The sequence below is a fragment of the Zootoca vivipara genome, chromosome 6 (genome assembly GCF_965207765.1).
Source record: "Zootoca vivipara chromosome 6, rZooViv2.hap1.1, whole genome shotgun sequence".
Lineage (NCBI taxonomy): Eukaryota > Metazoa > Chordata > Lepidosauria > Squamata > Lacertidae > Zootoca > Zootoca vivipara.
In genome coordinates this window covers 70901854-71023749 of record NC_142589.1, presented here as the reverse complement: position 1 = coordinate 71023749, position 121896 = coordinate 70901854, and the positions used below count along the sequence as shown (strand labels likewise).

At 47.2% G+C, this 121896-nt stretch overlaps 6 protein-coding genes across 7 annotated transcripts; all 6 read right to left on the bottom strand.

Moving 5' to 3' along the window:
* Nucleotides 1-3298: 3298 nt before the first annotated feature.
* On the bottom strand, nucleotides 3299-38494 carry VSIG10L (V-set and immunoglobulin domain containing 10 like). 2 transcript variants are annotated; one of them, XM_035121052.3, is made up of 11 exons: nucleotides 38113-38494; nucleotides 26776-27105; nucleotides 22902-23165; nucleotides 20246-20533; nucleotides 17534-17791; nucleotides 15665-15940; nucleotides 13798-14085; nucleotides 10181-10303; nucleotides 8668-8729; nucleotides 7633-7764; nucleotides 3299-4912 (listed from the first exon to the last, which is right to left on the bottom strand). In XM_035121052.3, exons 1-11 carry the CDS (start codon nucleotides 38174-38176, stop codon nucleotides 4829-4831), a joined length of 2169 nt encoding a protein of 722 aa, XP_034976943.3. In that variant the 5' UTR covers nucleotides 38177-38494; the 3' UTR covers nucleotides 3299-4828. The 2 variants fall into 2 exon arrangements, with proteins under 2 accessions (XP_034976943.3, XP_088528704.1); XM_088672578.1 differs by lacking the exon at nucleotides 10181-10303 and having other exon boundaries at nucleotides 38113-38453.
* Nucleotides 38495-41489: 2995 nt separating this feature from the next.
* Nucleotides 41490-62018, bottom strand: ETFB (electron transfer flavoprotein subunit beta). Its single transcript, XM_035120256.3, has 7 exons — nucleotides 61942-62018; nucleotides 55056-55214; nucleotides 47687-47845; nucleotides 46112-46174; nucleotides 44228-44386; nucleotides 43727-43914; nucleotides 41490-41730 (listed from the first exon to the last, which is right to left on the bottom strand). Exons 1-6 carry the CDS (start codon nucleotides 62002-62004, stop codon nucleotides 43744-43746), a joined length of 774 nt encoding a protein of 257 aa, XP_034976147.3. The 5' UTR covers nucleotides 62005-62018; the 3' UTR covers nucleotides 41490-41730; nucleotides 43727-43743.
* A 13554-nt stretch (nucleotides 62019-75572) lies between these two features.
* Nucleotides 75573-84567, bottom strand: LOC118087192 (protein NKG7). The gene is made up of 5 exons (XM_035119612.3): nucleotides 83831-84567; nucleotides 79752-79982; nucleotides 78563-78709; nucleotides 76880-77014; nucleotides 75573-75983 (listed from the first exon to the last, which is right to left on the bottom strand). The coding sequence occupies exons 2-5, from the start codon at nucleotides 79924-79926 to the stop codon at nucleotides 75925-75927; spliced, it is 516 nt and encodes a 171-aa protein (XP_034975503.3). The 5' UTR covers nucleotides 79927-79982; nucleotides 83831-84567; the 3' UTR covers nucleotides 75573-75924.
* Nucleotides 84568-85690: 1123 nt separating this feature from the next.
* On the bottom strand, nucleotides 85691-93014 carry LOC148685422 (uncharacterized). Its single transcript, XM_088672571.1, has 4 exons — nucleotides 92798-93014; nucleotides 87741-87890; nucleotides 86784-86918; nucleotides 85691-85905 (listed from the first exon to the last, which is right to left on the bottom strand). Exons 1-4 carry the CDS (start codon nucleotides 93012-93014, stop codon nucleotides 85691-85693), a joined length of 717 nt encoding a protein of 238 aa, XP_088528697.1.
* Nucleotides 93015-94383: 1369 nt separating this feature from the next.
* LOC148685421 (uncharacterized) lies at nucleotides 94384-99244 on the bottom strand. Its single transcript, XM_088671296.1, has 4 exons — nucleotides 99070-99244; nucleotides 97973-98119; nucleotides 97163-97297; nucleotides 94384-94608 (listed from the first exon to the last, which is right to left on the bottom strand). The coding sequence occupies exons 1-4, from the start codon at nucleotides 99242-99244 to the stop codon at nucleotides 94436-94438; spliced, it is 630 nt and encodes a 209-aa protein (XP_088527422.1). The 3' UTR covers nucleotides 94384-94435.
* Nucleotides 99245-104564: 5320 nt separating this feature from the next.
* On the bottom strand, nucleotides 104565-113357 carry LOC118086255 (uncharacterized). Its single transcript, XM_088671332.1, has 5 exons — nucleotides 113280-113357; nucleotides 110651-110909; nucleotides 107914-108045; nucleotides 106400-106552; nucleotides 104565-104743 (listed from the first exon to the last, which is right to left on the bottom strand). Exons 1-5 carry the CDS (start codon nucleotides 113355-113357, stop codon nucleotides 104652-104654), a joined length of 714 nt encoding a protein of 237 aa, XP_088527458.1. The 3' UTR covers nucleotides 104565-104651.
* Between the last annotated feature and the right edge of the window lie 8539 nt (nucleotides 113358-121896).

Sequence of the window (121896 nt, the reverse complement as noted above, 5' to 3'; positions counted from 1 at the left end):
GCCAAAAGTCAAGGATGATGGGATCTGTAGTCCAGCAACACCTGGAGATCCACAGGGTTCATAGCCTGGTTGTAGACTGACCACCCTTGGAAGGTAAGAAGTTCTCCATCTGCACAGAATAGGGCACATGTAACCAGATCTCATCTTAGCAGAGAGTTTCTATTTTGTGTGTGCTGCAAGTACTGTAAATTACTGTGACTTGGCTGCGGTTGTGAAAACATCCTCCTTGCAGGTCCGTCCCCCCAGAAACACAAAGGTGCCTATCAGTCTCCTTGCAGCTCCTTCCTCAACTCATCGCCAAGCTGACTGATTTTCTCTCTTCTTCCTCTTCCTCTTCTTCTTCTTCTTCTTCTTCTTCTTCTTCTTCTTCTTCTTCTTCTTCTTCTTCTTCTTCTTCTTCTTCTTCTTCTTCTTCTTCTTCTTCCCCTCGCCGCCCTCCCTTGGGCAGCCTCCAATCAGAGCAATTGCCCATCACTGCGCTGCTATTCATTTAGCTTTCATCACGGCTCCCATTTAAAAGCAACAAAAATGATTGACGAGCCAGGAGGGAGTCAGCCATCAAGACAGATTAGCAGGGCTAAATACCAAAAGCTCATCCCTGGGAGGCTGAGGAGAGGCAAGGGAAGGAAGTCAAACTATATAGGTGAATATTGATGGGGGGCGCAAACCGGGGACGTATGGTGTTGCCCACAGCCATGTGCTATTATGCCGGTGGGTTCAACACACCCTCTGCTACCTGTCGCTGCCAAAGAAAGAGAATCCTTGCAAAAGAAAGCTAAGGAACAAAGGGGGCCCTGCAGACTGCGGGGCGGGGGTTCTTTTGGCAGGTGTCATTGATGCAACACAGGTGCAGCCACGGTTGATTTATACTGGACCACTAGGACATCATTTCACTTTATCAGTTGTTCTGTGATGCTTCTCCAAGTTATCACATTATTGCCATCTGGAGCAGCACCCTTGAGCTTTGTTACCTTGAGTAACAAAAGCGAGACCTCAGAAAACTAAATCCTGCAGCATTAGCTGTGATTCCTGAATTACTGGGGGGGGGGGTTGGACCAGATGATGCTTAGGGTTCCTTCCAGCCCTGCAACAGTATGATATGTGGGTCACATCAGTCCATGGTGAGATTTGCAGAGGTTGAGTTCCTCAAGCATCCTTACTTCTCGGGCCTGTTGGTTGGGGCCAGACTGGCTTCCCCGTTGCATCCTAAAAGGGATGGTGCCATGACATCCCCATGGGTGACTCCCCTTCAATTCTCATTGCCAGTTCTCACTGTGCAGAAGCAAACAATATCCAGTGGACCTGTTGCTGGATCTCTTGTTTCCTCCTTCCTCACCTGTAAACATGTTTCATGTGCTCTATTGCAGGCATAAAGCCAGCTGCACCAAGTTGCAAAACTTCACAACAAAAAAATAAAAATAAAAATAAAATGCCACCATCTGGCCTTCAGAGTACCATCCTCAAAAACAAACTTAATTAGCCCATAAGTGGAAATGCTATATCTGTCCCTTTAATACATGTTTGGGGGGCTGTCTCCTTTCCCTATCAAGATTGTGTCTCCGTCACCCCACCTTAGTAACCTTCTGTAGAGGAAAAACTCATTAAAATCACTCCATATTGCTGTTCAGAAACAAATAAGAACTCTCTCTAATGCCAGCACAAAGGGGGTTGCATTACTAAGAAAATTAAAACTGTGTTAATATATAACGCAGTTTTAATTTTCTTACTAATACAGCCCCCTTTGTTCTGGCCATAAGGGGAATACTTGCTTGTTTATGGAGAGCAACAATATGAAACCTCATCAGCAAGCTTATTTGATCTGCCACTTTGGTGTTACACAATGAGCTGGAGGGTTGTGGGTTTGTATTTTTATGTACTCTTACTGTGTCTGCAGTGTTGTTGTTGTTTTTTAACAATGCCAATTTTCTTCCTAAACAGAATAATTCATATGAATTATTCCGTTTAGGAAGAAATTAGCATTATTAACAATTGCAGGCCAGGAAGGGGGAGAACCTCCAAGCTCATTGTGAAAGCAAAATGAAAGTGAAGCATATTTTAAAAATCCCCCCACACCCTTCTCCTCTGCTAATAATAATAATAATAATAATAATAATAATAATAATAATAATAATAAGCCACCCATTTGACTGGGTTGCTCCAGACACTCTGGGTGGCTCCCAACAAAATATTAAAAACACAGTAAAACATCAACCGTTAAAAGCTTCCCCATACAGATGTCTTCTAAAAGTCAGATAGTTGCTTATTTCCTTGACATCTGATGGGAGGGTGTTCCACATGGCGGGTGCCACTACTGAGAAGGCCCTCTGCCTGGTTCCCTGTAACTTCGTTTCTCGCAGTGAGGGAACCGCCAAAAGGCCCTCAGAGCTGGACCTTAGTGTACTGGCTGAGCAATGGGGTGAAGACGCTCCTTCTCCCACCTTTAATGTTTATGCAACTTCCTGTGGTCACAGAGCATGCTCAGCCCCATTGAGTTGTGTCGGGTGCGCACCCCATTTCGGAGAGAGGGAGCCACTGCCAAGAAGGCCCTCTGCCTGCTTCACTTAACCTCGCAGTGAGGGAACTGCCAGAAGGGGCTCAGAGCCCAAACAGGGCTGCCTTCAGATGTCTTCTAAAGGTCAAATAGCTGAAATGCTCACACAGATATCAATGAGTGAGCATGCTGAGTTAGCATTGGCATAAATGGAACACAAAAGAATGGGAGAGGTCCATTGGACAGGATGGAGATGGGAACTAATAAAATGCCGCCCCCGCTTCCCGTTTCCATGCTGGGAGGACAGTACACTCGTAACACAACAGAGACCAGCACGGCCAGCATATCCCACCTTCAGATCATCAGAAAGGCCTTGCTGAATCAGGCCAAAGGCCCACCCAGCCCAGCACAATCATCTCACAGTGGCCAACCCAACACCTATGCAAAGTCCGCAAGCAGCACCTGAGTGCAAATGCAACTCTCCCCACTTGTGATTCCCAGCAGCTGGTTTTCAAAGGCATATCCTGCTTCCAACAGCGAAGAACGTCGCCACCGTCGCTAGCAGCTATTTAAGGAAGGCGTTTCAGACCATGTATAATTATTTCTTTAGGGAGATCCGTGTTTCTGGCCAACGTACTGATTCTGCATACAGAACGGTGATCGTTATAACCAATTAAATGTACTAAGAATGCATACAGAGAAATGCCAGTTCCTTCAGAAAAAAAGGAAGGAAGGAAGAGGGATAACCCGCTTATTTCTGTAGTTATTTATGGGATGCGGGGGGGAAACGAAACACACAACAGATGCTTCTTGGAAAATACTGTATTCTGTAAAGTAGGACAAAAGGCCCCACTAGGAAACCTGCTGGAATAAAGCATCATAAGAAGAGCCCTGCTGGATCAGGCCAAAGGCTCATCTAGTCTGGGATACTCTTCTTGAAGTGGCCAACCACAGGTGCCTTTTGGGAAGCCTGTAAGCAGGACCTGAGCACAGGAACAGTCTCCCCCCCCCCTCATGATGCCCAGAAACTGGGTTTCAAAGGCACATCATCCAACAGTGGAGGGAGAGCATAGCCATTGCTGCCAGTAGCTATTTTTATAGTTATTCGTTCAGGGACATCTACATTTCTGGCCAGCTTACTCATGCCACATACAGAATGGGGATAGTTATCATTCATCATTCTTTTAAAATCATCCAGGAGGTTGGTAGCCAGCTTGTGGGAGCAGGTTCCGAGGTTCACTTTTCCAAAATAGTTCAGCATCGGAAATCCCTCTCCATACCACCCCTAGAGAAGACCAGGGCATCCCATTATCTCCCACCAGTCAATATTGGGAAGCACTTCTTCCAGTTTCTCAGCAGTCCCATTCAAATCAGACAGCTGCACCTTCTTCCTAAGCTTAAAAGTATCACTTTTTTTCTTTTTTTTCAAATCTGGACTTCTAAACTCAAGTAGGAAACTCCACCGGTTTCGAATACGTTCAAAACAGAAGGTCCAGGGAAGATTCCGAAAATCAGTATCAGACGTGGCTCCAGTCATTTGATAACACAAAGAGGAATTTTGGCAAAGGCTACATTGCAGCGTAAAAAAGTATATGCACTGGTGTGGTTTTGTAAAAGGCACGTTTTTACTCTGCCAACGAAGAACTTTCCTCCCTCCTTCCAATTCACACTTCTTGTACAGCATCAGTGTTCCAGGAAGGGCTGTGGCTCAGTGGCAGAGCATCTTCTTTACATGCAGAAAGTCCCAAGTTCAATCTCCAGGTAGGGCTGGGAGAGAACCATGCCTGAAATCCTGGAGAGCTGCTGTCGGTCTGTGCAGAAAATACTAGACCAATGGTTTGACTCAATATAAGGCACTTTCCCATATTGCTTTCCTTCACACTATCCTCTGCTGCAAGGTTGAACTTAGAGCTCTTGGTAATGTATTATCCCTCCAGCACCTAACCCTCCGGATAGCCTTTTGATTCTTCCCAGCACCTCAAGGTGTTCTGTAACCAGCTCCATTGCAAGAGATCCCTTCTGTGGCCACAATGGAAGACTCAGAATCCTAGAAATATTTCATCAGAATTAATCTACACACAATGTATCCTTCTGGGTTCTGGGCTCCCCTTAACTGGGTTGGCTAAGTTGCTGCCTGAGACCCCTAGATCCCGCACAGCATGTTCACCTCTCGTCATTAAGCCAAGAAACCAAAGCTCCAATTCAAAAACATTGGATTCCATACACCCCACAGTCAAGCCCCACAAGACGACAGCATGGCTCCATTTTCGCTGGCCTGGGTCCCATACTGAAGACTGTGCTTGGTCTGAAGCTTCCTCTTCAGCCCAAGATGGACCTTCAGACTTGAGTAGCGCTGCGCACATTCTTGGTGCAAGGTTGTATAGGTTGGAAGGAGGAGCTGCTGTCCGTGGTGCTGATGGGCTAGAGAGAAATGTGAGAGAGAAGAGGTCAGAAAACTGGCCTAAAGCAGGCATGTCCAAAGTCCATTTCAGTGGCCTAATCCAGCCTGCCGGTCAATTTAATCTGGCCCCTGTGGCAGTATATGTCCTGGGGTGAAATCCTTTAAAAAGCTCAGCAACTTCAATCCTAAAATAAGCTCAACAAATTTGGTCAGCCCTCACGCAGGTTCACTTAATCAAATCTGGCCCTCTTTGAAAAAAGTTTGGGCACCCCTGGCCTAAAGCATTGTTCACATCAAATTTGGGTGGGGTGGGTCCACCTTCCTTCAGAGCCACTGGGCCATTTTGAAGGGAAGCTCAAATAGTTTTTTGCAAGGCTGGCAACATTTCTCGGGGAGCTTTGGAAAATCCATAGCCAGGGTGTTCCATGACTTGCAGGGTTGGAACTCTGCAATGCATTATATGTGGGACTGCCCTTGAAAATGGCTTGGAAACTAGCACAGAAACCAGCCACCACAATACCTGCTGTTTGACCGTGATGGAACCATGTTTATATCAGTTCTAAAGGAACGACACTGGATCTCTTTTTGCTACTGAGCCCAATTCAAAATGGCTTGGGGTGTGCATGTTTCCCATGCACCTGAAGGAATGCTTTCTCCCATACCAACATGCCTGTGCTCTGATACACTCTTGGAAGAAGGGCCATAGCTCAGTGGCAGAGCACCTGCTTTGTATGCAGAAGGACCTGAGATCAATCCCCAGCATCTCCAAGTAAGGCTAGAAAGTCCTCTGCCTCAATTCTGGAGAGCCACTGCCAGTCAATCTAGACCAGGCATCCCCAAACTTCGGCCCTCCAGATGTTTTGGCCTACAACTCCCATGATCCCTAGCTAGCAGGACCAGTGGTCGGGGAAGATGGAAATTGTAGTCCAAAACATCTGGAGGGCCGAAGTTTGTGGATGCCTGATCTAGACAGCACTGAGCTAGAGACATCATTGGTGTGATCCAGTACAAGCCAGCTTCCTGTGTTCCTATGACAAAGGGAGCTGGGAGTTCTTCCCTGGCTCAGATTTTTATGCAAGCCAGAGAATAATTGGGGGTGTAGGCTGAAAAGCGTCAGGATCCCCTGGAGTTATTTTCCAAGGCAGCTTCCCAAGCTCCTCTGCCAGTAGAGGTTCTTTTCCCATGAACCTTCTTAGACAAAGATGTATATTATGGATGCCTAAGAGAGGCCCTTCTCTGTGATGGCACCCTGCCTGTGGAATGCCTTGTTGGGGGAAGAACAGTGTGTCTGATACCAACCCTGTAATTCCAAGGGCTGCCAACCAGGTACATATGGCCCTACAGAGCCATTTATTGGCAGCTACATGGCCCCATCTCCCCTTTCTGAAATTAGGCTGGAGGAAAAAAAACCTTTAGCCATTATTCCAAGCCTAAGTGTGTTGCAGAGAGCAGGGAATTGGGGGCAGGTTATATCCTGGGAGGGAAGAGTTGTGGGGTACACATGATCCCCACAACAGTTTCCCCAATTTTCAAATGTCCCCATGGGCCCCAAAGGGTTGGTGGCACCCTGCTCTTTCTCCACCCCTCGCTGCTGTGGTCCTTTCAGTGTCACGTTAAAACCCTTTTTATTTCACCAAGCAATTTCAGATTTGTGGCATTTCCTAAAGCTGGTTGAATAGCTGTATAACTCTTAATTTTATTGCAGTGCTGGTTTTTCTTTTCATAATATGTTTTGTAATTTTAAATTTCTTCGCATGCGGTCCTGAAATCCATTTTGGGAGAAAGGGCAGCTTATAAACATTTTAATAAATGTATGAATAAATAAATAAATAAAGTTGGCAGGGAGAATAATCGATACAGTTTAGGACTCTTTCCCCCTTGCTGGTATCCTGATCCAGATCTGGATCCTCATTCCTGCAATTCCCACAAAGGGGGGGGGGGGACGACGACACTCCAATCAGAGTAAATGGGAACTTTCCCACACCTTTCAAATGGCAAGCATGAGCCCCCATGATGTGGTTTGGGACAGCAACACAGAACAAAAGGCTAACCCCTGGGACAGATCACAGCACACATGCACACATTTCTGGAAGAAGAACTGTGCTGGAGGGCAAAGACCACATGATTCACATCACATGTTGTCCGGCCTTATCATGCTTGCTAAAATGTTACTTTGCATCACCACCACACCTAGGCAAGTTGTCGCCCACACCCAGGTGAGCACAGCCACCCCTGCTGCGTATCAATCGTATGTCACTATTGCTTCCATAAACATCCTGTTTCTGCTCCCTGGCTGAGACTGCAAAGAACAGGCCACAATGCAATCTGTATTTGACCTGGAGTTTCACAATTTGTGACTCAGCCCAGCCTATGTGGAGTTTGCAAACAATGGTTCTTTGACCCTTTAAAGCTCCCCAGGAGCCCAGGCTGGGCTAAACATGTGCACTCAGCTTTTACCCTGAAGCAGTAGGACTTTGGGTAGCAGTTACTTGTGCCAGTCAATCAAAAATCCATGCCAGCAGAAGGACATGAGAGGGCATCTTTGTGCAGAGAATAGGTAATAAATAGGGGATGAGATTGGGAGGAGCTCTGTAGGGGAAAGCACTAGTTAATGGTTAATGCTGGTCTGATTCCCCAGTAGAACACCAGGTGGCTCTGCAGAAGCAGTAGAACAGGGATGGCCTTGTTATGGTTGGCCCCATCTGCCACAACTTAACAGTGTGTTTCCCACAGTACTTACCAAAGTGCCAGGGCCACCATATTTGCGTAGGTGTTCCTCATAGGTAATGGCATAGATGTCAGAGTCTCCTGATGACCAGCGAGGGTTCCCCCAAGAGGGGTCGTTCGACTCTCGCTTGTTGCCATTTGGGAACTGGAAAGATGGAGCGATATTGAATAGGGACACACATACAGAGAAAAATTGCCGATGATTTGTTTCAGTATTAGCCAACATGGTAACCTCTGGATGTTGCTGAACTATCATCCCTGACAACTGGCTATGCTAGCTGGGACTGGTGGGAGTTATAGCATGGCATTGTCTGGAGGGCATCAGGTTGGTTTATTTGTTTGTGGTTTTTATTAGTCACTTGCCTACCCAGGCACAGTGTGACACATGTAAATTGCCATAACATTAAAGACTCAAAAACACTAATAACAGACAAAAAACCCGGTAGCAATAATCATTTTAAACAGCACCGATCCACCACTCCAAAAATCCAGAGTGGGAACACAGTGTATCCATAAAACAGAAAATTACCAATCATTCGAAACCTGTGCTCAGACGATAAGTTTTAAGCTGTCACCTAAATGTCGTCGGATCTGTTTGGGGAGGCTGTTTCAAATAAGAGGTGCCACCACTAAGAAGGCCCTTTCTCTGCCTTGCCTCACCAAGTGCCTCCCCCTCCAAGAAGCTCCTCTCACCCAAGGTGAATCTCAAAAGTTGAGCAGCTACAAGTGAGAGGAAGTGGTCCTTTAGACAGTGTTGTCATCAAAACAGAACCTAAAAGCAGATGTTGGGGTCCCAGGCAGCAGAATGAACAAGAGAAAGGCTCCCCAACAGCAGCAGGGGTGCTTTATAACATTTTGAAGTAATACACATCAGCAGCTAAAAACAATTAATTGTTCTTAGCTACAAAACACCTGTGCACATTACTGATAACACCTGGTTAGAAGTGAGTTTTGCAACTGATCAACACAGCACACAATGGCCTCTCTCTCTCTCTCCCTCTCTCTCTCTCACACACCCCTATTATACTTGCATCTCATTTGATCTTACCTGACGTGACAGGTAGTGTTGTCTGTTCTCAGGTGGCATTGGGGGAACTTTCTTCTCATTTGCTGCAAGGAGTGAAAGAACGATGTCACTACAGCTTTGCACTGACGGTGAGATTGGCTGTCTCTCAGTTCCCAAAGAAATATCCCCTGGAATGCTGAACCAGAACTGAAACCTTCTGGCTAGTTGTGAGCACAGCCAACTCCTGATTGGCCTATCCTCTTTGACTGTGACCAGCTCAGCACAAGGGCTAGAGCAGGCATCTCCACACTTCGGCGCTCCAGATGTTTTGGACTACAATTCCCATCTTCCCCGACCACTGGTCCTGTTAGCTAGGGATCATGGGAGTTGTAGGCCAAAACATCTGGAGGGCCACAGTTTGGAGATGCCTGGGCTAGAGGATTGTTTTCCCCTCCTGGCTTATAAGTATCAGTACAAGTGGGATCTGCAACAAAATGTTGCAGCATGGAATCTTCCCGATTGCTGTTACAGGCAGACATGCTACCCCCTCCTCCAGGACAGTCCCATGCAAGGGTAGTTAATGTTGCACCCTCCAGATATTGCCAAACTATGACTCTCATAATTCTTGACCATTGGACATGCTAGCTGCAGCTGATGACAGCTGGAGTTCAGCAATATCTGGAGACACTACGTTGCTCCCCTATTCTGTTCCCTTTCTCACCCTCAAGAGATGTGTGGCATTCTGTGGCCACTGAACATGCTCAATCTTCCCACCACCGCCACCCAACAAAGATGTGTTGTTCTGCAAATCTCAGAGCTCCTCCAAATCTCCCTCTAGTGTGTGTAGGATGTTCTGCTTTAGCTGTGTGAGCAAAAAACATGCCTGAACATTGGAAATAGAGGGATTGGTGAGTTAGGTATCAGTTAGGTAGTATCAGATACTGCCCGCATTTGGTCAAAATAATGCCAAATATATATATGATGGGCAATATATCTCATGGGCAAAGTCAAATCCAGAAGCTGGCCCAGGGAACACAGACTTAAGAACCCCGAGAGTCTCCATTTCCATCCAAGTTTCTAGTCCTTAAGACTGCATCTGATTTCCAGATTTTTCAAATAGTTTTTTGGCAGGACTAGAGAAATGAAACTGGTGGGTGTCTATTTCTCTATCCTATATTTACACAATCAACTTAAAAGCAGCCGTTGTTGTTGTTTGAATTTATATACCTCCCTATACCTGGAGGTCTCAGGGCGGTTCACAGAATAAAATCCCATCTGACGTCCTCCAAACGTTCTGGATTTTGAGAACTCTAATCATCCCCAAGCCTATAAGAAATGCAGTTCACAACAGCAGGAGGGCACCGGGTTGGGCAACTGTGGTTTAAAACTAACATAGTTATTCTATTTCTTGAGCCTGACTTTCCATGCTTGTTGTTTAACTGGCTGAAGGGAGGTCAGCTGATCACACCCATATGCCATGTGATGCTTCCCGCCCAATCAGTAAAGATCAGCAATTCAGTTAGTTTGTGTTTCGCTCGCTCGTGGTTCAGCCCACCTTTCCGAAGGCAGATTGGCCAGATCAAGCAGATCAACAAGAACAGGAGAGCGAGGATCAGAAGTGCCCCAAAGATGGAGCCAATCACTATTCCAGCAATGGCGCCTGCACTCAGACCCGAATCTGTGACACAGAGGAAGGAGGGTAAATCAGGATTAGAAACACAGGGGTCCTCAGGTTTGTCCAAACACAGTCCACAGAGGAGCTCTTGAGCTTCACATATTTGTCTTGCAAGACTGAGGAATTTCCAAGGCTCAGAAATTTAGACCCTCGCTTCTTATTTTAGATCCTATCCATCAAGGATTCTAGAGCCAGAAAAGTTTTTTAAAGCCAGGAATCTGATCCTCATCAGATGGTTTCCTTGAAACTGTAAGCTCACGGTGAGAAACCTGAACTCCAGCACCCATCATCTGCAGTCAGCACGTACAATTGTCAGCGACGATGGGAGCTGGAGTTCAACAGCATCTGTATATTTGTGTGTCGTGTGCTTATTACATACATAAACACCACCTTTTCTCCCAAGGAGCTCAAGGCAATGTACAGTACATGGTTCTCTTCCTCCCCGTTTCATCCTCACTACAACCCTGTGAGGTAGGTTTGACTGAGAGGCGGTGACGTAGCCCAAGGTCACCCAGTGAGCTTCATGGCTGAGTGGGGATTCAAACCCTGGCCTCCCAGGTCCTAGTCCAACACTCCAACCATTACACCACTTGAGGGTTACAGGTTGCCCTTCCCTGTTGTGGACCATCAGAACACTCTGCAGGACCTTAAAGGGAGGATAGGCACATATTAAGTGGCATGAATAGGAAATGTTGCACAAAGAGCCACGAAGGCCACACGACCCAGGACATGTCCTGTTGTCCAAGGAGGCAAAACTCTTCTGTCAGAGGCAAAAGCATGGTGAGGCCGGTGGACCTGCAAAGGGCTCGCTGTGAAGGATCAGTGCATTCACATAACAAGTTTTTGTACTGCTACGCATGGAGTGGAATTTAACATTCAGGAAAGAGTAGCTTTCTTTTGAAAAGAAGAAACAAGTTTCTAGACCTCATGGCGTTTGCCCTGGCTTGTTAAACAATAAAACAACATCTAAACCATGTGAAATAACACAAAATGCACAGAACTTAAGAGATTTCTGCAATCATGCTTAACTCTGAACACAGAAATTGGGTTTTCTAGCACACAGGTAATGAGCTGGGCCCCACTGTTCAGTTTTAACAGCATCATAGATATATTGTTAAAAGTAGAGATCTGGGTTTGCAAAATGCATATTTGGACTAAAGAAGGGCCCCAGATCTGAAAAGGGTTAGGTTCTGAAAAGGACAAGGGGTAATGTAAATGTGATCTAGGTTTGACATTTTTCATGACACCTTTGCAACTTTTCAGAGTTTGCTGTGAAATAATTTGAAAGGATTTTTTTTTGGGGGGGTAATCATTGCCCTCACTTGGAACTGGCTTTTTTGACCTTAGTGACATTGCCACAGAGCCAGATCTGACTGGCTATGTTGTTATGATGCCATACCATTAATTATCACAAGTGCCTGGTTTTGTTCATACCACTGTTCTCAGGGAGCATCCACCTCCTTCTCAATTGACTTAATTTGCCCTCACTGACGTCAACAAATAATCAAATATATCCTATTCACTACAAAATCCCCAGCTGGCTGGGATCACCCATGTGACTATTCGCAGGAAGGAGACCAAGTATTACAGAAAAAGTCCAAAATCAGAAGCACATTGGGGAAACAATAATAGCAAACAGGATAGGGGGAAAGGTCAGTAGTGGCCATATAATTTAGGAGCATTGGGGGGGGGGATATGCCTGACTCTGAAAGCAGTGCTTTTATAACCCCATGATTAAAGCAGGAGAACATTTGGTGAACCTCTGCTTTATTTTACTTTTCGTTAAAGATTTTCATTTTTAACAATTATGGCAAAGCATTTTAAATGGCTGCAAAGTGCTTTTTAAAAAGCAGTAGGTGTGAACGCTTAGTACTGGCGCTAAACTATTTTAAGCCATTTAAAGCACTCTCGCCGCCTTTTGTGTCCATTCAGTCCCATAAAACACGACTCTTTTCCTTTCCCCCCTCAAACCTGCCTCATAATGGCCATTGGCCTGGTCGCCTGTGGTGAGTAAAGAATTGCCTTCAGGCAACCAAGCCAAGGAACCTGTGCAAATCAGAAGAGAATTTCCCACTCTTTCGGGTGATGATTAAAAAGTGCATTTACTTTAAACAGAGAATGAAAACGCTCAGAAAATGCATGTATGCATCAAAAAGCATGACTGTTAGGGCTGTGCAAGGCAACTCTGATTCTGCACCCCTGATCTGACCCACACCGATCTCAGTCCTGAGACAAAGTGGGAGCCTTGCACTGCCCCTAATTAAAAGCTCAGGTGTTAAATTGGACCTGAATTGGCTCAATTGGGTTCATGATCCGTGATTTCTCCAGACAAGATGCACAGCCCTAATGGATATCGTCAGTTAAGGTTCCTGCCTTCACTCCCCTACCATGTGAGCTACAGAAACGGTGCAGAGTCTGACATTTCATGCTTGCTTGCAATGTTGCCACCACGCAGCGACATTTTCCCTTGCCCTTTTAGCCCCAATTCTCTTCCTCCACAGGTTGGGGGCCACATGGGGGTTAGTGCTATACAAATGTTCCATGAAAATGTGGCCATTTGTTGAAATGAATGCCATGGAAGGCCCATTGGGAGGAATGGGCATCGTGCAGATTTGGAAATAAATCTTACTGTCACCCTCTTTAAGTCCCTGTGAAGGAATACAACCGAGCTGCATGTAAACATCAGCAGCCTGAGAAGTTTGACTAAACTTAGAGGCCCCGTCTGCGCAGTACATTTAAAGCAAGATTGTGCCACTTCAAACAGCCATGGCTTTCCCTGAAGAATCCTGGGAACTGTAGTTTGTTGAGGGTGCTGAGAATAGGAGACCCCTGTTCCCTTTACTATTCCCAGAGTGGTTTTAACAATCAATCCCTTTCCCCAGGGAACTCTGAGAATTGTAGCTCTGTGAAGGAAATAGAAATCTAGAAACTACACCCTTGACAGGCTACAGTTCCCAGGATTCCTTGGGAAACCATGTCTGTTTAAAGTATAGTCATACCTTGGTTTTCAAACAGTTTAGTTCCCGAACGCCACAAACCCGGAAGCGACTGTTCTCGTTTGCGAACTATTTTTGGAAGCCAAACGTCCGATGGGGCTTTTGCGGCTTCCGATTGGCTGCAGGAGCTACCTGCAGTGAATCAGAAGTCACGCTTTGGTTTCCAAACGTTTTGGAAGTCGAACGGACTTCCAGAACAGATTCCGTTCGACTTCCAAGGTACGACTGTAGTATAAAGCTGCTTTAGATGCATGCAAGTTCTTTTACTTCAGTATGAGCAGCTTATATTTTTGTGTGTGTGTGTGTGTGTGTGTGTGTGTGTGTGTGTGTGTGTGTGAGAGAGAGAGAGAGAGAGAGAGAGAGAGAGAGAGAGAGAGAGAGAATAATATAGGCTAGCAAATTTTGTTGTGGCCCAGTCATTTTTTCTAGACTTATCTGCAATGCTATCCCCATCCTCAAACCACCCTGTTCCATGTGTCTCCTAAAATCAGGAACACACACCTGGTTGAAGGATGTAAACAACAGAGGCATTCCCGGCTTGGGATCCCAAACGAGGCACAACCTGGAAGGAGTATGGAGATCGGGGCTCCAATCCTATAACAGTGGTGGATCGGTTGTTGGCTCCTAAGACTTGCACCGTCTTCCATTCCTCAGCAGAACGGTGCTGCTGAGGACCCTGCATCTGGATCCAGAAGCTAGTCACTGCAGATCCATTTGGAACGGTCCAGGCCAGGTAGGCAGAACCAGGATGAGGTCCGTGAGAGAGAGTCCAGTCCGCAATCGAAGGACCTGCCAAGAGAGGGTAACTCATTGAGGGCGCAGTCCAACAGGTACAATCCTGCTGCACAGGACCAAAACAGATGTGATGATGAAGAAGAAGAGTTTGGATTTGATATCCCACTTTATCACTACCCAAAGGAGTCTCAAAGCGGCTCACAATCTCCTTTCCCTTCCCCCCCCACAACAAACACTCTGTGAGGTGAGTGGGGCTGAGAGACCTCAAAGAAGTGTGACTAGCCCAAGGTCACCCAGCAGCTGCATGTAGAGGAGCGGAGACGCGAACCCGGTTCCCCAGATTACAAGTCTACCGCTTTTAACCACTACACCACACTGGCTCTCAATGCAGGCAGAAGGTCTCAGAGAGCTGGGAGAGGCCTCTGCCTGAAAACCTGGACGAGTGTTGACAATATTGAGCTAGAGGGGTCAACGGTCTGACTCAATGTAAGGCAGCTTCCTATGTTCTGAGGACATGGCCCTCCAGATGTTGTTGGACTCCAACTCTCATCAGGCAGCATCACCTACCCAGCATGACAAACATCTGAGGATGATGGGATCTGCAGCCCAGAAATATCTGGAGGGACAAAGGTTCTGCATCTTTGCTATAGTCTTATCAGTGAACAGATTTCCCAATTTTAAAATTTCATTTTAAAGTTTCTTAGGTGGCTAGGGTCTGATAATAACTGGAGAAGTAGTAATATGAATGCCCAACACATGCACACACAGAGAGATGTTCATTTTCTGGTCCAACAGTAAAGGTAAAGGTAAAGGGACCCCGACCATTAGGTCCAGACACGGACGACTCTGGGGTTGCGGCACTCATCTCACTTTACTGGCCGAGGCAGAGCTTCCGGGTCATGTGGCCAGCATGACAAAGCCACTTTGTGGCGAACGAGAAACGCTGTTTACCTTCCCGCCGGAGCGTTTCCTATTTATCTACTTGCGCTGACATGCTTTCAAACTGCTAGGTTGGCAGGAGTTGGGACCAAGCAACGGGAGCTCACCCCGTCGCAGGGATTCGAACCGCCGACCTTCTGATTGGCAAGCCCTAGGCTCAGTGGTTTAACCCACAGCGCCACCTGTGTCCCAGGTCCAACAGTACATCTCATCAAAATAAGTTCCACTGAGTTTAATGGCTCTTACTCCAGGAAACTAGGAAAATACATCACTCCCCTCTCCTCAAAGCTGCTATTGGATTTAAAAAATACGGCTATGGCTGGGTGGGGATTTGAACCCGTGTCTCTGAGATCCTAGTCCCACACTCTAACCACTACACCACACTGGCTCTACCCAAATCACTCCTCAAGCCAAGAACTGCCCTGCCACCCAATACAGCCCCTCCCTCAGGCTGGACGTGGGTGGGTTAAAAAGACATATTGCTTGTTTTCTCTCCCAAATCTTGCTTTGTCTTGAAAAGTGAGCATCCATGCCCCCATTCAAAATGGTGTCCCCATGCACACATTCCAGCTTCTCGCACTTCACTGCCAGGAACAGCAGAGAGCAAAAGGCTGGTGTTAGGAACCCATGAAAAGAAATAGATATAGAAAACAGGTCTTGTACGGACTTCAGGGGTGGTGGAAGGATCTCTCACCGAGGATGGTGAGGTTCGAATGTTGGGATCCCAGCGGATTGTAGCAGGTGGCACTGTAATCGCCCAGGTCATCTGGGGAAGTGAAGTTCCAGATGGTGAGCTGCGTTCGTCCGGGGCTCAGGTGGTAACGGCCTCCAACAGGAATGGGAGACCCCTTGTCCCGAAACCAGTCAATCTCCACAGGGTTGAAGGTGCCTTGGCAATGCAGTTCCATGGTAACGGACTCTTCGGTGCCGCTGTACATCCGGAATGAGAGAAAAACTCCTGAGGGAGCTTCTGTGGTGGAAGATTGGGGGGGGGGAGTCATCATCATCATCATCACCATCCTTTTTATTTGACCGTCAGTCAGAAAAAGATACATGTATCCATACAAAGTTAAAACATCTGAAAGGGTTTTTAAACACAGCCAGCACTTTAAAAAAGGGCTAAACAGATAGCCCCAAAGGGGAGGGAAGTCTGTTATGCTGGTAAACAAAACTTTCTGAAAATCAAAGACGAGGCAAAGCTCAGTGGCAGGGCATCTGCTCTGCATGCAGAAGAGCCCAGCTCCAATCCCTGGTATCTCCAGGCAGGGCTGGGAGATAATCCCTTTCTGAAGAGAGACCCCGTGGAGAGCTGCTACTAGTCAGCATAGACAACAGTCAGCTTGATGTGCCAGCATAATGCAGCTCCATACGTTAGTCACATCCTCATCGGACTGTGGTGTCTTCAGAGTATTCCCAGACTGCAATGTCTTTAGGATATCTAGCTTTATTTAAAACATTTTTTTTTTATTTTGCGTCAGACCAACACGGCTACCTACCTGTAACTAGCTTTATTTACACATATATGCAGCCTGAGTGTAGGATGGAGGTGCTCCAACAGATCTTGCTTCTCAACTGGGTTTCCTGGGAGAGCCCGAAGCCACCGTGTCTGAGGTTTTCGCATTAGCCAAAATCTCTCTCATGCCTTTGGCCTATTGTTCTACATCCTAGGGTGATGGGGCTCCAGCCCAATGAGGTGGGGAAAGGCTTATCCATTTGTCTCCATGGTAACAGGGCAACTTCTTTGGACATGTCGATGGAAGTACTTGACTGACTTAAGACTAATCTTACAAAGAAATTGGTCTGGCTGTTTCAGCAGCTTCATCTACTAGATTCTAAGCCACCTTCATGCAGAATCACGGGTCTGGAAGGAACCCTTGGATATCATCCAAACTGACCCCCCAAACCTATAACAAGTTGGATTCGTAATGTCCGTTTTGCCTAATACAAGGAGTTTGTTCTTTTCAGTTTCAGTGCCCCTTTTTAGTATTGTTCATAACATTTGTATCTTCTTCCTCCAAGGATTTGGAGACAACAAATATTGGGGTTACTCCATTTTATCCTCACAAAGGAAGGTTAGGATGAGAGACAGTGGCTGGGACAAAGATCAGCAACTGAGCATCTCTCTTTCTAACCAGCTGTAAAACTCTGCCCATTGCATCTCACTGGTTCTAACTAGCTAAGCTCTCTTAATGGGGACATACACCCCTAAACCACGCACCAAGCACCCCATCATTTGCTGGTAACAGCTCACTTATTAATTGTTAACATTTACAGCCCACCTTTCCCTCCAAGGAGCTCAAAGCAACATACATGATCCCTCCGTCCCCATTTTATCCTCACAGGTACCCTATGAGGTAGGTCATACTGAGAGACCACGATTGTCTCAAGGGCACCCTGTGTGCTCCATGGCCCAATAGAAATTTGAACCCTGGTCTGCCAGGTCCTAGTCCAACACCCTGACGGCTACACCACAATACTACACCAGAACCAGAACCCATATCCTGCCTTCCGGTTCCTCCTTGCGGAGGATTCTGGTAACCAGTTTAGCAGTTGCTAGTCTCACCTGGAATCAAGCTGCAGTTGCCCTGCTCAGTCATATGGCGTCCAAGACAGGTGACTTTGGTGCCACTGAGCTCAGCTGGGAAGGGAGAGACCAGCAATCGCTGCAAGTTGGAGGTGCTGACCTCCTCCTTGTGTCCTGGGAGCCCCCGGAAGGTCAGATGCGGGGTAGGGGAGCCACCAGGCCAGGAACAAATGAAAAGCAAAGCGGTACCATTGTCTGCTGAGGCCACAGAGCAACGGGGGGATCCAAAGGGCCGTTCTAAGAGGGGAGAAAGAAAGCAATAACTCAACCGTACACACAAATCAGATTGGCTGGATTCAGAGAGACAGAATATTTCATAACAAGGAAAAAAGATCTTCAAACAACATAGTTTCACGCATGCGGCTATCAGAACTAGCTCTTGCTAAGGGGGAGATAGGGCAAGGTGAGGGGAAAGAGGTGGCCTGGTTAGGTAATTTTAGCCAGGGCTTGCCAAGTTTGCTGCGCAAGTGGGCACATTTGGAATTTTGAGAAAGTGTGCCGGGCGCCAGTCACAAAATGGCTGCTATGGGGTATGTGGCATTTCATAAAATGGCTGCCAGGGGTTTCTAGGAGAGGCCAAGCCCCTAAATCAAGAAGCAGAAGAAACCTTCTCAAAGCAGAATGCGTAACAAAATCAACGTAACTTCATAATAATAATAATAAAATCTGAGATAAAACACATTAAAGGGAGGAGAAAACATCAAACTGGGTCACATAGCAGGGTACGCTTGTGTTAATAATAACTGAGGTTAAAACAAAAACAAAAACCTAAGCATGAAAGATGCCTGCCTAAAAGGCAAAGGCAGTGAATTTAGTTCAACAGAAGCTAGATCAAAAGCAAAGGAAGATTTCGTGCAGACGTAGAGCAAAGTATAAGCCCTCCAGATGTTTTAGACTTCATTTCCCATCAGCCCCAATATGGGCAATGGTCAGAGATGATGGAAGTTGTCACGGCAGCTACTTCTGCTGTAGAGGAAAATGCATCTCTCTACACCAGACTTCCACTGGTTTAATAGTCATTCTACTTCTGGTGAAATCTGGGCTCTTTAGTAAGGCTGGGGAACTCTACAATGGAAACCTAGCACCTCACCAAATTATAATTCCTAGGGTTCTTTGGGGAAGGCCTTGAGAGGGAAACTAGTCTCATTTACTCCTGATGGTGAAGCTCTGAGTAATGTTGCTTAGGTAGTGGCACCCACACACAAGAGCGAAGTATCAACAGGCTTGGGGGGAACCCAAGGTTTGCAGAACTACATTTAAAAAACAAATCCTAAATGAGGTGCGCACCCGACACAACGGGGCTGAGCATGCTCTGTGATCACAGAATGTTGAATAACCATTAAGGGTGGGGAAAGGATCGTCTTCATCCCACTGCTCAGCCAGGGCACTGAGGTCCAGCTTCGAGGGCCTTCTGGCGGTTCCTTCACTGCGAGAAGTGAAGTTACAGGGAACCGAGCAGAGGGCCCAGGGCCGTCTTAAGCATATCCGGCACTGTGGTGCAAAGATCCCTCCGGTGCCCTCTCCCTTTTCCAGAATTTAGAACTCGGGGCCCAACTCGTGGACCACCTCATAGCCCCGGGAGCTGCCACCCACAGAAGACGCCACCAATATGGTGGACATGGCACAGCTGACCAGGCCGCCGGAACCCCGCACTGACTTGCAAGGCACCTCCTCCTCCTCCACTGCCTGACAACGACAGCCCGCTGCTGGCACTCTCGCTGCTGCCCAGTGGCTCAAGGGCCCAAGGAGCAGGAGGCAGTTGTCATGCCACTGCCTGTGCCCTGGGGAGTGGTAGTGGGGGGGCGGGTACCGTTGATGTGGAAGAGGCCCCCGGGAGCCGCTTCTGCCACCGCCGCTCCTGCTGCTTCCTCAGACGACAATGACAGGGGCTCAGCGGGCGGCAGCTGAGGGAACTCCCATGGCCGAGGGAGAGGAGGAGGAGGAGGAGGCAGTGGTGGCCCGTCCTCAGCCACTGCCTCAGAGTCAAGGAGTGGCTCCTCGTCCGTCACCACCGCAGAGCGCTTGAGGGAGTAGCACAAGCAGCAGCAGCAGCGCTAATGTGCCCGCCCACAGAGGGGGGTGGGCCGAGGAGGGTAGGAAGGAAAGATGGTTGGCGGGGCACAGCTGGCAGCATGCAGGGAAAGGGGAGGCCACCAGCAAAGCCATGCAGATCCCCCACTTGCTGCGGTGCCCCTGAAAGGCCAGCACCCTGGCGCAACGAGCCACTAAGCCCTATGGGAAAGACGGCTCTGAGAGGGCCTTCTAGGTTGTGCCGCCTGCCCTGTGGAACGCCCTCCCATCAGATGTCAAGGAAATAAACAACTATCTGAATTTTAGAAGACATCTGAAGGCAGTACACATGATAAAATTGTAATGAGTATTATATTAAGAAGAGAAGAGTGGAGAAAGAGTCACACAGATATGAAAAGAATAGCGAGAATTGTCTGGATAGGTCATTTCTTGGTTTACAAGAGCAGAGCCACTATCCACCCCCCACCCCGCCTTGGAAAACTGGGGTTTGGAACTTGATGGGCTCCTGAAAAGGGGGGCCTTCTACACTGCAACATTTTGCTGCAGCTCCCCACTTGCAAACCATTCTGGTGCAGATATATGCTCCTGTGCCTGACTCCCTCCCTGCTGAGATTCACGCCTCTTAGTGCGACAGGAAGACGGACGTCGAATTCAACTCACGGGCAACAGTGAGATGGTGAGTGTTTCGAACCCGGTGCTGCGTGCGCTGGTTGATGGCCAAGCAGGAATATGAGCCGGCCTGATTCAGCTGCACCTTGGGGAGCTGCAGGACAGGCAAGGATGGCACATAGAGGTCCTGAGCGTCTGCCACATTCCAGTACATCTTGGCCGGGGGCTCGGACGGCGCCAGGCACGTTAGGTTCACAGTACTGTTCACCAGCACAAAACTCCCCGCTTCAGAGTCCCGCTCCGACGAGGAAACAGTAATCGTTGGGGTCTCTGGGCCATCTGAGAGGAATGAAAGCCACACAGCCATGTAATACGGTACCAATGAAATGTCTATTTCCTAGGTTGTTGTTGTTGTTTTAAAAAAAGACACAGCAGGCAATCTATCTGTCAGGCTTAACTGCAGGCGAACCTGCCTCCTCTCCCCAGCTTCGGTTATCCAGGTTGCAACCTCGCTGACGAATGTGGCCATTCAGATTGATGCAGTGGTCATTTAGCAGCCGAAAGGTGCATTACGGTCAGCTGTATTTGCCCAGCCACCTGGGTAAAATGCAGCACAGCCCTTCCGCTTGCGGCTGGGATGTTTGCCCTTTCTCCCCGAGAAGTGTGGCGAAAGGCTGGCTGAGGTCGCTGGCCGCAAGCACATGCAAGGGAGGGGTGAGGGAGAGGAAGTAAGTGTGTAGAATCAGTGCATGAACTCCCGTGAATGATTCAGACTACAGTACATAGTCTTCGCCAGCAGCCGGGAGGAGGAGGAGGAAGAAGAGGAGAGCAGCTGTTTGGGAGGAAGGTGGACGTGTGACTGGTCCTTAAGCAACATCTCCCTTTGAGCAGCTAATTGAACTCTGGTAAATCTTCCTTAAGAACACCTAGCCCAGCATCCTGTTGTCACAGGGCCAACCAAATGTTTGTGGTGAAGCCTACAAACAGGATCCAGGTTCAGTGGTAACTCCAGTTTTAGGCAGAATCCGTTATGGAGCTCCGGTCGGATCCCGAGGTTTTCACAACCAGAGGTGCCTGTTTTGTGCATGCGTGCAGCGCGGCAGAGCACTTCTGTGCATGTGGCAAAACCCAGAAAAAAACCTCTGGGTTTGCAGTGTGCGTATCCTGAAGGATATGTAACCAGAGGTGCTCGTAAGTAGAGGTACCACTCTAGAGGAACGATCTCCTCTCCAGTGGCTTCCAGCGGCTGGTGTTCAGAACCATTCCTGCCTCCAAATATATGATCATAGAATCATAGAATGATAGGGCTGGAAGGGGCCCCCAAGGACCACCTAGTCCAACTCTCTGCAATGCAGGAATCTTTTGCCCAATGTGGGGCTCAAACCCACGACCCTAATATCATACCCTCCAACCTTTCTCCAATGAAGATGGGGACGTCCCATTCCATCATGATCATTTTACTCTTTATGCCCCATCCATCAGACTGGTTTGCCCCAGCTGCTCTGGGCAGCTTCCAAAATCTATAAAAACATTAAACATTAAAAAACACTTTCCTATACAGGATTGCTTTCAGACGGCTCGGGGGTCGGATAACTCCATACCCTCCAACATTTCTCCAATGAAAATAGGGACGTCCGACCTAAAGAAAAGTGGGACATTCTGGGATCAAATGAGAAACCGGGACGACTTCTTTAAATCAGGGATATCCCTGAAGAAAAGGGACATTAGGGTCTGTAATAATAAGAGACTCATGCTCTACCGAATGAGCTATGCTTCGTTATTTCTTTAGTTATGATGACATCATCAATAATAAGTGACAGGCGAAAACATTCCTCTTCCCCCAGGCCATTGGCTAATTAAACAATGTAAGGCTTTTTAAACACTGTGTTTGAGGGTCATTGTTTTGTTTGCTATTGTGTTATGTATTTCTGTGTTTTTACACTTTAAATCACTCTATGATCCTTGGATGAAGGGCAGTACTGTATAGTGGTACCTTGGTTTACAACCATAATCCGTTCCAGAGGTCTGTTTGTAAACCAAAACAGGTTGTAACCCAAGGCACGCTTTCGCCAATGGGGCCTCCCCCAAAAATATTGTTTGTAATAATAAAAAAATGGGATGTGATCCAAAAAAGTTTGCAAACCGGGACACGCATTTCTGGGGTTTGACGTGTTTGTAATCCAAAACATATGCAAACCAAGACGTATGCAAACCAAGGTACCAGTGTATAAAATTTTAAAAAATAAAGTGACTGATTTTTGGCTTGAAATCAGGTTATAAATACCAAGGAATGAATAAGCACAGATACCAGGCTAGTCCTCAAGACTTTTAGAGTACATTGTCCTCCTGCCTCTGTGATCTTTAGGAGCAGGGCTCCCTAGAAGTCTAAAAGTTATTTTGTGTGTGTGTTTTGATGCTATAAACCACCCTGTGATCTTTGGATGAAAGGTGGTATACAAATTCAATAAACACAAAAATAAAGTTATCATTTGCTACATTTTTATCCCACCCTTTGCCTGAGAAACTCAAAAAAGAATACCTGGCCTCAGTGAGTTGGACTAGGCTGAGAGCCAGCGACTGGCCCAAGGCCACCCAGGAAGATGAGTGGTTTAGCAGGTATATATAGCTGGCTGTCCCCAGTTTACGCCCAACCACAAGGGTACAATACGTCAGTATATAAAAATGGTAAACTCTAGTGTGTACTCACAATAGACAGTAAGGTTGGCGGTGCCTGTCCCGTTGCCAAAAGGGTTGGTGATAGTACAGCGATAGACACCTGCATCGGTACGTAGAGGGTTTCTGATTTGCAAGGAACCAGCCGACCGCAAGAATCGGGGGTTTTCTTCCAGGTTTTTCCCATCCTTGGTCCAGGAGACAGAGCCTCGCACTGGGGTGCAGTTCAGGAACACTGAGCTGTCTTCTTCTGTCACCTCCGCAAAGGGTGGGGTCACAGAGACATTGCCCACCTCCTCTGGAAAATAAGTAAATACAGGAATGGCATGACACCATAGGTCTGGTGCAATAATAACCAGCATGGACACACACACACACACACACACACACACACACACACACACACAAGATATTGTCAGACTCCAACTCCCACCAGCATGACCAATGCTCAGGGATGATGGGAGTTGTAGTCCAACAACATCCGCAGGGTGCCACACTGGCTACCCCTGCTCTAGCCACTAATTCCCACTCCCTTCCCAGATGGAGCTGTGGATTCAGAAATGTTTCTTCACAGCTCCCGTCTTTGTGCACATGTGCATTAGTCTCTTGTTATAGTAACAGATTCCTAAGTTTGCACCTATGCATATACTTCTAAATTTGCAGCCTGGGTGAACCATTTCATATCAGGCAAGTGCAGAATAGAGGTGGCAGCAGAGTTCCCCCAAGCTACGTTTTGAAAAAGCAACTCTGGAGGCTTGTTCAACTAAGGCTCAAAAGGAAATGTGAGTTTCACACTTCCTCAGAGGGAGAGGGAAACTTCACGTCCCTGTATTCTTCTCAACATCCAATGAAAATCTGGGCCTCAGAAGAATCTCTGGCTTCCTGACTGTGAAAGGTTTTGTGTGGCAAGGAGAGAGAGCTCTCTGAGCTGAGCAAAGCAGTTGTCAGCCAGGAATCATTCTAACCAGAGACTCCCTGCAGGGGACAGAGGTCTCTAGGGCTGGGACAGATTGGCAGCTGGAGGTCACCAGCAGAAGCAACTCACAAGGTACTGGCTTCCCAGGAAGTAGGTCACTGTTGGTTACTGAGAGGGAGGTGGGGAGGTGGCAGGGAGGTTGGTAGGGTGCAAATGCAGCGGAAAGCCAATCCAGCCCCCCTGTCAATGTGTTTGCACTGCACCAACCTCCCATGCCACCTCACCTCTCTCTCTTACTAAGCCCACCTGCTGACTTCGCCACACCCATCATGCACAATGACAACATACCATGGTCCTCAGCTGCCAAACCTAGCCACTCCACCCTTGGGCTGTGGGGGCAATAACAGAGGAAGACATGGATAAACATCCCCCGTAAGCCATCTCTGGGACACTGGCTTGCTCCCACTCCCTTGCAACTTACTTAATTGTCCCCTGTGCAGTGAAAGAGGGTGATGCTGCCCCATCTAGGCAGCCTAAGAGGGCAAATGAGGACACACACACCACTCCATAAAAAGGTGATTTGCACATGCTGCATTATATGCACAGCTGCACATTTTGAAATGTTAATTTACATAGAAATACAATGCACCTCCGCCACAATGTCGACATCTGCGACCCACACAGTCTGCAGTCAAGGAGCTAAGTATTGTTGGGCCACTCCGAGGCCATCTATGTCTTTAGATTAGACTTGGAGTTGGGCAGATCATCAATACAGGACTCCTAAACAGAGGACTGCTCCATCAATCCCAGTTGGCCCTAGACAGGCTCCCACCTGCCTGCCTTCTTACTTCCAACCAGTCCAAGCATTGGCCCTGCCTATCAAGCTTCCTCCTCCTTAGTCTCAGTTATGCCCCTTGTAGAACTCAGCAGCAGGAAGGATGGGGAACCAAACTGGGGTTTAGTTGTCTCTTCCTGTCATGGGCTCTGGCGCCACCTACTGTTGGGCTCCTGGCTTTCCACTCCACAAGTCCCAAAGGGCACCAGCACCACTGGGGAAGCCTCTTTTACGTGGACTTGCAGGGCTTCCTTGCTCTTGGCTTTTGACCCTGCAGCCCAAGACTGGACTGGCAGCTTTGGCAGCCAAGGACCTTCTATCTTTGGGCCAGTTTTTGCCACCAGAGCCTCTTCACTCTGCTTCGATTTAATATACAGTCATACCTCGGTTTAAGTACATTTCGGTTTGAGTACTTTCAGTTTAAGTACTCCGCAGACCCGTCTGGAACGGATTAATCCACTTTCCATTACTTTCAATGGGAAAGTTCGCTTCAGGTTAAGTAGGCTTCAGGTTAAGTACAGACTTCCGGAACCAATTGTGTACTTAAATCGAGGTACCACTGTAATAGAGTGAAATTGCTTCATTACATGGAACAGGAGAAAAATTAAGAAGTAGCCCTGGCCTCACTTGGGAGGGGGGGTGGTTAAGTCAGAATCCATCTGTTATTTGCTTTTGTTTGTGCTTGGCTGATTTCTGAGTTAATCCGAGATGAGCATGGGAGAGCTTGCCTGTCTCTGGTGCAGAAAACATGAAAACAAGTGTGCTGCTGGAAGAGCAGAGTCTTCAGAAACACACAAGAGCATCTGGGACACTGATCCCTGGTATGGGAAGTGAACTTCTGCAAGCATGCCCCTGTTTTCATACGATGAAACGCCGGAGGGCATGTTGAGAAAAACTCTGCTGCTATGGGCACAGCCCTAGCTAGCACACCAGCGCATTGGGTGTCCCTGGTGTGCTGACATTGCAAGAGGAAGCAGGGCAACCTGCTTTCAGTGAGATGTTGCCTTGTCGCTTGCGACACCGCAGGTGTAAGAGTTTGCGTGGTCAGGGTTAAATAAACCTGACGAGAGGGCAATCTGCGGGCCAGAGCAGTCAGGATCCAGGGCAGCCATGCCATTAGGCAAAGGGAGGCAGCTGCCTCAGGCAGGCGATGGTGTGGGTGGCCAAAACAGCCACAAGCCATTTCTCTTTCTTTCTTTTGTATATATCTAATTTTTATTAAATTCTCTGTTTTACCATTTAAAATACTAATTTTACATCCTTAAGATATCAGTGCCTTCCCGTCTTCTCTTTCCATGGTTCATTTTACATATCATAAATCCCCGCATATTTTACAAAAACTATACCATTCAGTATTACACTATTGCATCCATCAAAACTTGTTTACACAGTTGAATTTATCTTAATGCTGCTAGCGTTTTCAGGTGTACACAGTTATTTCCCATATAGTCAATAAATGTTTTCCAATCTTCTCTAAACGTATGTTTTTCTTGTTCTCTTATTCTATATGTTAAGTCCGTGAGTTGTGCATAATCTGTCAGCTTGAGTTGCCATTCTTCTTTGGTTGGGACCTCATGTCCGACTCTGGGGTTGCGGCGCTCATCTTGCGTTATTGGCCGAGGGAGCCGGCATACAGCTTCCGGGTCATGTGGCCAGCATGACTAAGCCGCTTCTGACGAACCAGAGCAGCACACGGAAACACCATTTACCTTCCTTCTGTAGCGGTACCTATTTATCTACTTGCACTTTGAGGTGCTTTCGAACTGCTAGGTTGGCAGGAGCTGGGACCGAGCAATGGGAGCTCACCCCGTCACAGGGATTCGAACCACCGACCTTCAGATCAGCAAGCCCTAGGCCAGGCATCCCCAAACTTCAGCCCTCCAGATGTTTTGGACTACAATTCCCATCTTCCCCGACCACTGGTCCTGTTAGCTAGGGATCATGGGCGTTGTAGGCCAAAACATCTGGAGGGCTGCAGTTTGGGGATGCCTGCCCTAGGCTCTGTGGTTTAGCCCACAGCGCCACCTGCGTCCCTGTCAAAGTAGTACAGCAGTGCTTTCAACATATGGTGAAGGTGTGGCCAGACTCTGCAAGAGGTTGGAGCCAGAGACAGGAAAGGCACTTAAGCTACGGACTCACCCATCCACCAGTACTCACCATACACTCTGACAGCGATGTTGCCTTTCTGCACCGCATTCCCTAGCGGGGAGATCTCCACCGTGTAGATGCCAGATTCCAAGGTCGTCACGGCCGTAATATTGAGGTTCCCACTCCCAGGGACCACGCTGAACTGAGGATGGAATCTGTCTGCTACCACAACAGTGAAGTTGGGTGTCAAGGTTCCCATTGCTATGTTGGTTGCATTTTTCCTCCAGATAATGGTGGTTTGAGAGTGAGAGGGGGGTAAGGCAAATGGGACCGGGAGAGAAACAGAGTCTCCCACTAGCACAGCCAGAGGAGATGAAGGCAGAGCAGGAAATAAGGGAACTGAAAATGAAGAGAGGGAGAAAATGAGATTATTATTATTTTGCTAACACTTGTGTGGTGCAGTGGCAATAACCACTTGAAGCATGAACTCCTATCCACTCACAGAAAAGTTCTTCTACATCAGCCTTTCCCAGGCTGGCCTCCTCTAGATGTTTTGCATTTTAACTCCTATCAGCCTCAGACACAGGAGATAAAAGTCTTTTTCTTTCTTTAATCCCATTGCTGGAAAAAGACAATGGCCTTTTCATGAGATGTGAAAGTACGGCAGAGCTATCTGATTTATTTCTTCTGCAAATGTCAAAGCCCATTGTTGCCTTTGTGAGGACTGATCCTGCTGTGAGGACCAGGGAGAAAACTCAATGTTGTTGGCATTTTAATAAGAGACCACCTAATTTGCACTTCTCAAAGCAATGCAAGAACCAAAACACTACTATCCTTCAAAAATCCGCACTTGCCCAGATTTGGTGATGCACTTTTTCTCCAACCAAGCAACGTGAACAAAAATGCATTGGGGCCGGGGAGGTGGGGGGGGGGAGGAGAGAGAGAGAGAAGTGTGCACAAAAATGGGTATATAGGTGGAAAGCACATCCAAAAATGTATCTGAAGAAGTGTGCATGCACATGAAAGCTCATACCAATGGCAAACTTAGTTGGTCTCTAATGTGCTGCTGGAAGGATTTTTTTTAATTTTGTTTCAAAAATGTATTGTTTATCATGGGAAATAGTTTGCAGAAAGGTGCATGTCCGTCGCAAGTGCATGTAAAAAAATGTGTTTGTTAGGAGAAATCTGTGCCAAAATATTGATGTCGCATAGACTTTTTAAAAAATCACAAACTGCTGCAGAAATTAAGAGAACTTGCATTTAAGAGCTTATATACACATGTTTTATTTTTGATTTTCAGAAAAGGCTTGCATTTTCAAGCTCCATGTCCAAGCACTCTTTCCCTTCTTTTTTGCTCTGGAACTTTCCTCACTAAATCCAACTGAAATGGCAATCCACAGAGCAGGTATTTGCAGGGAAAGCTCTGGTGCAAAAAAAAGGAGAGCCCAAAGCACAAAGGTTTAAATTGCAGGCCTGTGCCTGGAAAGAAGTTTGCAAAAGAAGTTTGCAAAAATGAGAAACAGAGAGAAACTGAAAGTCCAGGGCTCTTTTTTCAGCAGGAACTCACCGGAAATGAATTCCAACACCTCTCGAGTGGACGCCATTGCCATTATAAGAGAAAAAGGGAGACATTCATGGCAAGTTCTAGCACCTCTTTTTCTAGAAAAATAGCACTGAATTTGTCCATTCCTACCTTGGTGTCAGCCTTTATTTTTCACAGGTTTTGTAGGATTTGCGTTTCAAAAACCTGCCTAACCTGTTTGTGTGGAGATGACTACAGGACAAAAGGAAGTGATGTGTACACTACTGTATAGAAAATTATGCTTCTCTCACAGAACCTTCAACTCACTGTCTCTATAAAAACAACTATTGCCTACTTTAAGACTCCGTTTCTAATTAGCACTAATTAATGCTACGTAGCCATGAACAATAATACTAAAGCTCAGTCCCAAAGCTTGCCGGCAGCTACTTTAAATTTGTATACATTTAAATAAATTCAAAATCCGGTTAAATAATGTAACTTTATAGGGAAGGCCTGTTGTAATGGGCCCCTTCCTAGAACAGGCAGAGACTGTGAGACTTGTATATCCTCCATGTCATTCATTCAGACTGTAATAGGGACACATTTTTTCATTTGTTAAAGGCATTGATATAACACCTTTTATCCAAAAAGGCTCCAAAGCAGCATATATATATATATATATATATATATAGAGAGAGAGAGAGAGAGAGAGAGAGAGAGAGAGAGAGAGAGAGGGAGAGAGAGAGAGAGAGAGAGACCTTGCCCTCAGGCTTACAATAATAATAAAAGAGAGGTAGCATAGCACATGAGGAAAAGGGAACAGGAGGGAGAAGGAAAAAAGCAAGATCAAGCCTTAAAGGGATATCTTTTAGAACATATAACTCTTCCTGTGCGCAGATTCTGGCTGTCTTGGATAGCAGCAATCTCCTGGGAGCCCTCCTCACCCCCAACCCTGATCAGATCTGAGAGCAGAGCTGTTGACACAGTCTGAACCAGGCAGGCAGGACTGCTCCTGCCACACAGCTTCTCCCCACCGGACAGCAGAATTCGCCAGCAGCTCACAAGCTCTGGTCTCGGCCCCCATCTTTCCGCACAGCTGCCCTGGACAGGCGCTTATCTGCATCCAGACAAAGAGCCCTGCCTGATGCATTTAGCTTGTAATCGGTGACCTGCATGCCATGAAACTTGTGCCAATCCTGCCATTTCCTCCAATCTGCTCTGGGGGCCACAGCGAGGGAAGCGCAGGGGGTCGGATCCAGAGCAGGAGGGCATGCCGAGAGCTGCCGCCGAGTGTCAAAACAAACAGATCAGGCCGCTGCTAAAATCGGAGGACATTTCATTCTGATCCCCAGCATAGGCTCACAAATACTAGCTTGGCCCTTTCTGCATTCAAGAAACAACCAGAGGGAGCGTTTCTTTGTTGAGACTGAGAAAAGCACTACAAGAGCCACAGCGCGCAGGTTGTCATCATCCTGTTTGGACTACAACTCCCATCATCCTCGACTGCTGGCCACACTGACTAAGAACGATGGGAGTTGTAGTCCAAAACATCTGGTGTGTGTGTGTGTGTTGGAAGGGATCACCCCATTGGTAACTTACAGGTTAATTTTGTTAAACCATAGATGATGTTGGCATCTTGACTTCCCCTGCCCTCCCCACCTTAGGCTGATAATGTGGGACATGAGGCAGCAAACAACGCCGCCTCTCGATATTCAAGCCCTTCCTCTTTTCATTTCCTTCCACAAGCCCTTTTATTGTCTGTCAACACTACCGAGATGAGAGAGAGAGAGGCAACACGCTTGGATTTATTTGCCCAGTCTAATCCGGCCCCTTCCCCTCCATCTCCGGCTCTTTGAAACCATCCATATAACAAACCCCAAGCCGGCGGGGCCTGCAGGTCTGAGCCCTTGTAAATTAAAAGCCGAACAACAGCATCGGCCACATGCCAGGGGCTGCATTAGCGGGAGCTGAGTGAGGAGAGCCGGGAGGCAGCGGGGGACGACGACAGGGGAAGATGGATGAAAATTGGCTCAGTGGGAGCCCAGCAGCCACCACAAGCTGTAATGGATGGGCCGGCTCCCTGTGGGGAAAGAGAGCGGGGCATGGATGGGAGAAGGCCATAAATCTAACAGGAGGGGGTGGGTAGGGTGGGCATCAAGGTTCCTATGTGCTGGGCCGTCCGCTAAGGAGGCAGCGGGGGGCTGATGTGAAGGGAGCCATCTTTCCCCCCTTTCTTTTCTGCTTAACAACACAGAAGGACCCTGGGCCTTTTCACAGCGGCATGCCAGGCAGAAACCAACAGGGGAAGCTTGGCCTGGGATGAAGATGCAGCGATGAGATTTCTGCCTGTCAGGCAGTCCCTGAAAGCCCCCGGCTGTCTCATTTCCATCACTGAGGGCTGGTTCCTTGAGGTGGGAAGGACTGGCAGCTCCACCGCTACCATTTAATGGGTATTTGACCCCGTGCTCGTGTTTCATAACCCAGGGGTAGCCTTCCAGGGGTTTTGAATGACAGTTCTAATCATTCCCAGCCAACATGGCCAACAGTCACAGAAGATGGGAGTCGCAGGCCATAATATCTAGAGAACACCACATTGGCGACCTCTGTTACCGCTGTTTTTAAAGTCTAGGCTTGCCACTCCATTCTAGGAGAACGGTGAAATCTTGTAGGATCAGCATGTGGCAGAGGAGATAGGACAGCGGTCTTCAAATATCTAAAGGGCTGTCACAAGAAGGACGGAGCAAGCTTGTTTTCTCCAGCTCCAGAGGGTGGGATTTGAACTGATGGTTGCAGTTTACAAGGAACGAGATTCTGGCTAAACATCAGGAAGAACTTTCTGGCAGTAAAAGCTGTTTGACAGTGGAAAGGTGTCCCTCGGAAGGTGGCAGACTCAGAAGGTTTTTATGGAGAGGTTGGATGGTCATCTGTCATGGATGCTGTAGCTGAGATTCCTGCATTGCAGGGGGTGGACTACACAACCCTTAGGGTCCCTTCCAAACTCTAGGATTCTAGGATTCCCATCAGCCCAGAAAGCTGTCAGAAACATCTGGAGGGCACTGAATCAGAGAAGGCTGGTGTACATATGAATAGAGAAGTCCAGTGCTGTGTGTGTGTGTGTGTGTGTGTGTGTGTGTGTGTTTTGATAAAAAGGGATGTGGGTGCCAGCACAAAATGGCTTCCATGGACAGCAAAAAGAGGCTAAGGTACCATCACAAAAAGGGGGGGGTGACAAAGATTATATTTGTTAGTTGCTTTTCTCAGTGACTTACAAAGCAACTTACATTAAAGCCAACTAACAAGAAAAACTGAAAAACACAAATATAAAGATAATAGGGCAAGAGCCTAGGTAGAGGAAAAGAAAGTTGGTACCAAGTATGCCTCCTGGGGAGAGTATTCAACAATTGTGGGGCTACCATTGAATAGGCCTTCCTTGTGTTGCCGCCCTCCAAAGCTCCCATGGAGGGGGTACATGAAGAAGGGACTTAGATGATGATTGCAGGGTCCAGGTCGGTTCATATGAGGAAAGACAGTCCTTGAGGTATTGCGGTCCTGAACCAAACAAGGCTTTATAGGTCAAAACAATCACTCTGAATTGAGCCCAGAAGCAAGTTTGTTTCGCCATTGTGGTCATTATGACAGCCATGTTGCCAAAATAGGACTACCACCAAATGAGAGGGAAGCATGAGTATGCCCAAGGTTTGCAAAAGTCTGGGAGGGGAATCTATGGGGCAGGGCACCTAAGGGGGGCAAATTAACAGTGCCACGAAAACCACAAAGCAGTCCAGTGAGAACGGAGCAGACCCTCCAAGTGTCCCTATTTTCCAGGGACAGTCCCGGATTTACAGAAGCTGTCTTGATTTCTGAATTGATCCCGGAAAATAGGACGTTCCTATTTTCATCGGAGAAATGTTGGAGGGTATGAGTCGGTAGCCATGGAATGCCAAGTATCCAAGGTTTTTTTTGGGGGGGGGGGGCATTCTTTGCTGGGTAGGGGAGATGTGGAGTATTATGAAAAAGGCATGGCAGGCTATCCGGAACACTGAACAGGAATAGACTTTTCAAGGCCCTTTGCTTGCATTAGCTCAGTAATCTTAGCTCCCGTAGGGTTGGTCAGTACAATTATGCCCCACACAGCAGACAAGGTTGCTGAGAGGCAAAGACTGAGACCAGCAGCTGGTTCGAGGTCACTTCACAGCTGAGGTAGTTCCTGAGTGAGCAAGACACATTCCCAAGCTCACCCCTCTTGCAGCTTGATCCTCCGCATTATTCGGACATAATATATCCCTGGGTCCACAATGCGACTTACTCCCAAACAAGGGGGATTGCATCCTTTGCCGCTTTTCTCTAAAGACGGCTTTGCTGTCTTATCCCCAAGGACAACAAAAGGTGGATCACAAAAACGTTCTTTGGGTTGCAATTTGGGCATTATTCATTGGCAATTGTGCTGGAGGCTCAGGGCCGCGAACTGTCCCCCACCCGGCTTCACAGCACGGAACAGGAAGGTCTGAAGGGGGCTTGTAAATGTGATCTAGCGAGCGTGCTTACAAGCCCTCTCCAACCTTGCCACCGAAAGCAGCAAGGTTAAGTGGGGACAGGGCAGGCTCGGCACACCCAGCCTCGCACTTTCAGCATGATTACAGATTAATAATGCTCACATGGGGGGGGGGGGTTGGAAGCAACCTTGACATACTCCTGCAAATGTTGCCCGGGAAACTACGAGTCATGGCCTACTGCAGGGCTAAGGAACCTGCATTGTGCAACACTCTGAGGTCCTCCAATGCTTTCGGACCCCTAACACCCATCAGCCTCACAGAGCATGGCCAGTACACAGAGAGTGAGAAGTGTTGTGTTCCAACAGGATCTCAACGGAGGAAGGTTTTCTACTCCGAGAGGCCTTCTGCCCTAGCATTCCCTCAGATCACTCTGCAGGAACGTCAAAGAAGGTGTCCTGTTGTTGTTTTGAAAGTATTTCCATTGAATGTTATCCATATGGCCCAAATAACCAAACAGGACTTCATGGCTGCAAAAGCAAAGAAACTGAACTGAACCGAATCAAGGTTAACATGGGTTGTTACCAGTGCTTTTTTTTCTATTAAAAAATGTTTAGGGGTACTCTCATTTTCCTACTCATATCGAAATACTGCTGCTCAGTGAGGTCAAACGTAGATTCACAAAATGTTTAGGGGTATGTGTCCGGCGTCCCCCCGGTGTTCCCCCTCCCAGAAAAAAAGCACTGGGTGTTACAGTCACAAGGAAAAAATGATAAGGCTGGTTATCCGAATATTTGCGGTAAGATACAAGAGGTGTTTTGCACATGACTCGTGAGATACGCAGAAACATAAACCTATAACTGAAACCATCAGAGACGCAAGGAGTGCCGAAAATATAGAGGTTCTACATTACATCAAGAATTTTGTGTTTTGATTTAAAAAACAAAAACAAATTAGAGGTTAACTTATCCCAGATTTCTTGAGAGACTTGTGGAAGGGACAAATGTAACTTTTCTTTTTTAAAATGCATTCGATAAAATCCCACTAAACGGAGACAAAAGAGGTTAACTTTACTTTTCCTTTCCAAGAACGGGTATGTGTCTTTCTCAGCAAGAGAATCATAAGGAGCGCAAAGCAGCTTCTGGAAAGCCCTGAGACCTTTTCAGCCCAATTTCAAACACAGCGACCTTTTCTCAACAAGAGCAGACACCCCAAACCTAGTCTAAATGACCTGAGTTCTGCCAGCAACTCTAAAGCCTCTCTTCCCCCACGCCAAAAAAAATACACTGTAACTGTGGCCTAGAGATGTGAGAAGGTAGGAAGGGGAAAAAAAGATTCGGGTGTGTGTGTGTGTGTGTGACATTGTTTGGAGCCCAATGGAAAAACATGGATGAACACTCCTCAATGGCACATGTTGGTCACATCTGCAGCTTACATGTGACGCAGTAATATACCTAGTTGGGTTTTGTTTTTGTTTTTTTGTTAAACCAAACCCTGAGGGGCCGATACTCATATATTGATGAGCGTCGTGGGTGCCAGCAGATGGAAGGAAGGAAGGAAGGAAGGAAGGAAGGAAGGAAGGAAGGAAGGAAGGAAGGAAGGAAGGAAGGAAGGTGCTGTAACTCCAATGAGTAGCCTTGCAAAAAAAAGCTCACATTATACCACAACCATGACTTCAGAAAAGCATATTGGGAACTGTAGTTAAGGATGCTGAGACTTGTTATTGTGGCTGTGGTCCAAAGGGCCATAATGAATGTGATAATGTGAACCCCTATAAATCCTTGAATATGCTTTTAATAGAGAAGTTATGATAACCTGCTGCTTTAAGAAACTTATGGTTTTTCACGATGCCGCCCCGCACTGGGACAGAAGGACAGCTAAAACGTAACTCACGAAGATAGAACTAGAACATAAGTTGATGCAAATGGCTACACGTAACACATACAGTACTAACACAATGTAACAGATCATGGTGAGAATCAAAGTTTAGTTAGCAATGCTTATTGCGCATGTGTATTAAACATGAAATGAGGTAATGTGTATTAAACATGAAATGAGGTAATGATGTACATGATTGGTGAAAATTGAAATCCTTTGTTTGAAATGTTATAAATACCACCGGCCTGACCCTTGGGCAGGGTTGCTGTTGTTGTTTAGTCGTTTAGTCGTGTCTGACTCTTCGTGACCCCATGGACCAGAGCACGCCAGGCACTCCTGTCTTCCACTGCCTCCCTCAGTTTGGTCAAACTCATGTTCGTAGCTTCGAGAACACTGTCCAACCATCTTGTCCTCTGTCGTCCCCTTCTCCTAGTGCCCTCAATCTTTCCCAACATCAGGGTCTTTTCCAAGGATTCTTCTCTTCTCATGAGGTGGCCAAAGTATTGGAGCCTCAGCTTCACGATCTGTCCTTCCAGGGAGCACTCAGGGCTGATTTCCTTAAGAATGGATAGGTTTGATCTTCTAGCAGTCCATGGGACTCTCAAGAGTCTCCTCCAGCACCATAATTCAAAAGCATCAATTCTTCGGCGATCAGCCTTCTTTATGGTCCAGCTCTCACTTCCATACATCACTACTGGGAAAACCATAGCTTTAACTATACGGACCTTTGTCGGCAAGGTGATGTCTCTGCTTTTTAAGATGCTGTCTGGGTTTTTCATTGCTTTTCTCCCAAGAAGCAGGCGTCTTTTAATTTCGTGACTGCTGTCACCATCTGCAGTGATCAAGGAGCCCAAGAAAGTAAAATCTCTCACTGCCTCCATTTCTTCCCCTTCTATTTGCCAGGAGGTGATGGGACCAGTGGCCATGATCTTGGTTTTTTTGATGTTGAGCTTCAGACCATATTTTGCGCTCTCCTCTTTCACCCTCATTAAAAGGTTCTTTAATTCCTCCTCGCTTTCGGGCAGGGTTGCAGTTTTGCAAAAAAGATTCAACTGTAACCTATTGCTTTGCAATAAACAACAATGGACTCCTAACTCCTCTCGTCTCTGAGTTTTATTGGCGTAACTCAGAAGATAAGCCATTTTTGGGTTACAACATTATGAGACCTCACTGAGCTGAAACTCAGCATCCCTCTTAAAATAGGGCTCTTTGAGCAGCCCCCAGCAACCTTCCTAGACTACAGTTCCCAAGATTCTTTGGTGCAAGCAAGGTCTTAGCCAGGGCCAAGTGTGATGCAATAGCTTGGAGGTAGACTAGGAGACAGGAGTGCCTGGTGTGCTCTGGTCCATGGGGTCACGAAGAGTCGGACACGACTAAACAACAAGACTAGGGAGGCCTGAGTTCAAAGGCCCCTCCATGAAGTTCACTGGCTGGGTCATGAGGCAAGTCGCTCCTGCTCTCTGCCACCAACCCTGTCAGTTGGTTGCTGGCAGGATAAAATTGGGGCAACCCTCAAAGACGAAGAACAGGAGGCAAACGTGATGTGCACAATTATTTGTCCACCCAGTGTCGCATAGCATTTGAAACCAATGACCACGGGGGGCAGCCCTTTATTTGAAGGACAGTCCTCTGTTTTTTGAGGGAGAACCCATTACAAGAACAGTTTATAAAAGCAAAAGAACCCGAAGAAACAAGTTGCCCATCTACTTTTTAATGTTTGGCATTTTATTTTGGTTTTTGTTTAATGGGAAGCAACCCAGAGTGGCTGGGGCAACCGAGCCAGATGGGTGGGGTAATAGTAGTAGTAGTAGTAGTAGTAGTAGTAGTAGTAGTAGTAGTAGTACCGGTAGTAGTAATACTGAGTTCCTGGACCCAGCAAGTGCACAGGTCATCTGTTCACAGAATCTCCCCCACCATGGTGAGATCTATTTCTATTCAAATCCTAGTAATTATTCGCTGATTGGCATATCTCCAAACATATTCACATATGCAAATCAGTGTCCTATTTTGTCCTCGTGATCTCTCTCTCTCTCTCTCTCTCTCTCTCGGCAACACGGTTCCTCTGTTCCTCTTTCCTGGCAATGTACGAAGAGGGCCTCCCCATTTGAGACGGCAGCTAACGGGTTCAGATGGCAGTGGCACAAACAGTTGCAAGCAGAAATCTTTTAAACTCCAGCATTTCTTAATTAGGGGAAAACATTGGAGATACAATTACGAATCCTGAAAAGTCAGCAAGGTTTTTCATTTTCCCCAAACTCGGTTTCTTCCTCAAGGCAGGTTATTATTAGGCTGCGTGTTCAAGGCTGCTGGCAAGAGAGCTTCGGGGCAGCCATCTCCCTTTCTGATTGCAACTGTTAATACGGGCCCAGAAGCATCGCCTGTAATAGGAGGGACTACAACGGGGGGGGGGGGGAAGGGGGCAGACAAGGTCTTTTTATTCTGTGCCATTACCGCAGGCCTGCATGGCCCATCAAGTCCAATGCAGCCCACCAGGACATGCTAAGGCTCTGGTTTTTGCTGTTTAACAGAGACTGCAAAAGAAGCTTGGGATGGGAGGCTAATATCAGGTTTGGGCTGATGTCCATTGCAGCTGGTAGGGTAGAAAGCGGGGGTGGGGGTGAAGGCTAGACAGAGCCAGAGCCAAGGACAGGGGGAGTCAGTTCATTCTAGCATTGCCCCCAACTCCTTCCTTGACTAATACCACAAAGGCAACACGGAGACTAAGGCTGCATTCACAGCACACAGTTAAAGCACTACAACACCACTTTGAACAGCTCAAATAAAATAAAATAATCTGGGAGTTGTAGTTTGTTCAGGGTGCTGAGAGACGCCTATTCCCTTCCCAGAGCTACAGTTTAACAATTAATTCCTTTTTTTGGAGGGAACTCTGGGAATTGTAGCTCCAGGAGGGGGCAGAGGGTCTCTTGACAACTCCCAGCACCTTAAACAAACTACAGCTCCCATGATTCTTTGGGGGGGGGGAATCCACTAATGTTTAAAGTGGTATCGTCATGTTTTGAATGTATGGTGCAAATGTGGCCTCGGAGGGCAGGGAAGATGCCACAGCCTGCAGGTGGCACGGTGGGGTGGCTTGCTGAAGGGAGAAACTGTGTGCCCCTGCTTTCCCTAGGCTACAATCTGAGAGGCCACATTTTGGCTTGGTGGACCCAGAGAAAGGTGCGCAGGGCAGGTTTAATGGACACACAGCACGGAAGCCTTTCAAGCCAATTCTCCTTCTGCAGTGCCACAAGAGAACAGAAGTCGGGCTTGAGAGAATTCTTCCTTTCCCTGCAAACGTTCAAAAAAGCAACAACGGCAGAGGCTCGCTCCGAGTGGAATGTGCCGGCATTCTCTTTTATGATGTGGCACTGCGAGGAGGGAGGAACGACACCTTTCAATATTTAGCCAGTTTCTCTACACAGACAACCCCCCCCCCCAACGCAGCTCAAATTCTCCCAGGTATCGACAAGATCAGACTTGGAAGGAGGAAAGAAACCCCGAGGCAAATTGACTCACCCAGCAGCGAGAGAAGCCAGCCGGTCAAGGTAGAAGAGAGACAGGTGCCATGCCAGGGAGCCATGCCAGGCTGGCTCAACAGGGCAAGGCGGTGGCGCAAGGTGGGACACTCGGATCTACAAAAGACTCTCTCCCCTGAGAGCCAGAGGCGAGGGGAGGGCCTTATGGTGTTGGCCGGAAGGCAGGTGTCACCAGGTAGAGCGGAAGGAGGCGGCAAGGCCCAGGAAGAGACTTGATCCTCTCCTGCCCTCAGGGGAGAGGTTACAAAAGCATCTCAGATATTCAGGGAAACCTGTTGGACTGTCGCAGTTGGGGAGGAGTGTTGCATGCCAAAGAATCGCACAGCCGAGTTGCCAGGGGTTTCGTAACCGAGGTTTGGAGTGGTTTGGAGCAGGCACAGGCTGGGGGAGTTATGCGGGGAATGTCTCTGCCAAGGAGCAAACTCCTTGCTCTCTGAATCATGCAATACTCTTGCCAAATTAAAATTGAAGGCACAATGCAAAAAATCGAACCCCTGGGGGAAGAATACAAGAGGAGCCCGCCCTTAGCGTTTCTGCCATTGTTTTCAGATGTGCAGATACGGCGATCGAATGATCTCTCATCACATCCGACCCAGGAGTGCAAGAGAATTATGTGCCGGGCAATAGCTTGAGGGGAACCGAGACAGGGCAGAGCAGGGACTCGTTCATAGGTATAGCAGCCAGGTTGAATGCAGGGTCTGTGGCTCAAGAAATGGGGCGGGAGGAGTTTGGAGACTGGTCTGCATTGAAGGGGACAACACAGAACTGTTTTGACTGTGGCAGAACCCAGCACAAGACCAGGGACGTTCTTTGATTCTTGGAGGTACCAGGGTCGTCATCTTCCGAAGCAGAGAAGCTGTTTGGGTCCGGAGTTCATGTAGGAACTGATGCTCACTGGCAAGCCTGAAAGGAAAAGTCCTTAAATCAAACTGTCCGCGCCCAAATTTTCTTGCAAAATTTCTCAGAGTAGCTGCTAAGACAGTGTTACTAAAACTAGGGAGGGACATAGCCTGCCCCCACCCCCCAAAGCGGACACATGCATACGCAAACACACGGCTGGCCTTCTGTTTGGTGCTCTGGTTCCTAAAAAGCAGAAACTGGTTCTTCAAGATAGACATCCTAGAATAGCCAGGGCTGAGCTGTTCATCAGGTGCTGGGAAGAGAAAAACAGTGCTGGGTTGGGGGGAGAGAAGAAAAGGAGCATAGCTGATGGGAAAGACAAAGTGGAGGCACAGTATACTACGATTCTGTGGGAGCACAGAAAAAGTGAAAATGTGGTACTGTGGCCCCAAAATCTTGGAGCAGTGTCTTTTGGACGGCTGCCCGTTCTGTGGAATAGCATTCCAGCTGATGACAGGCACTCCCTATCTGCACTTGCCGGAATAAGTTAAATATTTTTGTTTGGATGGTCTTTCCCAGCTGGATAAAACAACAACAAGAAGTGTCTACTTGTTAGGAGTTTTAGTCTTGTCTTAAATATATTTATCTTTTTGGTGTCTTTTTGATCCCCTTATGTGTAAATCACCTTGAGGCAGTGGCTTAGAAGGCAACATGAAAACGAACAATAGAATTTGCTCTAACATTTAAGGGAAAGAAGAGTTTCTAGTCCATATGACTGTGAATATGTCCCGGAAAGCCCATGGGCAATGCCTGCTGAAACCGTAGAAGGGGCAACTGAGTGAACTTTCCTCCCTGCCTGGCACACACACACACCCCTCTACCCCATGCCTAGCAAAGTCAAACTATGCAAAACAGAAAGCATGCCAAATTATCAACTCTTACAAATTTGCATTATTTATATGGGATTAAATAATAATGATAAATAGCAGTGTTTATATAGTCCTGGCAGTGCCCTGCTTCGTGGGGTTATTGGGTAAATCAAAAACTCTCTTTGTAATTGAACTCTTGTCTTTGACCCAGGACGAATCCCACGGCAGCTTATGTTAAATACTATAAAAACTGAGGCTCTTTGATCCCCTACAACTAGTAGCATTGGTCTCTGTGCAGCCTCTGTCGCTGCTGCTCCCAAACCATCTCAGCCCCTGGCAACTATTGGCAGTTGCCTGATTGCCTGCTTTAGACTCTGTGCCCATCGCTGGAAAGGGAGGCAAGCTGGCCCATTTGAATTAAAGGACCGTCATTCATCATCAAGGAGCAATTCTCCTAAGACACACCCTAGTGTGTTCCTTCCAGTGCAAGGCAGATTAACAAGCATGAGAGACAGATTTTTGCTACCTCTTAAGACTTGCCAAAAATCCTCTGTGAGAAGGGAAATGACTGGCAGGATTCTGGGACCTGGCGGTGCTTGCAGAACAAGGAAAAAAAGACCACTCGAGAGGAAGCCGACCCGCATAGCTACGCAGAACATAGTTTTGAGGTTTTTCCTAGAATCAAGCTGCATATCAATTTTATGAAATAAAATAATTATGTAGTTAAACTACAGAGCTCACTCCCACGGGAGGCCATAATGGCTACCAACTTAGATGGCTTAACAAAATAATTAGACAAATTCATGAAGGATAAGGCTATCAGTGGAAACAGTTCTAGCCTAGACTTTTCCAACATGCTTGTTTCATTTGTGCAGGGAATTCATGCCCCACCCCATGGGAAAACCATGCACTTCCCTCCCTCCAATCTGAAAAAGTAGGCTCCTGGAACAGTTTTTGCACCCCTTTGGCTGGTAGCATGAACCAGGCATTCATCACAGCAGAAGAAGTGGAAGCGGCTTCCAGACACCAAATGCAGTAGGACAGCTATGTCAGTCTCAGATTATCATTATTTAACAGCCGAGTCGAGTAGCACCTTCGAGACTCGTTTTAGAAGAACATAAAAGTTTGCAGAGGCTGTAACTTCCTTCTTCAGATGCCAGAATTGCTGGAGGCAAGCAACGGGGGCAGTTAATAGAGCGTCCTCTGATTCCAGAGGTATCCTCGTGGATAGACTAGGACAGCTCGGTCGGCAGAGCAGGAGACTCTTAATCCCAGAGCTGGGCGAAGGATTCCTGCATTGCAGGGGGTTGGACTAGATGGCCCCTGTGGTCGCTTCTAACTTGACGATTCTATGAATGCAAGTGGAGAGGGAGTCTCTGTGAGCTCCCCCTGCTAAGGGCCAAAAGGAACCAGATGCTGGGGCCCAGCCATATAAATACCCGTGAATCCTATGGTAATTTAACAGGGCAAAGTTAGCCTCCAGCTATGATGCGCAGGAGAACTATTCAGACACCACTTTGGCAAAGCACATGCCATTGGAAGCACAACTATACCACTTCGTGTCCAGGCCCAGACACCTTACAGCAAAGTAAGCAATTGGGAATGCAATCCCTCCACCCCAGTCCAAAAAATAACCACAGCAGTGATGTGATGCTTGCTCAGAGCACCTCCGAAAATCACAGGACATTTATTGCAATCTGACCAATCATTAATACAGAAAATAGAATCAAAGTCTCATTCAGCTTTCATCAGTGGCCAGCTGAGCTGGAAGGCAGCATGGTTAGGATGTTGGAGGGACCCAGTGAGGCGGGAAGATGCGCCCCCTTCCCCGAGGGCCACACCCACCTCGACGACAACAGCAGCAGCAGCAGCAGCAGCTCCAGGCAAAGCTGAAACGGAGAAAGGACATGTCGATTATGCCTTCTTATCCTAAAAGCAGAAGCCAAAGTTGCATTTCAAATGATTCCCGAGCACTTGTGGCTTTATTTTTAATCTCTGTCAAAGCATCAAGTGATTACAGGCGCTCTGTTAAAAAGTACGCAGGGCTGCATTTCAGGGAGCCAGACCATAAAAAATATGAACTCTGTTCCAATTTGGGTTCAACAAAAGCTATGCAGCTGTCTTGGTTCAGCTGCACTGAGCTAATTCTAACCACCTCACGTCATGACCTTCTAATTTTTTTCCTTTTCAAGCATACTATTTGCATGCACTAACACTGCACCCTCCAGAACACTCGTTAAGGTATATTTGACCACAGATCAAATCAAATAAATTTCTGTTTTCATGTGTTCTTGCAGAATTGATTTGTGCAGCGGGGAAGAACCCAGAAATTTAGCTTCGTGTGTGTGTGTACATACACATACACATGCAAATATAAACACCCATTTTATACACACACATACCTATCTCTCTGGCAAAGAATGGCAACTATAAAGGCACATATAAATCTATGGTGCAATCACACTTGGAATAGTCTGTACAGTTCTTGTTACCCAGCGGGAAGATCCTATGGAGTGTGGGAGTTAAGTTCCACTAAAAACAGTGAGGCACTTCCAAGGGCACATGAATAGGGCTGGGCTACACAATGGCTTGGAGCATTTTCCTGTGAGGAAAACGCACACACCTAAAGGGGGGTATATGACACATGCATCTATACAATTATTAATGGCTGGAGAGAGACAGAGAGAGTGGGCATTTTGTTCCCTCTCATACAAATACCAGCAGTTGGGTACTGCCAATTGTGGGAGGTAAGTTCGGGAGAGACTATAAATGTTTCCCCGCCAGGAGATCACTTAAAACCACAGGTTGCAATCAATGTTAGTTGTACTCAAAGCAGACCCACTGAAATTAATGGGCATACCCTAAGTCCATCGATTTCAATGGGCTGTGCACAACATTCTCTGTCTGCTAGTGCAACAGCTGATGGGCCAGCGGATGGGTGGATTTCAGCACTGTGCAACAGCGGGATACAATGCAACAGATGTGCTAGCATAAATTCAGTGTGTAACAGACTGAGCAATCTATTGCACAACCGAGTTAGCAGCAACCTGCTCAAAAGTGTTCCGCTGCCGTGAACTCCTTCGCCAGTGCAACAAGTATGACTGTACAACCCTATGGAACCACAAGGCATGATGGCCCCTTACACAAATGGCTTTTAAGAAGAAACGGGGGGAATCAACAGGTATGAATGACAAGGGGTGAGGTGGGACCTTCATGTTCAGAGGCAGTTTAACTCTGAACACTAGATGCAGGGAACGGAAAACAGGTGGCAGCTATTGCCTTCACTCTGTGCTCAAGCACTTCCCAGGGGCAAACTGCCTCGATGCTGCAGGGAACAATGCTAGACTTGGCGGATGCCAGTCTCCAGCAAGGCAGTTCTTACATTCTCTATTTTCACTTTTAAGTGAGATGAGGCTCAGTGATAAAAAGAATCCAAGGAGGGACCAACAAGTGTGTGGGTCTCGCTGCTGAACAAATTGCCAGAAGAAAGATTATCTTCTGCACTAACTGAACACTTCTTGCTGAAAAAAGCAAGCCTCACTGAGTTTAGATAGAAGGCCTTAGACACTCCAAAATGAGCCCACGCTTCCATATAATTAGCTTTACAGGTCCCCATTCAGGAGAAAATCCACCCGGGATGAAGGGAAATGCTAGAAAATAGCTTTCTTGCTCCTCTTTGGGGATGAAGACAGGAGACAATCTTTTTCAGCATCACCAGATGGATTTTCCTGATCTTCTGACAACTGAGCCACTCCTTTTGGAAAAGGCTACTCTTTTCAGCAACAGATTTCAGGTTTGGTTTCAGTCTCTTCCTTTACTATTGGATATGCTGGGCAGGAGCTGCTGGGAGCTGGACTCCATCAACAACAACTGTATTCTCCTTACCAGAACCACTTGAAGATTCAGATCCGCCCAATCTCTTTGAGCTTAGCAACCAGATCTTCTACTGTCTCCACCTTGACTCCAGCCTTACGCTGGGGAGGGTCATCCACACTGACAATCTTCACCCGTGGGGTAAGTTCTACACCAAGGTCGGATGGCTTCACTACCTCAATCTTCTTCTTTTTGGCTTTCTGGGTTGGGGTGGGAATAAAAACAAGGCGCACTTAAAACAACCCACCCTTCTTTGCTCCCCTGCCCATTTAATCATCAGCTGCTGCTGAAATGTTGAATGTGAAAATCAATTGGGGATGTCAAGGGCTCTGCACAAACTGTCAATTACTATTTTGTCACTGGGGCCCTTTGCTTCTCGTCCTCACGTCCTCTGGACCCAAATGGATACAAAATGGGGAGTGTGTGTGTGTCATTTATCTCCAGAACAAGGCTCTGCTTAAGGGTTTGCTGTGCCAAGTATGGAATACCCATTAAAAGTTGTCAGACACATACCATGATGTTAGGCAGGGTGGCATAGCGCGGCTCGTTCAGCCGCAGGTCAGCGGTCACCACGGCTGGCAACTTCAGACGCACCGTCTCCAGACCCCCGTCAACTTCCCGCTCAACCTTCAGCCAGTCCCCGTCCAGAGTCACTTGTGAAGCAAATGTTCCCTGCAATAGGGAGAGAAGGGCTGCTGGGTTAAAGGCAGGGCAGGTAACACATTACACAAAATTCTACAAGTACACATCTCGGAAGAGTTTTGCCAGTTGCTACACCAACTGCACATGCTTGAAGCACTCACCAGCTTTTTAAAAAATGACAAAAGCTAAGCGAATATTGAAATCATTTAGGGGGTTGGGTTTTTCAGACTTCTTACCCTGCCAAACACCCACATGCCCAGAGTGGCACATTAAACCACAATGGAAAATCGCAACTTGCCTCCTTAGGCAACTGAGCCCAGACAAACCCTCAGGCACACCTCAGAATAAGCCGAGGCTGCCATGACTGGTTGATGCCGTCACAAGCACAAGCCCAGGGCACGGCATTCCTCTCTATTACGAGCCACTGGCATCCACGGCAGAAGAGGCAGTAATGCACAACCCCAGGGCCTAGGCAGAGAGCCATTAAATCGTTTGAGGACTGCATGCTTAATATATTCTTGGAACCACATCGTGAAGGAGCCTGGGATGTGCATGCCTCTCTGGGGACAACTTGGCAACTTTGTGTTCAGAGGAGTTCAATCAGTCATTCCCTTCCCAGCTAGTCTAGGGTTTCACTGGCACGTTAATTAGGTCACTAGCTTAGGGTGGGGCCTGTTTACACACGGTCAATACGTGCACGACCGTGTACATGTACATCGCGCCGAACCTGGAAGTGACCCAGAAACGACATAAATATGTCACTGAAAAAAAGAGTGCAGGCTTTTTCAATTATACGTGATTTCATCAAGGAGTGTGGTACCTTGGAACGTAATCCCTGCGTAAACGGGGGGGGGGGGGGAGGCTGCCTGTATGCCAAACAACTCCTTCCTTTTATTTTACAGTGGTACCTTGACTTACGAACAACTCGACAACCGATTTTTTTGACTTATGAATGGAGCAAATGGTCGCACGCTTACGAATTTCTCAACATCCGAACGGAAACCGCGGCGGTTTTAGATAGGGTTTTTTCAACTTACGGATTTTTAGATGGGGTTGCTTCGACTTACAAATTTTTCCGTTTCCAATGCATTCCTATGGGAAATTACGTTTCCAATGGCGCTTTTCAACTTACGAATTTTTCCACTTTAAGGTGCCTTCGGAACGGATTAAATTCGTAAGTCGAGGCACCACTGTATTTTTATTTATTATTACACTTATATCACACCTTTTCCTCCAAGGAGCTCAAGGTGACATACATGGTTCTCTTCCTCCTCCATGAATCCCCACAACAACCCTGAGAGGTAGGTTAGGCTGAAAGGCCAGGGCTGGCCTAAGGTCACCCACTGGGATTCCTGGCTCAGTGAGGACTTGAACCCTGGTCTCCCACATCCTAGTCAAGACACTCTCACCGCTCGCTACGTCAAGCTGGTTCTCAAAGCAGGATGGTCACACAGCTGCCCTCAGGCCAGAAAGGAAAGGAAGGAAAAGGAAAAACAGAGGAAAGGAAAATGGCAAACAAGAAGGAAGGGGTGCCCACCCACTCTTGGCTCTGCCCCAACCACTGCTGGCAAACCCCAGTCCTTCATACCATTACAGCAGCCTATTGGATGGACTCCCTTCTTCAAGCTGTGCCTCCTCGAGTATGGAAAACGAATGCGTCTTCCTTAATAGGCCACCTGCTCTCTGCCTGCCAGCCCTGCTGCTCACTTCCATCTATTCCACATAACACCCCCCCCCCTCCCCACCGAATAGTACCTGAGGCCAGTCAAGAAACGCTGCGGTCATCTGCCCTGTCTGGTTGCAGTCATCGTCAATGGCCTGGAAAAACAAGCAAGGGGTAAAAAAGGATTGGAGAGAGGTGTCACCCAAAGGACAAGGAAGTGCAGCTGTTTTTCAGGGCAAAGAGCCTTTCCCCTTCAGGGGGCAGAGCCCCCCAAATGCATCCCTGTGGGCACCTCTCCCAGGACTCTGCAGCAATTGTGTCTGGCCCAAAAATGCCAAGGTCTCCAGCCATCACAAGTGGTGAAAAGTTGTAACATGGGATGTACTGGTTGCACTCTCTTTGGGAGGCTCAAGTCAGGGCAGGTCTCCCAACAGGAATGAGGGTACCTGTGGTCACCTGGGCATTTCAGAAGTGACAAGATGTTCCCCTCGAGCCGGATAAATTACCAGCCACATGAAATGAGAACGACCATCCTTCTGACAAGTAACAGCCCCTGCAAATGAGACCTTGCATCCTTCGGGTGCAGAAGCAGAGGTCTGGGCATAGGGGGTGGGAACTTCAGGCCAAATGTGGTCATCCAGGCCTCGGGACCTGGCCCTTGGGACTCTCCACCGATACTCCCTCTTCCCAGGCCACATCTCCCACTTGCGATGCCCAGCAGCCTCAAGTCATGTGCTTTTGCCTGGCTGCAATGTTTTCTTGAAGCATTGTCTCTGGCTTGCCTAGATGGAAGCGTGTTGTGTGTGTGTGTATATATATGTAGGAAGTTCAGCCTCTTGTGTGTCTGGAATGCAGCCAGCTGTACAAAGGTAAGATCCACAACTGCTGCTCTGCCTGCTTTTGCTTCTGGCCTAGGGAGGCAAACGTTTCCCATCTGTGATGTTGCGGAAGCAGCACCTCCCCTGCTGTTCACCACTTCCTTTTCCCAAGTCCCAAGTCTCAGACCTGCTTTCCAGTCATCTTGGAGACCACTTCATAAATCTCCCTGGATCAGCTTCAGTCCAGAAGTTGGAAACCTGCAACTGGCCACCCAGACGTTTGCTCCTTTCAGCCCTCAGGCCTCTTAGGTCCAGCCTCTCTTAACTCTGCCTCTATGCCTGCCAGTTCCTTTTCCTCTTATGTCCACTAGGTAATAAGAGGCCATATTAACGTCTCCATTCTGAAGAAGGGCTGTAGCTCAGCAGCAGACCATCTGCCTTGCACACTGGAGGTCCCGAGTTCAAATCCTCGGCATCTCCAGGTAGAGCTGAGAGAGAAAGGCAGGCAAGATTTCTCTGGGTGAACCAGTAACCTGACTCAGTATAAAGGCAGGTTCCCATGTTCCTATGGAAATGGTGCCTCGGCCATGGTGGCACGCCCATGCAGAAGGCTGTCTTTTGGACTGACTCCTGGCATGAGAAGGCAAGGGATGAGATCAGGATTTAACAAGTGGCAGCTCGCTGGGTGGACTGGCCCTTCTCCGGAAGCTTGATGACAAGAAACTTGATGCCTGGAGGTTCGTAAGGAGAGCAACATGGTGGGTGCACATTCATTCCCATGCTGCACCATTTATCTGTGCAAGAACTCATCCCTTCTTTCACACACACACACTCCTGCATCTCTATTACCTGCTTCCCCAGCACTAGAAGGTTGATGCCTTCTTTTTTGACAAGTGCAGCCAGGATCTTCGAAACCTGGAAGGGGCTGAGGCTCTCGTAGTCCTTGGCAGGGACCTCCACATGCAGCCCTCGATCGGCCCCCATTGCAAGGGCTGTGCGGATCGTCTCCTGGAGGGAGGAGGCAAAAGGAACAATAAAGGAGGAAGCCTTGAACTTGACACACACATCTGCTTTCCTCAGAATTTTAAGGTATTAATTCTTGTCCTAGAAAGTCCCTCGGGAAGGCCTAGAAGAAGAGCGCTCCGGGGAAAAACAATACATTTGTGATGTTAGCTCTCCTCTCAGGCCTATTTGCTTATTTAGCAATCAAACATATCTTACCCCAAGGGGCCTGCCAGGCACCGTGGGACTACAACCCCCCCCCAATAACTGGTCATGCTGTCTAGGGCTGATAAGACTTTGGGAGCCCAGCAACACTGGGAAGCCCCATACGTTGCCCAACACCCCCTCTCACTAAGGAAAGTTTGCGGTGCTTAAGAAGAGCACAGGTCAAGAATCAATGCAGTCATCTTGAGAAAGAAACCAGTCTTGGGTGGCAGTCTTGGAAGATTTATGCTGCCTTGAGCGGGACCAGTAGTATAAAGAAAATTGGATGCTGTGCTTTCAAGATACACATTCCTGGCATGAAGAAATCCAAGTTCACTCTTCCAGCTTTGTTAATGACAATGATAATAGCCTCTATAGGGAAGGGGGATGCCTGCCCCACTGGGAACAGAGCCAAGACACCACTCCCCCCCCCAACAGATCCAGCTGCTGAGTTTGCAATAGTAAACCCATCATTGCGCCAGCCAGCCCGCAGGCAGAAATCAGAAGCAGGAGGGCAGAGAGAAGATGGCCTTGGGAGAGAAAGAAAAGCCCTGTGTTTGTTCCCAATCTGAGAGACTGAGGAACGTCAGCTTGGCTGCTGCTGCTGCTGGGGGAAGGGAAGGGCTGCTCTTTAAAAAAAAAACCTGGGGGATTGTGAGAGCAGTGCAGCAAGTGAAGGTCACTGGGAAGCGGGGGCAGCAGTGCAGAAAATAGCTGGCGACGGTGGGGCTGTCAGGAAGCCGCAGCTGAGAGAAAAGAGAGCAGAGCCAGGTCTGGGGAGAGGCAGGGTGGAGGGGGCAAGAGAGGCATGTCCAACCCGGTTACTTTCACCTGCTGGAGCTGCTCGCAGACACACACAGTGTGGGATCTCAAGAGCGGGGAGTGCCTGGCTTCTAGCGCCCCCCTCCCATGGCCCTTCTTGGGAGCTGGGTTTTGGCTGCAGGAGGGTCGTGCTCAAGGCTGTGAAAGTGGCGATCCTATGCGCTTACCTGGGAGCCAGCCCCTCTTGAAAACAGTGGGATTTACGTGTGAGTAAATGTGGAAAGGGCTGCACTGTCAGCACCTTTAAGGGAGCCCTGCTGCAGCTTCCTCCTCCTCCTCCTCTCTCTCTCTCTAACAGGCAGAGGGAATTCCAGCAGGTGATGCAGATTCTCATCTCTTGTGTTATGACTGTGTCCACTGAAAATTCTGTTGATGGTTCCCACCCTGCATTTGGGCTCCCCCTAAACAGGGGCGAAGTGAAGGTACATTGGGATTGGTTTGTAGATTGCTGGATGATTTTCAGTCAGCTGGACAAGGTTCCCAATTATAGCAACAAAAAAGCTGCCCCCACCACAACCTCCACCCAAATATAGAATTGTCAGAATTCCTGCTTAGCTACGAATTAACTCAGATGCATTTTTTTTTTTACTTGCATATATGCAAGTTATCCTGGGTCCGGGAGTCAATTGCTTCTGCTGATTGAGTCATCATTTGGATCTAGTCTTACTCGCAAGTCACTGTTTGGCACCCAGCTCTAAATGGTGATTTAAAAAAGGAAAGAAAGGTAAATTTGGAAAGCTTGAAGTCTGTCTGTGTCTGCCCTAGATTCACAAGCCTTGATACCTCAGGCAGTAGAGCATGAGACTCTTAATCAGGGTTGTGGGTTTGTGCCCCAGATTGGTCAAAAAGATTCCAGGATTGCAGGGGGTTGGACTAGATCAACCATGTGGTCCCTTCCAACTCTTATGATGCTCTCTAAACAGAGCCCCTTTTCTTAACAACCCAGCGAGGTGTGCCCTGCTGAAATCCCCGCATCTGCACAACTATTAAAGATACGGGAGCCTCGTTTTCATTTGCCGAGCTCCTAATTCTCTCTCTGCTGCTCATCGGATGAGAAAACCACCCTTAATGTTCACACATGCAATGCTCTAGCCCAGACAACTATACAGTAGTACCTCGGTTTAAGTACACAATTGGTTCCGGAAGTCTGTACTTAACCTGAAGCGTACTTAACCTGAAGCAAACGTTCCCATTGAAAGTAATGGAAAGTGGATTAATCCGTTCCAGACGGTCCGTGGAGTACTTAACATGAAGCGTACTTAACATGAAGCGAACTTTCCCATTGAAAGTAATGGAAAGTGGATCAATCCGTTCCAGACAGGTCTGCGGAGTACTTAAACTGAAAGTACTCAAACCGAAGCATACTTAAACTGAGGTATGACTGTACTCTGCACACCTCAACAGGCTGAGAAAGAAAGGCTTCTCCATTGCTTCAGGTGCGTTAAGTCTATCAAAGGTTGGTACCCAGCATTTGGAGAAGAAAGGGTTTTGGCTCCAGCATCCTCAACATGCTACAGAGCTCTCTCTTGTGTACTGCTGGTGCCACCTGGTGGCCACCAGCCCAACTAACACCAGTTAGTTCAGCCCCCATCTCTCATCTCTTTGCACTCAGCCCCCTCAGCTGTAAAAAGCTCTCGATTTAGAATTAATTATTTTGATCACAGGCCACTCAGCAAGTTGGCAGATAGACAGAAAGGAGCCTGAGCACCAATTTCCCAACAGAAAATTGGAGAAAAGAATTTGGGACAAACAATTAGGTGTGCCTGAGCACCAATTTCAAATGGAGGGTGGAGAAAAGAATTTGGGACAAGCTGTTCTAGTCATCAGATGAGGAGTAAGAAAGCTGTCCCCCAGCATCACACTGGACCTTCCCTGAAGAGGTCACTCTGTTCCGCCTGTCCCATGCAACACAGACCAAAGCTGTGCAAGCAGAGGATATTTATGAGAGAAAGCTGCTCCCGCAGCAAACAGATTCCTCAAAAGCAGACCACTTGCATAAGAACATACTAAACTATCCCATATTGAGTCATATCTTTGCACTCACCATGGGCCCTTGCACCCCTCAATTTTTATTTTTGTTATTTACATTGAGAGACGAAAGTTGGCTCTCTCTTTTTTGGTTAGGTAGAGAGAGTGGCCTGTTGTTTTTCTGTCTGTGATTTAGGGTGCATGCAGGTGTTTTGCCTCCTTTTTTTGAAGGGTGTGTGTCTGAGCATTGTCCACTTTTCTTCTGTGAAATGGGTGCATTGCACTGCCTGCGGCAATTTCATAGATAATGTGCCTCCCGGGGGCCCAAAAAGATGAGGAACCCCTGATCTACACTGACTGGCAAGTAGTCAGGGCTGCATCCAATGTTTGCCACACTTGCAGTACACTCAGTGAAGTTAACCAACATGACTAACAGGTCTATCAACTTCATAAATCTGCTCTGAGCACAACTTAGTTGGCATACAACCCTCAAACAGTCCTACTCAGAGATGCCAGAGATTGCATCCAGGACCTTCTGCCTGCAAATCATGGGCTCTATGACTCACCTAATGACCCTTAATTTGATCATAGGCTGTCAGCAGGGATTTCAGGGGGTGTTTTTAGAAGAATAGGGTAGTATTCAACTAACTTTTACTAAAGCAGACCCACTGAAATTAACAGCAGTTATGAACTTAGGTCCATCAATTCCAGTGCGACTACTCTGAGTCATTTATATATTGCCTTTCTTCCAAGGCATGAAATACTAAATATACGTTGCAAGAATATACGTTTACTAAGGCTGGTTAATGGTCCTTTCAGGAGCTAATGGCACAAACTCCCTAGCCTCCTATTAGGAACATATGAATCTGCCCGATACTGAATCAGATCATTGGTCTGTGTAGTATTTTCTCCGTCAGGGATTGAGACAGGAGATGCTGGGGATTGAATCTGAGACCTTCTACACGCAAAGCAGATGCTCTACCGTTGAGCTACGGGCCTTCTTCACTTCTGTCCTCCCTCAGGCCACACAAGTCAAGCAGACCTAGGGAAGGTAGAAGAGGAGCTGTGCCCCAACGGGTATCGTGATGCCACCAGTTCCCTGGTCTGCTGGCGATCTTTGTTGCTTTAGAACATACAGAATGCCTACTGCATCTTAAGCCACCTCACAAATAAGAGGAAGACAGGTTTTTAAAAATCACTTGCCAATATTGGTGGCAGGAAAGATTCCTTCCTGATCCCAAATTACAGCAGAAAATTACACTACATGGGTAGTGGTATTTGTAGTGTTAGTTCTTTTACTCTTTTCTTACCCCCCCCCCTTCTTTCTGTACAGTGGTACCTCGGTTTATGAACACAATTGGTTCCGGAAGTCTGCTCATAAACTGCAGTGTTCATAAACTGAAGCGAACTTTCCCATTGAAAGTAATGGAAAGTGAATTAATCCGTTCCGGATGGGTCCGCGGCGTTCGTAAACCGAAAATTCGTAAACCGAGGTGTTCATAAACCGATGTTCCACTGTATTTGTATATGTATGTTGAATCTTTATACTTTTAAAATTAAAAATTAAAAAGAAAAAGAAAAGTACAGGTACCATGGGTAAAACTCACTGAGCAAGCTTCCTACCCAAGGAGAAATGCCGAGGATGAAAACTCTAAACCACAGCTGAGCTAGCCCTTCTCTTGCTACGTTGCCCTCCTGCAACCTGCCCACTTTCATTCAGAACCAGGCTTCGAGAAACCAGCAACCTCATTTTAGCCAGGGGTCCAAAGCTCCAGGGTGTTGGAGGACTTCAGCAGAGCTCCCTGCAAAGCATTGTCTATGCGAAGCTTTTCTGATTTTACATCTCCAGTTTTACTCAACCCAGTAGAAGCAGTCATGGTAATCTGTAGCCTACTGTACAAAGGTATGAGTCACCTCCTTTGCCTATCCACCACAGGCATGAAGCCCCTGAAGGGTGGCCACCAGGGAATGTGGCCCCTGGTCTGTAAAAGCTCTTCCATTCTTGCTTTAGTCTTAAAGAGTCCTGTGCGATACAAAGGGCAAACAAATTCATTACAGCATACCGTAGGCCTTCATGGACTACAGTCTATTTTAATCAGATGCATCATGTGGTCAGACAAGTACAGTGGAGGAGAGTATACCAGACATAGGCAACCTTGGCTCTCCAGATGTTTTGGAACTACAACTCCCATGATCCCTAGCTAACAGGGCCAGTGGTCAGGAACCATGGGAGTTGTAGTTCCAAAACATCTGGAGAGCCAAGGTTGCCTATGCCTGGAGTATACCATTATAAATCTCCAAGGCTTTAAAGTTCCACAAGATTCTCACTGTTTCTACTCAACCTCAGTACTTAGGATGCCTTCTGGTTACCTCCATCCCCCACCCCAAAAGGACACATCTGGAAAAGATGTATTTTAAAGGTGAAGTAGAGGTGCTTCAAGAGATGACTGGATTTAAGAACCATCTCTCTCTCTCTCTCTCTCTCTCTCTCTCTCTCTCCAGGGCTGCATTTGCATAATCAAACCACGGCTTATTAAATCGAGAACCACACAAGCTTCATGTACCCGCATACAACCCCTTTGCTTCTGCTTTGCTCTTCCTTTTCTGCGAATAAGCCAAGAACAAGCCAAGAAGCCATGGTTAATCATAGCTTGCTGTTATGTCCAGACAAGGAACTCGCATGAAGGGGAGAACAAAGTGGCTGCAGGCAGGTCCCTGAAGCTCACACGTATCTTAGCTTCTTAAGCTGAGATATGATTGCGCAACTGCCACCTGTTTGTCAGAGACCACTCTTAAGAATACAAGTACTACCCTGTTGGCTCAGACCAATAGCCCATCAAGTCTAGCATTCTGAGTGGAGCTACAGCCAGGCAGGTGTTCACATGCAGGGTACAAAGGCACTGGCTACCGCCTGCAACAGGCTAACATTAGGTGCACTTCTAGGCAGGAACTAGATCATTTATACACCTGCACAGCACTTAGCACTGCTAGAATTGGCAACAGCAAGGGAAGAGACATGTGTAACTAGGAATTTAAGTCTCCTTGATATGCTCATTTTTTCAGCTCATGTATGTTTCTATATGTAGCTCAACTGAATTATAGGTCTAGTTACTTATTAGATCTGAAACAAAATAAAAAAAATCCTTCCAGTAGCACCTTAGAGACCAACTAAGTTTGTTATTGGTATGAGCTTTTGGGTGCATGGGACCTGAGGTCTTCTAATATGATCACCACCCCTTTAAGTGCAAACTACAAGGTCTTCAGTTAAGGAAGTACAGTTAAGGCATCTTACAAAGCAAGACTTTGCCAAGGTGGCTGAGGAACTATCTAGGAGCCTGCCTGCTTTCTACTGTTTTACTTCCTCTAAAACGCTCCAAGGGACACAATTACTGGGTCTTTTTTCTTTCCTTGAAAAAACAACAGGCTGGTCACTGCCAAACAAATTAATGGATTTGCTAAATGACACAGTAAAGCAAAGCAATTTCAAGAGTTGCCCACTTTGTTGTTATAGCAGCTAAACTTAGATAAAACATCATCTGCAGGAATTTAGCAGACTATAGAGGCAATAGTTTGAATCTCCTTTCACCACCACCCAAGTTCTTCATTTCACTTTTGAGCTAACCTGCCATTTTTGAAAATAATGTATATTCTATTATATTGCAAAGGTTTAATTGCTTACAGTGCGTAAGCACCCAATGCACAGCTTGACAAATATAACAGCTAGTCATTAGACTTTCTTAAAGTATTTCCAGGAATTGAGTTCTACACCAGATACCAAATGTTGGGAGTAAAAGCAAAAATGAGGAGAAAGTCTGAGGTGGGAGAGAACAGCAGCTGTTTGGGATAAAGCAGAAGTGACCGACTGAACCATCTGGGAATGGAACTCAGGTTTGAGATACCATTGATGGGGTGGGGTCCTATATAGAGGCCAGTGGAGGATTGCAATTAGGCAGATGGGGCAGGATCGCACCAACCTCTTATTTGTCATCATTCAGCTCCCACCTGCCCCAACTAGTCAGGTGGCTCTGCTTGCCACTGGCCCTGGCTCCACCTATTGTTAGTTTCCCTGCCTTCTGCTCAACAGTTTCAACGGACAACAGCCACTGCTGTCAAAGCCCACAGCCAGTACTGGATACTCAGTTGTGGGTTCTGGTTACACAATGATTTCTTTCCCTTGCCCTCTCTTTGCCTTGCCTCCTCCTTTCGGGGAATGCCTTCTCACCTGGCACTGCTGTGGACCGCAGCTCACAGCTACCACCTCTGAGACGAGCTTTTTTTCCTTGAGGCGCACGGCTTCCTCCACGGCGATCTCACAGAAGGGGTTCATGGAGTGCTTGACTCCATCTGTCACCACGCCTGTTTTGTCCGGCTTCACTCGCACCTGCAAGAGGAGCAAAGTTGTCATGGAGGCAGCTAAGGAAGATCTGGAATTGGGGGAGGAAGCTCTTGGGGACCTTTCCCACTCCTCTTTGGGGCATGAGGATCCAGAAGCTAAATGCAGCACACAGGGCATCATCAGCCCCAGGTAGGGTAGCAAACATTACCAAAGTTTTCAAATAGTTTAAGGTAAAGGGACCCCTGACCATTAGGTCCAGTTGTGACCGACTCTGGTGTTGCGGCGCTCATCTCGCGTTATTGCCTGAGGGAGCCGGCGTACAGCTTCCAGGTCACGTGGCCAGCATGATAAAGCCGCTTCAGGCAAACCAGAGCAGCACACGGAAACGCTGTTTACCTTCCCGCTGTAGGTAAACTTGCACTTTATCTACTTGCACTTTGAGGTGCTTTCGAACTGCTAGGTTGGCAGGAGCTGGGACCGAGCAACAGGAACTCACCCTGTCACGGGGATTTGAACCGCTGACCTTCTGATCGGCAAGCCCTAGGCTCTGTGGTTTAACCCACAGCGCCACCCGTTGTTGCATTAATGCATGTTTGCCGTAAGAGCTTCCTCTCTTTTAAATGAGATAAGAATCCAAGATGAGCCTATCTAGATTAGGCCAAATGCCCATCTAGCTAGTTCAACATCCTGTTATCACAGTGGCCAACCAGATCCATAATGGCGTTCAGGGAGGATTAGACAAATGCAAGAAGGATAAGGCTAAGGTAAAAGACCGGTTAAGTCCAGTCAAAGATGACTATGGGGTTGCAGCTCTCATCTTGCTTTCAGGCCAAGGGAGCCGGCGTTTGTCCACAGACAGCTTTCTGGGTCATGTGGCCAGCATGACTAAACCGCTTCTGGCGCAACAGAACACTGTGACGAGCGCCAGAGCGCACCGAAATGCTATTTACCTTCCTGCCTTATCGGTACATAGTTATGTTACTTGCACTGGTATACTTTCGAACTGCTAGGTTGGCAGGAGCTGGGACAGAGGAATGGGACCTCACCCCGTCACACGGATTCGATCCACCAACCTTCCGAATGGCAACCCCTAGAGGCTCAGCAGTTTAAACCACAGCGCCACCCTCTCCCTTTGTAAGGCCCCTCCACCGTGGGGGGCAGTGTGCCTCTGAATGCCAGTTGTTGCACACAGGTTCTGCTCTTGTGCTTCCCATGGGCATCTGTTTGGCCACTGTAAGAACATGATGCTGGACTAGATGGGGCACTGGTCTGACCAAGCCGAGCCCTTCTCCTGCTAGTGGGAAGCCAACAAGCAACACCTGAAATCAAACCTCTCAGCCAAGACTATATCTGTATATTTGCCATCCACCAATTTTGCCACAAACATAAGGCTGCAGTTTATTCCTTATGCACAGCCTTCTGTGGGGGCTGTTTGCTTGTTTATTTTTAGCCTGCCTTTCAATCATCTTGGATTCCCGAAGCGATGAACAATTAAAAGATTTTGACAAAACAAATGAAAACAAAGATGACACAAATGGCTGGGGGGTGGCGGTGGTTGCAATCAACATCATCCCATTCCCTCCAGCCATTCTCTGCTCTCCGATTCATGTGGTCATTTTCAATTATGATTTTTTTCTCCACTTGATTATCTCTGGTCATACATGGGAATGAAATTACACAGAGAAAGCTCTGACATGACCCATCGGTACATGGATATGCTCAGCTGTGATTTCAGCAATTGGGGTTTGCTCCAAAAAGGGCTGCCAAGATTGCAGAAGTTGAAGCACATCCACAGACTGTCAGTTTCACAAAATGCTAATCTCTACACTGCAACTTTTCTGGGAACAGTCCAGCTGAAGGAAGAGGGGGGCAGGGGCTAGAAGACCAAAAAAAAGAGAGACCAACACTATTCACTTAGTACCGTGTTTCCCCTTTTTTAATACATAGTCAAAAAGTAAGCCAGGGCAGGGTTTTTAAGCATTTGAGACATATAAGGCATACCCTGAAAATAAGCCATACTTCAGTGCCACGCGGAGCAAGACCACCAAGTGCCCCAGCCAGCTAGTGGGACCCAGCACGGTGGCCGCTACAGGAGGTGGAAGCCTGCCCGGTCGGGTCAGTGCCCGGAAGCGGCTGCGCAGCAGCCGATAAAGCGTGCAGCAGCCGCACGGAGCACCGAGGGCACAAGCCAGCAGGATCCAGCTCCTGCAATGCCGGCTGCGGCAGGAGGAGGAAGCCTGCCGGGTCAGGTCGGCGCCCGGAAGCGGCGGCGACTGCAGCGCTAACAAAGCGCGAAGCAGCGCCGCACGGAGCACCAAGGGCACGAGCGGCAGGAGGAAAGAGAGAGAGGCTCTTTACTTGCGGCACTTTAAGAGAGACGATCTCCACATTCCGAGCCTCCCTTTTGCGCGTGCGGGCGTGTTAAAGCCCCATTCGGTTCACTCCCCGCTTCCTCCTCACCATCCGTCCCTTTCACACATTGCCTCGGCTCCGCAGACCCCTCCTTTGGCATCTTCCCCTAAGTGCGGTGCTGCTTCGTGCTTTGTCAACGCTGCAGCCACCGCCGCTTCCGACAAAGCGCAAAGCAGCGCCGCACTCTGTGTGTGTGTGTGTGTGTGCACGTCCGTCTCTGTGCGCGCGCACGTCTCTCTCTCCCCTTGCGTCTCTCTCTGTCTCTCTCTGTGTGCGTGCGCGTCTCTCTCTCTCTGTGTGAGTTTGCGCGCGCGTCTCTCCCCCCCGTGTGCACGTCTGTTTCTCTGTGTTTGCGCGCGCGTCTCTCTCTCTCCCCCCCCGTGTGCACATCTCTCTCTCTCTCTCTCTCTCTCTCTCTCTCTCTCTCTCTCTCTCTCTCTCTCTCTCTCTCTCATGCTTTTGGAAGCATAAAGTGGCTCCAGTTGGGTGTACATTTGCCCAATGGGGAAGGTAATGGTATCTTCCTGGGCAATGCTGCTTACAGATGTTCTATGGCCATAGGGTGGTTCAGAATGGCTTCACCTTCTGGCTTTTTAAAAAACTGACATCCCCTCCCCGTCTCGTTTTGCCAACAGACCCACTGCAAATCTGGAGGAGTGGCGGCTCTGGTGGGCTCTGAATAATCTCTCTCTCTCTCTCCTTTTCTCCTGGAGGAGGATCTGGTATGTAGGACTTACAAACCTTCAGAGACCCAGCTCTTGGGGGGGGGGGCTTTTGGACACCACGCTTTGCCTCCCCTCTGATTGGGAACATTCTGGCATCGCAGGAGGTGGCCAAGCCGGTGGTGTCACTTCCGCGCCGCCCCCCGCAAGACTTGGCAATAAGATATAGTGATAGGCGCAGTTCTGGAGGGCACCAAGGAAGAGGCGAGGCTGGACACTGCACCTCTGAGCAACAGCTCCAGCCCCGCCGGCAGCACCCTTAAGACAGCCCTGGATAAATGTACTGTAGATTGCTTTACCATACCGGTACTTATGTGGTAATAAAAAAAAAATAGACACCACCTGAAAATAAGCCACCGTGTGTTTTTTTGAGGAAAAAAAGTTATAAGACGGTGTCTTAAAAAAGGGGAAACACGGTAGCCATTCACCCCTCCTCTATGCCTTGGGCAGGTGCTCAAGTTGATTGGTTTGGTTCTACTCTTTCCTCATCCTCTCATCCCTAAAGTTTGTGAAAGCAATGAGCTGGTCTGCATGCATTGTTTAAGATAAACTATGGCTTAGTGCAAATGCATGAATGTGCAGCCTGCTGGGGAGCAGATTGCAGCCACCTTGCTCTTCCTCTCTGATCCTGTTGCAAGCTAAGCCATGGTTTGTTTTAGCACGTTATTCAAACTGGATCTCATGATTTTCTCCTCCAGATAAGCCACATGCCTGCATTCAGATGGCATGTTGAGCCAAACCAGGGCTTTGCTCAAAGCAGCCACAAGCTCCTCTCTAGGAACTCTCACGCTTGTGCATTTGCGTTAAACCATGGTTTGGCTTAGCATAACGTGTGAATCGGTTGAATGCAGAAATATCTTTGGTTGAGAGAAGAAATTCTAGTAACATATTCATACACAAAAGCCACAACCTTAACCATGTTTACCCAGAAGTAGTTTCTATTGAATTCAAAGGGACTTACTCCCAAGGAGAATTGTACCCACAGTACAATACGAAAGCACACAAGGAATTAAAGGAAACACACAGCTGAAGTCCAAGGCACTCTCAAGTAAGTTCCCTCAACTCTTTGAGAGAAACCTAGGAACAATAGGAATGCTCATTGTATGCCTCCTCAATGTTTACAGGTTTAAGTGTTTTGGAAGAAGCTTCTGTTTGCATAAGGAAGGCCCAAGATCAAACAGCCTGCTCCTGCACAGAGATCCAGTAAACATAGACTTAAAATCAGAAAAAGAAGGCGGCTGTTTGCACACACATCTTTGCGCAATTAGCAACCATACGGGCTGCTTAGGGATTGTGTTCACACACAGCTGCAAGGCACCCATTCAAGCCTTCCAGCAGTCAGAACCATCTGGCATTGTTCTGCAGACTTTCTCCACACATTAGGCCAGGCTTCCTCAACCTCGGCTCTCCAGATGTTTTGGCTTACAACTCCCATGATTCCTAGCTAGCAGGACCAGTGGCCAGGGATGATGGGAATTGTAGTCTCAAAACATCTGGAGGGCCAAGGTTGAGGAAGCTTGCATTGGCCAGGCATCCCAAAACTTCAGCCCTCCAGATTGTTTTGGCCTACAATTCCCATCATCCCTGACCACTGGTCCTGTTAGCTAGGGATCATGGGATTTGTAGGCCAAAACATCTGGAGGGCCGCAGTTTGGGGATGCCTGCATTAGGCTGACCAGCACCATGGGTTCTTCAGATGTTAAGACCTTCTGATACCAAAACTACTGTATCACTGAACAGAAGACACAAGACTGGTGCATGTAGATTCTCAGGTGCAAATATCACCTGTGGGAACCCAGGTGGGGTATAAATAATAAAATCATTATATTATTACATATGCATTCACAACTTATCCATGCTGGAGGGCAGTTTCCCAGTATGCATGCATTCAGTAGGAGAGACACATATGAGTGCCTCACACAAATGTTAACCTGCACACAGCTTCCCTACATGGAAGTGCCTTTCATATAAAAAAAATCAGAAGGTGTGAAGAAGCCCTCAAAGTCTTGATTCCATGGAGAAGTAGCTTGGCTAGCCTCAAACCAGTAATCCCATGAGAAGACAAGATATTGAGCTACGTGGAAGAAACACAGGATATAAGCATGATACCTGACAACAAACAGGTCACTGTTATTCCCATTTACCTGAGAATGAGAGACAGAAGTTGCCCAAAGACACACCCGCTGAGCATGGAAATTTAGCCCTGATCTCTCAGGCAGTGTTAAAAAATGAGATAAGAAAGCTAGGAGCTAAATGGAACCTTAAACCCAGGTTATGGGCACAACAACAGAATGTTTAGGCACACTTTTTAAATAACAAGAATACAAAGCTGAAAATGAATGAACTGTAGCTAAAATATTATGTTCATTTTTCACACAGTTTAGTCCTTCCCCTGCCCACCCCTCCTAATATTCTTAAGAGAGTCTCTTTTCCAGTCTTCAGAGAGTAGCTGGAAGTGGGGAGGCAGAAAAAGGTCCCCCTTTGCAGTTTTAATCTCAAATCTTAGGCTCAGTGCTGTGCCTAAGGCTCAAAAACTGCTCACACTTAATAAAATTGCCTTTTGCAAAACGTGTCTAGAACAACGGGAGTTTTGAACACTGCTCTCAGGTCCAAGGTCCAGCTAAGATTCTTGAATCAGAAACAAATATTAACAAAATAAAAAAATTCCTTCAGTAGCACCTTAAAGACCAACTAATATTAACAAAGTTATTGAGGAATGCAAGTACAGAATAAAACCAGGAAAGGTTTAATGCAACATGATGGCAACAACTCTGCTCTCTCCCAGTACACCTCCTTGATGTCAACTCCCTCCCTCAGATCTCCTCCTTTTAATACAATAATCTATTGCAAAAAAGTTTTTTCTTTTCTTTTACAGTACTCCATGGTGAAAAACTTAAGCGTAACTATACAGTCTCTGAAAATGGAGGGGTTTTTTTTGCCAACACGGCTGACAGCCAATGACAGCTTTCTCCTCTGCCAAGGCATTTGTCAGCAAGAGGTGACCTTGGGCCAGTCACTCTCCCTCAGCCTGACCTACCTCACAGGGCTGTTGTGAAAATAAAATGTGGAGGTGGGGAAGTGGAGAACAATATGCACCACCTTGAATTCTTTGGAGGAAAGGCAGAATACAAACACAATACAGCAAAATAATAAATGAGTAAAAACCACTGCCTGGGTTTCCTTTCCTTTCTCCCTCTCAATCCCCCCTTTCCTCTTGTGCCATGCATTTTAGATGCTAAACATGAGGAGGAGGGCCTTCTAGTCATACTTATCGCTGTAAGCTTTTCTCGGCTGAAACTGCTTCAGAAGCAAATAACTGAAAAAGATAATAACAATCAGCCAAGTACAGCGAGAAAAGAAGACAGCAGCAGCACCAGGCAAATGCCTCCGGCAAACGGTTTTGAGAAGAAAAAAGGACGCCCCCTCCAACATCTGATATTCTGAGGTAGACTGCCCGTGAATACGGAGGTTCAGACACACGTGACAACGTGAACGTGTGAGCGCCACACGCTCAGCGTCGTGTTAACATGCGGGTCTGGACTAGGGGGACCTCCGGAGAAGCGCTCCCTCTTTTGGGACCCAGGCGTCCGAGGGGCTCCCTCCCCGCGCACCGCCCTCCCCTGCCTCGCCGCGCGCACCTTCACGGCGTAATCAATGACCCTCTTCACTCCCACCATCGCCCTCAGCCCGGCCGCCGCCATCTTGCCCCGCTCCCAGTCGCCCTATCAGCAGCCACCTAGCTTCATCCTCACCACGCCCACCGGGTTCTCCCAGCCAATCGGGAAGAGGGCCAAGCGGTCCAATCCGTGCGCATGTGGAAGGGGCGGAGGGAATCACGTGGGTGTGTCTCCAAAACTCCGTGGTGCCCAATCGGGAGTTTGTTTCGGGTTTCCGCAAGACAATCGAGGAACTCGGTAGGAGGGCATAAGGGCGAGAGTGGGGGGGAACGAAGGCAAAGCGACTGCTTTTTCAAATTGGATTACTGATGTGCCGTTTTCACCAATCACAGCATTGGGGTGGGGGGAAGCGCGAGGGTTCCGGAGATTATGCCATCTGTCCAGGCCAATCAACCAGCGGCATTTACGTGACGCGCACTCCACCTCACTCCGCCTCCGAAACGAAAGGAGGCCAATCAGAGCGGTGTCTGAGTTACTATTGAAGAGGGAGAGGCTTGCGGAGGGAGGGAGGCTGCCGGCGCGCGCTGGAGGAAACTGGGTGAAAGGTCGTGACGCGTGTCTTTTGTTGTTCACGTAGTTACGAGTCCAGCTGTAACGTGCGAATTGTTGCGCGCAGAGCTGGCCTGCTCGCGGGAACAGCGCGCCGTCCAAGTGTCGGTTCGGATTTAACTGCACCCTGCCGACCTCCGTGTCCTACCTTCGAGTCGGCAGTGTAACGTCTGAAATGGGGAGCCAAAAAAGATCACAACGACAACTTGCACGATTAGAAATAACTTCCTCTGCTCACGGAGGTTCCCTCTTGATCTCCCGTGGCACGTGTCTCCTCTAAAGGGGAACAACAGAACAACATCGGGGGAAAAACCTCAACACTTTGCAATTGCGAAACTGGCATTGTTGCTGCCAGCCAGGGTTTCCTGTCCGACCCCCAACAAAACCTGGAAAACGGGGGAGGAACAGAATCCTGTTTTTCTAGGGGTCGCGACCCCGCAAAAAATATTTTCCATGTTCCTTTTTTCCCAGGCCTCCACTGCTCAGGGCTAGATGGGCCATTAGCCTGATCCTGCATTCATGGCCTTGGTTTGCATTCCAACACTCTCCATAGGTTGCTGCAATACCGTACTTGAATCTGCAAATTGCAGTTGGCCCTTGCTCTCCAAATTTAACACACTTCATTTAAAGTACTAAAGTAAGAAGAAAGCGAAGAGCTCTTCAGAAGATTTCCGAAAGACACCACAACAGGTATATTGTAGGAACATAGGGATCTGTCTTGGACTGAGTCAAACCATTGCCCCATCAGACAGAGTATTAACCAGGGTCTCAGGCAGAGGATAATTCCATACCTACCTGGAAAGGCCAGGGATTTGAACCTGGCACCTTCTGCATACAAAACATTTGCTACGGCTGTTTCCCATTGCAAAAGAATAATTTTATTATTTGTACCCTGCGCATCTGCCTGGGTTCTCTACTGAAGAGAACTGTATAGAGTTGGAAGGGGCACCAGTGTTGGCCACCCACCTGCAAGGGAGGAATTGCAGCTAGAGCATCCCTGACAGATGGTTATCTGCTTAAAAATATCCAATTTTGCTTGATTGGCCACTGTGTTAGACTCTAATGCAGGGATGGGGAACTTACGGCCCTCCAGTTGTTGGATTCTTAACTTACGTCCACACCAGCCGGTGTTGGCCCACAGTCAGGGATGGTGGTTGTTGGGAGTCCTGCAGCATCTAGAAAGCCAGCGGTTCCCCACTCCTGCTCTAGCACCTGTCAAGAGGTGATTCTAGAAGAACAGAGTCATAGGATGAAGCATATTAAAGGAGTTTATTCAGGAAGGATATAAAGTATAGAAATAGCATTACAGTAAAAAAAAAAAAAGTTCAGAAGCATGATGTGGAGTGTCACTGCAGAGCCCCTTGATGCCAACATCCATCATTTGTAGCTTAGAGGCAACTGAATGTGTCATGATGATGTTTGATGCTTGCTGGGAATTTGCTGCAGAAAGTAACCCCTTGCCAAGGTGTCTTCTCACCCTAATTCCCACAGCTCAGATGCCATCGGGTGGCATGGTTGCCCTCACGCAACCAGGGCACCCTACCTGCCCAAACTTTATGCCACTTGTATATCTCGCAGCGTTGAGTTCACAGACTCGTCACAGATTTTGACGTGGCCCCCTTCGGCCTCCCTTTGAGGGCACACTGAGAGACAGGGTTATCCACCAAGTCGTCTTTCAGCGTCTTCATAGTCATGCCTGCGAAAAGCTCCGTGGTATCTTCATCCTGCTCCCATTTCTTCGCCACCAAGTGACAAACTCCTGTAAGCCAAAAGGAGCCCATTTCAGTTGCTGGGTGTGAGTTGCCCTCCTGCCTGACTGTCCACCTAACTTCATGGCTTTTGGTCACTTGACTATACTTGTAACATATAGTGCTGGTGGCTTTGCCTGCTCTGCTGCTTTTGCCCCACCCACTTTTATCAGGCGGCCCCTGGAAAGTTTGCCATGAGGCAATGTGGCCCTTAGGTGTAAGTAAGAAAGCAGGCGGGTTGAGGCTGGGTAAAGGCAGGTTGAAGGTTGTGGTGCAGTGCCCCATTTGCCCTATCGGACCAGCCACCACTTATTTCTTGCTGCATCCCAGGATGCTAAATCCAGTGTTTCAGAGAGCCAGATTTTACAACTGGGGTTGCAATTAATTGTCTGGTGTGCACTGAGCCCTTCTCTGCTTGCATTCATGAAGTCTTCCCCACCTGTCCTTTCATCTTTCCATAACACCCCCCCCCAGGGCTTTGAATAGCTCATACCTGCCATGGTTGACAGAATGACAGCGACCCACCCTGGTGCCAGGGACCACGAAAGGAAAGTGTTGGGCATCTCGGTGGCTGCCCTCATGTAATTGAAGAGGCCCATCGCTCCATTGAAGCCTGGAAGGTGAGAGCCAACGAGATAGCAAAGAATGGGAAGGTCAAGCACTTGAGTTCTTTAGCACTCCAGCATGGCTACCCCTAAAGAATTCTGGGAACTGTCGTTAAGGATGCTGGGAGTTGTTAGGAGACCCCCTATTTCACTTCCAGAGCTATAATTTGCAGAATAATTTAACAAATGCTTCTTCATAGGGAACTCTGGGAATTGTAGCTCTAGGAGGGAATAGGGGTTACCAAACAATTCTCAGGACCCTTCAAAACTACAGGGTGTGAGTGCATATCTGTAATAGTTTGTGAACTGCCTTGGCATTTCTTCTCAAAATAAAAATAAGGTTAAGGGGTGATATGATAGCCATGTTCAAATATATAAAAGGATGTCATATAGAGGAGAGAGAAAGGTTGTTTTCTGCTGCTCCAGAGAAGCGGACACGGAGCAATGGATTCAAACTACAAGAAAGAAGATTCCACCTAAACATTAGGAAGAACTTCCTGACAGTAAGAGCTGTTCAGCAGTGGAATTTGCTACCAAGGAGTGTGGTGGAGTCTCCTTCTTTGGAGGTCTTTAAGCAGAGGCTTGACAGGCATGGTGTTTCTTGCTTGGCAGGGGGTTGGACTGGATGGCCCTTGTGGTCTCTTCCAACTCTATGATTCTATGAAAAGCTGATATTATTTAGCAATCTAACAATTCATTTGAAAGGACCACAGTGGAGTAATCTATTGTTTTAGGTCTGTTGTGGAGGGTGGTAAATGCCTGGGTATGTTAACTGGTTAACTGGTATGTTAAAACAGGATGCCAGACCGTATGGTTCTGTCTTAAGATAGATCCATGCATGTATTAGGTCATGTGTGAAAACCGCTTCAAACCCCCTGGAAGTAGCATGTGTGAATGTTAATTAACCTAGGCAAACTTGCTAAATTGTGTATAAGCCACCCCTTTAACGCTACCCAATCAACATGTGTAAAAGCTAATTAGCACAACAAAGCATAAAAAAGCTAGGTACAGTGGTACCTCAACTTACGAACAACTCAACAACCTTACGAATGGGGGTAATGGCCGTGCGCTTACAAATGTCTCGGCATCCGGGGGGGGGGGGACACACAGCGGTTTTAGATAGGGATTTTTCGACTTACTAATTTTTAGATGGGGTTGCGAATTTTTCCCTTTCCAATGAATTCCTATGGGAAATCACGTTTCCAATGGCGTTTTTCGACTTACGAATTTTTCGACTTAAGAAGGTGCCTTCGGAACGGATTAAATTCGTAAGTCGAGGTAAAGTTGTGTTACAAAAGTCCAGGGTTTACGTTAGCAAGATTAGAACAGGTGAGATGTGACAATTCTTGGGAAAAGGCGAGCTGCCAGGGCAAGGATGCTGCTGTGCCTATAAGAGGAGCATCCTCTTGCGGCAGGAATGCTGTGGTCTTCCCCATTGTCGGCTTCATGTGTAAATAAACCATATACCATAAAGACACCACTGTCTCTGCTGTGCCTTATTGTCCCACTGGAAACTCGGACCCTGGGGTTACAGAGCATCTGGTACCGCTGGAACCTCACACTGCTCAGAGATTGGGGGTGGGGTTGTCATGTAACACTCTGCTGAATTTCCAGAAACCATCTCACCAGTCTGTTTATTTGGCCTCAGCAACCCATTTTTGTGACTGGTCATAAGAACATAGAAAGCACCTGCTGGTTGAGGCCAATGCATCTTGTTCTCAGAGTAGCCAACCAGATGCCCATGGTCTCCTGTGGTTTCCAGTAACTCCTATTCAGAAGCATGACTGCTTCCGACCATGAAGGCAGAGCATCATGGCTGAAAGCTATTGATAACCTTTTCCTCCATGAAATTGCCCGGTCCTCTTTTAAAGCCATCCAATGTTATTATTTTTGCATTTTATTTATTTATCTATACTTTCCAAGTTTAAATATTTCACTAGTTTTATACATTTCACTAATTTTACATTCATTTTGACATTTCAAAACTCGGCTCCCACCCCCACCCCTCTTTCTGCAGTTCCTTCAATTTGTTTTTAATATCTTCTGCATATCCAAAATTAACTTAATTTACTCATTTATTCATCTTCTTTAAGTATATACTTTTATAATACTGCAGGTTGTTACAATAACCCTGCCAGTGTTTTTATCTGTTTATAATTTATCTGTAATTATTCAATAAATCATTTCCATTCATATATGTGTGTGTGTTCTGTTTATTCCATAAGTTTTTGTATCCATTCTTCCTTTACTGCAGTGGTGGCCAAACTTGGCCCTCCAGCTGTTTTTGGACTACAACTCCCATCATCCCTAGCTAACAGGACCAGTGGTCAGGGATGATGGAATTGCAGTCCCAAAACAGCTGGAGGGCCAAGTTTGGCCACCACTGCTTTACTGGGACTTCTGCTTCTTTCCATTTTGGGGCGAGTAACATTCTTGCCACTGTAGTAGCATACATGAGTAAGTTTCTATACATTTTAGGTATCCAAATTAGTGGCCATCACTGCCTCCTGTGGGAACGAGTACCATAGTTTAACTATGCACTGCATAGAGATGTGCTTTCTTTTATCTGTCCCAAATCTTTCAACTTTGTTGGATGTTCCCTAGTTCTAGTGTTATGAGGGAGGAGAACTTTCCTCTTTCTGCTTTCTCCATGCCACGCATAATTGTACACACTTTTATCAAGTCACCCTTCCTTTTCCTCTAAACTAGTGTTTCCCAAATTTGGGTCTCCAGCTGCGGTTTTTTTTGTACTACAGTTCCCATAATTCCTGACCACTGGTCTTGCTAGCTAGAGATGATGGGGGTTGTAGTCCAAAAACAGTTGGAGACCCAACTTTGGGAAACACGGCTGTAACCTAAAAAGTCCTAAACGCTGCAACCTTTCCTCCATCCCTTTTGATCATTTTGGTTGCACTTCCCTGCACAGTCAGGTGCTAACGGCACAAAGTCTTTTTGAGGAACAAAAAGGGGAGGTGGCAGGGTAAATAAGAGTCAGAAGATGGCTCCTCTTACCCGAGACAAAACAGAGGCCGATGGTTAGCGTGGGCCATGTTGTCGTCAACCACTTTGGCGGTTGGAGGGGTGTGAGGCAAAGTGTCCCAGTGACCACAGACCCATAGGAAGTCCCAGCAGAGAGCAGCATAAAAAATATAGAGACGTAAATATAGTCTAGGAGAGAAGAAAGAAAGAAACTTTATCCTAGTGGCCCTCTGTTTGTTGCCCCGCTCCCTAATCTCAGACCTCGGCTCCTCCACTACCACTGCAGTCCCACCTCTGAATTGCTCCGCAAGAGGGAGGCTCACAGCCCAAGCACCATCCTAGCATGAGGAGCAATTCTCTAAGGAGGTGTGGCCACCTGATGGGCTACCACGGTTCTGAAACACCTCCTGATTGTTCCTGAGGCAGGACAGTCCCACCACAGTCCTTCCTGGAACTTCTGGAATTGAAACTAAATCGGTTGGCTGCCTGGGCAGAGTGACACCCTTATCATTTATTCTAAAAGTATTTCTTAAACCACCTAACATTTCAAGAATTGTCTTAAGTGGTGCACAGTTGTACAAACCAACATTCAACCGCTGCATCAGTATGATAAAAACACAGAGAGAAATTACAGACAGAAGTCCAATGATATATTTATCTGCGGCCATGAAGAGCAATGGCCAAGACTGGCTTTGATATTGTGCAACTCCAGTCTTGTGTTTTCTCCACGGTTGGTCCAGGAGACCAGGTTTTGACCTGTGCCCTCCTGGAAGCAGCACAGTTCCCCAGCCCTGCCTTGCCAGGGGTGAGGAGATGATCACTTGGACTTCTGCTGCTATGAGTGCCAAGGATGAGGAACCTGCAACCCTCCAAACCAGCCTTGTTCAACCTCGGGTCCCTAGATGTTGTTGGACTCCAACTCCCATCCTTCCAAGCCAGCATGACCTGTGGTCAGGGATGATGGGAGCTGTAGTTATTTATTGAATTTATATACTGCCCTATACCCGGAGGTCTCAGGGCATTTCACAGAATAAAATCAAAATATAAAACCACAAAATACATAATCAAAATAAAAACAACCCAATAACCCCCTCCAGGAGTTGGGGTTGGCTGAGAACAAGCTGAGGTCGGTGGGGCAGTGCCCCATTCATCACAATGGACCAGCCTTCATTGGCAGTATGCGTCTGAATACCAGTTTCTGGAAACCACAGGAGAGGAGAGTGCTGCTGAGCTTAAGCCTTGCTTTTGGGGTTCCCATAAATAAGCATCTGGCTGGCTGCTGTAAGATCAGTCTGATGGACCAGATGAGCTGCTGGTTTGATCCAGCAGGCTCTTCTAATGTGCTTATGACTAGGATTCCACTCACCTTCCCAGTATCCTGCTCCCAGTATCCTGGACTAGATAGATAGGCATTTGGTCTAATTCAGCTGGATGACTCCTATATTCCTTTTGGCACAACGCTAACCAAGTAGCCTCTGTACTTGATTCTGCCTGCTGTTTGTTTTGCATGGCAAAACCCACCGGGGTGTGTGGTACCCGCCTCTGATCAAACTAGGGTTGTTCGTTTGTTTGTTAGTTTTTTTAATTGGGCTTCAAATTCAAGGTATTCCTGAGGTCCATGATTTCCCTTTCCCAGAAAGGGGACTAAAGCTGAATTCACAGGTGTCTGTGTAAGGGTGTTGCAGGAACTGATTGGCTAGTGCCTGTGTGCAGTTACCAGAACTGACACACGATCTTCAAACCTCAGAGCAGCTTTGCAACTTTTTGAAACATATGTTTATTGTTTTACAAAGGATGCATGCATATGGACATAAATGCATCTCTTGCTCTTTGGGGTAAGGGAATCTTTCCCCTGCAGAAAAGCCATGCCATTTCAGGGTGACATTAACATATGCTGACACTGGAAGGAAAAAAAAAAGTATACCTGCCCTGGATTCTCTTATCAGTGCCAGACTTGTGAGTTAGGGGAGCCCCTATTTTAAATCCCCAATGGAGTATCCTACCAAAGCACTGTGGCAAATTTACTGGAGGTGAGAAAGCATGGAGCAACACAGGGAGCATGGTGGGAAATCAAAGTGGTGGCTCTCTGCAGTGACTGCACTTCTGCTTCCTTCCTTGTTGCCAGGAAGTGCCCCACAATTGTGGGAGAGGGTTCACAGAAAGGCACTTTGATAAGCGTTCGCTCAGAATTGGAGCTGGTCTTGCCAGCGATGCATGACAGCATGCTTGAGGGTCCACTCTCAGTTCACGGTGTTGCTCTGTGTGCAGCCTCTGCATGCATGGAAATTTCCCACAAAGCACACAGGTTCTGTGACTTATGCCCAGGTATGCCTTAGCAGAAAGGTCCATGTGGAAGGGATTCCGCATAGGTAGAAACTTTAAAAACCAATTAGACAGGGCCACTGGCAAAAGTCTCTTTTTTGAAGTTTCTTTCCTGACGTGTTATGAGCTAGCCAGCAGATGGAGCAAAAGGCTCATACAATATCAGGTAAGAACATGGAACTCTTATGTACTGGAAATGTCCAAAGCCTGATGCTTTAAGGATGAACAGAGACTCTTTAGAGCACGGGTGTCAAACACAAGGCCCGGGGGCCAAATCCGGCCCGCCAGACCTTGTCATGTGGCCCGCCGAGCGCCCCAGCCAGTGGGACCCAGCAGCAGGACCTTGCTGCTGAAGCGCTGCGCCGACAAAGCGCCGACAAACAGCTGGGGCCAGGGGGGTAGAAAGGCGGCCGGAGCAGCGCTGTGTGGAGCGCCCCGAGCCACAGCAGCAGGAGAAGGAGGAGGCAGCTTGCCGGGTCAGCGCCCGGCAACGCCGCACGGAGAGTCCCGAGCCTCTGCAACGCAGCAGTGCTCTGTAGCACTTTGAATCCTCCTCCTCCTGCCATGGCTCGGCGCCTGGAAACGGCTGCTGCTGCTGCTGCTGCTGAAGCTGAAGCACAGACAAAGCACCCAGCAGCGCCGTGTGGAGGAGGAGGATTCAAAGTGCTACAGAGCACTGCTGCGTCCCAGAGGCTCGGGACTCTCCGCACAGCGCTGCCGGGCACCGACCAGGGTAGCCTCCTCCTCCTCCTCTTGCCTCACCTCCTCCTCCTCCTGCCGCGGCTCAGCCTCATGAACGTGAGCTCAGCAGCGGCTCAGCCTCACGAACGTGCAACCCTGAGGCTTTACGCACTTCTCCTAAAACGGACACCCGCTGCCTCACGCTGCACGGGAAATGTTTTTTGCCCCTGGGTCCCTTCGCGCTCTTTTCTGGTGCTGAATCAAGGCAGAGACCCCCCCTTCCCTTTCTTTTTTCCTCTCTCTCGTTCTTATTCTTTCTTTCCCTCTCCTTCCTTCTTTATCTCTGTCTTCTCTCCCTCTTTCTTTTTCTTTCCTTCTTTATTCCTTCTTTCCTACTCTTCTTTCTCTCACCTCTTTCCTTCCTCTCTCCCTCCTGCTCCCTCTTTTCTTTCTTCCTTCCTTCCATCCTTCCCATCTTTCTTCCTCTCCCTCATTCTTATTCTTTCTTTCCCTCTACTTCCTTCCTTCTTTCTCCCTTTCCGTCTTCTCTCCCTCTTTCTTTTTCTTTCCTTCTTTATTCCCTTCCTTATTTCCTACTCTTCTTTCTCTCCCCTCTTTCCTTCCTTCCTCTCTCCCTCCCACTCCCTCTTTTCTTCCTTCCTTCCTTCCTCCCTCCCCTCCCCTCCCTCTCCCTCTCCTCAGAAACATAGGATGCTGCTTCATACTTCTGGCCCTTAAACCCTGGAACCAGGAGAGCAGCTCCAGTGAGTCAACCTCAGCCAGTCCCTTTGGTGAAGGGTGGTGGCTCACTGGCAGAACATCTGTCCTGCATGCAGAAGGACCCCAGCATCTCCAGGTACTAGTAGCTCTGCAAAGGTCCTGCATGAAACCCTAGCGAGCCTCCACCACCCGGTGCAGTTACCAAAAATCATTTTTTCAATAAATTGTACAATAATTGTACATTTAAATATCTACTTGCCATTATTCTGACTATGTTTCTGCTTTCAGAGCTAGTTATTACTTACATTATTACAAAAAACAGTAATAATTGAATGCAGTGACAATAATTTATGATAATAAAGAGTGGACACATAGTCCTACAGATACAACCGGCCCTTTGAGGGTGACCAAACTGCTGATGCGGCCCCCGATGAATTTGAGTTAGACACCCCTGCTTTAGAGCAATCTTGTGGGGTTTCCGCTCCATCCATCCCTTCCAGTCGGGATTCAGGCCTCATCATGGGACTGAAACTGCCTTGGTCGCACTGGTCGATGATCTCCGGCAAGCTAAGGGACAAAGGTGAGAGCTGTTTCCTAGTCCTGCGGGATCTCTCAGCGGCTTTTGACACCATCGACCATAACATCCTTCTGGACCGTCTAGAGGAGGCATGTCAAACCTGCGGCCCTCCAGATGTTTTGGCCTACAACTCCCATGATCCCTAGCTAGCATGACCAGTGGTTGGGGAAGATGGGAATTGTAGTCCAAAACATCTGGAGGGCCACAGGTTTGACATGCCTGGTCTAGAGGGCTTGGGAGCTGGGGGCAGTGTTATACAGTGGTTCCGCTCCTTCCTCCTGGGCCATGTTCAGAAAGTGGTGGGGGGGGATGAGTGTTCAGACCCCTGGGCTCTCACTTGTGGGGTGCCTCAGGGTTCTGTCCTCTCCCCCATGCTTTTTAACATCTACATGCAGCCGCTGGGAGAGATCATCAGGGGTTGGGGGTTGGGGTGGGTGTTCATCAGTATGCGGATGATACCCAGCTCTACCTCTCTTTCAAATCAGAACCAGTGAAGGCGGTGAAGGTCCTATGTGAGTGCCTGGAGGCGGTTGGAGGATGGATGGCGGCTAACAGATTGAGATTGAATCCCGACAAGACAGAAGTACTGTTTGTGGGGGACAGGAGGTGGGCAGGTGTGGAGGATTCCCTGGTCCTGAATGGGGTAACTGTGCCCCTGAAGGACCAGGTGTGCAGCCTGGGAGTCATTTTGGACTCACAGCTGTCCATGGAGGCGCAGGTCAATTCTGTGTCCAGGGCAGCTGTTTATCAAGGAACTATCAAGTTGCCTGTTCCACTGTTTAAATGCTTCTGTCACTGGCAGGAAATATTGAGACCTTCTACAGTGATCTCTAGTTCAAAATTCTGAGCATTATGTTGCCCTTACTTGGTCTGTCAGTCAGATAGACACAGTTCCCCAAATAGCATTCCTGCCACAGTCCCTGGAACACGAAGATTCCCCGAACAAACCGCTTGACCCAGGATACTGTCGAGATCACTACCACAAGCAGAATGGTCTCCAGGCAAGAAATAATGATGCCACATATCCTCAGCCTCTCAATTTTCGTTAGCTTCTTGAACAACTTAACAAAGGGCCATTGGGAAGTAGCAGCAGTACCAGGACCCTCAGCTTGGGGTTGACGGGGGGAATTAAGGCAATCACCCATCTTCTAGCCTCGGGGCTCATTTCTCTTGGAAAAGAACTGCATTCCCTGACCTTTTGGGTGTCTGAGCTCCAGCCAAAGGTTCTGCTGATGAAGGGTGGAAGACCATTGCTCCCATAGCAACTTCAGCATTCTGGAACCTCTCCAGATTCCTGGATGGCCCTTCCACATGAAGAGAAGGAGGTCCCATCGGTATATTCCTTCTGCCACCCTCTCAGCCAACTCAGGACGTGAGCAAGCTACCACCCACCCAGCCAGATTTCCCTTATAGTCAGTTTGGATATGGCCAAGATTTGAGCAGTTTTGGACAAGGCTTTGCATGCAATCCAAAGCATACCCCACCCAGCACATTCATTGATCCAAGTTCAAGACTGCTGTATCGAGTGCTTTTCACCCTGATACTTTTAAGAATTGAATGTCTAACAATCAGAGGCAGCATAAGCATTCTTAAGGTGAGAGCTGTTTCCTAGTTCTGCTGGATCTCTCAGCGGCCTTTGACGTCATTGACCATGATTTCCTTCTGGACCGTCTAGAGGGGCTGGGAGCTGGGGACACTGTTATACAGTGTTTCCGATCCTTTCTCCGGGGCCATGTCCAAAAAGTGGTGGGGGATGAGTGTTCAGACCCCTGGGCACTCACTTGTGGGGTGCCTCGGGGTTCCGTCCTCTCCCCCATGCTTTTTAATATCTATATGAAGCTGCTGGGAGAGCTCATCAGGGGGTTCGGGCTGGTGTGGGCAGAAGTGCTGTTTTGGGGGGACAGGGCGGGCAGGTGTGGGGGACTCCCTGGTCCTGAATGGGGTAACTGTGCCCCTGAAGGACCAGGTATGCAGCCTGGGAGTCATTTTGGACTCACAGCTGTCCATGGAGGCGCAGGTTAATTCTGTGTCCAGGGCGGCTGTATACCAGCTCCATCTGGTACGCAGGCTGAGACCCTATATGCCCACAGAATGTCTCGCCAGAGTGGTGCATGCTCTGGTTATCTCCCGCTTGGATTTCAGCAATGTGTTCTACGTGGGGCTACCTTTGAAGTTGACCTGGAAACTGCAATTATTCCAGAATGGGGCAGCTAGACTGGTGACTGGGAGTGGCCGCCAGGATCACATAACACTGGTCCTGAGAGATCTACATTGGCTCCCAGTACGTTTCCGAGCACAATTCAAAGTGTTGGTGTTGACCTTTAAAGCCCTAAACAGCCTCGGTCCTGTATACCTGAAAGAGCATCTCCACCCCCATCGTTCAGCACAGACACTGAGATCCAGCGCCGAGGGCCTTCTGGCGGTTCCCTCATTGCGAGAAGTGAGGTTACAGGGAACCAGACAGAGGGCCTTCTCGGTAGTGGCACCCACCCTGTGGAACGCCCTCCCAGCAGATGTCAAGAAAAAAAGCAGCTATCCTATTTTTAAAAGACATCTGAAGGCAGCCCTGTTTGGGAAGCTGCCTCCCCCCCCCCGCATGCTGGGCACCACGCCCACGGTGCCGGTGTGCCATGCCCCTGGAGTGCCCACCAGCCCCGCCCCCACCTGCTCTCCACCCCCCCCCCGGTGCCGGAACATGAAGCTCCGCCACTGCCCCTCAGAATTTCCGAGTCTGCACAAAATTTCTTTCTGCTTGAGCCCTAGAAAGAAAGGTTTGGGGACAGCCAGTAAACGCACTAAGGTAAATTAAGGCCTCATTTAGACCATGCATTTAAAGTGCCATGGTACCATTTTAAACAGTCATGGCTCTTCCCCCAAAGAATTCTGAGAGCTGTAGTTTACTTAAGGTGGCGAGAGTTGTCGGGTGATCCCTATTCCCCTCCCAGAGCTACTGTTCCCAGGGAACTACAATCCCTCTTCCCAGGGAACTCCTTTAAAGCCTTTCCCAATGCAAGAGCATCAAACAACTCAAAAAGAGCCCAGCTAGCACCCTTTTCTGACAGTGGCCCGCTAGATGCCTATGGGAAACCCCCAAAGCAGGTCCTAAGTGCAACAGAACTCTTCCCACTAGGGTTCCCCAGCAACTTGCATCCAGAAGAATACTGCCTCCACCAGTGGAGCTACATCACACTCATCGTGGGTAATAGCTGGAGACCCTTCCTGAACCTATCCCACCCTCTGTTAAAGCTACCCAGGTTGGTGGCCATCACAAGTTTTTGCAGGAGCAAGTTCCGTAGTTTATCTACGCTGTGTGAAGAAGACCTGGTGTTGTTGTTGTTTTGCCTGCCCTGAATTTTCTAAGTTTTGTCATGGTTAGGGATTAGGGAGAAGGCAAAGGCAAGGATGAGAGAATCTGTCAGTGTATTATTTTATTTTTTTCAAGCCTTACATTTAGCTTTCCACATTTCCATATCAGTTTGCGGTTTGGTCGGTGGCCTCCTGCGAAGCATCTTTTGTTTGCAACCAGTGATTCCATTGCAGATGCTCAACCTGTAGACTAGGCAGTGCAGAAAAAGCTCCCTGAAGACAAGGCAGCTCGGATGCTATGTAGGGGGTGCTGTGAATGGATTGGGGATGAAAGCACGATTGGGACAGTTGTGAAGGCGATTTCACTGGCATGGGAAGTGGAGGGAGGGAGAGAACAGGCTTCCTTTGTGTGTTGTGTGTCTTCAAAGGTTGCCTTTGCTTCTTAGGAACCAGGTCCTCACACATTCTCATAGCCAGGCCTTGAAGGGCACAAGTGAGCAACAAAGCTGAAGATGCCTGCAGCGAGAGGAGGAGAGAGCAAGAGAGAGAAAAATAAATTCCAAGTGGAACGGCCTCAGGTAGCCAGAGCCAGCCTCACATGGCACTGGCACCTTCTGTTGATCAACCTTCTGATTCTCACTGGAGGCTGGGTGCCTCTGATCATGTGCAGAGTTCATTTCTGTCCAAGGGAAAGAATTTGTTTTTAAGAGACCTTTGGACAAAGTGCTAATGAGCACGTGCGAAGGCCTTCCTTTTGTGTGAAGTGAATGTTTCCTTACTTATCTGGAGACTTCCAATCAGGTAGATTGCTGAAGGACCATTTACAGTGCATGTCACACATGTGAGGTGCTGCTATAGAGCTACGTACCATGCAGAGCTCTATGTGGTGGCAGAAGGGCATTGGTAAGCATTCACACTGCCTACACGGTGCTAGGGGTGTGGGTGAGTCTGTCCATTTTGGTTGTTCATTTTCCAATCTTAAATTCAGTTCTCTCCAATTCTGAATCATTTTGTGGGGTGTTTTTTTTTAAGCCATCATGAAAATTCACCAGCATTTTAGTGCAAATTTCTCCTTAAAAGATACATGCTTAAAATTTCTCCTTAAAATATGCATGCTTGTGTGCACTTTTCACTCACGCACACATCTTTGCAAAGCAATTTCCTTTGACACAATGCACTCTTGCACGTTATTTCCACTAATACATGCATCTTTATGTACATTTCACCTTAGTCAGTACACATTTTTGTATGCATTACATTGCCGGAGAAATGCATTGCAAAATTCAGAGGAGTGCAAATGTGAAAGGCTGCTTCTGTTTCACCTTGCGTATTGTTTCAGAAAGCTCAAATGAGGTAGGTTTGCCTTTAAATGCGAACTGACTCTAACTCCCTTCCCCACCCACCCTACTCACCAGTCAGGAGCAGCATGGGAAATGCTACCCAGGCAAGATAGAAGGACCACTCATAGGTGAGCTGGATTTGAGGGTCCCTGTTCTTCCCCCAGGATTCAGCGGTGAATACGACTACACCAACGAGAGTGAAGAGTGCTACAAAAGAGCAGAGGAGTCAGGGCAGCCAACTTAGCACTGATTCACACAGGCAATCTCACCACTCAATTACCAAGGGCCGGCTGGTATGTGTGTTGCAGATCTACCCCTACTGGCTGGTGCCCATTGATGCTGATAGGGCAGAAGGCAGGGAGACGAACAGTAGGTGGCGCCGGAGGCAGTGATGGGAGAGAAGCAACTAATTCTTGTTTTGTCCCCTTCTTCCTTCCTGCTGAATTCTACAAACACTCAGGATGTGGAGGAGGAAGCAGGCAGCAGGGGCCTCCCCCTAGACTGGCCATAAGTCAGAAGGCAGGCAGGTGAGGGCTTCCTGGGGGCAGGCAGGTTGGCGGGGCAGCGTGCCCCATTGGCTCTAATGGTGCAGCCTCTACTAGATCTAACACCACGGAGAGAATTTCCGTACCTCCTCAATCATAACACAATTTTTGGTGTCTCCATGTTCTTGTATCATCGTTGTCATCTAAAAAGATCACGGCACTCAAGGCGCTCAGTTCACACATCCGAGTGCAAACTATAGGGTTTGCACTAAGGGTGCATGGGTGCAGCTGCAGACGCTGGGTCCCCCCCACCATGCTTTCATTACAGGCGTAAGGATGGATGGTTTAAATCAGGGTTGCAACGTGAGGCTTATCCCATCCTTTCCCAACTATGAAGCTGATGCATAGGCTCTGACTCATAGGGTAGGGTTGCCATATTTCAAGAAGTAAAAATCCAGACACAAAAAGTTGTTGAGCTTTCTTAGTGGAGATTTCAAAAATCTGCACATTTGGACGATTTCCCGAAGTTCCCCCTAGACGCTAAGTCCGTCGTTGGAATCCCGGAGCTATGGCAACCCTACCACAGGGGCCAAGGCAGAGGCAGATTTAGAGCAGCGCAACCAATTCTGCCACACTGGGCGTCTAGTTTAGGGGCCCCTGCAGGGCGTTGCAAACTATGATGTAGCAAACTGAGCAGAATGGAAGGTGAGAGACAGGTGACAGGGCGCACTGAATTTTGGCCTTCCATGGGGAGCTGCTGAAATCTGAAAAAACCAAAGTCCACCCCTGCTCAGGGCCCTTGTTTTCCTTCCTGCTGGTGTGGAAGCGCCCTTAAAGGGCGTTGAAATGTTTTAAGCTCGGCCTTAGAGGATGAAAACACCCTACCCCTTTCTATGCTCCAGTGGTCCTTTCCCCCTTACAAGATCCTCTTTTCTCCATTCTAGAGGCATGCCGGATATCTTTGCGGGATAATCATGTAAGAAAAGTCCCACAGCATCAGCTGAAAAGCCCATCTAGTCCAGCGTCCATTTCTCACAGTGGAAAACCAGTTGCTTACGGGAAGCCCAAAAGCAGGGCCGGAACGCAGCCGCCGCCTGCTAACTTGCAATACCCAGCAACTGGTTTTGAGGGGCATACTGCTTCCGACAGAGGAGTTAGACCACAGCCATTGTGGCTAGTGGAAGCTGACAGCATGTGGGGCATAACCATGAGGCTATTTAGCACCTGCAACCGTGAGCAGGTTCTTCCTCGTAATCTTTGGTACACCTACCACCTGTGACGGCAACGATGGACGTGACGAAGGCTCCGCCAAGGAAGCCACAGTCGCAAGGCATGAAGGAGGCGGTAAGAGAAATGACTGAGGCCAAAGCTGCCAGGGAGCCCAAGATTAGGAACGCACGTGTGGCAAGGATGTATTCTGTAAATGAAAGCATTGAGTGGAAAGAGTTAGTTGAGAGTGTCTTCATTTCTTGTACCTAGAACCTGCCAGAAGCCTAAAAATAGAAGAAGAGGTTAGTTATGCCCATTGAGTAGACCCATGGAAGGCAATAGACTTATGTTACTTGCCATAAATGATCTTAATGGGCATAACCAAGGTTGGATATCACCCAGGATGTTTGACCTTAGCTTGAAGGTCTAGTAATTAAAGTGTAACTTACCAATTTAAACTGAAAAGGCTTCAATTTCAAAGTGAAAGAGGATCAAGTGTGAGAAAGAGGATATTTGCCTAAGGTTACAAAATGTAACCTTGGCTTGAGGTGAATATAGTTCCCCCATTTGTTGTTGTTGTTGTTGTTGTTGTTGTTGTTGTTGTTGTTGTTGTTATATCAAAAAGTACACACAGATCCCGCTACCTAAATGTTCATTACACAAAAATTCACGTATCCAAACTGGAAGAGTTAGTACCCAGACCTCTCTATACACACCACAGATTCAGATATCTAAACTGCCAGACCTGTATGCAGTACTGTAAACAAATAAACAGCCTTAAACAAACCTCATTTTAGTGTTTTTCTGGTCTGTAGTAGCCCTTCGTCAGAAACCATGGTGGGTGGGTGGGAGAGAGACTGGACAAATAAGAGAGCTCCCCCCCTTCCTTGTTTGCCTTTTGCAAGGTTTCAGAGGGTTTTCCTGGGTGTTTTCATCACTACAGGGTCAAAATTCTGAGGTCAGGAATGCGTTAGAAAGTTTCCCATAGAAATCAATGGAAATTGTCAACTCATTGTGCAAGCACTAACCTAACAAGCGATTTCCTGAGAACGCATTGTGTTCTGATAACTAGTCCTGGCACAGTGGTTTTTCTGAGGGGATTTTTTACCGAGACTTTTTGAGAGTGTCACAGCAGGTGCCGCCAGGCACACTAGTGCCCCTGAGCACCTTGTTGATGACCCCCCTCAACCCATAACCTTTGTGTATTGGGGGAGGGGGTGTCCCTTGGCAGTTGTCACCATTCTCCTTACCATTAGCCTTGGTTGGTGTCCAGCAGTTCCCACCCATGCACTCCTGCCAGAGGCCACTGTGGGCAATGCCAGCCGGTCCGTAAGCCACTAGCCAGTAATCGGTGGTCAGGGCAATGAACAAAGCAATGATGCTTATGGAAGCCACCGGTATGCTTAAGATTCTGCAGAGCAGCATCCTCTTTGCCTTGGCAAAATTAACCCTTGTAGGCTGGTTTCTTGCCTGGAAGGACCCTGAGGGTACAATCAAGAGAATAGGATTTAATGCAGAAGCAGAAAGCAAGGAAACAAGATTGGGTCACAAGGTGCCAGAGGCAAACAAAGAAGCAACCATGGTGTTGTAATTAGGAGCACAAGGTGGGGAGGGATCAGTTCGCAGCCATTTGTGCCACGGGTGGTGCAATGAAGGGACAACTAACCAGGTGGAATAAACTGTATTTTCCTAACATTTATTTTAGTATTTATTGCCTTGGATGAAAAAAAGGGGGATTGTAGCCAACTAAGTTTCCTCAGTGTAGTCCATTGACTACACTGTCATAGAATCACAGAATCATAGAGTTGTAAGAGACCACAAGGGCCATCCAGTCCAACCCCCTGCCAAGCAGGAAACACAAGCATTCTTGACAGATGGCTGTCAAGCCTCTGCTTAAAGACCTCCAAAGGAGGAGACTCCACCACACTCCTTGGTAGCAAATTCCACTGCCAAACAGCTCTTACTGTCAGGAAGTTCTTCCTAATGTTTAGGTGGAATCTTCTTTCTTGAAGTTTGAATCCATTGCTCCGTGTCCGCTTCTCTGGAGCTGCAGAAAACAATCTTTCTCCCTCCTTCATATGACATCCTTTCATATATTTGAACATGGCTATCATATCACCCCTTAACCTTCTCTTCTCCAGGCTAAAGAGAAGGTTAAGGGGTTTGAAATTAATGAATTAATTCATCAATTCATTAATTAATTGAAATTAATGGACCAAACTTTGACATGTTCATTTATTTCCATGGGTCTATGCTGAAGATGATGCCGTGTAGCTTGAAAGACTTATAATAGCATGAATTTCACACATCCAACTCCAAACATTAAACTTCCCATGTGTAATTAATAGAACTAAAAAATACCTAGTGCTTAATAGTTTTAGTAATCCCTTGTGGTAAATTTGATTATTGGCAAAACATCTTCAAGTGTATGCAATTATAATGATTTTAGCTCACATTTACTGTTGATTGCATTAATGTGATAGTGCAAAATCAGGATTTTACTAGAGCCTCAGTTTAATTAGATTGAACTAACTCACCTTCATACGGTAAAGCCATAGTCGGGTATTTGTGACTTTTCTTATTGAATTCTAAATCCAAATCTGTGGTTCTGATTTAAATAAATAGCAATAGCAATAGATACCAACATGATTCAGGGGAGCAGGATTACAATAGATCTCCTGGGATCAAGTCCTTAGGCCCTATGAATACACACTGGAGGATGACATTCCTACAGGTGTGGTGTCAGTGTGCATCATTCTTGGGCAATATCCAGAGTTCACAGCTTGGGCCACCAATAAAATTTCCCAGGCTGCCATGGAGAAACCTGCTGCTGTTACAGGCGGCTGGCTGTGGGGCTCTCCATATAGTGTTTTGCTGCAGGATCCCTCCACCTTGGGGATGGTCCTCCCCAGGGTCCCCCAGAACAAAGTTTGAAAGCCACTGGCTGGAGAGGGAAGGTTGAAATGTGGTAAGTAAATAAAACGGTTTCTTTCTGCAGGGACATGATGAGGGGGGTTGAATTCAGTGGTTATGATGACAGCTCACAGAGTCAGATTCATATTTAACCTTAAGCCACTTCCTGGAGCCTTCACACTTTGGGTGTTGATGACATCAAAGGAACTTTGCTTCTGAGGCCTGGTCTCTGCATGGAGCGGGACGAGGTGGTAAATAGACTGCACCACTTCAGACCTCAGAAGTGTGTGAGTGAGTGTGTGTAGGGGGGTACATATTTAATATATCCGTTGCAGTCAAAAGTCCCTGCAAACAGAAACCCAACATGGCAGGCAAAGGACTGGCCTCAAACATTTCCTCTTGAAGTGTTGTTACCTCCTCAGTTTTCAAGTCTCCCTAACGAAATAAGTGTGTGCTAATATTCAGAAGCGTTATTTTTCAATGGGACGGTATACATATCAATCCAGTAGTTTCCCCCTCCTGAACTACGTTTCCCACCAACCTAAACAAAATAGTTCCCAGCATTCTTTGCAGGAAGTCATGTGTGTTAACTGTGGCTTTAAGTGTATGTTGTGCAAGCAGCATCAATCAAGTTCAGGGCCAAGAACAGATAATCTCAGGTGTTCTGCAACCTTTCAATCTGAAGACCTCTGGTCTACAGTCGCTCTCCAGAGTTCCAGTCTGTCTTTCCTAGGCCGACCCCGAGATGAATGTGGCTTAGTATTGTCTGCAGTACACTGTTGGAAATGAGCTGTCCAGGTTTTAGACAGGCCACATTCTGACCCCTGTCTGGAGATGCTGGGGACCAAACCTGGGACTTGCTTCTCTTCCAATGAGCTCAGGGGTGCCAACTTGAATAAAATACTGTGGGGGCCCAGATAACCCCTGCCCTGCATAATCAGTCCCATGATGCAGTGCACACACACCATTTGAATGGGAATGCCCATCAGCTTTGTGGGGGCCTGGCCTCTTCAAATATTTTATTGTGGGAGCTGAAGCCCACATGGGCCCTAGGAGTTGGCTCCCATGACTGAGCTACAATTCTTCCCCTTTAATTCAGCCCATTTATATTTATTTATTAACTGTATATAGCCCACCCTTTCTCTCTGAAGGGTTTCCTGGGCAGCAGCAGGCAACATAAAATCCAATGAAATCCAATAACTGAAACAACAGCTCTATGTGCCTTAAATGTGCCTTAAATGTATGGTGTGAATGCAGCCTTATGCCAACTTTTCCTCATGCCACGAGCTACAGAAATAACCCATAGAAAAAGTTGAAATTAGCACACACACACCATTGCAAAACACAGCGGTGGGCAATCCTATGGCATTTGTATCCACCGTGTAAGAAGAACGAATTTTGCAAATGCCAAAATCTTGCCACTGCAGGAGCAAAGGAAGCCATTCCTATCAGAATCTCTATCTCAGCACAACTGTTAGGGATGTCCTCTTCACCTCTCCTGCCTCCACCTGCAGCAATAGGGACTTTTGCACCCCAAGCAGGCTGAAGGAGGGATGGGGCTTTGTGAACTGGGTAGAAATATTTGTCAATAATCATGATGCAGAAAGCATATAAGGATGACACCCAAGAGGATCGCTTGTGCAGGTCAATTCTGTGTCCAGGGCAGCTGTCTCCCAGCTTCATCTAGTACACCAGCTGAGACCCCATCTACCCATGGACTGTCTTGCCAGAGTGGTGCATGCTCTGGTTATCTCCTGCTTGGACTACTGCTATGTGCTCTATGAGAGGCTACCTTTGAAGGTGACTCAGAAACAGCAACTAATACAAAATGTGGCAGCTAGACTGGTGACTGGGACCGGCTGCCGGGACCATATAACACTGGTCTAAAGGATCTTCACTGGCTCCCAGTATATTTCCAAGCACAATTGAAAGCATTGGTGCTGACCTTTAAAGTCCTAAATAGCCTTGGCCCAGTATACCTGAAGGAGCGTCTCCACCCCCATCGTTCAGCCCAAACACTGAGGTCCAGCACCGAGGGCCTTCTGGTGGTTCCCTCACTGTGAGAATTGAAGTTAAAGGGAGACAGGCAGAGGGGTTTCTTGGCAGTGGTACCCTCCCTGTGGAACGCCCTCCCGTCAGATGTCAAGGAGATAAAGAACTACATAGCTTTTAGAAGATATCTAAAGGCAGCCCTGTATCGGGAAGTTTTTAATGTTTGACGTCTTACTTTGCTTTTATATTTTGCTGGAAGCTGCCCTTGGAATTTCCCTAAACCTTACTCCAGACCATACTGGCTGGGGGCCCTGGTGGAAGCTGTCTCTTCAAAGCATTTGAAGGGGCACCAGGTTGGGGAAGAGCCTGCCTTATTCTCTACAAAGGGAGGGTTAGAGAGGAGCGGAACTGTTGCCATCCTTACCTGGCTCTCTTTGCGGAAAGAACAAGTGTTGGCCAGATAGCGATGCTGAGGACTCCAGAGCAGGAAAACTTGTGTCAGGAGCTGCTGGCTTGAGATTTTGTAGCAGGAAAGGCTGGTCCTTGTCAGCGTGGGGTCAGGACAGAGCTGTGGTTGCAAAGGAAGGAGCCTTCAAAGCGGGGTTTGTCTCCACACTCTTTATTGGTCTTCTTCTATAGTCTGTCTCAGCTCTGCTTTCCCCCTGTTTCTCTCCTCCCTGTGTGTTTGACCCCCTGCTCCTTTTGCCACGTCATCCCCAAATTCTACTGCAGCTCGCTCGCTCTTTCTTTTTAGCACCTATCGTCCTCTGTGCCCCCCCCCCTATCCTGGGGAAGTGGTACTTGTGGGGGGAGACTAAAGTGTATGTGGCTTGTGTGGGGAGATGCTGCAATGTTCTCAGGGGTGGTCTAAGATTGATTGGTTCCTGAGGCCCCGGGCAGCACAGCGCACCCCACCTCTCCCCTGAATTCCACAAAGAGGAGCTGACCAGGCTGGCAATTTTCTTCTTCTTTTAATTCAACATAAGTCAGATGCAAACATACTGGAAACTGTCACAGCTCTCACATCCCTCCCCCAACAGCGTTCCAAACCAACATCCCAAAAACCAAAGTTGATTGTTCAGTGAACGCAAGGCTGTGCATGCATGCTAGTCTCTGGGATCTCTCCCACGGGACCTCTGGGAGTCGGGGGTCTGAGTTCACCTGTATTAGAGACAAATATATGAAAGGAAAGGCAATTAGTCTCCACACAGCTTACTGTAGGTCCAGGCTATCTCTCTATGTGAGTTTGCCTGGGCTTCTGGGGGAAGCCTGTATCTCGGCCCCACCGCCTTCACAGGCCTGCTCAGTGAGGACAAAAGAGAGGGCCTGTGGAACTCCCTTCCACAGGAGGCAAGGCTGTCTGCCTCTCTGCTTTCCTTTCACTAGCAGGCAAATACTTCTTTTTTTGTTCCCACAGGCTTTAGGCCACTAACTGGCCATTGTGGCAAGGTCTTTTAAGGATGGGTGTTCTACTTCATTTTTGTGTGCTTTTAAATGGTTTTAAGTGTTTTCACTTCTGTTTTTAATGGGGTTATTTATTTAATTGCCACACACACACACACACACACACACACACACTTCTATGCATGGCACACCCAGTTACAAGAGTTGTCACTTTCCTCCTCTCTCCTAATAGGGCTCCTCTGCCTCTTAGAAAGTTAGCAGCTGACAGTTCCACTATTATTACCGTACACATCCACCACGCTGGAAAATATTTAATCTATCACAATTTTCCATATACTGTGCTGATGTCACCCTTTTTTTTCAGAACGTAGGAGAAACACTGCATCGTACTCGGGAGCACAGTCAGGGGAAAACCCGTTTAGAGCGATGAATTATAATTTTTAAAGCAATCCGAGGCTCCATCTGCACTACACATTCGAAGGAGCCTCATGCCACTTTTAAGCAGCCATGGCTTCCCCCTAAGAATCCTGGGAACTGTAGTTTGTTAAGGGTGCTGAGAGTTGTTAGGAGACCCTAAAAGTTCCTGGTGAAATGGACAGCTCTCTTTGGTTTTACGTACCCAAAAGGAGGGGGAAGGTGGGGGAGAGAGAAGGAACTGTTACAGACCAGGCATTGAAAACGTGAAACAACTTCATTACAAGATTTAGGTGTTGGGTTTTTTATTTTATTTTTAAATCAGACATTGGAATATTAAAAAAAAAATACAGGAGAAGCAGTAGGATGGATATTTTTTTTAATAGACAATGCGGATTGATAATAAAAATAAAAAAATAAAATAAATAGCATGGGAGGGAAATGAGAAACTATCAGGTTGAAGAGTTTAGATTATGGTGGAATTAAAACAGATGGATGGGTTTGGGAGGGGGCTTCTTGCAGGTGGAGCAGCCAGACCCTGACCTTGGAGAACTGACAGCCCCATAGCTGTGTGGTCCCCAGCTCCAGGTTGCTGCATGCTCCCTTCCAAGAGAATTGTGTTAAAATGTTGTTCGCTGCCAGACTGTATGGTCAGGAAATGCGTCATCAAGCTAAAGAAACCTGTGGGGAGAAAAGAAGGACCATATTCCTTTTCTTTTTTTAAAAGTTGAACTGAATTGATGGATTGCAGTTTTATCCCACCCTTCCTCCTAGGAGCTCAGGGTAACAGGCATTTCCCAATTACTCACCCAATTACTCGCAGTGCATAACAGTAATCATGCAAGTCTCACTGAAAGCATTTTGGTCCCCAGGTTTGGAAATGGGAAACACACAGAGAGCTATTAAATTATGGGGATCAAGGAAGCTCTCCTTCATAAGCCAAACTGGAATGAACACGATTTCTGCAAAATGGGCCGTGTGGCTCCTGCTCATTTCAACAGGGCAGGGGTCACCAATGCAGTGCCCATGGGCACAGCGGTGCCCATGTGATCTTTCCCTGCTGTCCACGAAGCCTCCTTGGTTATGAGATGGTGAGGATGGTTAGCTTGTTCCCCCCTCAAAAAGTGCATAGAGTAAAAGGAAGGAGTTGGTAGAGTGACACTCTTCCCAACTTCCTTTTTCAGCTCTATGTCCTGTTCAAGGCAAGGCTCTGATTAATTCCACTGGATCTGACTTTGACCCACATACCCGGGGAAACCTAAACACTAGCTCTCTTTCTGTCCCACGGGCTGACCTGTAGGAGAAGGGAGAGAATTGACCAGAGGGGGTGGTGCTTCGGCACTCACTCAAAACTCCAAAGGAGGTCACAGGCCTAAGGAGATTGACCATCCGTGCCATAGGGCTTACATGAGAGAACGTCCTGGTAGATTGTGCCCTATGGCTCCGATCCACCTTCCACTTTGCTGTCCTAATAAGTGATGGCTTATTATAACATCCTGACCTGAACCATGGTTTCCCAGTAGGGATGCCCCAAGAAACTGTGGTTTAACAACACTCACCATTCATGACATAGAGGGTGAACACCAGCCAGGCGAGGCAGAAACTCCATGTGAAGTGAAGGTGGCCGACAGAACTCATATCTCTCTGGGTCACATCAACTGTGTATAGGGCCATTGTGACAAAGCCAAAGATGCCTACCAAGGAGTAAAAATGAGTCAGAGATGCCACCTGAGTAGGGATGGAGGATCCATTTGATCCAGGTTTTTTCGTGAACCTGTTGAATGAAGCCCAAAAGCATCCTGTTTTGAATGCACAGGAAGGTAGGAAGCTGCCATATACTGAGCCAAACCACTGGACAATCTGGTGTAGTACCATCTACACCAGGAGTCAGCAAACTTGGGGGGGGGCAGACTATATTTTGAAGGGGGGGAAATGAAATAATTCCTATGCCCCACAAATAAGCCAGAGATGCATTTTAAATAAAAGGACACATTCTACTCATATAAAAACACACTGTCCGTGGGCCGGATTTAGAAGACGATTGGGCCAGATCCAGCCCCCGGGCCTTAGTTTGCCTACCAATGGTCTCTACACTGACTGGCAGAGGCTCTCTCGGGTTTCAGACAGCGTTCCCTCCCAACCCTCCCAAGAGATTGAACCAGGGACCTTCTGCATGCAAAACAAATTCCTCTACCACGAAGCTACAGACAACACAAACTTAGTATTGTTTACACTGATTGGCAGCTGCCCTGTAAAGTTCTAGACAGAGGATTTCCCCAGCCAACCAGCAGATGCTGGGGATTGAATGCTGGTGCAGAATTTGATGGCCAGGCTTCTCAGTGGGGTGAGCATATTACACCGAATCTGGGCCGACTGAACTGGCTGCCATTTAGTTTCTGGGCCCAATTGGAAGTGCTGCTTTTGACCTATGAAGCCTGAAACCTGAGACCTTCTGCATGTAAGCATTTGTTGTGCCACTGAGCCCTTCCGAAACTAAGGGGAGTCCTCTTTCTTACCTGTAGCGAAGCTTGCTGCCGAGGACAACAGCATGTTGGAAGGTCCCCCACAACGCCTCAGGCATTGGCAGGAGATGAGGAGGGAGACGGCTGCCACGAAGCCAGTGACAGTAGCGACTGCCAGGAGGATTCTTGACGCTCTCATGATACCTGCCAGGGAGAGAAAGATTAATATGGATTGATCATGCTTTGTGTCCTGTCTGAAATCCTGGAGAATGCCTGCATACAGGTGGCTTAAGTCCATTGGTTTCATAAAGGGATAAAAAAAAAAGGTGACTGCTGTCACCATCTGCAGTGATCAAGGAGCCCAAGAAAGTAAAATCTCTCACTGCCTCCATTTCTTCCCCTTCTATTTGCCTGGAGGTGATGGGACCAGTGGCCATGATCTTGGTTTTTTTGATGTTCAGCTTCAGACCATATTTTGCGCTCTCCTCTTTCACCCTCATTAAAAGGTTCTTTAATTCCTCCTCACTTTCTGCCATCAGACAGCAGTCACGAAATTAAAAGACGCCTGCTTTTGGGAGAATTGATGCTTTTGAATTATGGTGCTGGAGGAGACTCCCATGGACTGCAAGAAGATCAAACCTATCCATTCTTAAGGAAATCAGCCCTGAGTGCTCACTGGAAGGACAGATCCTGAAGCTGAATACTTTCTCATACCTCATGAGAAGAGAAGACTCCCTGGAAAAGACCCTGATGTTGGGAAAGATGGAGGACACTAGGAGAAGGGGACGACAGAGGATGAGATGTTTGGACAGTGTTCTCAAAGCTACGAACATGAGTTTGACCAAACTGCAGGAGGCAGTGGAAGACAGGAGTGCCTGGTGTGCTATGGTCCATGGGGTCACGAAGAGTCGGACACAACTAAACGACTAAACAACAACAACAACAACAAAAGGTAAAGGACCCCTGGATGGTTATATATATATATATATATATATATAATTTTCAAAAAAAAAACAACAACCAACAACCGGGGGTGGGGGACAGAAAAGAGGGGGGGGGGAATCATAACCAAATTAAACCATAATTCTTGGTCGACTTCTCTCCACTCCCCCTCTTGGTTTCATTATAATATACTGCTTCATGCACATCCATAAAACCTTATATACCGGTACTTAACAATCCAATTTTAAAACCTTCATCTTATTACAACTGAGTTTTAAAAGTTATGTTAATGTAAGAATCTATACACAAAGCTTAAAAAATATGCATTGAACAGTTGCCCTTTTTTGTAATACGTAATTCGTCTTGCATAGTTCAGTAAATTTATTTTGCCAGTCTTATTTTTTTTATCTTCTTCTTTATCTTCTTTGGCCGAGGCTTCTTCCTTCCATAGAGGCTAGCTGGCATGGAATCCAGTCTCACCTATCGGAACAAAGTCTTTCGCTCAACCAATCCATCAAGTCCTATTCCTATACATCTCAATATCATAATTCCATTTTTTTTTAACTACAATCATTTCCCACATTTTCCTCAGATCTTTATAAGTCTTTATACTTTCAAACTGTTAGGTTGGCAGGAGCTGGGACAGAGCAGCAGGAGCTCGCCCCGTTGCGGGGATTCGAACCGCTGACCTTCTGATGTATACGTTGGCTATTGTTGTCTGGGCAGCCCAGGGCCTCCATATACACTGCTCAGGCTTGTGCCCCAGAGAAGTCATCTCAGTGCTGCTAATGCAGCAGTTTTACTTCACCCCTGAAGGCACACTCCATTGTCTTTTGACACAGGCAGAGCCAACAACAATAACCACCCAAAGAAGGCAACAGTTTGGGAAAACAAACCCATATAAAATATCAGTCAGAAGAAGTGTACCAATATACTTGCTAAATAAGACCAAGGACACACTCACACCATAAATTTAAAGCACTACGATACTGCTTTAAACCTAGTTATGACTTCCCGAAAAGAATTCTGGGAGCTGTAGTTCTTAAACGCTGCTGAAAGTGGTTAGGGCATGATTCCATACCCTCCAACATTTCTCCAATAAAAATAGGGATGTCCCATTCCATAATGATAATTTTACTATTTATACCCCACACATCTGACTTGTTGCCCACAATGAACACAACAAAACATTAAGCATTAAAAAAGCCTTCCCTATCCAGGATTGCCTTCAGGTAGCTCAGAGGGTCAGATAACTCCATAACCTCCAACATTTCTCCAATGAAAATAGGGACACCCTAAAGAAAAGTGGGACATTCCAGGATCAAATCAGAAACCAAGATGGCTTCTCTAAATCAGGGACGTCCCTGGAAAACAGGGGCACTTGGAGGGTCTGATCTGATTCCCCTCAGAGACCTACATTTCCCAGAGTGGCTCATAACAATCAATCTCTCATCACAGGTAACTCTGGGAACTGTAGTTCTGTGAGGAGAATATAGGGCTCTCCTGACAACTCTCAGCACTCTTAAAAAACTACTGCTCCCATAATTCTTTGGGGGAAGGGCAGGCTGTATTTAAAGCGGCATCATGCTGCTTTTAATGTGTGGTGAGAATGTGTTCCTAAAGAAGGTCCTTCTAAAAAAAATGTATGCAGGCCCAGCCGAGGCAATATACCACTTTTGACACTATGGCCCTGTTGTCCAGGTCGATAAGCTCATTTGCTCCAGCTACATACACATACAGATGTCAGGGCTGGGGCATGGAACATAGGAAGCAAGAAGGACCATTGGTTTGTCTAAATTATTTGCAGCAACACTCTGTCCTCCATCTAGAGAAGCTAGAATAGCGTTTCCCAAACTTGGGTCTCCAACTGTTTTGGGACTACAACTCCCATCATCCCTAGTTAGTGGGACCAGTGGTCAGGGATGATGGGAATTGTAGTCCAAAAGCAGCTGGAGACCCAAGTTTGGGTAACCCTTAACCATAGCTGCCAAGTTATCCCCTTTTTTTAAAGGGATTTTCCCTTATGCTGAATAGGCTTCCTCGCAAGAAAAGGGAAAACTTGGCAGCTATGCCCTTAACTAGAGGCATGATCAGAGTTCAAGGACACAGTCCCACTAGGCAAAACAAAACAAAAACACTTTGGGCACATTGCATCGAGATTGTTGCAAGGCCTGGACAGAGAGAACTGGGATTCTCCCTTCCTGATCTACATACATAAGTCTAATATCCATTAAACCCTAAACAGAAGATGCATTCTTAAAGATGTGGAACAGTTTAAACCCCTTCTGGATCTCTTACTGGGTGTTGCAGTTGCTATTTCTCACCCTAATCTATGTTGCACGGCTGTTGTGGGCAGGGGGGGGGAATTGCACATGCTGCCCCAGGCTCATTGGAAGAAAAGGGCACGATGGGGGGGTGAGTGGGGGGAGAGAAAAAAATCAAGCAAATAGATGCATCATCAGTTGTGAATATCCCTACTTGCTTTAAAAAACAATGCACCTGACCTCTGCTCCAGAGGGTAGGAGTGTTTCTTTCTTAAAGCTGCCTCTTTACAGCTCAACAGCTCAGTTCTCAGGAGGCAGCAAATGGGATGTGGTTTCCCCTTCTAAACATCAGTCTTGATCTTGACGGCTCTAGTTCTCAGGAGTTGCTGACGATTGTAGACTCTAGTACAAATCATCATTATCACCAACTTTCTGACAGCTTGTAACAACAGTGCCATAGCATCTGCACCAGCTGTCTGTCCCCAGCCCAGCTTCAAAGTTGGGGGACTAGAGTTCAAAGCCCTACAGTAAATAATTTCAGACCAAGATACCTTAAGAGGGTCTTGCTCCCTATAGGCTGGCTAAATCACTGCCATGTTCAGGGGCTGAACTTTTGGAGGTGCCTCATCATGCCCCCCTGAGACCAAATCTCTCTATGCTTTCTGGATTTTGGCATTCTGTGAAGGCACTTTTAAAAAACAGTTTTTAAAAATTCATCCACCTGACAGTTGTTAACAATAATCAGCAAATCTCTGCTCCATATCAAATTGCTTCAGATCATGATATGGAGATGATATATAAGTAGCTAGATATAGATATAGCCAAAGATTATATCTATATCTATATCGATACTGTACAGTCAAACCTCAGTTTACGTCTACCTCTGCTTGCGACCGCTTCGGCGAGCGACCGCCACGGACCCGGAAGTGTTTACATCCGGGTTCCGCGGCGTCGGATGTGCAGACGCGATCTGCGCAGCTCACGCATGTGCAGAAGCGATCTGCACAGTGCACGCGTGCACAGAAGCGCTCTATCAGAGCTTTGCACATGCACAAAAGCGTGCCTTTGGCGAGTGACCGCCTCTGTGGAACGGATTGCGGTCGCAAACCGAGGTACCACTGTAGTAATAGTTATGAGTTTGGAGGGACAGTGTTGGGCTGTTTGCGGACACCCTCCTAATACCTGGATTCAATAAGTGTTAACAGTTAAAAGCTAATCAAGCCTTCTAATTCTTGGGAAAGTCAGGTTAGCTTCCTGTTAAGGCGATTGCTTGGGTGATGGGCCATTAAGGGGAACAAAGGAAGCAGTTCTGTGGAAGATGGCAAATGGGTGGAGCTCCACCCTCCCTCAACTCTGGGTAGTTAGGAGGCCAAAACCAGGGCTGTGAACAGGAAGTAGAGTGGTGTGAGCTAGAAGAGAGGGGGGGGGAAGCAAATGATGTTTTCTGTTTGAATCCAAGGCTGTAGCTATGGGGGAAGCAAGCTCTCTTGGGTAGTTAATTCTTTGAACCTGCATATATGTGTAAACAAGCCATAAATCATAAATATACCACAGTCTCTGCTGTCTTTCGTTTCAAAGGAAACACAAACCCTGGGCCCTGCAATCTCGCACTGCTCAGAGATTGGGGCTGCATGCAACAATATCCATGGGCAAATTGTTTATCTCCTCAGGAAGCAATTCATAAATGAAATAAACATTTCAAAACACCTTGCTTCATATGGGCTTACACATCAGTACATGTTGGCATGGGATCTCGCTGGAGATCCAAAAACTGACTTAGACATCTCCTGAAGGGCAGATTCCCCAGGACTGGAGTCATGTAGCCGTGGGGTAAGAGGAGACGGTTTGGGGCAGAGAGCTGGGAGGTGTAGGACAGAGACGGCGGGCACCAGCACACTTCCTTACCGCTGCTCCTGCTCAGTTGACTGCAGGCCACGTTGTTGCAGAGTTTGTTGGCCACGGGGTTAGGAGGCGCGTTTGTGTCTGGGACAATGATTTCCATCCAGGAGGGACTAAGCAGGGAGACGGAGAGGAGGAGGAAACTGATGCAAGTTGAGGCAGCTGTGGTGGCTCGATATGGCAAGCTCACTCGGAGCCACTGGCAGGCATTGGCTGGGGGCATCTTCACTAGGGGGAAGAAGCAGCCACCAAGGACCACCGAGAACGAGTGGTTCCCAGAATCTCTGCACAGCAGTTAAGGCTCCTGCAGATACTTCTAGGCTGGCCTCAACTGCCGTGGAATCTTGACTTCCTTCACATCCTTGGGTTGAGGGGGTAGGAAGCGGCCTGGCACGGGGCTGATTTATTTACTGTGGTGGTGATTTATTTAAACTGTTTTTGATCTTGAATTTTACATCTCTGTTAACCTGCCCTGGCCCCTATCAGTGAAGGGCAGGTCTCAAATGTAATACTGGCATTATTGGTGATGATTGGTGGCGATGATAATGATAATTAATAATTGGTGCAGGGGCAGTGACTGAGAAGACTAAGCTGATTCCTGTCTGTCTTTTTTGGCCCAATGGTCAATCATATCTTACGGGTTGTATCCAATTTTATTCCTGCTCAGAGTAGCCCCATTGAAATTAATGGCCAGGACTAACTTTGTTGTTGTTTAGTCATTCAGTTATGTCCGACTCTTTGTGACCCCATGGACCAGAGCACGCCAGGCACTCCTGTCTTCCACTGCCTCCCACAGTTTGGCATCAATTCTTCGGCGATCAGCCTTCTTTATGGTCCAGCTCTCACTTCCATACATCACTACTGGGAAAACCATAGCTTTAACTATACGGACCTTTGTTGGCAAGGTGATGTCTCTGCTTTTTAAGATTCTGTCTAGGTTTGCCATTGCTTTTCTCCCAAGAAGCAGGCGTCTTCCAAGGTCTAACTAATGTCCATTAATTTCAGAGTGGGCCTACTTTGAGTAAAATTTACTTTGATACAGCCCTCATAGTTTTTAGTTTTATTTCATTTTTCATCATCATCATGATCACAGTTTCTATACTGTACTTCATCTAAGGGCCACAAGGCAGTTTAGAATATAAAACCACAATTTGTAGCATTTTACTTTGTGGTGTTTACAGAGGTTTAGTTATTTGCTATGATTGTTTTCCCCTTATACCTGTTCTTGATTTTTAGATGCAATTTTAATTTTAATTCCCCAAAGGATGCTTCATTGAATTGTCAACACATCTGTGGTGTGTGTATTTGCAATGTTTTTGTATTTGCTGTTTGTTTTCACCTACGTTGCTTGCTTTAAAATAAGCAACATATTCACTATCTAAACAAACAAACAAACAGAAAGACTGAAGACCAAGATTCATTTATTTAAGAATTTATAAACCACACTTTCATCCCCCCCCCCCGCCCCAGCTGTCATTTAACAAGGTAGGATACAACTTACAAACCTCTGTTTACATCTTCTCTCCCTCCCCCACACCCCCACCCCCATCACCCATGCATGCACTGACAATTTCTGAACCACAAAAGATTGCTTGGGAGCCATATGCCCCCGACAAACACAACACAGACATGTGCCCCTCTCCATTATTTAGGAAAGGACCGCCTTGAAATAGACGTCTTTCCATCTGAATCATCCAAATAGCTCGTGGAGCTTGAGGTCCATGCTGAGGAGCTTGACATGGCTGTGGAGCTTTCTCCATCTGATAAGCCGGATCCGTGCACCAGCAAACGTTGGTGTGCCATCAGGCTGAACAAACCTACAGAGGGGGTGGGGAAGGGGAAGGGGAGGGAAGTGGCGGTAGCAGCACAAAGTGGTGAAGCAGCACATTATTTCATTTAGATACTTCACTTAGACTTTATTTTCTTATTCTTTGATCCCTTGTTTCAGCGATCTACTAAATGGTTTGCCTTGATCTGGAAGGAGACCTGAAACCTATTCAAGCAAAAAAAAGATGACACCAGCATAAGTTGCAAAAATCCCTGAGTAGGACTGACAGTTTGGAAATCCTGAGAATGAATCTGGCTCAAGTGAATTCTGCCCCAGACTTTGACATTCTGCATTTCCAGCACAGTTCCTGGATAGGGTGGAATCCAGATTAAAGACGAGAATTTCGGATTCCCCCTATCCCCGGACCTTGGGGAAAGCTGAAATGCCAGTATAGTATTTGTAACAAATGACGTAAATGTATAGTTTTCTTTGTGTTCTGTTGGTGCGTCAGCATAATAAAGGGGGGGGGGATGCTAATATAGTTTCAGTGGCGACCTCACACTTTTGCAACTTCCTCTCTAGGCTATATCATAGAATCATAGAGTTGGAAGGGACCCTGAGGGTCATCTTGTTCAACCCCCTGCTTTGAAGTATATGCAGCTGTCCCATATGGGGATCGAACCCACAACCTTGGGGTTACCAGCACCATGAGCCATGCAGGCTCATATACTTATGAGAACTCTAACAGCATTTCTTCCAGAGCACATTTTATGTATTTCAAGTAAACTACAGTCCCCAAAGACACTTGGTGAGTGGAGCTATCACTGTGAAAGTGATCAAAGAGTAAAATAAAAAAATTACTACAGTAGCACTGAAAAATTAAAATTAAAAATTAATTTTTTTAAAAAAATTTTATTTTGCTTCGACTCAGACCAACACGGCTACCTACCTGATCAAAGAGTGTTTTGAATGTATGTTGTGGATGTGACCAAAGTATGCTGGGCTGTAAGATCAGGGTTTCTGATGGCAGGGAGGCTTCTAAGCATGTTCTAACTGAATGCACCAAGAAGCCCCTTTTGCCCCTTCATGCTCAATGTGCAGGCAGTCTGAACAGGAACTGGTGCACACAGGGGAGGAGATCTTGTGCCATCTAGTGTCCAGAGGTGGGAAATGCAACTCATCAAGGCATATATGAGCCCTTCCAGTCCTGACTCCAGTCTGTTTCATGGGGAGGCCGGCTCAGGATACAGTCCAAACCAAAGGCAAAACAAAAGAGAAGGGAAGGGAAACATATTCACTGAAGAAGGCAAAGCAAAGGGGGAGGGGGAAGCAGCAGGAACTGAATGACCTTGACTCTAAGAAATATACAGTGGTGCCTTGCAAGACGAATTTAATTCGTTCCGCGAGTAAATTCATTTTGCGAAACATTTGACTTGCGAATCGCGGTTTCCCATAGGAATGCATTGAAATGTCTTTCTTTCTTTTTTGCCCATAGGAACGCATTAATTAAATTTCAATGCATTCCTATGGGAAACTGCGATTCGCAAGACGAATTCTTTGCAAAACGAATTCGTCTTGCGAGTCACCATCAGATCGCAAGACGCATTCGTCTTGTGAAAAATTTATCTTGCAGGGTATTCGTCTTGCGAGGTACCACCGTACATCCATATTACAAAAAGAAGTAGATGCATGAAAATCATGGCCTTAGCATCAACACCAGGCATAAAAATGCAGAATGAGCATTAACAGGTAGCAAAATGCAGAGGAATGTGCAGATACAGGTGTCTCAAAGTCCAAAAGCGAAAATGGCAGTGGCCCTGAATGCAACTACACAAATTCTCAATAGGAATCAACATCAATGTGCCTGACACACATTAGGATAATAGGAATGAACTGATGCCACCCCAAAATGAACACCTTGCTGCCAGGCCTTTTAGTGAGGCTGGAACAGGGTTTTAGAACTGACAAGACAGCAGCTCCACGAGACACAGGAGTTGGATGCATAGCTTGTGTTGGGTACAGAAACTTGCATGGCAGCTCCTTCCCAGTTTAAGCAGTCATTCTAATTTCCTATTATTCCTCCCCAACGTACCACACTACAATCAGCCTATAACCTTATCCTCTTCCCTCACCCCTAGGGATGGAAGTATCAGTCAACTTTGGTTTCTTCTCAGTTTCTCCTTTTTTCCAATGTGACATTCAGTTCCCCACATTTCTGCAGCAATTTGCAGTAAAAAAATACAATAAAAATCTTAATGCATATTCTTCAATATTATAGAACAAATTCATCTTAATGAACACATTTTGTATGCAATTAACATGGTGCTGTTGTTGTTTGCAAGCGTGTTCTTCTAATACAATGCCTTTTTATGTATCATTTTCACTACATTTTTATGTATCATTTTCACTATTATATCCATTATAATGCACACTTTCCCCAAATCTATATGCATTTTTGAGCAAGGTTGTTTGGCTGAAGAACTGCATCGCAAAATTCGGATGTGCAAATTTCAAAGGACGTTTCTGTGTTTCAGAAACTTCAGATCTGACAAGAGTCATCCTTAAATGCAAACTGGACAGAATATCTCCCCCTCCTGACTCACCGCTTAAAATGAAGCAAGGGCAGGAGGTCCAGGCCATGTAAAAAGACAACAGGTACGTGATATTGCCTGTTCTGCTGATGGAGTGCGTGGAGATACGGATGGTGTAAATGCTCAGAGCTAAGAACACCAAGGCAGCTAGGGGGAAAACACAAGGACAAATTTAGTGTGTGGTCCCCTGGAATGTTTTAAGAGAGACAGCAGAACTGCAACAATCTGGCTTCTACGTTTTAGGCCAGTTTTTGGTTTGTGCCCCCTGAACTAAACCAAACTGTGCCCTGAGGAACTTGGGCTTTGCCAGGAGCTTATCTGAGTTTCCCCAGCTAAAGGAGAGAGAGAGAGAAAGTGGGTGAGCTCCTTTGGGAGAGAGCTTGACTATTGATATGCCCCAAGCCTAGTACCAGTGGTCAGCTGAGTTGGGCACTGGCTGAGGGTCCTCGGAGTTCAGAAAGCCCCCTCACTGGCACATCTCATGCTCTTCATTTTCCCCACCAGGAGGCAGAAGTCCTTGCTGCTCTGTTGCAAATTATTAATTAATTAATTAATTAATTAATAATAAATAATAATATACCACCCTTAATCGTAAGGTCGCAGTTCACAGAATAAAATACAGGATAAAAACAAGTAAATCATTAAAACAAAGCAGCAAAACAATAACCCCCACCCCATTCCCACACAAATGACCTGGCATTCCAACCTGCTGTCTGCCCACCCCCAAAACCAGGTTAGAGATGGACTGATTTAGTGTAAGCTCATTCTGTATGTGCCCTGAAATGCAACATTCTTCTACTTCTTTATATAATATATATATACCTGCAATCAAAGATCCCATTGCAGCAACCAGGTAGCGGTATATTGTGAAAGGGGAGGAGTAGCGGTAAGTGAATGTCATAAATGAGGCCCCAATAATTCCACAGAAAAGGGCTAAGACCAGGAGCGTCCGGGCACCATAGACATTGGCTGCAGTGGTGGGGCAGAAAACAAAGGAAGGCTTATTAGAGGTGGGGGGATAGCAAGGCCCTTCCATGGTCGCCTTCTCTCTCTCTCTCTCTCTCCCCCTCTCCCTCTCTCTCTCTCTCTCTCTCTCTCTCTCACACACACACACACACACACTCCCATGCCTCTTCCCAAACCCAAATTCTGCATCAAGGAAATGCACCTTTTATAGAAGGAAACCCTTTTCAGACCGAGAGCTCACTCCCAGTCCCTTCTGAGCAACTATCTCAGTTTCACCTTTGCGCAGTTAGGCCAGCTTCCACACACAGTAAGACCAACCATCACCCCTCTCTAGCCCAACAAGCAAGAGGTATTGCCACAGTTCAAGGACACATTCCTGCCAGGTGAAAAACACTCAAGAGGCACAGCAGGGCCACTGAGAGGTGTGGTCTAAGGAGAATGCTGAGGGCCAGACTGTGAGACGTAGAGGGCCACATTGGAAGGTATTGCAAGCCCCCCCCATCCTTTCCCAAATCCAAATCATGCATTTAGGAAATCCACTCCACCCATAGCTGTCAAGCTTTCCCTTTCCTCGTGAGGAAGCCTATTCAGCACAAGGGAATTTGCCTTTAAAAAAAGGCGAGAACTTGACAGCTATGACTCCACCCCCACCCACCCCACACTAGTGCCATTATTTATCTTTTACAATTCAGCTGTGATATAGGCAGGGCACTTTTTTCCCCAGCCAGAACTCCCAGGAGCTCACTGCCGCATCTCTCAGGTGGGTGCCATTGCCATTCTAAGAGAACAAAGAAGAAGTTTGTGGTGAGCTCTAGTGCCTCTTTTTCTAGAAAATTAACACAAGGTAGGATGGGGAAAGGTGGCTTTTTATATCCTTCCTTATAGGTGGCCCTCTGAATGACTAATTCCTGAGTAAAAGAATCTGGGGCTGTCCACAGGTATGGGAAACTTACGTGAAGCGGCAATGAGATCGGAGCACACCTGTTTGATACAGACTTTCCAAATGCCGCTGTAGTAACTCTGCATCTTGGTCTCGACTAGGATCCAGTGGTGATCCATGACAGCGCAGACAAGCAAAAGGATAGTGAAGACTGTGAACCCTGTAGCCAAGACTTCGTTCCACCCCATAGCTCTGTCAGTAGGTCTGAGGGCTTCCCTTTATTTCGCCACCTGCTTTCTCCAAGCGGATTCCATTTCAAACAGTGGTTTCCTGACAGGGTTTCTCGACCTGGCCAGAAATGGCAATCTACCCCTGCTTCCACTCGATTTATGAAAAGCTCACAACCTGGAATCGTCAGCCTTCTCTTTAGAGTTGTCATCCCACTGCTGGTTCCATCGTTTGCTTCTTGGTTACCTTGACTACCGTGGAACACCCCATAGCCATCAGTAGGGTTTCTGTTGGCCAAGCAGGCCTGACTTAACTATCCAATGGGTGGGTGCATCTTCGCTGATGGGGTGCCATGGCTTTTAGGCAATCTTCACACCATACATTTAAAGCACCATGATACCACTTTAAAGTCATTGCTTTCCCCCAAAGAATTGAGGTAGCTGTAGTCTTTTAAGGGTGCTGAGAGCTCTCAGGAGACCTCTATTTCTCTAACAGAGCTACAGTTCTCAGAATGGTTTAACAATCAATCTCTCTTCACAGAGAACTCTGGGAATGGTAGCTCTGTGAGGGGGGGAGATCAACAACAACAAAACAGAATTTATATACCACACTTTATCAAAAGATCCCAAGGTAGTGTATAACATTAAGAATGTATTTTATGGAGCACAATTTAAAAGCATAATAAAAGACAGCATAATAATAAAATCACCATAATAGCGGGCCCCTCAGCCAGATTTAACAGGCCATATATTATTTAATGACCAAAAGGCCTGGGTAAGGCTGAATGTTTTTGCCTGGCACGTAAATACATGCAATGATGATACCAGGTGAGCCTCGGGGGAGAGTATTCCAGTTGGAGACTCACCACAGAAAAGGCCCGTTCTCCTGTTGCTAACATCTGAACCCCTTGGGGAGTGTGGACATAGAGAGGGGCCTTAGATAACAGATAATAGTTTGTATAGGGAGAGGTGTTTGTTTAGGTCAGGCATCCCCAAACTGCGGCCCTCCAGATGTTTTGACCTACAACTCCCATGGTCTAACAGGACCAGTGGTCAGGGAAGATGGGAATTGTAGTCCAAAACATCTGGAGGGCTGAAGTTTGGGGATGCCTGGTTTAGGTCCTGAGGTCCTGAATAGGGGGTCTCCTGACAACTCTCAGATCCCTTAACGAACTACCACTCCAAGAATTCTTAGGCTGTTCTTCCCTGACTGCTTCAAGTGGTATCATAATGTTTTAAATATATCATGTGAGTGTGGTTTTCGGACCCACTGAACTCCTCCAACCCAATAGACCAGCAATATGCAAAGCCTCCTTCCACATACCCCTTGCCTGCTCTAAATATGAATATTTATATTTAGTGCTTGTTAGCACATGGACAGTGACTTTCCTCATTAAGCAGTGTGCCGATCTTGCTTTCATCTCTCTCTCTCCCCCTCTCTCTCTCTCCTCCTCCTCCTCCTCCTCCTCCTCCTCCTCCTCCTCCTCCTCCTCCTCCTCCTCATGCCCATATATTTTAGATTGTAAACTCCTCAGGGCAGAGATCTGTGTAACTCCCTGAAGTGCTGTGCTGTACCAACAGATGTAATAACAGAAATGACACATTCCACATGTCTGGAATGAAGGGCTGATGCTTCTTTCCAGAGCACTGTGGTAGGTTGCCCAGGCTTGGTTAGGGATAGCCATCAGAGGTGAGCCAGAAGCCGGCAACCAGGAACTGTGGAACGAGCCAGGAATCAGTGAGCAAAGCACCAAAGCCAGGAGGCAGGATCAAGTGGCCAGACCTAGCCAAGGATATAAAAAGACCATGATGCTCAAGCACAGCTCAATTGCAACAGGAAGCATTTCATACCCGCTTCCTGTCCTAGAGGATCCATTGGGCAGGCTGGGTGGACATAGCCAGTCTAGGGTGTGAAGGTGCCTCACTGGGGACCTGCCCCCTTAAGTTCAGTGCACCACCACACAGGGGAGCTGCACAGAGATATGGCACCTACGGTGTACACATTTAAAGCACATGGCTTCTCCCAAATAATCCCGGGACCTGTAGTTTACCCCTTGCAGAGCTGCATTTTCCAGCAACCTTAACACACTACCGTTCTTTACAGTGGTGGGGAAATCACATGCTTTAAATGTATGGCATGGGTGTGGCCACAGACTTTCCTATCAGGCCTATTGCTGTGCTGTATCTCTTTTTTGACAATCGTGCACACTGCCCTCAGTTTTGGGACTGCAAAGTTTAAAAACCGTGTGCCCTGAATGGGGGGCAGTGCATAGATATGGGCTCATCTGTCGGTTTTGGTGTCTCACCACATCACCAATAAGCCTTACTTATTGGTGGTGTGGTGAACACCCTGATCTTACCATACCCACACTGGTGAGTTCCCACCACTGCCACCATTAGGTGTCAAAGTAGCATTGAAATCCATATAAAAGTTGAGGTGAAGTTTGGAAATGTTGAGTAAACCAGGTCACACACACAAATCCATAACAGGCATATTGGGGAAATGGGGAAATTCACCTGAAGGCTGCCCAGGGGTGGCCAATGTCTCCAAGGCAAACAGCCAGGTTGGGCCTCTTTGTTTGACAGGGAAACCTTACGGTGCAGATCAGAGGTGGGATTGTGCCTTTAGGAGGCAGTGTGTGGACATGTCCACTTGTAGATTCTGTCCCAAACCTTCTTCATTTTTCTTTCTTTTTTTCGTCCTGTCCCCCACACTTCCCAGAGATAACTGTGGCCTGACCCACAGAAGAATTAACCAGAGGCAGATTTTGGGCAGTGTTACTGGTTCCCCCACATGAAGCACTGAGCCCAGGGGGTGCAAAAACCAACACAGAAATTTGTAATGTGTCAAAGAACACACCATAATCCTGTTAAATATAATTGTTTAATTAAGAATGTGTATTGCTGAAAAGGTGTAACATGGGGAAATGCCACTGGAGTATACTAAGTGATATCTGAACTCCTTGATACTGGTAGGTAGCTGTGTTGGTCTGACGTAGTCGAAACAAAAAATCAAAAAAAAAAATCCTTCCAGTAGCACCTTAGAGACCAACTAAGTTTGTCATTGGTATGAGCTTTCATGTGCATGCACACTTCTTCAGATACACTGAAACAGAAGTCACCAGACCCTTATGTATAGTCAGAGTGTGGAGAGGGGTATTACTCAGAAGGGTGGTGGGAATGGGTGATTGGCTGATAAGAGTGGTAAACCTGTTAATGACTGTTAACGACTGCAATTGGTCTTGCAGGTAAAAGCAAGGGGTGAGATGGCTAAAGAAAGCTTTATCATGTATAATGAGATAAGAATCCAATGTCTTTATTCAGACCAGGTCTCTCCATGGTTTTAAGTTTGGTAATAAGTTGCAATTCAGCAACTTCTCTTTCCAGTCTCAGGGCCGTCTTAAGTATATTTGGCGCCCTGGCGCCGAGGTGCGATGGATCCCTCCGGCGCCCCTGCCCCGTTTCCCAGCGCGGCGGGCGGGCGGAGCTACGCGGCTGGAGCTGCACGGCTGGGGGGGCAGGCGGGCGCAGCGCACAGTGCGGCTGCCGGGGGTGCAGCTCCGTGGTGGGGGGCGGGCGCAGCTCCGCAGTGGGCGGGTGGGCGCAGCTGTGCAGCGCCCCCCTGGCGCCCTGCGCCACCCAGCCTAGCCGTAGGGCCAGCCCTGTCCAGTCTATTTCTGAAATTCTTTTGTAATAAGACAGCTACTTTGAGATCTTGTATAGAATGTCCTGGGAGATTGAAGTGTTCTCCTACTGATTTCTCTGTCTTGTGATTCCTGATGTAAGATTTATGTCCATTTATCGTTTGGCGTAGGGTTTGGCCTGTTTGTCCAATATAGAGAGCTGAAGGGCACTGTTGACATTTGATGGCATACACAATGTTAGAAAATGAGCAATTAAATAGTCCTGAGATGGTATGTTGGATGTTAGGGCCAGTAATGTTGTTGTCCGGGTGTATGTGGCAGCAAAGTTGGCATCTGGGGTTATTGCAGGCTCTGGTACCAGTGTCCATGTTAAGTCTGGTGGCGGTATTATTGTGGGTGAGTTGTTGTTTAAGATTGGGTGGATCAATTGTGTATGCCATCAAATGCCAACAGTGCCCTTCAGTCTGTTTCTCAGGCTCTGTGGGAGTAAGGATGAGTAAATGAGTCCCCTGAAGGGAGAGGAAATGACTTCTGGCAAAATGGAGGCTGTAAGGAGAGAGACTTTTGTTTATAGTTCTGTTTGGAATTATCTTTCCCCCCCAAGATGCTGAACCTGTGCTGGACTTGCGCAAGATATTGTATGAAATTAGTTTGATATATCATTTACTGTTTTTCTGTTCTGTTTTGAAGAAAGTTCTGCAAATAGAGTCTTGAGTAATATCTGATAGGTCTGGAGAATGTTTTGTTCCAAAAGGAGTCAGTTTTTATGTATCCAGTGGCTTCAAGCTGCACAATATTAATATCTGCAATAAAGCTCCCCTCCTCTCCAGACTGCTGAGATTTTCCCCGGGTGGCTGGGCTCCAAGAGCTGCAACCACTTCAGCCTTGAGCTGCAAATCACCCCTCAACCACCTCCATCCACCTCTGGTTCAAAGATTTTAGCCTTGCACAGGGCCGCTACATTATCAAAGTCCGCCCCAGGAGAATGGTAAAAAGTGTTGGAATGTTAAAAAGAGAGAGATGCACACACAAGTGTTTGCATTCCATGTTAGCATCTTTACCATATCTAAATTTCATAACAGTGGGTTTGTATGGAACAAATTTTCAAAGTAAATGCATCAAAATTAAGGGACAAAGTTCGGGCTCATTGACACCTACCTCTCACCCTTGCACTGCCACTCTCCCCAGGTAAACTCAATCTTTACCACCAAATTGGAATTGTTTTCAGCAGCAAAGAGTGGGGTTTTCATGGGGAAAGCGCTTGGGCAAAAATAAACAAGCAAGTAAAGCCCTTGGACTCGGACCCAGAAAGCCCAGAACTGTGGCTAGAAATGCAGAGCAAAGGACCCTTAGTCCCCATGTGGATATTCATTTTAATGGTTCAGCTCTCAGTAAAAAAAATAGCTTGGGGTTTGAAGAAGTAGGCTGACCTCCTGGTGCTTTTCTGTTACAGTAAATTTTGGATCTTGTGACTCTGCTTTATGGTGGTGTTCCCTGTTCACACCATTGTGGATTCAGGCAGGATGTGCAGGAAGCTCTTTGCATATGGTTATTCTTGCTTGGTTTTCTTTCTTGCACTCTGCATACTTAATTTTTTAAAAAATTAAATAAAATTCTCTCTCTTTTTTTAAAAAAGAAAAAACTGCATTCTGATATAACAAGATTTTCTGGATATTCCTTCCAGGGTATTTCTTCAGCGCCAGGGGAAGAAAAAGCTCCTGCATCAGAATCCTTAAATGTGGACATTCTAGATTGGTCCAAGACCAATGTGCTTCCACACTCTTCTATTTGACCAAGATGAGGCGACGTTGTTTTGGCGGGACATCAGCATGTGTACTACTGGTTCCCTCAAGTTCTATCAGCATGAAGAGGAGTACTGTTTGAGGCAGGGTGGGTTGGGGAGATTGGGGAGAACACAAGTTGTTGGTAGACCTATTTATTATTTTATTAATCATTAGCATTTCTAAGCAATGTACCTAAGAGACCAAACAGGGATCCAAAAAATAAAAAATAGAAAGCTATCATAAAACCAAACACTACCTTAAAACGACTCCTGGAATAAGAAGCCCATTGCCATGGGCCTGAAGTTCAGCAAAGAGGGCTCTGTCTCTAATGTCAGGTGGGAGGGAGTTCCACAGGTTTCGGCCCACAACACTGAATGCATCGTTTGCAGTTAGTTTCAAGCTGTATATCTGAGCCATGTCAGAGACTCCTCAAAGATCTTGGTGATCAGGCAGGGGTATAAGGGATTGGGTGATCCTTAACATATACCCAAGATGCTACAGGCCTTGTAAATCAGTGCAAGTGTTTTGAACTAGGCCCGGTAATCTATGCATGGCCAGTGCAAGCTTTTGAGCACCAGAGCTACGCGCTGGCGGTCATCGGCCCCCATCAATGCGTGCAAGGCCAGCTCTATCATCCTGAGGCAAAAGGAGGCAATTGTCTAAGGTGGTGGGCATGGCTGGGTGTGAATTTGGCCCCCAGGCTCTCCACTCACTCGCTGGCTCTCCCAGATTGTGCACGTGGCCAGGGCTGGCCACGTGTTTGGGCACCTGAGGCAAACCTGAGGTGCCCCCCGCCCCCAGCCAGGGAAGAAGGGGTGAGTGAAGATTCACATCAAGAACAAGGGAGAAACAAAGGTCTACATCAGGAACAAGGGGAAGAGGATACCAGCCACTCTGCCTATTCATCAAGAGTGGCAGGAGATCTGGCCTCCAAGGAGTGTGCCACAGCTGTTGCGGCCACCCCATCCCTTGGCGGTTGGATCTGCTGGATCCTGTTGCTTGAGGCGGTCGCCTAAACTTGCTTCATGGATGTGCTGGTTCTGCACACGTCTCTCCAGAACCAACTAGGGTTGCCAGACTCAATAGAGGACAGGACTTCTGTGCCTTTAATTGCCCTGCTCTCTTTTGAGTCTGGAAACCTTAAAGAGAAACCAGCAGACCCTTTGCTTGGAAATTAAACAAAGGGCCTGCTGGTTTCTCTTTAAGGTTTCCAGACTCAAAAGAGAGCAGGGCAGTTAAAGGCACAGAAGTCCTGTCCTCTCTTCCCCACTGCTCTGGCTCCTGCTTGCTCGCTCCCCTTGTTAACACTTTTGCAGCCACTAACATGTGGGTACCATTTGCCATGCCTTCAGCCTCAGGCTCCTCCTCCCCTCTGGCTCGCTCTGAGGCAAGGCTGGGGTTCTTCAGAGCAAGGCAGTTTGAGCAGGTACGTCCAGGAGAGTGCCTGCTGCTGCTGCTGCTGCTGAAGTTTTGTCGCTGTTCTTGGAATTTCATGCCTATGCTTTTAAGCTGTTAAATATTTAAAAAGAATTTCTAGCCCCCAGGGATGCCAGCTCCTTCCCAATATATTTGGGATGGGGCAGAGTCCCTTCAACATCTACCTGTAAAAAGCACAGAGGCAAAATGCAAAGCCAAGCATGGCGTGGCTTCAGCAGCCGGCTCTTCTCTTTTCTCCTCTCCCTCCCTTCTGTCTTCCTCCTCCTCCTTTCTGCATCCCCCGTATATCAGGGCACAAAAGGAAAACTCACTGTTTGTCAGGAACAGGAAGGCGGCCAAGCAGCCTATCACAAAGGACCAGGAGAGATACTTTGGAGAGGTAGTATAAGGGACTGGGCTGTCAAAGGGGCTGTTGGGTGAGATTGACGTGCCGTACAACACCATGGTGACCAGTGAAACGATTCCTGTGGGTACGAAAAAAGAGCACTCAGCAGCAGGCCCTGACAAAAACCCTTTTCCTGCAGGGAGTTGCCATACCCTGCAGTATGCTATTCGATGCACCGAATATCCTTGGCCCACATTTAACATTTCACTCAAACAGGAAGGGGAACCCCAGGTCTGGAGGCCAACAGCATCCCTCCAGGCCACTCTATCTGCCCCATCCCCAGGACACCCCTTACTGGTGCTGCTTCACACCCTCCTCGAATGCAATTGCCCGGCTGGAATGCATTTTTGAACTCTGACCATGCTTCTTGCTCACCTGGCTGGAGGATAGAGAGTTGTGAGGGTGGATCTACACTCATGGTTTATAACGTTAAGGAAGCGTTAAGGAATCGGTTTCATAATGCCGACAGACACATTACGTTCTGCCTTTAACGTTCATAATGCGTCATTGAAATGTGACACCAGGGGGCAGTGCCCACCACTGGCATGGCGTTCCTGGAAGACTGCCCAGAAGCATAGGAGCCAATTCCTAGGAGCTGTGGTCCTTTTGCTCCCCCCCCCCTAAAATATTGGAGGGGGACAGTTCCCCCCAAATAAGTTGATGGCCATTGCCATTCAAATGATGTGTGTGTACTATGTCTTGTGATTGATTTTGCAGGCAAGGCTTACCTGCCCTCCCAGAAATACTCTGGACCTCAGTGGCCTTTGGACTGAAAAAAAAGTTCTCCATCTCCTTGTTTCCTCTAGAACAATGTTTTGCTTTCCCTCTGTCTGCTAACATCCTACTTGTATAAATTTCCTAATATCCCAATATTCTACTTATACTCTCGCTAGCAGACCAAGTAAGGGGAGTCAAGCTGCGAGCAAGCTAGATGTTTGCAACTTTTCCTCCCCTCTTTGCCTGCTGAAGAGGCTGGTCGCTGGTGAAACTCTTAAGCCTTACTTGGGTGTTATATAAATTGGGAAATAAAACATAGAATCATGGAATTGTAGAATTGGAAGGGACCATGAGGGCCATCTAATCCAACCCTCTGCAATGAAGGAATATTTTGTCCAATGCGGGGCTGGAACCAATGGCCCTGAGACATTAGCCCTATCACATCCAAGGCTATCGGGAGTGCAGCAATTACGAGGCAATAAAACTGGGAGGGTCATCCCAGCACTGAATAATGCTCACTTACTTAACAGGGGAGCTGTAAAGATCACAATAAAGCAATGCGGGCATAGTAGCACTGAAATATTAATAATAATAATAATAATAATAATAATAATAATAATAATAATACCTTTATTGTTAATGTACAACCTGTGTACAATGAAATTAACCGAGTATTACACAAATGCTAAGGGAAAATCATCAGCCTTTCAGAGAGAGCTGTACCTGTGCATAAATTGGCGACAGCTGGCCACCTGGATAGCCTTAAGGTGGTGCTGGACAGCAATGTGCAGGCAGTTGCCACCAAGCCAAAGACTGTGCTGACTGACATCAAGATTCTGGTGGCCAAGAGGATTTCTGGGGAGAATCAAAGGTGAGTGATGCTGAAAGACAGACGTGTAAGAGAATTGGTTCTTAGCATTACAGTACAGTAGGGAACAGGGGGGTCATTCAAATTTATTTGCATCTTAATAAGGAGCTCCCTAACGCGCACTCCTCAACCCAGCGTGGAATCTGAAACACAGCTGTCCTTTACAATCCCCACTCCTGTGAATTTTGCAGCACAGTTCTGCAGCCAAAGAATGAGCACAGAAAAGCATTTTTAAAGGGAGATTGTGCCAAAAAAAATCCAAATATTACTGCAAGTACACAGGTGCCAGGGCTGGAGTCAGCCCAGCATGTCAGCAGGAAGAGGCAGAGTCAATTGTCAGTGAAGTTAACTCTTTATTCAAGGAAACGGCAGACACCTCAGCAACCCTTCCCAGCAGGTCTTGCCTCTATGGAGCAGTTGCCAGGGCTGAAGGGCCTTTCACCCTTTCTAAGGCTTCTCCTCTCCCATATGTTTTCCATGCAGTCTCAAACTGTGTCTGCGCACCACTGGCCACTGTTCTGCTCTCATTATTCTGCATGTTCTCGGAGACCAGAGGGGATAGGGGATTGTTGCAGCAGGAGAGGGCAATTCTTCAGCAGCCTCTGCTTCAGCTTTGGAGTCTGAACTTCTCCCTGTCACAGGCTCTTGCTGCTCACTAAACCCTGTTGCCCCCCCAGCATCCAGCCCCTTCTCCCAATCCCCTCCCTCTGACCTCTCCCCAGTGTTTCACCACCAATCCCCTGGCTCTGAGCATTCCTCCTCTGTCGTTTCCCTTGGGAGTTCCCCGGCTGAAGCCTCCAACCGCTCTTTGTCATACAGCCGCTCCCTGACAATGGTGTTGGCCCAAGAAATTTTGCTACCTGAGGCAAAGGACAAGATGGCATCCCGCTCCTGTGTGCCAATCAGGCGGGCACCTCAATCTTCCTTCAACACTGGCAATAGGAAAGTGTTCTTCACTACCCCTTAGGGCAGAGCGGTCCAACTTTTCATACCAAGTGGGCCACAAGGGTACTTCAAACCTGCAGGCCACACACTGCCATGTCACACGGCAGGTGGGGAGCCCTCTCCCTGCCTTCCCAAAGTGGGCTAATTGTGGTACCAGGCTTTGGGAAGGAAGTGGGAGACACTGGCAGGATCCTAGAAACCTCCCACCTTGTTCCCAAAGTGGGGAAAACACTAACTAAGCCAAGGGCACCAACTTGCGTCATGTTGCATACGCCGCAGCGGCACCTAGGCCGCCCATTATAATGATCTCTGGCAGGCAAGCAGCCTGATAAGCAGTAAGGACTCTTTGTCAGTTTTATATAAGTTTATTTACAATAAAACACATCCAGAGCATGGTGTTCTGCCTGCTCTCATTAACCTTAGTTGCTCAGTCTGACTCATTGTCCCTCCCCCAACAGGAAGGATGCTCAAATCCCGCCTTTCTTCTCCTTCCCTTCTGTTGCTCTCTGATTCTCTTCAACCTCCTCGTATGGGGACTGAATGGCCGGCCTGTCTCTTCCCCAGAAGACACAGCCTCCAACTCTGGTTTATCTGCTGGTTGCCTGGCAACACTTTGGCCGACTTCCAGCTCTTCCTCTCTTTGGGAGCTAACAGCTTGTTCCCTGGGAGTGAGGGGGGCCAGGCTGTCTTCTCTAAACTCAGACAACTCTCATCCCCAGAGGCAGCCCCTTGCTCACTCAGCTCAATTTCTGAGGCTGACTCTTCTGCTGCGCTCTGGGGGGGGGGCGTTCCTGACACCCATGAGGCCTCAGATGTGACATCTGGTGCTTCGCAAGGCACCGGAAGTCACATTGGATGCCCCACGCATAGCTGCCAAGTCCGGGTCGTAAAGATCCGGGATCGGCAGTGCGCGCATGACCGGAAGTTGCGTGACGCAACTTCCGGTGGCGCTTCGCCCTTCTATGGGCATCAGAAAATGGCGGCGCCGGCGCCAGAAGTCGCTTCCGCGCATGACCGGAAACACGTAAAAGCAACTTCCGGCGCCGGCGCCGCCATTTTCTGATGCCCATAGAAGGGCGAAGCGCCACCGGAAGTCGCGTCATGCAACTTCCGGTCATGCGCGGAAGTGACTTCCGGCGCCGGCGCCGCCATTTTCTGGTGCCCATAGAAGGGCAAGCGGCACCAGAAAAATGGCCGGGTAATTCTCCTCCATTCATAGCTGCCAAGTGTCCCGATTTAAGGGACAATACCGGGATTTTCCGCTAAACGGGAGACCGCCGGGAAACGGTAAGAAAAAAGGGGTTTTCCCGGCGGATACGGGATACTTGGCAGCTATGGCCCCACGGTGCAGGGGATGAGCACCCATGGCCACTTATAGTTGATGCCGGTAAACTAAGCTTTCCCCGGCCTGCCAAAACAGGCCTTCAGGACTGCATAGTGGACCACCCTGTCTTAGGGGGTGCAGGAGCCTCTGTAGCCCCACCCTACATCACTTTCCCACTCCTCCTCCCTTGCCATTCACTGGAAGGGCCGGACCTGGCAACACATTTCCCCAGTCCTTGGGTCGGCGAAGTTCAAAGACCAACCCAGGTGCACTGCTGGGGGGGGGAGATGGAGGGAGGCAGGGAGGGAAAGGGGCTGCCTTACTTGAGTTCAGCCTAATTCTCTTGCATCTTCTTTTTATGCAGATGTTCCAGAGGCCCAAATTGGTGACGAAATTCTTGTGGAAGATCTCAATCCAGAACGGAGAGAGAAGACTGATAAACAAACAGACCAGGCCAACGCAGCTGAATATTCTGATGAAGAACTTGTACCGGAAGGATAAATGGCTATCTTCAGAACGGTGGGTGTCTACTGAGAGTTGGGATGGGAAGGGGTGATGGAAGTGAGATGTTTTAACCCCCGTCTAACAGGCCAGCAGCACCAGCTCATCCATAAAACATGGTTCGTGAAAACATTAAATTCCAACCCCCCACGTCAAAAACATAAGCAGCAGCAGCATTCTAAATAGTGTACTAACATCCAATGCTAGCATAGAATCCTATGCTAGGATGTCAGGCACCAGGCACCTTCATTATGGAAAAGAAGAGTCTTGCATCCTCTCTGGAAAGGTCTGCTCATATGATGATGATGATGATGATGTTCTATTTTTGACAGTGTGACTTGTGAACTGCTCTGGAATTTGTAAGTATAAATCGAACTAAAATAATAATCTGTAGGGTCACCAGCCTCATATAACCAGCATGCTTGAGCCTCAAGTAACAGCAAAGGATCCAGGAGTAACCCCAAGCTGCATACCCGATCCTTCACAGGGAGTGTAACCCTACCAAGAGCAAGCAACTTCCCATTCATCTGGTCTAGGGAACCACCCAGTAATAGTGCCTCAGTCTTATCTGGATTGAGCTTCAGTTTATTGGCTCTCATCCAGTCCATTACCAGGGCAAAACAATGGTCCAAGTACCTGCAGATGTAAAGGAGAAGCAGAGCTGTGTGTCATCAGCATAGTGCTGACAACATACTCCAAACCTCCGGATGACCCCACCTAGTGGTTTCATGTAGATGCTAAAGAGCATAGGGAATAAAATCAAACCCTGAGGAACCCCCGGTTGAAGGCTTCACAGGGCTGAACAGCTCTCCCCAAGCATCACCCTCTGAAAATGACTCAAGTAAGACCAGAGCCACCACCAAGCAGTGGCTCCCAGCCCTAACTCAGACAGTTGCTCCAGAAGCCATTGAGAGGTTTGATGAGAATTAACAGGAACACATCTCCCCTGTCTCTCTCCCAAGAGAGAGACATCATACATACATCATACATCATACAGGGCAAACAAAGCAGTTTCTGTGTCTAAACCAGGCCTAAATCTCAACTGAAATAGATCTAGAAAATCAGTTTCCTCCAAGAGCTCCCAGGTGTAGTCCCTGACCATCTGCTCATTTCTGTTCCTTTCCTCTGGCCTCAAGTGATGGGCTCCTGGTGAGGGGCTCAAACTGCTAACCCTCTATCCGGGCTGCTTCCTCCTGCTGTCTTCCACCAAGCTTTCCTCCAAGCTCAAGGGGGCCTACAACATGAGCCTCATTTCCCCATAGACAATCCTCCAGGGACCACATAGCAAAGGTGGGCAGGAACTGAGGCAAAAGTGGGCAAAGCAACAGGTATTGTACTTCACTCTTTATAGTAGGCTGCGCTGCAGTCACCCAAGGGTCAGTGGTTTGCATATATACAAAGTCCATTCATCTCTCTCCAGACAAACAAGAGGCATGGTCACAGCTGAAGAGCACATCCCAGCCAGGCAAAAGCACTCAAGGATGGGCTGTAGATTAATGGCAGGATATCTGCTATGCATACATATGGTGCTACTTCCTAGGGTTCTTTGGGGGGAGCCATTGCTGTTTAAAGTGTCATGGCACTGCTTTAAATGTATAGCGCAGATGAAGTCATAGAGAGAGGATAGACAGTCAGACAGACAGACAGAACCAGGCAGAGGGCCTTCTTGGCAGTGGCACCCTCCCCAGGGAACACCCTCCCATCAAATGTCAAGGAGGTAAAGAGCTACACAACTTTTAGAAGACGTCTGAAGGCAGCCCTGTACCAGGGATGTTTTTAATGTTTGGCTTTTTGATTATGTTTTTTTAATGTGCTGCAAGCTGCCCAGAGTGGCTGGGGAAACCCAGGCAGATGAGTGGGGTATAAATAATAAAATTATTATTTTATCACAAGATCTATTTCATTTTATACTTCTGTATCTAAGACACATTAAATAGTGGGCACATTAAATAAATGGAGATGTCTCCATCAAAATCTTTTGTGCTGTTCATACTTACTTACTTTTCCCCAAAAATTGCATCTTTAAGTGGTGGGAAAGCTTCACAAACACAGCAGAGGCACCTGTCAAGAGACACAACCAAAGGAAACTTGGGATCAGCTTTCAGCAGAGAGATTTTAGCACTGGATAAAAACAGAGCGGAGGCCAAAGCTCTTAAAATAATATTTGTAGGCACAAATGTTGGGTCTTTGGGTTGGCTGGAGGGTGAAAAGCTTCTGAAAGGTAGACCAACTACTGCAATTCTCTGCTGCTGCTGCCACTCAGTCATACGGTTCTAGAGGCAGCAGTAGCAATCATGTAGGCCCCTAATGCTGAGTTGTTGCTTTTCTTCCTGTGCAGATGATGAGTCCAGAATGAGGGTAGAGCAAGGACTTTCTTCTCCTGCTCTCACTCTGACATCACCATCCTGAAGCCAATTCTCATGCATTGTGGATTTTTGAGATGGTATTTACCTTTTCCCACATGTGGCAGTTGGTAATCCCTGCTGTAGGGGTACCCAGGAAGACCTCTGTGGGTACATGTGTGCCCATGGGCGCCACATTGGCGACCAATGTAGAGGAGGGCTGTTCTAAAATAGTATCTATCCTTGTCATACATCTGTTTCCCGCTGTGGCTATTTTTCTGGTTCCTCTCCACTTACCTGCCCTCTGTTTCCCATGTATGTGACTTAGGCTTGCTTCTTAGATGCTTGCTTTCATCCTCTCTAGGGTCAGCAGTTCCACTGGCCACAGTAACAAGCTCAGTGGGATGCACCCCTTTTTCTTCAGAACCTCCCCAGCTCAGCTCAGCTTTCTGGAATCTCCTGGCCAGGTTCCAAATGTCTGTAACTGCCATAGAACCTTCTTCACCCACCAGGCTCTCAGAAGAACTTCTCTCCACAAGAGTAGGCTTGGGAGTCAGTGGCCCAATTTTGACCCTCCAGGCCTCCTTATATGGCCCTGGGGACTCTTTCCAGGCCACACTCCCTCCTCAGCCCCCACACCCACACACAGACCCAACTCCCAATATGACAGCTTTGCAGTGGAGGCTGGTCCAGTTGGGCAAATGGGCCACTGCCCTGCCAATCTCAGTGTGCCCTCAACCAGTCCCCACCTGTCTACCTTTGTACAGTGGTACCTCACAAGACGAATGCCCTGCAAGACGAACTTTTCGCAAGACAAATGCGTCTTGCGATCTGATGGTGACTCGCAAGACGAATTTGTTTTGCGAAAAATTCGTCTTGCGAATCGCGGTTTCCCATAGGAATGCATTGAAATTTAAGTAATGCATTCCTATGGGCAAAAAAAGAAATTTCAATGCATTCCTATGGGAAACCGCGATTCGCAAGACGAATTTTTTGCAAATTGAATTGACTCGCGGAACGAATTAAATTTGTCTTGCGAGGCACCGCTGCATTTGCAACCAGTTCAGTGTTAGGATATCCTACTCGTGAGTAGGATCCTGGCAGAGACACATGCCTGACTGGCATGTTCTCTCCCTCCTGGTCGATCGTTCGGGAGCTTCAAAGGCTTTCTCCAGCTCGAACATCACAGCGACTGATGCCAACTGACACCTGCACACTTACGGATCTGCAGAGTTTGCACAATTGCGTAACAGAACTCAGCATTTGGCTATACGTTTATTGACATATAAACACACATGGAGCACTGCAGCATGGCTCCCTCTCTCTCTCTGGCATCAGGCAGCAAAGAGAAAGAACAAAGGACAATAATCCCACTTCAGGAAACACAGTAACACAAACATCCTGTTTTCATCACTTCCCACTGTGGAATGAAAACATATACCATCATGTGATGGACAACAATCCCATGACAGCAAACATGGGGAATGAATCTCTAACATTCAGATGGGTGGAACTGCCTGTCAGCTTCCTCCCCCTCAAGCTCAATGTTGCCCTTGTAGAACTTAGCAGGCAGAAGAACAGGCACAAAATTAGAGTGAGTTGGCTCTGGCTGTCATTGGTTCTGGCGCCAACTAATGTTGGTCTCCTTTCCTTCTGCCCTACTAGACCCCATGGGCACCAGCCAGCCCTGCGTTGTAGTGGTGGGTGGGTGATGGAGCAGCTTGTGAATGGGGATCAAGCAGTGCTGTCAACTTCCCCTTTTTTGCAGGAAATTCCCTTATTCAGTGCCCTTATCCAGGAGTTGACAGCCCCATAGGATTCCTTATCTTCAAATCCAGGGGTTGACAGCTATGGGATCAAGCTTGGCTCCCATCGATGGTGTCAAAATCGAAAACATGTGATGCCGTCACACCACCGGTTTCTCAACCTCGCTTCCTTAAGTATGGCCAGGAAATTCTCTCCCATGCCACACCACATGTTTTGTAATGGTAGACATTACCAAGAGAAAGAGAGACTAGAGCCATAGCCTATGACAAGGGTGTCCAGGTGTCCTACTTTTCAGCGGACGGTCCTCCATTTGAAGGTGCTGTCTATTTGAAGGACTGACCAACCCAAGTCTGGTTTAGAGATAAAGAACCATCAAAAGGGGGAGATGCAGGAGGGGCCTTGAAGTTTCAGACTGAGCAGGCACACAGATCACCTGGTCTTACTCACTGCAATAGGACGCATTGTGACTCTACTTAATAGATACCCATTATTTCTAAGTTTGCAGCTGTACATATAAATTGGTGTGTGCCGGATTTCTGCAGATTTGTGTCCTCATTTGTCCTGATGATACATTTCCTCTTTCGGGGGTGATCTGTGAAGATGAGAAGGTGAACAAACCCCCAGATATGGGGACAGAGTTGGCATTATTTGTGTCCATGGCTGCTTAGATCACTAGTCTAAGTAATATAAGCATATGATTGGTTGGTAAGCTTTATTACCCACCCTTTGCCAGGGTGGGTGACAGCAAACACAAAACTCGATTTTAAAATGGATAAAAATCACTGCAATTTTAAAACACACAATACCGTTCCAGGATGGAACACAACAATATAAATTCAGCTGGGTCATGAAAAACAAAATATTAATTTTTAAATTGTTCATCTTAAGCATGTGACAAAAACTGTATTCTGAAGATGCTAGACGCCCCTCCAAAAAGAGGAAATTCCACAATTTAGGGGCTGTCATGGAGGAAGTCCTCTTTGGGCTGCTATTCTCTGCCCTTCTGAGGGTGATGCAACTACCAAATAAGCCCCCACTGCAGAGCTTAATGCCTAAGACAGTCAGTTAGGGATGGGTATGGTCTTTCAGATATTTAATTGCTACTTCAGATGTAACAAATGCACAAGCTGAGCAGCTCCTATGGCTCATGAGGCCTTTCCAGGCACTCCCCAGACACTTGCGAGCATATATTCGTAACAGGAAAGACTAGGAACCTGCTTGGTCCTTAAATCAGGAACTAGTCTTCTCTGTATCATTCCAATTTTAGTATATGTGCTGCTGAAGGTGAGTACCAGAAACTGAGTTTCTCGAGACACTAGATTATGCATCCAGCACCACGCTTTTACACTTTTGCAGAATTGCAGCAGCCTTGTACACCATACAGAGATTTATTTATTTATTTTTTTAAAAAGTAATCAAGTGGTTTATAAATGCATATAAACAAATAAATAGATGGAGGTCACTTGGCACCACGTAGCTGTATAATGGCCAATGGGTTCATGGAATAGCAGACATATTTTTTTTAAAAAAAATGACTTCAGTTGCTTTCATGGAAGCTGGGGAATGCCAGGAACAAGCAGGAAGAGAGGTGATGTGTGGAATGCAGTGGTGGACTTCTTCAAATTTCAGCAGCGCCATATGCAACACCAAAATTCAATGTCCCCCCCTGCCTCTCGCCTTCCATTCTAAGTCATTGTTGCGGCACCCCCTGTGGCGCCTTCTCGGCTCAGCACCCAGTGTGGGAGAACCAGCCGTGCTCCCCTAAATCTGCGTCTGTGGAATGTGTGTGACATCACTGGAAGCATCACAAAGGCAGGCATGGAAACATCAGCTGGTGGTCGCTAGGTGACCAGCACAGAGTGAAGGAGGCCTCGAATCAGTTGTTTACTGTGTTCTCTGATGCCAAAGGTCCGTAACAACTCCTGGCAGAGATGATAGTGACTAAGAAGTGTTTGACAATACATAGGATCCCAAGATCCATTGCCAGATTGCCTGCTTTCTTGTCCCTGGTAAGCAGGACACAGTAGGCAAGGCTCGAACACAAACAAACGGTTCCTTTATTGTTCTTTCTTCTGACTCCTGCTTCGATCTCGCCTCCCTTCTCTTTCTCTCACCATCCTCTCATTCTTCCTGTGGGGTCAGGTGTGGGGGACCTTTGGCTCTCTGGATGTTGCTGAACGGCCATTCCCATCACCCCTGGTCATGGGCCACACTTGCTGGGGCTGATGGGAGTTATAGTTCAGCAACCTCTGGAAGACCAAAGGTCCCTCACACCTGTACTGCAGCTCTCAAGAAAAATACAAAGTTGGAAAGGGTTACAGTCATAGCTGCCAAGTTTTCCCTTTTCTCACGAGGAAGCCTATTCAGCATAAGGGAATTTCCCTTAAAAAAGGGGAGAACTTGGCAGCTATGGTTACAGTAAGGATGCAACAGCAGGAGAGGGATATCATCACCATCATCTTGATATCCCTTCTTTATTCAGAAGGGACTCAAGGTGACTTACAGATAAAACAGAAACAGCTAAAAGCATATATTAAAAACAGTCATTAAAAAGCTATTAGACATTATTAGAATTAAAACTGTCAGTCAGTCAGTCGGTCTATCAACAAATTATTGTTGTTGTTGTTGTTGTTAGCTGCCCATCTGACTGGGTTGTCCCAGCCACTCTGTTTTGTTTTGTTTTAAATTTATTTATTTGGTTTTTCATATTACAGTTTTACAATCACATATCCCACATTCAACTTTAAAATAAGATTCCAAAGAATCTCCTGGACTTCCCTCCTCCCCTTTGTGGGTCCTGTTGTTAGTCATTTCCTCCTGCACCTTTTATAATAATCCAAATCTTTTATGTCTCCATTATATCCAAAATTCACCATTAATCTACAAGTGTTATTCCAATCGTACTAACAATTTTAACTGTTTACAATGGTTTTATACTAAATAAATTGGAGTCCTTGGAGAGTTGAGAAAATCAAATGAAAATATTCCAAGAGCTCTGGCCAGGTAATAGATTAAATTTTAGAAAGTTTTAAGTTGAGAATAATAAGACAAAATCCAGTAGCAATCCAGTTTTTAGAAATCCAGGACAAGGCCCTGTTTGGGTTTATTCTTCATCAGCTCTAGTTTCATAGTTTCAAGGTCAAAGCGTACCATTCAGAATAAACCCAAACAGGGCCTTGTCCTGGATTTCTAAAAACTGGATTGCTACTGGATTTTGTTTTACAATGGTTTTATAGACAAATTATAAATTTCCCCCATTCTTTCTTAAAATTTTGGTCTTCCTGATTTCTGATTCTTCCAGTCATTTTTGCCATTTCGGCATAATCCATCAACTTAATCTGCCAGAGTGGCCCCAGCCACTCCGGGTGCCTCCCATCAAAATAATAAATGCTCACTGCCATCGTACCAATCGCCACCATGAAAGCCTTACTGTTCTCTTAGGATAGCTTGATGTGGGCTTTCCTCTTTCCTCAGATCCTTGCCAAGATATGCTCGGCATCCTTCTACAGAAGCACCTACTGCACCTTGTGCTTCATCAACTTCATGCTGCTCATGAATGTCATGGCAACTCCCTTATGGCTCCGGCACGACTATGTGGACGGCTATTTTGTTTTCGGATTGTGGGCCATATGCAACCATCATCTAGAGTGTGATGACATTTTTCTCCCCGTCAATGGTGAGAGACAAAAGTTTGTTTTCCATTTTCTTGAGTCTTTTCGGATTGTGGGCCATATGCAACCATCATCTAGAGTGTGATGACATTTTTCTCCCCGTCAATGGTGAGAGACAAAAGTTTGTTTTCCATTTTCTTGAGTCCCAGGACAAATGAGTTAGGAATGATCGGGGCTGTATACATTCTGTTCCATGTAAATTGCAGGGGATTGAAGATGCGCTGTTCACAAGAAATTGGCTGCCATGCTATATAGTACTGATGTGTTTTTGGACCTTCCTTGGGGGTGTGGCTACAGGGTCTCTCATTATTAACTCCTGCCATTCAGAATTTACTAGTACACCACAGGATATGTGAAGTGAACCAGTGGCTTCGTAGCTGAGTGTTGACTTGAACCCTCACCTGTACACTCCTAGGCTATGTTCACATCACACATTAAGCATACTATGACACCAGACTTTCCGAGTGTCCCTATTTTCCAGGGACAGCCCCAGATTTACAGAAGCCATCCCAGTTTCTGATTTGATCCCGGAATATCCCGCTTTTCCTTAGGATATCCCCATTTCATCAGAGAAGTGCTGGAGGGTGTGGTTGTTGTTGTTTAGTCATTTAGTCGTGACCCCATGGACCAGAGCATGCCAGGCACTCCTGTCTTCCACTCCCTCCCGCAGTTTGGTCAGACTCATGTTTGTAGCTTCGAGAACACTGTCCAAACATCTCGTCCTCTGTCGTCCCCTTCTCCTTGTGCCCTCCATCTTTCCCAACATCAGGGTGTTGTAGGGAGGGTGTGGTAGGACATCCTTATTTTCATCAGAGAAATGCTGGTGGGTAGGGAATAGGATATCCATATTTTCATTGGAGAAGCATTTGGAGGGAACACCTCTCTTTTCATTGGAGAAGTGTTGGAGGGTATGTGACACCACTTTAAACAGTGATGACTTCCCCCAAAGAATTCTGGGAGCTCTAGTTTGTTAAGGGCGCTTAGAGTTGTCTGGAGAGACCCCTATTCCCCTCACAAAACTATAATTTCTGGATTTCCCTGGGCAGAGCAATTGCTCTGGGAATTGTAGTTCTGTGAGGGGAAAAAGGATATCCTAACAACTTTTAGCACCCTTAACAAACAATGGCTCCCAGAATTCTTTGGGGAAGCCATCACTGTTTGTGATACCGCTTTAAATGTGTGCATTGCATGTAACCTAAAACACTGCACCACTCCAACTCTAAGTAACCCGATATGGTATAAGGCAGCTTTATATATCATTAACTCTTTCCCCCTCCTTTCACTTTCTCTAGAATATCTGCATGTGGTCCGTCTGCTTTTGATACTAGCCTTAATCTGTGATTTCGCTGCCCTTATTTTTTCATGGGAGCCTCTTACTCGGGTCATGAAAAAGGTGGTATCCGAAAGCCTGCTTTCTTCTGTGGCCCACTTCAGCGCAGGTATTGTGTAAGCCGTAATAGTAATATATGATAGAATAGCACTCCCGAACCCCACCCCAACCCCAACCCCCACGAACCAGCTAAAAAATCACAGAGCAGTGAGCCATGGAAGAGTGTTGATTCAGGATTGGAGAGAAAGGACCAACTGTGAACACTGCAAAAGGGAGCAAATGCGAAAGGGAACAGGAATCCTGTGCCAGAGGGTGAAGCCTCCTCCCTGAGTGATATTTTCCCCTAGAGCAGGTGTGGAGAGCCTTTGTCCTTCCAGATACTGCTGAACTACAACTCCTAACAGCCCCAGCAAGCATGACCAAAGAGCAGGGATGATGAGAACTGTAGTTTGGCAACATCTGGGTGGAGGGAGCAAAGGTTCCCCACACTTGGCTTAGAAAGCGGGAGGCAAGTAGCCTCTAAATTCCCAGGGCTCATGAAGGCCATATTTATTTATTTACCACTCTGGGCGGCTTCCAACAAATACCAAAATACTTTAAAATATCACAGATTAAAAACTTCCCTAAACAGGGCTGCCTTTAGGTGATTTCTAAATGTCAGCCCTGTTTAGGGACGTTTTTAAGCAAGTTGGCTTTATAAATAACTGAACACTACTTTGATAGGGGTTGTCCCTTGTTTAAGCTATCTCTCTCTCTCTCTCTCTGTGTGTGTGTGTGTGTGTGTGCGTGTGTGAATTAAACAAGAAGGTCAAAAGTAAAAATGGATCTTTAAAAAAGAAAATAGTCCTTATAATTCCTATTTCAGTCAGAAACCCACACATGTGAGTGAACAAGGCCAGGCTGAGCTGGTCATTTCTTACATCAAGGGCCCTCCTCCTCCTCCTCCTCCTCCTCCTCCTCCTCCTCCTCCTCCTCCTCCTCCCCCCTTTATCACTGACAGGGATGCCCAGAGTGGCTGGGGCAACACAACGAGATGGGCAGGGTATAAATAAGGTTGTTGTTGTTGTTGTTGTTGTTGTTGTTGTTGTTGTTGTTGTTGTATGTGCATTGCTCATGCAATCATATTCATGCCTGCTGAGAATAAACCCTACTAAGGTCCACGGGACTTACTCTCAAGGAAGTGAGAGTAGGGCAGGGGTGAAGTATCTGTGTCCGCACATTGTTGGACTCCAGCTCCCATCAGCCCCAGCCAGCATAGCCAGTGGTTGAGGTTGATGGAAGTTGCAGTCCAGAAACATCTGGAGGGCCAAAGGTTGCTCAGCCATGGAGTATAGGGCTGACTATGTGCGATTTTAAGTTGATCTTGGGTGTTTGGAAACCTTATGTCGACTATTGATGGATATGTATGTTTAAGGTGTCCATACCAGATAATTCTGAAAATAAAATTAAGACATCCAGAAGAAGAGGGAAAAGGAGAATGGGATCACAACAAAGCCTTCTCTCGTCCTTCTTCTGCCTGCAGGTTTCTTCCTTTTCTGTTCTTTAGTGGTTACATACTGCAAGCTTGCAATTGAGGTTGATTCGGATGGGACTCATGCAGCACCATACCTGGGATTCTTCGCTGGGTGCTTTGCCTGTTTCCTGTGTTTCATCTTAGGTAAGTACAGCCCATACACAGGAGTGGCTCGCCCATGCAGTGGGCACCCCACAGGCGGCAGAGAAATGGCAGTTCCCTGCAAGATCTCGCAAGCCTGCTGCCATTGTTTTCATTGTGGGAGCCGCCGTGACACCCAGGTAAAGGGGGCAGCAGTGGGAGCAACATGGGGCAGCACCTTCCCATTTCACACCAGGCGGCAAAACGGGGCATGCCAACCCTGCCCAGGCACCTTACTTTTCAGAGGGCAACCCTCTACTTGAAGAGTTGACTGGCACAAGCCCACTTTTAAGATTAGGAGCCG

Bases quoted from the DNA above. Each gene is read 5' to 3' on its own strand.
- LOC118086255 (XM_088671332.1), bottom strand. From the start codon at position 113,357: ATGGGCACACATGTACCCACAGAGGTCTTCCTGGGTACCCCTACAGCA. The intron at 110,910-113,279 runs GTAAATACCATC...CTGGCCTGTTAG, and splicing joins ACTGCCACATGTGGGAAAAG to ACGGGGGTTAAAACATCTCA. The intron at 108,046-110,650 runs GTAAGGCAGCCC...GATTCTCCCCAG, and splicing joins GAGAATTAGGCTGAACTCAA to AAATCCTCTTGGCCACCAGA.
- LOC148685421 (XM_088671296.1), bottom strand. From the start codon at position 99,244: ATGGGGTGGAACGAAGTCTTGGCTACAGGGTTCACAGTCTTCACTATC. The intron at 98,120-99,069 runs GTAAGTTTCCCA...CCACCACTGCAG, and splicing joins CGATCTCATTGCCGCTTCAC to CCAATGTCTATGGTGCCCGG. The intron at 97,298-97,972 runs GTATATATATAT...TTTTCCCCCTAG, and splicing joins AATGGGATCTTTGATTGCAG to CTGCCTTGGTGTTCTTAGCT.
- ETFB (XM_035120256.3), bottom strand. From the start codon at position 62,004: ATGGCGGCGGCCGGGCTGAGGGCGATGGTGGGAGTGAAGAGGGTCATT. The intron at 55,215-61,941 runs GTGCGCGCGGCG...CTCCTCTTGCAG, and splicing joins TCATTGATTACGCCGTGAAG to GTGCGAGTGAAGCCGGACAA. The intron at 46,175-47,686 runs GTAATAGAGATG...TTGTTTTTCCAG, and splicing joins TTCTAGTGCTGGGGAAGCAG to GCCATTGACGATGACTGCAA.
- VSIG10L (XM_035121052.3), bottom strand. From the start codon at position 38,176: ATGGCTCCCTGGCATGGCACCTGTCTCTCTTCTACCTTGACCGGCTGG. The intron at 27,106-38,112 runs GTGAGTCAATTT...CTTCATTTTCAG, and splicing joins CTGGCTTCTCTCGCTGCTGG to TTCCCTTATTTCCTGCTCTG. The intron at 20,534-22,901 runs GTGAGTACACAC...CATTCCTCTCAG, and splicing joins CGCCAACCTTACTGTCTATT to ATGGCCCAGAGACCCCAACG.
- LOC118087192 (XM_035119612.3), bottom strand. From the start codon at position 79,926: ATGCTGCTCTGCAGAATCTTAAGCATACCGGTGGCTTCCATAAGCATC. The intron at 78,710-79,751 runs GTAAGGAGAATG...TTTCATTTACAG, and splicing joins GACACCAACCAAGGCTAATG to AATACATCCTTGCCACACGT. The intron at 75,984-76,879 runs GTGAGTAGGGTG...CTCTCGCTGCAG, and splicing joins TCCCATGCTGCTCCTGACTG to GCATCTTCAGCTTTGTTGCT.
- LOC148685422 (XM_088672571.1), bottom strand. From the start codon at position 93,014: ATGCCCCCAGCCAATGCCTGCCAGTGGCTCCGAGTGAGCTTGCCATAT. The intron at 86,919-87,740 runs GTAAGAAAGAGG...ACTCCTTGGTAG, and splicing joins GGCAGCAAGCTTCGCTACAG to GCATCTTTGGCTTTGTCACA. The intron at 85,906-86,783 runs GTGAGTGTTGTT...TTCTCCCCACAG, and splicing joins CACCCTCTATGTCATGAATG to GTTTCTTTAGCTTGATGACG.